General features: G+C 40.0%; 2 protein-coding genes and 1 long non-coding RNA gene across 5 annotated transcripts; 2 read left to right on the forward strand and 1 right to left on the reverse strand.

The window, feature by feature from the left end:
• Nucleotides 1-27,520: 27,520 nt before the first annotated feature.
• Nucleotides 27,521-53,098, forward strand: rab11fip4b (RAB11 family interacting protein 4 (class II) b). Of its 2 annotated transcripts, XM_085356068.1 has the most exons (14): nucleotides 27,521-27,928; nucleotides 39,766-40,016; nucleotides 40,547-40,732; nucleotides 43,049-43,183; nucleotides 45,977-46,012; nucleotides 46,918-47,017; nucleotides 47,378-47,481; nucleotides 47,919-48,059; nucleotides 48,402-48,483; nucleotides 49,260-49,397; nucleotides 49,584-49,742; nucleotides 51,285-51,365; nucleotides 51,815-51,958; nucleotides 52,675-53,098. In XM_085356068.1, exons 1-14 carry the CDS (start codon nucleotides 27,521-27,523, stop codon nucleotides 52,789-52,791), a joined length of 2,082 nt encoding a protein of 693 aa, XP_085212194.1. In that variant the 3' UTR covers nucleotides 52,792-53,098. The 2 variants fall into 2 exon arrangements, with proteins under 2 accessions (XP_085212194.1, XP_085212193.1); XM_085356067.1 differs by lacking the exon at nucleotides 51,285-51,365.
• Nucleotides 53,099-57,731: 4,633 nt separating this feature from the next.
• On the forward strand, nucleotides 57,732-60,830 carry LOC146630735 (uncharacterized). Its single transcript, XM_085356069.1, has 3 exons — nucleotides 57,732-58,186; nucleotides 60,034-60,164; nucleotides 60,658-60,830. The coding sequence occupies exons 1-3, from the start codon at nucleotides 57,732-57,734 to the stop codon at nucleotides 60,828-60,830; spliced, it is 759 nt and encodes a 252-aa protein (XP_085212195.1).
• Nucleotides 60,831-82,864: 22,034 nt separating this feature from the next.
• LOC146630736 (uncharacterized) lies at nucleotides 82,865-121,538 on the reverse strand. 2 transcript variants are annotated; one of them, XR_014906258.1, is made up of 4 exons: nucleotides 120,624-121,538; nucleotides 100,569-100,801; nucleotides 84,257-84,352; nucleotides 82,865-83,981 (listed from the first exon to the last, which is right to left on the reverse strand). It is a non-coding gene; the product is annotated as an uncharacterized LOC146630736 (long non-coding RNA). The 2 variants fall into 2 exon arrangements; XR_014906257.1 differs by having other exon boundaries at nucleotides 84,253-84,352.
• Nucleotides 121,539-124,255: the final 2,717 nt, after the last annotated feature.

The raw sequence follows: 124,255 nt of genomic DNA on the forward strand, positions 1-124,255 counted from the left end.
CTTTTTGCATCCACTTTCCTTCTGCACTTTTTCCCCACAAATTATATGCAACTTCATTTTCCAGAAAGCAGGTTTGTTGCCCCTGAGATGAGGGGAAACTGTTTTTGGTTCAAGAAAGAGAGCTAAGGCAAGTTGGGCATAACATGTTTTCAAACTTTAAGTCTGATGTCATGCGCCTACAGCTGTCTGGGTTTCATTTCCTCGCTCACACAGTCAGTGTCAAACCACATATCGGAGCACACAACTTTCCCAGTCTTTACGAACATGAAATCCCAGTTAGAGATTTATTTTTTGCTATGAGCACTTGTCGAATCAATCAGTGAGGTAGGGCCATACAGGAGATGGTGATCACTGGACATCGCAGAACCATTTTTAATATATAGGCTATGTTTATCTTCTCTGGACAGTAAGGCAGTGGTAAGATTGTCAGAAATTTCCTCTGCGCTGAACAATTTACTGTATCAGACAGTATTTAAATGCAGTTAATCCAAATGAAGCTTAAACACTAAACACTATTAAGTGGGCTATCATTTGTTGTTTTGTGACTGGTCACAGTGATGGAAAAATGCTTGTCACAGTTAATAATAATAATAATAATAATAATAATAATAATAATAGTAATAATAATAATAATAATAATAATAATAATAAGGGATTGCATTTATATAGCGCTTTTCAAGATTGGGATATTGTTGGAAAATACTGGGAATATTTGTGTGAAGATGAGCCTGAAACAACTTTAAGAGTTTAAATTTAAAATGAGTGTTCGAACACAGGGGCAGTACAGTGGTTAGCACTGTTGCCGCACAGCAAGAAGGTCCTGAGTTCAATTCCACCCATGCAAACTCTTTCTGTGTGGAGTTTGCATGGGTTCCCTCTGGGTACTCTTGCTTCCTCCCACTGTCCAAAGACATGCACTTAGTTGGGATAGGTTAATTGATTAATCTAAATTGCTCATAGGTGTGAGTGTGAATGGTTGTCTGTCTCTGTGTGTTAGCCCTGCGACAGACTGGTGACCTGTCCAGGGTGTACCCCTATGACAGCTGGGATAGACTCCAGCTCCCCCCCGACCCTGAAAAGGATAAGTGGAAATGAATGGATGGATGTTTGAACACAGTGTCATGGTACGTGCTCTGTGGTATGTAGGACCCAAATGCAGGACACTCAGATGGAGGAATAACCTCAAAATGCAGCTTTATTTTCTGGAGACACTTTTCAAGAACTTCACAAACCCAAAACCTCAAGAAACTAAAAAATAAGGAACATGAGCTAGAAACCACAACCAGGACCGCAGCAAGAGAACACACGTGTGCGTGTGTGCGTGCGTGCGTGCGTGCGTATGTGCGATGGTTAACGACAAAACACAGCACAAGGAAAACAGGGCTTAAATACAAACCGGAGTAATCAGAGAATGAGCCACAGAAGGAGAGCACAGCTGGGAGTAGTCAGACATAACGGGACCAAGGGGAACTAAAACTAGATACACCGCACGCAGAACTGGGACTATCAAAATAAAGCAGGAAACATGAGACAATTCAAAAAGATCTGGACTTGACACTGAGAGACAGACTGAAGCATGTGACACTAAAAAAACAAAACTAGAAGCAAGAACAACAAATATAACATGAACAGAAAATTAAACACAAAACATTGGGTCACAGACCAGTGCATTTTACTCTAAAATATCTTCACAGATTGAAACCAGGTTCAATTCTGAAGGAAGGTTTATAAGAGTGAGCGGTGAGCCCTGTTACGATGTATGGTTCAGAGCTGGTGGCTGAGCTGAAGATGCTCAAAGTTTGGGAGAGAGCAGGATGGACAGTATTAGGAATGAGTTCATCAGAGAAACAGCTCAGGTTAAGCAGTTTGAAGACAAAGTTAGAGGCCGAGATGGTTTGAACATGTGCAGAGGAACAAGTATAGTGCATTTATTGGACAACGGATGATGAAGATGGAGCTGTGAGGCAGGAGGGAAATATGCAAAGGGTTGGCGTGACAGAAGAGGCCGTGAGAAAGTCATGTCTAGATTCAGATATTTATCTTTTTCTTTAGCTGTATTTTCTCCCTGTCCCTATCCCCGGTGGATTCCAGCTTCTCTCATTAATAAAAAAAAAACCTGAATGATAATATTTTTTGAGTGAACTATCATTAAAAATATTTTTTCCCATCATGCTTTTTAAGATATACAAATGGTCCACATTGGCATGCATAATCCGCTCTGAGTTTAGGGTTAGACTCAGAGTTTGTTGAGCATATTTCTTTCTCAGTATAAACACTTTGTGCTCATTAGTCTCCATCCAGCACTGAGTGAGCTCTGCATTCTTTGGCTGGACTTTTACACTTAGTGACCACTTGATACAAGCCATGTTTAAGCATATATTCATACACTCAGTGCTGTGTTCTGTATACATTTAGTGTGATGGCATGCCACACATGGTAAGCTCCACACCTCATCACCCGTTGATTCACTTTAGTTTAATTTACAGTCACTACTTTAAAATATTCTATTTATTGTTCAATATCGTTTCTTTATTAAATGTATTCATTTTTCCATCACACCTTCCAATGTTTATATGGCGTGCACACATATTAACCTTGCAAGGTCAAAGTTCTGTTTTATGTTATATTAATACATCTTTCTTTGTTTGAGTTACCTGGGGGTTGGTGTCTCCTCCTGTCTGGCAAAAGGTGTGGCAAAGGGCTGGGAGACCTGAAGTACTGCTGACAGCCTAATTGGATTGCACCACATGCTTCATTGCCTGGGGGGTGTTTCATGTTTGTTTAAATGTTTTGTATTAGTTGGTTATATGGCAGCCATCTTGTTTTCCCCCGTGTGTGTCATTTGGTTTAGCTAAACCAGTATTTAAGTCCCCCTGTGTGTCATTTCAGCAGGTCAGTTTACCATATGTTTGTTTGAGGTTTTGTTAATTATTATCTTGAGTTTAGTCTGTTGAGTTGACCGCTTTTATTGGTCTGCCTGTTTAAGTTTTGGCTTTGTTAAATATATTTTCATATTTTTGGGTCAATAAAACCTAGTGATGGGCAGATGAAGCCCCATGAAGCACTGAAGCTTTTCATCCAATTGGTTCACCCCAACGCGAAGCTTCATGAAGCTTCATTTGCTCTAGCAGGACACCTACTGGACGTAAAAATAATAGCTGGCATGAATTTGAAGAGTGTGGCATTTTGCACACAGCCTGTAAATGTCAACAACAAAAGGAGTGTGTAAAACATGTATATTGTAGTGATGCAGTATACTGTGTATATTTATACTGGCAGTATGGAAAATGATTATTTGGAAATGCTTAAAATGGAAATGATCATTTACTGTGAGGTGAGGTGTGGTTGGGGTGTGGACAGTGGTTGTGCTTTTGTAACGTTGAGGTATGGACAGCTACACACTGCCTGTTCACATTTTATTCTGTAAAAACTAAATTTTCACTGCTTTTATGACCTTTTTAGTGGGGAGAACATAGCTAGGATTTAATGATTTAACAAATCTTTTGAATCCTTTGTCCTCCACAATGCTAAATAGCTGGGAGTCCTCAATCACCATGCTGACCAGGTCTTCATCTATTTGAGATTGTTCTCCTGAGGAAAGACAATAAAGATAAAGCACAAATATAAATATCACACACGTAACTTATAACAGTTGTATAATATTGTTATATCATTTAGTAACATTACTGCATCCTATATTATCATTGCATTTGATGGCTCACCTGGTCTTGCTCCACAATCGGTGTCCCCCTTATTCTCATGCAAAGCTCTGTAGTGCCTAAGCATGGATGAGGTGTTGTTGTTGTCATATCCCAGCTCCCTGGCACATAGCAAACACTTCACCTTGTACAAAAGTCAAGACAGCTCAACATAAATTGTATTGCACCATCAGTATCATGAAAATACATCTTCTGTAGAAATTTACATACCTTGTTGGGAGGAATAAGATCAAAATGTTCCCACACAGGGGAGGACATCCTCCTCTTCTTAGCTGGCTCCATTCTCTCCTGACTTTCCTCACTCTCATAAACCTCCAAACGGTCTCCAACTCTCACTAACCGCAACTCTCCATCAAACACCCACATTTTGATTGAAGTCTGAGGGGTTTATATCGCTGTCATATCTCGCGGCAAAGTTCGAACCACTTCATGAACCAGTCACGTGGTACAGCCGGGCAGCGAGGCTTCGGACGTCATCATTTTCAGCTCCTCCCATAAATGAAGCAAGCCTCGATACGCGCTTCGCGGAAACGCCCCCTCCATTACTCGACACACGCTCCGAAGCCTCGATACAGAACGTCCCATCACTACTTTACTGCTTGGTCCCTGACATTTAGATACAGAACAAAGCCAAGTGTCACATCTTAATATAAAAAGTAATACAATATACAATAGTTCTTTTTATTCTCTTGAGCACATACAGATTTTGGCATCATGGGTAAAACTGGTTAACCTCTAATTTGACTGTTCACTCAGATAACATTTGTAAAGTGTTTTTTAACAAGTCGTCTTTCCCGTATGTTTCTTCAGGTTAAGGCGTTAGGAAATTCCTGCTCCCTTTATCTCATGGGAAGCTCAACTTCGAAGACTTCTGTTATGAAAGGTAAGAATGACCATAAATATGACACCTGCTGGACTACATTAACGTGTGTGTGTGTGTGCGCAGACAATAAATAGACACACACACACACACACACACACGGATGTGTTCGGCTGCTGTTTGGTACAGTACAGGTATTGTTTCTCTGGTGTGTGTGTGTGTGTGTGTGTGTGTGTGTGTGTGTGTGTGTGTGTGTGTGTGTGTGTGTGTGTGTGTGTGTGTGTGGCATAGCTGTAGTTATTTCACAATACTGACAGTTTTATTCCCACGTTAAGTCTCTTTAAGACCAGTTTAGCTTATCCACCACTATGAACTCTTTGAGGGAACATACTGGGCACAGTAACACTGAATTAATGTGGAAGTTGACAAAATAAGACATTAGACACAAGTGTCAGTTACTGTGCCAAGTCTTGGCTAACGCCAGTAATTTTAGAGTATAAATATAAAGAAATTTAATTTTAAACACAACTACAGCAAATTATCACCTGAATTTCCAGCTCTTCGTGACTTTAGTACGTTTCAATATATTGCTCAGCGTGTGCCTCCTGCATTTAAATTTCGTTTCATGCTGAATTATGTCAAAGAATTATTCAAAGTGACAACACCTGAGAAACAATACCTGTACTGTACCAAACAGCAGCCGAACACATCCGTGTGTGTGTGTGTGTGTGTGGCTTCCGACAATCTTTCTTTGAAATGTGTAAAACCAAGTATGACAATTTACTACGACCAACCCAGATATTACATTCAGGTACACAACTAGCAGTATATTGTGTATTCAGCAGCACACGCCATGGGTTTTTGCATCTTGTATCGGAAATGATTGCTATGCAGAGCCAAATACCAACTGAGATGAGTCATGCACTTTTTTGCATGCTATACTGTAATGCCTAAAGCAAAAAGTAGTGCACAGTTCATCAGAGGGGTATGTGAGACGTCTAAAAGTTGCTGTCAGATGTGTTTTTAAACTGCATAATGTATGCATCAATGTCACACCTTTTACTAACTCACTCAAAGTTAAACTGTCACTCTCAGACATTTCATTTTTGGCAGCACTCTGACAACCGCATGGCCATGTTTAAGTTAAGGTTATAATCTGGATTAATTTATGATGTCTAAATTACAAATGAACTAAATTATGAAGTGAACAGTGGCTTAACTGTTGTACAGTTGCAATTCATATAGAAGACAAGTTAGAAGACAAATACTATAAAAAGTGCAAAAAAAGGTGTGACTTAATAAATTAAAGAATGAATGTTTACTGCACATTATTGCCAGTTCAGGGAGGTAGCCAATCAGGTCAGCAGTTAGCACTGATTAGGGCTATTGCCCTGTTGTAAAAGCTGCCCTAGAGTCTGCTTGTCCATGACTTCAGCAATCTGAATCCTCCTATCAGACGGCAGCAGCTTAAACATCTGATATCCTGGGTGTGTGCAATCCCATAGGATCCTGTGTGCCCTCTCAGGACAGCGAGTGCTGAGAAGAGGATGTCCAGTGATTTTTGGACCATATTAATGACCCTTTGAAGTGCCTTTTTGTGTGCTATGGCGCAGCTGGAGAACCAAACACAGATACAGTATGTCATCAATCAGCATTTTGAAACTAGTCCCAAATGCCTATACTTTATTTCATTGCTACCTCTGTAAATATAACATAAATATCATTTTACATTTAAAATAAGAAGAAAACATTCAGATTTGCAACTATTCTGCAGTGGATTTAATGTTGCTGTTGCTTGTACTGCACAGTTCTGTCCACATGGTGGCAGCCTTCAGTTGCACGTGCTTATGGTAGACACATGTGGAAGACAAACTTTCTGTCAGCATCACTGGGCTCTAAGATTAGCTTAAATCCTTTCACCTGTTTGATTGGTGTTTCTAAGTTAACTATTTGAACAAAATTAAACAAGATAAAAGATAAATGGGTTTAGAGGGCAGCACGGTGGCATGATGGTTAGCACTGTTGCCTCACAGCAACAAGGTCCTCAGTTAGACTCCACCTGTCTGCAGCTTTTCTGTGTGGATTTTGCATGCAGACATGCAGTTAGTGGGGTTAGATTATCTGGTGATTCTAAATTGCCCCATAGGTGAAAATGTGAGTGTGACCAAGGTTGTACCCCGCTTCTCGCTCTATGGGATTCCCCCCCACAACCGTGATAAGCAGAAGAGATTGGATGAATAAAACTGATATGCAATTGCATTTTAATTTTATTTATTTTACTTCCTCCTGTGAGAGGTGCAGTCTAATTGCACTCAATTACGTTTAGATTTTTCATTTGCTCCTTGTCACTTTCATTATTGTTCACTGTCATTTCTTTTGTTTGACTAAGTCTGAAGCAGAGGCCTGGAAACAATGCCATATCCGGTGTATTTGTTTACTGACTGGAAACTGAAGGGAAACCTGTTGCACTTTACTCATATTTCACAAATTCCTGTTTGTACTACCAGTCTCTGAAGCTCTAACAACACGGGTGCTTTCAGTTCCAATGTGTTGTATGTTGTTTCTTCATTTCAATTGACGATTTTTGTCAAAGCTGACTCTTTTGTGTACGTCATGTAACTTGATTCCACAAGTTTAGGGAAGTCCTGTCATTGCTATCAGTAAAGTATTTCAATAGAGAAGTGCTCTTGAAATATTCACACTGTGAAATGCAATACTGTGGCTGCGCTCGGTTTCTTTGATGGGCAGCAGAAAAGAACTTCCTTTTTTGTTGTAAATGCTGTCTCATTGCACACTTCTCTGTAAAGCTTCTCTTATAAAGGATTTCCTGCCATACAGTTTGTGACTCCAGGAAGACGTTTTATTTGATCCACGATCGCTTTGCTTGTCTTTTGGTCCACTCAGTGACAGGTAGGTGTGATTTGCTGTTTGCAGGTATGGTTTGACCATCATCATACCAAATTATCATTCTCAGGTACGCAAGTATTTGTTGTTGTAGCTTTGCATTGTAAAGGCAAACAATTTTTTTTATAATCTTAATTTTTTCTTAACGTTTATTCTTGCATTATATTATTCACATGTACACTTTGAGGTGGACCAACTTTTAAAACTATTTATTTTTTATTTGCATTGATGTAGCACAGAAATATACACTATCACGGCCATGAAAGTCATGCCACACACCCACACAGTCATCACTGCATCAATTAAAACTGTCACAGATATTATTATACATCTGTCAGAGGAACAGGCTTTGCACAGTAGTAGGTGCACTGTACTGGAAACCACTTTTCTCCAATTTACTGTTAACTCATATTTATTTTAGTCTTTTGTATACTTTTATATGCCTTCTCTTTACCCTTTACCACATTTCGGTGCTGTTTGAGGGTCTGTTTACAGTTGCTGAAAGGAGAACAACTTGACAGGCCTGTATACATAATTGATCTGATGTAAGGTAGAATCGATCCCTCTGAGCAGCACAGAAGCTCGCTTACAGGCATCTCAAGATGAGTCTTTGCTGTTACTACTGAAATATTATGTTTTACACAAAGAATCTCATCTTTTTACGCTATTTTAATGTTTTTTTTTATGTTTCCAATGAAATAAATCCCTTTAAATTTTGAATTGCTGCATGAAGTAGCAGCCAGGGCCTTTAGACTCAGTGAAAGCCATAGCAAGTTGATGCTACAGTATTACCTTTCAGTTGTAGTACATATCTGTTTAATCAGCAGGTGAAGTCTCTACTCTATCTATCAGTACTGGTCTGCAATGAGTTTATCTAATTTTCCGATTGAAAGCTTTTTTGTTTCTCGATATAAACAGAGCCATCTAATGTTGTCACTGATACCTATCATCTTACCTTGTTATCAATTTAAAGAGGGACCGTTTTCCTCTTTTGTTCGATAAAAATATATTGAATGTTTGTGAAATTTTATTTATGATCCACAAAAGTTTAGATATCTTATGGCCTTATGGGCAAAAATGTTCACGAGTAAAGTTTTGTTCCCATAACATGGAGAAAGACCAGAATGCCAGAGCTCACCAGCCTGTGTGTGTGTGTGTGTGTGTGTGTGTGTGTGTGTGTGTCTGTCTCTCAGGAGAGGAGAAGGATGGAGGAAAGGTGAGAATTGTGTCATTATTGCCAGAGACGTTGTAGGAAAGGATTTATTAGCCTGTTCTGTCCAGCTCCTCTGGCTCCTTGGCTTCACATACTTGGACGTACACAAATGTGCGCACCGACACACACATACACATACATGCACACAGTAAGTAAGTGTCCAACCAGGTGCTTAGTGTTCCACTTTAATCTGTCTATGCCATATTGCCAAATTCCATTTCAGCACCTGCTTTGGCCATGCTGAGTCTTTGCCCTGCAATCAAATTGTGTGTGTGTGTGTGTGTGTGTGTGTGTGTGTGTGTGTGTGTGTGTGTGTGTGTGTGTGTGTGTGTGTGTGTGTGTGTGTTTTGACTAAGCCTATATGCTCAGCTTGTGAGCGAACGAGACAGAGATCAGGATCAATAGAGCAAAAGCTGGGTGAAGCCTATAAATAACACATTTAATGGAACGGAGCAAAAGACAGAAATCAGATCACTTATTTAAACATGTTGTCTCACTGCAGTATGCACAAACAAAAGAGAGTGAAAGCATGATTATAAATATAAATGTCCAAATAATAATAGTGTTAGTGTTTTGCAGTAAGCTATAAACTTATTCCTGGCATGTTACAGTGGTCACGGTTACTGCTTTAGGAAGGAATACCTTTCAGCAGCATCTCTGAAGAAGTGCTTAAACTAGTTCAATTAATCAACTTGTTTTGACCAGATTATTGGTACAGGAAACATTTTGGTTTTGATTGCATGCAGTACTTTGACTTCGAGAGCAAATTTTCTTATCTTAAAAGAATCCTGAAAGCACTGGTTACAACTTCTTGTTATCTTTTTCAATCATATTCATGCTCTTAAAATATGATGCACTAAATAACTGCTGGGTATAAGTCCAAAAATAATGCCAGCCGAAGAGGCTAAGTTGATGGTTTTTCAGACTGGTTGCAAACCTACCCTGCCATCATCCTCTTACAGTTGCATTCAGGCATGTAAGCCTCAAGTACAGTATAAAACCATGTTGTTAGCAGATACAAACAACAGCTCTTTTAACCAGGAGGAAACCTCAGAAACTCATCTTGAAAATGTGAGAAAACTCTGTTCTGGCCCATTTTTGCCAAAAGACTGCAGAAAAATAATCAATTATTTACCCCTCCTGTGTCGCCACATGGAGCGATGTTAATTTTTTTCTGCTCGGGGTTCTTAGCAGGTTGGGGGAATCATCTGTGCCCTATGCCTCTAATCCGCTTTCCTGTCAAAGCTCATCTGCTCTCTCTCTGCGTGTGATCGATATCTCCTGCCTATTTTGTTTGATCAGTGTGCTGTTGGTGATCGTGCATCCTGCCTGTGTTATCGTCTGAGAAAATTATCTTTGAGTGTGTGTGTGACTGTCTAGGCTCCAGAAGTGTGGTTTGCAGGTCAGATATAAGCATGAAATTTGTTGCGTCCTGTCACCTTCTCTCTAATTTATTTTTTACCCTTAATTTTTATCGCCTGCTCTTTGCTTGATGCATGAATTATCCATCACTCTGCTGCACTTCCTGCTGTTTTTTTCATAATTTGCTCTTCGCTTGTCTCTTTCTCTCATTCTCTGTTATTAATTGCCTCGCTTCCTTTTTTTCTCTGAACCACTCATTTCCCCTCGGTTTTCCCATTGCCTCTCCCCGTGCTACATCATTTGATTTCTCCATATCTTCCCTCATCCATCATCTTCTGCCTTTCCTTCCCTTCTCCCTCCCTCCTCATTAGCACTTCAGATGAACACTGAGAAGTAGATAGCCTTGCCAGTATGTGCAGTCATTTCATGGTCTGATTAAAGAACTGAGAGAAGGGAGGGAAGAAAGGGAAGTCGGGCAGGGATGCAATATTAGAGAGAATCATTGAGAGAGCAAAAGTATCAACTTCTAAAGTTGAAATACAAAAAAGGGGGGGTCTAAAATGGGAATCAGGAAGAAACAGAGAGAAAGTGAAAGAAGATATTTGTTTTTGAACATTGCCCGTGCATGATGGGAAACCTATACAGAAGCAACGTCTCTATCACTGTCTGCAATATGCACACTTCCGTTTAACAAAGCGTCACCTTCCTCTGAGCTGTTTTGGGTCTTTGTTTGTGAGCAGAAGTTTGATTAAAGGTCAGCACCACCTTCTTCACACTGTGTTCATGGTTTTGTTAATGTGCCTTTTTATATCCTCCTTCGAAATCAGCAGATCAGTGAAGCAAAAAGCTTGTCATTCATGAGCTTATCACAGTGCAAGAGAATAGAGCATGAGCATTGTAAGTGCTGAATTTGACTACTACGCTAATGCACTGTTTAAAGGAGCACTAGACAAATGAGAACTTTGCTGACTGAGATTGCTCTTGAAAAAACCTAATAGTTGTTTTTACAAATGTATGACTTGTAAAGGGTTTTGCTTGACAAGAAATTTTTGCGGCCATCGAAATTACAGCTTCCCGTAAAAAGCTAAAGTAAAAGTATAATGTTGTTTTAACACCTCAAAGCCTGTCAGGGATGAGCTCATTATGTGAGTTTGGCAAGAGAGCTTGCTTTTCACACACGTTTCAGGGGGTTTTTTAGTCTAGAAATGCTTGTTGTCTGTTTTTTCATGTTATGTTATCTTGGTTCTAAGTGTTGTTGAGGTAATTATATATATATATATATATATATATAGAGATAGATAGATAGATCCCTTTTCTTTACTCACCTTTGTCACTCGCTGTGTGTTTGTACACTACTCTGCATAATCATTAGTTATTATTTACCCTTCCTCCCATCACCCCTAATCAATTGAGGCAGATGGCCGCCCCTCCCTGAGCCTGGTTCTGCTGGAGGTTTCTTCCTGTTAAAAGGGGTTTTTTCCTTCCCACTGTCACCAAGTGCTTGCTCAAATAAGGTTGTTTGATTTAGGGTTTCTCTCTCTTATTGTGGGGGGTTTACCTTACAATATAAAGCATCTTGAGGTGCCTGCTGTTGTGATTTGCTGTTATATAAATAAAACTGAACTGCATTGAAAACTGAATTGAATTTCCCTGCATAAATATAACTGTAGTTTCTTTTAAGCAAGATTACAGTCATTCCCTCACCGAGAGGAGCAAGGTGGCTAAACTTCCACGTAACCTTAACAGTACTTGGACCAAAAGCATCATAAATATGTTAAAGAGTTATCATACATGTTGAGTAAGGCACTGACAAACGCTCATTAAGTGAAATGAATTTTCAAATTTTTGCATAAATGTGTAAAAAGCCATTTTGGCTTAAAAACCCATAAAATATAAAAAGTCCCCTTATTTATCATTTGTCCCCTCAGACTGTCTGTACAAGCCATTCAGATTCAGACACAGTGTTAGGTGGTTACATCTCCCAGCAGGATTAAGTACACATAGCTCAATATGAGTAGCCAACAGTGTGTAACATAAGAAGCTAAAATGTACAGAATAACTTAATTCTTTTGTCCTAAAGAGGAGTTGGAAATTTGATTTGACTGTAGCTAAAAGTTACAGTGGGTGTGACCTTGTCTAATATTTTCTCATCAGTGTTTATAACAGGACTCTTGTTCTTGTTGCAATATATTAGATAAGGATATAAAAACTGTACTAAAATTATGCTCAGTCTTTATTGCTGATGTGCCAAAAAATGATGATGTGTTTATTTGTAGTGGATGAAACATTTTAGTTTTCAGTGTATCTGAACATGTTCTATGTTTTGTCTGTCTGTCTCTGTCTGTCTCTCTCTGTCTGTCTGTGTGTGATGTTAGTCTGAAATTAACGTTTTCTGACCACATAAAAGCCACACCATTGACCGATGAGTGTTCTGACAGCCGTGGGAAGCTTACATTATGTGGTGTCACATTGCGATGCATTTCGCGTGATGTGATTTGATAGCACATTGTGACGAGCTGTCTTCTAGATTTGCATTTTCCTTGTGATCAGAGATCTGCGCCTTTTCTCAGCTGCCACGATTAATATCATTTTTGAATTTTTGCTAAACACAGATGTCATCATGTGCCATATACAAATGTGAAGGGCAAAAAATGCCTTCATGTCATCAAGAGGAACGATTTAAACAGAGAAATTTTAAAAAGATAAAACAAAAATAATTCAGCTTATCTTAAATCTATTGCATTCCTTTTCTGTGTTAACTTTTTAATTTAATTCAGGTAGTTTTCAAAATTTATACTACTAAACAATTTTTCTTACCAAAGGACATTTATACAATATTTTTGGGGGGTGTGAGTGGGGTTTGCTTTTCTAAGTTGGTCAAACTTAAAGTGATTTGAGGTGTTTAGCTTCCAAACATTTCACAGAAATCAGAAAGCTGTTCATAATGTAATGATGATCGATTGGAATCTCCACTTGTTATATATTTTTTTAATGATGCTTTTTTGGCAAGATAGGCAGATCGCCACATATTTACCTTTACCTTTTCAACCACCGACGTTTTTTTGCATACAGAGCTGAGAAAGCAAGCTTGTTTTGACCTCTGGTTTTTCACTTGTCTGTAGCAGTTTTGTGTCCAGGTGTGACATTTTACCTTTCTCTGACAGAAATCCCCATATTACACATTGTTTAAATGTTTGGATATTAATATTAATACGACTTGCCTATGATACAGGATTGTTTAGTCTGTAATTTTAGTCTATTGTTAGGTTGTTGCCTCTTTGTGAGCCAGATTTACTTTTCAAATGGTCAGACAGCATGTACCATAACCCTAACTACTTTTTTTTTATCAAGGATTAGCCAACGTATATTTTCCAGCACAATAGAAGAATTTGGTGAAGCAATTTGTCAGTCTGTCAGCTTCAGACAAGTTTTCTGGCTTCACTTTATAGTCTACTAAAAATAATCTGAGTTCTATCGACCAGTTAGTTTGGTACTATGCTTTTAACAGAATATGTGGAGGGCAGAAGTGAAATTGCATCAGTGATATAACTTAGTACAAACCCTTTTTTTCTAAAATATCTAAGTTCAAATACAACAACTGACCTACACACACATCTGTTATTGGTCCTAGCTACTGGAACAACAGGAAGATGCAAAAAATTAGTTGTTGCACCCAGAGGCGCAAAAGGATTCTTAGATTGGTTTAAAACACACCGATATTCATCTCATACGGCTTAAAGCTAAAATCTATTGGTATTGATTACATTCATTTGTTTCATTGATTGACTACAGTGTATTGACTTTGTGTGCATCCAAAGGAAGTTATGGAAAGGAGTACGCCTGTGAATGCTGACTATGTGAGCTTGTCTTGGTTGGTCTGCATAAGGAAATGATTATAAGTTGCCTGTACTGGGGAAAAAATGGGATGTATTGGGTTAAGTTTGAATTGATGGATGTGAAGGAATGAAAGTCTGGAAAGAGATAAGAGCATCAGTCAGAAGTGAATTTTAAAAAAAAAAGACCAGAAAGAAAAGAAATCTGGTGTGACCTGAGTGGACTTAGAGAGCTACGAGAAGAGCAGAGTCAGAAAACACCTTTATCTAACATACAGTATTAATGAGCCCTTTGGCCTGGGGCTGTGAGTGACAGAACTCATTAGTACAAGTGACACGCATCAGTTCTCACTTCCAAATCAGCCACTGGCTTTCCTCTTGAACCAAGGATATAATCAAGATGAACAATGTGGAGGTCTGCACTGCGGCTGTTTTAGAACAACTATTCAAGTTATTCAAATTTTAAGACTTCCACAGTATGTATTAAATAACACTTCAACATGTCATGAGATCTAGATGCTGAAAGCTATGTTTTTGTCTGCTTTTGACTGACACCTGAAATAGCGTGCCCACATTTTCTGAATTTGGAAAAACTCATGTGATCAAATGGGGAAAAAAACAAATCTTGTATGGAAAACATGCCCATTTTTTTTAAAAACTCATCGATCACACAGCTTCAGAAGTTTGGAAGATATCCTTGAGTAAAGCAGCAAGTTAACACAAACATTGTAGAGTTTAAAAGAAGTACTGCAGGGTGTAATCAATAGATTCCATCAATGAAGAAATGCAGCAGAGCATCCTAATGAAAACAGGCCGAGATGGATGTTGCTGCAAAACTCAACCTGTTCAAAGCATGGCACTCATTGCTCTCACCATTAGACATCATATTCCCAGTAGAATTTCAGTGGGCGCACAATAGGCTGACTAGAAATCAGGGAATTATAAGATGTGGATTAGTAAGAACATGAGCACTGCTGCCACCTAGCTTTTGGCAACAGTGTGTGGGTCTTATTTGGTTAATTAAAGTTTTGAAAGACTCTCGTATATTTGCAAACCCACACATACACACACAATCTGGAATAGAGGCCCAGCAGAGACCCACCAATGACAGTCAAGGACACACTGCCACCAACTCGACATGATTATCCTGTAACTATTCTGCTGTAAGGGAGGACTGCTAATGAACAGAAACACCATGTCTCTGTTTCTCTCCATCTTTGTTTCTCCCTCCTCTTTCTCTCATGCAAATATTGCCTTTTTTCCATGGTCTCACTGACTCGCAGTGGCTATAAATCTTATAAACAAGTTGCACTTGCTCTTTTCAAGCCAAATCCCCAGTTGAATATAGCACATATACCACAGTATATATGCTGTAAATATAGATGTGCTCAATCCTTTTCAACCTCGTTTCTTTTCATTAATAGCCTCATGATTTCTGTTGACTTCTCCATCTTTCTTCTTTCCCCTGATCACCTCCGAAGCCACATTTCACAGCATCCCTATCATCTGGGGCATATACAAGTAATTCTCAACTCCACATTGTGATAAATGATGTGTTTCATTGGGGTTTGATTATCTCAGGCAGTACCAACATATCAGTACTTTGTTTATATGCGTCTCTCTGGGCTGTTTTCACTGTGTTATGAATATCAGAGCTGCAATCTTAAACAAGTTACAAACTCCTCCAAAGATGTTTCAAATGTTTTTAGAGCAACATTCATATCGCTGCAAAGAGAATATCAAATCACGTTGCACCTTAAACTTGAGGCACTTTGGAAGACGACTGCAACCAAGGCAACGAGCGAAGCTAGAGCCAAAGAGGAAGCAGAGCAGTGTGGTTTGATGGCATGTATTTGTGCTGTTCCTCTTCAGCTAGTTATTGTGGAAGTTGATGTGACCTTGTTCTGACTTTGAGCAGGCTCTGAGTTCCTCTCATATGCCGATGTTTGTGTTATGACAGGACCAGACCGTCTGTTAGTAGAAAGAGGTCACCTCCTGCCAGCAGCATCTGGGAGGAGAGCATGAAGCATGAGCTGTTAGACACACACACGCAGCACATTTGGAAGATGCACATATACATTTCGCTTCATACATCCATTGATTTCTGTGTGGACACTGATGCTAAGAAATGCCATGATGCAAGCATGTTGACAGACATGAGTCAGGTATTCAAAACAAGTTGCACAGGCTGTCAGAAAGATTTAATTTTTCACCTTAAACACGTCTTTGTAGTGCAATGTCAACATTTTGTGTGTGTGTGTCCAACACTTTATAACTTGGCCCATGACTACAAGTGTAGTTCCCCTGTAGTTAAATAGAATTTCAGTACATTTCATTTGAAATTATAATGTAATTATACTTACCTACAAATCCTTAAGGTTAGGTACACTAGAATAAGCGGGTAACAAGTCCTTTTTTTTACAGGAAACAAAGAAATAATTATTCTGTTAAGTAGTTTCCAAGGAATTTTATATAACGTGTGAATAACTTTAGCTAGTACATGAGTCATTTTTATTTGTGCAACTTTATGTGTTTTACAGGAAAGAAATGATAATTACATCGGAGGTCATTTTAAGTGGAGGCTAAACTGTAGGTATTTTACAGGGAATGACACAAAAATTATACCCTAAGTAATTTTAAGTACAAAACAAACACATTTCCCACATCTTACATTGTAAGTACGCTGTCCTGTTTGGGGCCCGGGCTCTATTATCGAGTGCATTAACCTTGCCTAGCTTCCAGGCATTTTACATGAAAGGTAACATTTCTTTCCCGTACACTCCTTTTGAAAGTCATGTCTGAACAGTGAAAAGGAAAGAAAAATAACTGAAATAACTTGGCTCCATTATTATAAGGTCACAAGGCTTGTAAATTTTGATGACATTTATTTTTTCTTTTAAGTTGGTAAGGAAAAACAGCCCTCATCACATTGCTAAATAAGGACATTTGAATAATAGAACATTTCACATACACATGGATGCTTGACAGAGACTCAGGCAGGAGTCTACGTTGGATATGATGTTTGCACACTCAACACTGTGACCTGTAGTGAGAGTAGGGAGCAAGCGGAAGAGAGTCTGGAGAGGTGGAGGTATGCACTGGAGAGAAGAATGAATGTCAATAGAAGCAGATGGAAGGAGATGGAAAGGTGAATGATTTGTAGACAAAGTTGGGGAGGCAAGGCTGAAGTGGTTTGTATATGTGCAAAGGAGGTATAGTGAATATATCAGACAAAGGACGCTGAAGACGGAGCTGCGAGGAAGCAAAAAAATGTGCAGATGGTTGAAGTTACAGAAGAGGAGAATGTTATGTTGTCACGAGCATCTGAAAAAAGAAGTGTGTGTGTGCACGTCTGGGTCACTTTTATGTGTTTATTTCCAAAAAACTTCTCTTTCTTCATGTTTTTGGGTGATTCTCTCTTTAGTCACTGTAAGGCTGAGGACTGAGCAGACATGTAAAATTGCACAGCCGTTCAGTGTTCTTCTTCCAGTGAGTCAAGAAGAAAGAAGAAACTGTGTTCAGCAAAACCCCAAAACAAGCTTGTGCATGTAAATCATGCATGATGTTGCAACGTAAGCATGGATCTGCTGACCTACGTTCTCATGCACATCTATGTAAAATAATATCTACAGTATTATACAGAGTTGGAACAAGGATTAACATCAGCTATATGTATAAATATCACCTGTATCTACATTATTTTTCCTATATCCACTAAAAGGTTTGCCAAGATAAACGTTAAATTAAATACTGCATTAAGTGCTATAGCATATATGAATACTTGTGTATGCAATACACATGCACATGCACAAGAGTTGACAAACACAATCGAAATACTAGTTCGCTCAAACAGTTTTTTATTATATTTGAATGATACTAACAAATGCGGCTTAGCATTACTTCAAGCTGACCACAAAGTCAGTCTAAGCTGTCCTCCCAGCATATTGGATAATTTCAGTGCCAGCTAACATCAATTGATTGCTTCCTTGATGCCTTTATGAATCCAAATTCTGCCATATAGAGGTATTACACATTACACTTACACAAATATGTAAGTTGTCAGGCCACAGGAATAGACACAATATGCCCTGGTGAGTAAATATAACATCATTTAAACTCCACAGGGTCATTTTGACATTTGAGATTTTGATTTGATTTGATTTGAGATTTCTTCTGATTAGTAGTATGTATGAAGTAGTACATGAAAACACCTTTTTCTTCCAGGCAGCTCACCATATCTTGTAACTGATAAAATTCTGTTAATGACTGACAGCTATTTATCCAGCTTTAAATACCAGTTTTGTTTGTAGTTATTTTAGTTAAGTGATACTGTTTGGCCTCTCTTCATCGCATTTCCTCATTTTGTGGTGATGTTTCCTCCATGAGGTCAGTTATTTCTACTTTTCTAATACCATGTTGTTGTTGTTTTGCTTGTTTTGGCATTAATTCAAATCATTGCGTACAGGTGGCCATACATCCTTGGCCACCTGTCTGTCTAAAAATTGTTGAATGAAACAGTTTACTGTCCTCCATGTTTTCTCCCTTCCCGTGTCAGAGGTCTCGTCAAAGCTTTGTTCAGCCCATCCTCCCTCACTGTGCCCCCATATCTGAGCCAAAATTTCTTATGATGCTCAAGCGCAGTGTGCAAAACATTTCAGCCCTCTCCACGAACCCCTTTTGCTTTACATGTCACTGTGCAGCTCATGTGTGTATAACTTGGTTCAGTCAGGGATTGACTCTACTAACTCTTTAGATCCAAAGATTCCCTCCCTCTCACCCCCATTTTTGTGACTTTCATCCACAGCTCATGCTTTGTGCTTCCCAGTAGTGATCACCATGCACATTTTTTCCTCCATCGCCAGTTTCTTTCTGTCTTTCTCATTTCTCCTTCATTCTGTTTGTTTAATCAGGTCGCAGATTGCCCTGTGATGTGTGGACTGAATAGAAAAGCTGTCACAAGAACTCAGTTCTGGACCAGTACCTCCTTCTCCCACTCTCTGTTTTTTCCCTCTTTCCTACACAACTATAATTGTACACTCCCACTCCCACAAGCCATAGCATTGCATCACACTTGAAGGCTGAGACACTGGAAAAATAATGATAAGAACCAAAAATCTTTAAACAATTTGCACTGGAATTGTTTTAAATTCAGGAAGACATTTGTAAATAAAACTGAATTGCATAATGTAATCAGGCGGTAGCAAAATTAGGGCTGGGAATAGATAAGGATTTAGCATTCTGATTCCATTATCGATTCTCATAGGGTTCATAGGGTTGGCTCTACTTAGAGAGTCACGACCATCGCTAAGCAGCATATCAAAGACATTACATTTGTACAAACTAATTGCATGCTGTGTGGCCAAATGTTTATGCCTGTTGGAGGTATCTCCCCTCGTTGTTGTGATCAGAGTTGGGGTCATTACTCAAAAAAGAAATGTATTGCACATATTACACAAAACACATTACATAATGAGAAAACACATGCAATCTTTCTCTTAAGCCAGCAGCTCAGGCCAAAAATAAAACCCCACACAAAGAGACTAAAGTAAATCTACTGTAAAAAAAAAAAAATGTACAGGTACAGAGGTGCAGCCTGACTGCTCATCAGTTTGTTACCTGTTGAAGTTCAGAGTCTGGCTGCTGGACTGAGGTGAGCAAACACTCAACTTTAATGTCACTCTGGGTTCTTGTCTAGCTTAGAGTTAGCATGCTGTCTGTGGAGTTGCTTGCAAAGAGCTGAAGCTGTGTTAGCAGCATAATACAGTTGTTTTCACTTTACCATTGCACTCTGATCCTTTTGTACAATAAAAATAAAGGTAATGTCCATATCCACACTCAAGACTGCACTGAACTGAAATTTACGGAGCCCCTCTGATGACATGGTCCAAAAAACAAATAAATTGTGGCCACAAAATACTACTTAGTAGGCACGAAATGGGTATAATGTGCCCACGAAATACTTATTTGTGCCCACGAAATACTATTTCGAGGGCATGAAATAGGTATAACGTGCGCACGAAATGCTAATTTGTGGGCACGAAACACTTGACCGATAACCGTGATCCTTCCCAGGCCCTTGCAGTTGGTTGACATTAAAATCTATCCCGGCGTCCAGGTCGTACTTACATCTGTAAAGCAACTGGGTTCCCAATATCCTGTTTAAATGTCTCTCCGTAATAGTGGTTCCTTGCATTGCCAGGCTTTTCAAAATGCATTTGTAGCTCATTCCCAGCCTAAAATAAAACTCAATCATTCTGTCTCTGTCCATGGTGTATAGGTTTAGCCTACTCTTATGCTTATGTCTCTATGCAGCTGTCCAGGAATTGTATCAATATGATGTGCGCACGTTATCTATTTCGTTGCCACAAATGCGTAATTCGTTGCCACGTTATACCCAATTCGTACCCACAAATTAGCAGGCACGAAGTAGTATTTTGTGGCCACAATTTATTTATTTTTTTGGACCATGTCATCAGAGGGGCTCCGTAGAAATTTTTTAGCGGAGGAACAAAATTGAACCAATAAGCAAGGAGACAAAAAATTCCAAGAAATTGGTTAACTGGGAACTGGTACTCTGGGAAAAAAAAAACAGTTCTCGATTTCTATCCCTCAACAAAATATTATTCTTATAGTGACAACTATAAAATCCAAGCGATCAAAATACAAAATAAGATTCTATTCATCATCTATACATTATTTTCTTCTTACTATGCAAGTATCTCCATGCCATCACTGGAAGAAATGCCAAGCTGCAACACACAATAAATATACTCATTCGAGAGTAATACGCATTAATCTGTCTATTAGATTTAATTGCTCAATATCCAAAGGTGTCGGAACGCCGTTCCAAACAGTTTTGACTCATTTTAACCTGCTGGTACCACATCCTGGTTTTGCACATTATTAAACCTCAGGTTTGCAGTATAACCGCAAGAGAAGTTTTGCACAATCAGTTTCAGCCGGTGTTTTTTTGTCCTCTGTAGCATCACAACATGGCAGTGCAGAAAAAAATGCAATAACCTCAGCGATGACTCAAATATGTTCTCCACATGAGCAAGAAATATAAAAAGGATTTTCCTTGTGATCACTGCCACTTTACTGTGTCAGCATCCAGGTGTCTTTCAACACCAATACTGTGAGGCTTTTGTGGAAGTAAAAGAAAAACGCTTCCCATGTTGAGCAGACCGAATGATGTCTGTGTTCATCTTTAGGCAGATGCAGAGTGCATACACCGGACTCAGTTCAAGCCGTGCACGTTCATACTGTGTGATGTGTTCGGTTTGTTTGCAGCAACTGTAAAGCACCACATGTTTGATGAAAAGTGTGATAGTTAATAAATTAATATTCATGGGTCACTATGGGTTATGGCCTCTCACCTGACCTGATTGCAAATGTGTATTGGTTTGGTTAATTGGCCACAGTAACCTAAAAATAAAAAAGTAACCTAAAAATCTGACATTGTTACAGCACTAGTGTCCATTTAGGGTAAGGACTAAAGCTCAAAGGCTGTTTGTGTTTGTATATCCACTTCTCTTTGTTCTTCTCTTTCCACAGTGTATTTGTATTCCATGACCTTCGCCAATGACTCCTTTCATGGTTCAGTGTTTTTTTTCCCCCGTCTGTCAGGCTAATTAGCAGCCATTGTCTAGCTGCATTGTTCCGCTCAGTTCGCACCCTCCCTACCCAGAGTAACCTTTAAAAAGAGGAAGTAAAAACCTCCTATAAACACCAAACATCCTTCTTTTTCTGCTTCTTCTTATTCATTTTTGACCTGCGATTCCACCATGGGCAGTCAGTCAGATCCTTCACTTTGTCTCTCTCTTGCTCGCTTTCCTGTAATCAGACTTGTCTGTATCTCCACCTTCTCCCTTCCTCATTGATTCGTCTGTCTCCCGCTGTCCCAGTGGTGTGGCAGTTTGATAGATGGATGGTCAGGACACGTATTGATCATAAGGATTTGATGTGTTGTCAGTCACCTGTTTGCAGGGCCTACTCAGCATACTGACAGAGTATCAGTGTTAGTTATCACTCACTGATAGGGGGGAAAAAGCAGTGACTTTACTTCACCACAGGTTGCAGCGTGTGATATTTGATACATTTTAAACATCCAGCAGTACCATTTCGCTGCCTTCATGCAGGGATCAGAAATTAGAGCTCGAGGTATGAAACCTTAATTGTGGGGCTTGTTAGATGACTTATAATATTATTCTATGTTAGTTTGCACATAATTGAAAGATAGATGCATTAATCCATCCATGTTTTCTGTACAACATACAAATTTTATCAAACCAAACCAAAGTTTTTCTCTTAAGGTTACCTAACTGCCAGCGTAAACATAACTTTAAAAGTCAAATAAAATCTGCAAAGAAGAAGCAGGAATAGCAGAAAGCAAAAGTTTGCTTCCCCTGTAAGCTTTACTTAACAGTTTTGCATTTTTTACTGAAGGCACTTTAACCTGCAAAATTACATTTTTAGTTGTATAACACTGACAGGACCCTGTGACCTACTGAACCAGGACAAGAAAGAGTTTAATGTCTGTTTCCAGGTAAATGTAAATTAGTGCTTCCACTGCAATGTGCAGTCATTTGCATGGTTGCCACATACACTGTCAAAGTGTGTCTGTGTGTATATGTGCAGTTGCATATCTGCATATCTATCCAGCAAGACAGTAAAAATGACCAACTCCTCACCACTTCCTGAACAGCTTTTAATTTACGGTTTTGTACATTCTGGACGTACACTCAGGTCATCCATCGGCCTGTCAGGCTCCACTGTGCCATGACAAATGGATGAATTCTCGCCATGTAAACAGAAATCAATATATCGAGTTTTCCACAGAGGCAACACTGACCCAGTGACCTGATTTCACTCCTGTAACACGTCTGGGTTATTTTCATAGTATTTTAACTGCAGGATTCCTTGAAAACATTTTCAGCGTTGGCTGATCTTTTCTGTGTAAAAGTAATAAAAGTAAGCTGGTAAATTCCTGGTTGGACGTTCTCTTAATATAAATGTGTGGTTTTCATGACAGGAAATCTTCCCTGCGATTTCCTGTCATTCGTTTCGCAGAAGCTTTTGTGACATCGCCAACTCTTTTTTCAACCGATTTTCCAAACCTTATGAATTTATTCCACTTTATTATGCAAAAAGTAAAAGAAATCATTTCCAAGAAGATTAAGTCAAGTAATCGATTCATTGTTTCAACTCTTCGTGATTTAGTAAAAAGAAGGGGAAAAATTAAATATCGTGTTGAATAGCGTCTTTTTCCTGGTGTTTGCATGTGTTTCCTGTGCATGCTGGAAAGCCTCCAGGTCGTCTGCTTTCCTCCCACAATTCAAAGACTTCCATGTTGGATTAACTGGTGACTAAAATGGCCACAGGTGTGACTGTGAAACTGAATAGGTGTCTGCCTCTTTTTGTTAGCCTTAAGATATACTGGTGACCTGGCACCTGCCTCCCGACTCATGAAAGCTGGGATAGGCTCCAGCCCACCACAGCTTCGCAGTCCCAGATATGGCCCACGTGTATGTCTCTGTGCTCTTCTTTTCATGGTTTGGCTTGACTTGTCACGCTCATATTCTACATTTTTATTCACATGTATTCATAGCCTCACTGTTTATATCAGCCCTTCGGATAGCACGAAAATGTTGCAGCAGATTTCATCCTTTTCAGTCTACCATTAGCTCACTCACACTCTGCCTGACCCCTTTCTCTCAACACCTTCTCTGCCAGCATTTCCATTATAGTGACTCTCACAAAACTGCACTTAGTGCTTTCATGTTGTCAGACCTCAGGTTTTATATAATGAACTCCTCCTCCTGTATCATGATAGCAGACTGTTGTGTCTGTAGGACAGAATTAAAAAGGTACCTGTAGTTCTGCAGCATGACCTTAAATTATATTAAAGTTTGTAACAGATGAGTTTGTGATCTTGCACAGGCTTATTTAAATTATTATAATTGGGGGAAAGGGGATAATAATGGGACATCCCCTTGACAGTACAGCAGTACTGTAAATGTGACAGTACAGTAAATTTATTTTAGGATGATGCATGAAAACAGGACAACGGGGCCCACTACCACCAAACAGATGGTCCTTTGATAACATTAAGCAGAAAATAGGTGAGCAGGTTTTAGAAAACAACGTCCAGGCTCACAAACCAGAGGGTGGGGCTCATCTGCGACGGGAAAGTAGCAGTGATAACATAGAGAAACTGGGCTGAAACCGTTTTTAGCATGAAACATGAAAACTCAATAAAAAGAAAAGCTCAGTGAAATATCAATCGGCTTCACTCAGTCCTCATTCTATCATTCTGCGATCAAACCAGACCCGATGTCCACCTAAAGGGACAAAAGATTAAAAGAATGATGGAGTATGTTTCTTTGAAATAAAATCTGAATATCAAAAAATGTTTTCTTCTGGTCTTATGAAAATGTGCCACCATGTCCAAAGCTTGTGTTTCTGCACTTAGCAGCAGAGTTATTGGCATTCAAAGCACTCAGCGCAAATAAGCTGCCCACCAACAACCGCCACCCCCCGCCAAACAGTACTGCTGCCTCGTCTACTTTTCGCGAGCTTCTCGTGCTCTCCTTTTCCTCCCTTGTTCTCCGCAGCCTCGTACTCCCTCTCTCTATCTTCTCCACCCCCACCCTCTCCCTCTATCATTCATCTGGCTGCACTGCGAATCCCAGCAGCTGGTTGAGAATCCCCACAGAGCTGTTTCAGCTCAACATACACATTTGTTAGGTGTTAGGTTTGTGCTTTTTTTTTTTTAAATACCCACAATGTGTTTGTGCATTAGAAATATAATTTGGATCCATACACCACCATATCCCCTTTTCCACCTCCTCTAATTGCTTTACTCTTGCACCTGCTTTCAGTCCATTAAACCCAGTTACAGAAACTAATGTGATGATTTTGAGCTCGATCTTCCCCTTACTAAAAAGTATTACTATAACCATTTGTGAAGGTATGTAGTTGAAACCAACCCTCTTGTCCCTAAGTATGTGCTGCTGAGGCAGGTAGACATGAATAGAATTGTAAATGGCTTCTCTGAAAAGAAGGAAAGGGGCCAACTCTCTAACAAATTGCATGTAAACAAATAGCCACAGACCACTGGCTGAGCAACTGCCAGCATCCTCGAGAAGTAAAGAGGAGAAAGAAGAAGACTATACGGTGCATTCCTTTCCCCATAATCTGATTTATTTGGCTGCTTTAATGTAAATCATATCTATTCTTCTTTTTGCCTCTTTCTGACCACCTCTCCCCTTGTTTTTCATCACTGTGTTATTCTAAGACTACATGCATGGGAGACAGAGAGAGAAGCAAAGTATGAGTCACAAAGCTCACACTGAAACACTGAAAATATGTCAACAAGCAGAAGAGAGAGTCAAAGACAGTGAGGAGGTAATAGGTCCACTGGAATTTCCTTGTAATTTTAGCAGGATTAAGATCTGGCTCAGCTGCCTGCAGCTCATGCCAAGAGCTGCTGAGTCCAGTTACCAGAACAAAACGTGGAGTGGTGAAACTTTAGCAAACACCATACAAACAGAAGCATGCACACAGATACTGTATCACCATTTTATCATTAGAGAATATAGCTTGTCTGTGTAAGGAAATACAGCCACAGGCATTTAAAAATAGAGACACAGAGGACTTGCCATCTTTCTGAAGTTGAATCAGCAGGGGTATTTTTTGTTATAGGTGGCAGTAGAGTATGATTTATGTTTAGGCTGCATGGGGAACTAGTTGGTTATATTTTAGGTAGCCAGCCAGGGAGGTTCTCATGTGTCAATAATAATAATGGTAGTTGTTGATTTGGGCCAAATGAAGCAGCATAATAAAAAAACAGCTCATCTCATCTTTCTTTTTCTTTTTTGTTAAGAAAATGTAGCCAGATAAACTGGTAGTTCAGGCTTTTTTGCTGGATCAGAATAGCACTATGACTTACAACAACAAAACTCAACACATTTTTATTCCAGGCTGTCAAAAACTGCTGTTCTGTCAGTTGCCTCTGACATCTCACAGATTTGGCCAGTGGTGCCTTCACATGCTGGTTATTTCTATATTGCACACCTAGAGATAAAATCTGTTTTAAGAGAGGAAAAAATGATCAGCTTGTTACTTGGTTAGGTTTAAAATAAACCTTGTTTTAAATTGTTAATATGACGCTTAGCCACTGCATTTAAAAATGGACCGCATATGATAATCTGGGAGTGAGAGACCCTTTCAATATTGTCATATCTCTGTGCGTCACAGAAACGACACCTAAGGGTACCTTGATTTTATCTTTGAGACACCAGAAGCTTTGACAAAACAGCAGTATTTGATTCCCTGGGAATGAGAACCGGCTAGATCAGCCCATATACTATAAAGGCTCTGAACTTTGTTATCCTACAGTCAGAAATATATGATTTTTTTCATCATTTGTTAAATATTATGCAATCTGAGCTAATTTCATTACAGTGCTGGTAAGTTTCCTTTAATCTTACTTTGGCATAAGTCCTCTTGGGGACACTGCAAATTCTTCTGTGCAGTCTACAGAGCAGACTATTGAGTTGAGTTTTAATGTAGAATTACTCAACTATTAAGAAATAAGTAACCAAAAGTAAACAACACACCAGTTTGTTTCTGTATTTCTGTCTCTTATAAGAGACTCTGAGGCAGTGGCCGACTCACAATACAAGTAAGGAGTAAAGCATGGAGTGGAAGTTGTGAGAATGATTCAGATATTCTGTGGAGCTAAGCTAATAATGGTCCACGTTATAGAGAGCCCACTCACAGGCCATTTTCCCGACATATATAGAATTTTTGGAAGTTACATAAGAGAGCAGAGGAAATGGCATGACTGGAAAAAAAAATTGTTTTGTCAAATGTTAAAGCAAAAATAGTTTTAGCATAGCATCATTTTTGAGAGGATTTTCTGTGCCGCCAAGCTTTATTTCTTCACATCCCATAAATGAAATGCAAACATGTCAGTCGCCTACACTGATTTTTCTGAAGCCCAAGCCATATGAGGTATGTTGCCTACAATGGCTGTTTTGTCTGACCAGCCCCCGAAACATTCTGTTTAACAACACAGAACTGAGTAACTCAGTGAGGGGTTATTTTTCTTAAAAATTAATTTTCTATCATATAATCATTTTATTGTATCTGCTGTCTGCTCCTCTGCTCGAAAAATACATTACAGCCAAGATATTTCCTGACCTCATTAAGTGAAATGAACAACCAGTGCCTCCAGTTTCTTTTCTATCCCCTCTCTCCTTCTCACTCATGCTTCCTGTGTTAAATTTAATCTTCTTTTCCGCTATGACTAACCAGCACATCTTGTATTTTTGACCTATCTCATGCAACCTGCTGCATCACCGAATGCAAACTGTTTCAGTTTTAGTGACAACCGTCACCTTCCTCCCCCTCTTCACAGCCCACACATGCACTGGCCTCTTCTTCACCGGGAGTCCGACTTTTAGGCAGGCCGGGCTTATGCAAATATAGCCTGAGTGGGCGGCAGCCGAGAGCCGAGTGTGCAGCAAATTGAGAACTCTTACAAGCCCCGCCCACAGCAGCCAGTTGCTAAGCGACCACCTGCAAGGAGGCGGGAGCGAGGAGGAGAAGGAGGAGGGGCCATGAATTCAACAACTGTTGCCCGATCTGAGCTCTCGCTGTGTGAATGCGAGTCAGCCGGCGAACAAGTGAGCGAGAGAAAGTGTGTGAGGTGCAGAGAGAGAGTGTGTGTGTGTGTTTGCGCGTGCACGCGTTTGTCAAAAGAGAGAGAGAGAGTCTGCGCTGGTGCGGGGAAAGCCAGTGCAGTGTTTTTAAAGAGAAAGACACAGCCTGCCTCGCTCCTCTGCCTCTCCGTGGACTATACCACTACCGGGGACTCACCCTTTGGACTATTCCGTCGTTTCCGCCTCCTGCCCTCACACTTGCCTTTGAAGGGAACACCTGTGCGCGTGAAAGCCAAGACAACGGACTTAGCCCTGGTAAACAGGGCGACTGGATGACTTCAGTGGAACACGGTTTGGCTGGTGGAAAGAGGGAGACTGCCGATCATGGACTCCCCGCACTAGTTAACGGGGTAAGAGACCAGGGAGTGCAGCAAGCCTGCTGAAATGTGAGGGTGATAAAAGATGACTTGACAGAATGAGAACAAAACACAGAAAGAGGTCTGCAGGGAGAAGCTGCGGTTTAATGGAAGAAAAGCAGTTTACGCGTTGGGGGAAAGACAGCTGAGTTAAAGGGGAGTTAAGGGGGGGTGATGCTTCAGCGGCGGTCCATTGTCCCCCGGTTTGTGTGTTTGAATGTGAGTGTTGCACGTAGTTGACCCTGCCTCACAGCTTGCCTGTCTGTGTTGCTCAGCTGTTGGTGTCATGCCTGCACACTCCTGTCTCCTCTCTTCTTTTTCCTCTCTCTGCTTTCCTGTCTCCCCCCTCCTCCTGTCATATTCCCTCTGCTTCATTTGCATCCCAGCATCTCTCCCTGAGGGTAATGGGATTAATTGGAAACTAGGGTAGCTGGAAGGAGACACGGAGAATGACAGAGAGAGGGATGAAAAAACATGTGAAGTGAATGTCCAGGTGTAGTTTATTTTAAAAAGAAAGAAAGAAAGAAACGGAAAGAACAGCAGATAAATGTGACAAAGTTGTTTTCTACAGTTGTGTTTATAAATGTCAAATAAATGTATCTATCTAATCATTATCATCATCATTTTGCGGCATTTCATACTTAAAAATTCCCATCAGCTGATATGAGCCAAAGTTCATTAATAACATCCCACAAAACTACAGATTGCCTGTCACATGACCACTGCACATATACAAACTTCTCTTTTTATACATTTAAATTGTTTGCAAATGCTATGATTTATTTAAGCACGCACACTTAAAATACATGGAGAATCCTTCCTGATATTTTTTTGCACACGTTCGTGTTTGCTGTAACTTTTGAGCGTATTTATTCAACTCTCCAAAAATAGAAAGGCAAGGGGAGTTTTATTTCTATTGTCAGTGGCAAAATATACATGACGTCAGACTCTGTAGTCACTTTGAATACACCTGCTGCTCTGTGACTGGACGTTACATAATGAGATTTGCCCTCTCTTAATTGAGCAGGAAAGTTGCTGTCGATTCCACCCGGACCAAAAGAAACGAAAACATTCTCCGAAGATCTTTCTACTGAAAAGACAAATGTGTTTAAGGGCATACACTTTAACACATTTGCTTTTTACAGTAATTTGATGTTTGTTTCCATCACCAAAACCGTCTCATAGCCAAGTATTTGTACCAGTGCACCTGTATTTCTCAGGGACTAGAATAACTAGATTAACATGCAGTTCTGAGCTGTACTCGGTGAATGAAAGCTAATCTCCAGGAGTCACAGTCACTCCTCTTACACAATTTCTTCCGGGCCTTCCAACACACTGCTACTGAGAGAAAAGACACAACAATCGACAGACAAAACGAGCAATTATCTAAACAGGACCATTCATTCTGTAGCTTCTTTGTCACTGAGATCATGTACTCTAGGTTTAAAAATAAATGAAGCTCCCCTGGCTCTCACCATTTAACAGTTATAAGTGTTTTAAAGTTACTTTTTAAAAACAGATAATAGGGTTTTAATGCAACCGCCTATGACAGGGGCTAGACCACCTGCTGAGTGTCTGCCAAACAGCACGCTGAAATGCCTCCGTTCAATAGCCGACAGCGAGTGGGCTCACGAGCTGCCAGTTAAGAGAAAGACAATGCACTATGTTGAAGAAGGATGGTGTCCTTTTCCCCCCTTCTTTTCTTTGGACGCGAGTTTGATGACTCATAAAACACTCTAGACACAACACTCTCAAGCTGTGAAATAACGAACCTGAACAGTAATTTGTCAGCGAGTGTTAAGTGCTTGTGAAACTCCAAATGAGTCAGTTTTTCCTCTTTTCTGGAAAGATAACTAACTTCTCTTTTTGTTGGTGACGATGATAATTCAAGGGAAGCATTAATCAGTGGATTGCAACGCTGAGGACAAAAAGATGAAACAGTCATCAGATTTGATGGTTTATTAATTGTTTAAGTATATAATGGATAAAAATATGATTGAGAGTAATTATTTTCTCCTTTTTTTTCGTGTTTTATATCTCTGGGTTTTAGACTGATAAAGCAGTCGTTTGAATTTGCCGCATCTCTTACAGTCATTGACTGGAGTACTTACAGGAAAGCATGCGTGGTTTTGATATGACTTCTGCCAGCTAATGCCAACTCCTTTGTTTTGTTTGGCAGGAGCACATAGCACATGTCAAACCAAGGGCAAATGAGCTAATTCACAACTACCCACTTTGTGTGACAGCTTCTCATAATTGCACTTCCTCATAACATATACCTTGGGTTAAACTTAAATGATTGTGACAGATGCTTACACAACTATTTTCATTTTAACAGTTTCATTTTTCAAGATGAAACAGACGGTCACTGGGCTTTAATCACTGCTCAAATTGGACCTGCTTTTTATATCGTTGTCATTATATATAAGATATATTTTTATTATTATTTATCATTATGAAGTGTTTGAAAACCGACACACATGCTTTATTGGTAAATATCAGTGTCACCAGCAACAGTGAGAAACAACATTTAACTAAAACTAAACTGATGTCCTTAGTTTTATGTTTTTTTTCAGTGTAGTGAAATTTATCAACTCTGCAAGCTTCAGGAGGCTTTGGTGCATGTTGAAATGAGGATGTGTACATGAGATGAAGTATTGTTTCTATTATGATATCTTATCTATCTGAACTTGTCCCTGATGCCAAACCCCCACATTATATTAAAAATAGAAAACTAACACAGAAACTGAAGATAAACCAAATTTGCACTTTTCTAGTTTCGAGCTTTGGCTTCAAGGGTCTGCTGGTACCAAGTACTGTAGGTAACCAACATGTACACAAAAGTCTTCCTGTCCAAAAAAAAAAACCCCTGCCTGATGATAAAAAAGGGATGTCAGGATACCAGGAAAGTAGTAGTTTGCACCAATACCAATTAAAACTGCACGATTTTTGATACCCAATTAAATACCGAAACCAAATGATCATTCCACGTATTTAAACATAAACTCATTTATTAATTTTGAACGTGTTGACATGGTGATGGCAGATGTTTATTTAAATTGTTGACATTGTATTTTGTTGAGTTAACACCGAGTCAAATGTTAGGATGGTTGCCGAGTAGCCTGCTGATGTTACTACAAGGTATAACATTAATTAAGTTTCCATAAGAGTTTATATACTGTTGCCCACTGCAAACATTTAAGCCTGTGGCTGTTTTCTCAATGTATCACAGTCACAAGTGTCACATTAAGTAATGTCCATTTTTTTGCCCCAGTGGACCAATTGTTAAAATAAAAGAAAAAAGAAATTTCTATAGAAAATAGTGAAAAAACAGGAACTTTTTTCAGTGTGTTAATTTTTATTGTTTATCTCTAGTTTTGGTGCAGAGTGAATGGCAATCAGGAAGGCCTTTTAAAAGTTGTAAAACTTGTGAAAATACATTGAAGTTCAATATTTGTGCCCTCCTTCACTAAAGCCATCCAGTGAACCAGACTGGAGTCTTTGCCAGACTTAATCTGGCCCCCGGGCCTTATGTTTGACAACCCTACTATATGTAGAATAAAATTGTGTTACATGGCTATAGTAAAAACTTTTCAGTCATGTTGAAACATCTGACTGAAGCTTGAAGTTAAAATGAGAGCATCTGCCAACATAAAAATAAAGTTGAGTCACTTGAAACGTCACCAAACTGCTCCTCCCTTGCTCTTAGCTTCCTTCATGTCATTTAGTCTTTCAAGTCAAAGCGATATTTAATCCAAATATCAGATCAGTGCATCTTCAACAAAAACTAAACCAAAACTAAACATTGTCAACCAAATAAATAAATACACTGAGATAAGCCAAGTCGCTCTAAAACACTTCAAACTCAACTGAATCGAAACTAAAAATTCAAAATTAAAACTAATGACAAATATAACTCTGATCAGAATCATATAGCAGTCGTTTTTACAAGCTGCTTGTCCTCACTGTTTTGTCACTTTACAGACATGCAGTTCTCAAATTTATGAACACAATGAACTCTGGCACATTAATCATGGGATGTATTTCAGGTTCTCCCTGTTTTTATTAACTGAACGTACCTTGAACTGTCTAAACTGAATCTGATTTCATCTTCATTCAGTCAATTCAGAAATACAGAAGCAAATACTGACACGTGCACAGCGTTTTAACTCTAGGGGCGTTCGCGTTTCACTGAACGTACCTCCACAGAGTCTCCAGTGTGCGTCTGCAGTCCCTCCCTACAGTGTCCTTTGTCCAGTGTGGCATTTCTTGTAACTCAAGTAGCTACCTGAAACAAACGTCTTTTTTCCCCCCCCATGTTTCAGTTATGGTTATGGCCTGGTGATGAATGCGCAAGAAGACAGTGAGGCTGTAAAGAGTCTCATGGTTTCCTCATGTTTCAGCATTTCAGTTAGACGTGTGTGTATTTGTGTGTTTAATTCACACAGCATTTCAAACAGCGTTGACCTAAACAAACAGAGTTTAAACATGAGTCAGATATGATTCAGGAAGAATAATGCTTACTGTTGAATCTGAGTAAGGCAGTTACACAGGCAGAAACATGCACATTAAACACAACGAGCAGATGTTTAAGGAATACATGTAGGTGTGGCTGCAACTGTCTCTCATCAACTCAAGGAAAACCGAATGGTTATTTGCTTCATAGATTAACCTAGTGATAATTTTGAGGCTACAAAGACGATCATCAAACAAAGGTTAAAAAAAATTTATTATTTGCTAACAAGTTATTTCACCATTTATTTATTTGTAACTGTAGCCTTTTAAGTTCTTATAAAGCCTTTTTGCACTCCATCTGTACCAGAGCTGCTTCTCTGACAGGATCAGAGGCTCAAGGTAATCAAAGCACCAGACGGCAACAGTCAAAATGCTGCATATCAAAGCGAAAGCTTAACTTTTCAGGTTTTAGGTGAATACTTTTGTGGCGCTAACAAACGAGGAGCAAATAGATGTTTGGAGAATAGAGAGTAAACTGAACAAAGAGCGAGAAATGGGGGGGGGGAAGCCTCTGCAGAGAAACGCCTCTTATCTCTGTGGCTCAGTCTGACAAACGCAAGCAGGGAGACACTGCAGCTCTCAGTCTGGATTTCCCATCCTGCTCTTCTCCTTCAATCCCATTTTCCATTTTCTCTTCCATCTTGCCCCCTTTCATTCTACCTCTCACTCTTCTACTTATCCTCCGGTCCTTTTACTGCTGACTCACTCTAAATCAAAGCTTCATCGGTTTGGATCGATCCACTCGACAGCAGTTCGTGCGTCTGCTCATCCAAACCCTCTTCAAAGTGGCGTAGCACTCCATCTTTGTTAAGCCTTCTCTTTGTACCGCACGACACTTGTTTTGCTCAATAAGACAACAAAAAGGTGGTTACTGTCTAACTAGTTATTCCACAAACCTGCAGCTGGAACAACACCTTTTTAAAGCCTTATTGAGACGTATAATCCCTTTAATCTGGCTTTGCTCATATGACATCCCACAAATATGTTCTTTAAATATCCTTAAAGGGTGGTACCCAGAAAAAGATCCTACTCTCTTAAAGTCATTACAAACTGCAATGTCTCCTGAATAAAATTAAACTTCAAATGATTGAAATATGTAAAGCAGTCGACTTGAATCAAGACTTATGTTTAAACCAGTCGTCGCCTTCTTTTAACATCACTTAATTCTTGAAATGCATGGCTGTCAACATAATTCTCCTCTTTACCAGAAGAGCAGATTAATGATTTGTTCAGCACTAAAATGGTATCGACCTTCAGCACTCAGCATAGACTAAATTGGCGCGAGAAGATGTGAATCTCTTTAATTGTGGTCATAATAACGTTGTAGTTGTTTTCCAACCTGCTGAATGAGAGACTGAAGTTGCTGTCACTATTTGTGTGAGTGTTTTGCATATGTGCATTGTGAGCTTTTATTATGCACAAGGATGTATTGTAGCCATGTGTTAATTATACTGAAAAAGACTCATTCAGTGTGCTTACAGCAAACTTTTTTTGGAAGAAATGTATGAGAGTGCACAGCTGCAGATGCAGAGTGAACACGCTTGATTTGGAGAATACTGTTGCCTAAGGCAAAGTGTGAATGCGCTAACGGTTTGTTTAAAATGTAACCAGTCTTTTCTTTTAACATTATAGGCAAAATAGTCCTGAAATTGCTTTAGAAAAAACATCTCAATTTTGCCATCTTGTTAGCACAAACCATCCTTGAAAGCAATTGAAATGGGAAAAGTTGCACTGTGACAGCTCTTTCTGAGGTTTAAAGAAATGTTACTAGGCTGTACACAAATTCTGAAAAGAAGGGTACTCTATCGTTCGCCTTCACTGACGCTGACACTGCTCGGGTTAAAAAGATGTAGAGACCATTCTGTGGGAGTCATCAATTTGTCCTTAATGTTCCCTCAGCTCATAACCCATAATAAGGTACCTGGACTGAGTGGTCACTTAGCAGTCTGGATGTTTCTCTCCTTTCTTATAATCTGTTACACACCCTCATTTTGTAATGAGAGATTACTGTGTACTGTTTGCCTCCCTGGTAACTAATACTCTAGTATTACAAGGGTAATGGCTGTGCAGTAATATCATTTGTATGTCACTGTGTTTTTTTTATTGCTTAATCTTCTGAAATGTTGCTCAACAACTCTAGCACAAAAAGCACATGACTCAGTGTTGTGAGTTTCAGGGTTGCGCACTGGCATTATGTCATGCAGTCTCAGCTGAAAAACTAATGTCACTACCAAGCTCAGCTGAAAGTTTATGATTGTAAAATTATTATGTTTATTTAAAAAAAACTCAAAAGTTTTGAAAGGAATAGCAGTGCTTATTTTAGTTGGTTTAATTTACATTTGGTTGCTCTCTATTTTTTCCCCTTTTGTTTCTCTCAGTTTCTCTCTGCTGTTCATTTTCTGTCTTCTTATCTCTTTACTCCTCGCTGCTTAGATTGTTGCAGTGAATATAAATAATGTCTGATATTAGTGCATTCTCTTCCTTTTCTTATACATGACTGATTCTGCACAATTCTGTCTGTATTTCAAAATGTTTAGTAGCATGTAATGGCATACTTAAAAACACTACTTATTATAAATAAATGACAATCAATCGACTTTATGTTAGCACATCTACAGTGATTTGTAGTTGGCTAGTTTGTTTTCAAACCCTGTATGGTTACTAGACATGGCTTTACTAAGGGATGGCTGGATGATGAGCATACACACAAATACTGTAACACACAGGAAACTATCTTTAGCTTGCAAACAAATACACTTACTGTATAGTCTGCAGTGAACAGAAACCTCAACTAACAAAAGGCCTTGCAGGAAGGTACTGATTGTTCTCTCGCCTTCATCTCTCCATCTTGCTCTGTTGCTGATGTTGGCCTCGCTTGGGAGAAGAGCAGGAAAGGAACGATAGGACGTCTGTATTTTAACTGGGTCAGACCCCTGCAGCAACAGGCTCACGAAGAGATCAGAAAGTATTTTTCCAGTTTGATTTAAATATTGAGATCTGTGTATGACAACGTTCGTGCTGTGCAGTATTACAGCAGAAGCTGGATGCGTACAACATTGTTTAAATTGTTTTTAATGTTTATTTTTGGGGGGAGGTATTGATAATTTATGAATAATATGACTGATTTGGTCAAATCAAACATTTAATATCTGGATTTTAAAAAAGATCCTCTTTTGGCCAAATGTGCCAAATGAGATGTGAAGGCATGCCAGCCTTCAGATCGAACAGCTACATTTAAAAGTACAGCAGATCTTGGCATCCTCAGTTCGTCAGTTCAAAGCCAGTGGCAGTTCAGATGCTGTTTGGCAGGCCAGCTTTATTTTTTTATTTTTTTGCTTCAGGGATTCGAGCAACTCAAAATGCTCGGTAGGCTCATGTTTTGGCAGTTGAAGCCCCCTGGCTGTTCTGGAGCAGGCGGGTATAAACAGAAGCGTTCAGTAAACGCATACAAACATGCACCCATAGGCAAAGCTCCTTCCTTAATCATCACTTTTTTAGTCTCATCAGGGTAGCTCAAAGTGACATGTAGAGTACAAAGTGTTTCTGGTTGAAGAAGCAAACACTGTAGGATGTAACTGTCCAGCAGCATCTTCGTCTCGAGTTTGCAGCCCAAATGATACCACGTGATCTTCCTGGATGAACTGAATGCCGAGGATGCGTTGGCACCAAATTAATTTCATTGTGAATATTATGAATACACTCTTTAGTAGTAATACATCAGAGGGAGAGCTTGGGTTGAGCAGGTTGGAGACATGGTTAGTGAGGCGAGGCTGAGATGGTGGGGGCATGTTGAATATGGAGATGCCAAACATGGGGAAAGGTGGAAGATTGCAGATGACTTTCATGGCTGTGGTGAAGGAGGACATGAAGTCAGATGATCCACTGTTTTGGTGACCCCCCCCCCCCCCCCCCCCCCGAAAGATGATCTCTTGGCAAGTTTATGTTTTTCTCCCCGCAAACCAATATTTCATTATTTCATATTTAATTTGACTGTTCTGATTGGACCTTTCTGCACATTAATCAGTTAGTTAAATCTCCCAAATGTATCCACAACTGTGGCGATGAAGTGAAATTATTTTTTACATGTCTGTATGGAGATCTGGTGTCGGTTATATGCCGTCTTCATGCACCATATCACCTAATTAAAAGGGCAAGTCATGTGGTTTCTCTTTGTCATTTTGGCAGCTTGTATGTCTCCAAGTTACTTTCATTTCCTCTGGTCTTATCTTTAGGTTTGTATTCAGCGTATAACCCATATTGTCTCACATTTCGGTACCAAAATGAATGTAAATGACACAAAAAAGGCAGCGTGTCAAAATGTTTACTTTGGACAAAGTTTATTATTACGCCTTTATTACCACAACAATGCATGGTGTTCCGAGTAAAGTAAAGCTTTCCAGTTAATGTCAGTATAACACTGTAGTGTTGATGGTATATTCTTTGCATGGGCGTGATTTCTGACATTTCCAGCCTCTGCTGAGGAGCATTTGAAAAACCTTCTCTTGTCTCTTCACAGCAGGTGTCACGTCGCCCACTGTGTTAGCTTGTTCGGTTTTCTGAATTGTTGCAGAACAGAGTACCGAGAGTGGGGCTGCCTGCTTCCTTGCCGCACACTGTGTTTCTTTCTCTGCTGCAGGGAAGGAATGCTAAAGAGACCTTTATCCTTTGTTTTATTCTCTGTGACTCACACCCCATGTTGGCTCTTTGTGATGATGCAGTGCCTCAGTTTGTGTTGTAAATGGATAGGCTACTTTTTTTATTTACTTCTCCATAAGCATACATGCAAAATCCTTCCTCATAATTTTATAATCATCTGAAACTTTGTTTTCCAGTGGACTTACATGCATAATTAGTCTTTGTTTATTAATGCTTTATAACAGCATTGTAATTTTCACAAGACCTTTTAAGTACAAACAGCATTTATCTTCTGTTATAGAATTGATTTACAGCATTTAAAGGAAAGTTATACAGTATGCAGTGTGATTTTAACTATTTTTCAGCTGTTAAACTCTTTGACCATCAAAATAAAACCGTTAAGCTGCTCTTGCACAGTCCATCCATCCATCCATAACGGTTATTGAGTTAGGGTCAACAGTCCATCACAGGCCTAATTTATACATTAACATAATATGCGTGCCTTTGGACTGTGGAAGAAAGCCAAAGCATCACTGAAGCACTACACAGAAAGGCTTTTGTTTGAACCTGCAGAATGCTTTGTGACAGTTATCACCACTACATCACACTTCATCAAATGAAGCAATGGAGATATTCTGTGGAAACTTTGGGTATACTGTAGCTCCTCACTATTTCTGGTTTGAATCCAAATAAGCACATAGAGTTTTTGAGAGCGAGAGAGGTGCAGAGATTCTTTAATCCTTTGTTTGCAATGTTGTTACAAACTAACCTGACTATCCTCTGCTGTGTTGCCTGTCCTCCTGTCTTGCATCTCTTTTATTCCCATGGCTCATTCTTTGACTAATCTCATCCTCATACACACTGTACTGCTAGCTCCTTTCCAGTCTCTCATTGCATTGTTGCATTATTCCTTCACCTCCCTCGTTAGCTCGTTATTCACTCTCCCACCCACTTTTCCAATTTCCTGACTCTCTAAAACATATTACTTACCCTGCTCTCTCTTCTCGTTATCCACCTCTTCACCTGCCCCTCATTCTTTGTCCTGCTCCTCCATGTTTCAGCTGTTCGGTCATGCTGAGATAAGGCTTTGTTCTCTGTTGCATTAGACCAGATTTTTGGAGGGTGAAACAAGAAGGAGTGAGACCCATGACCTCTGGCCCATCACCCTTTCACCCCCGTAGACCTCCAGACCCCCCTGGTGTGAACTTAGGATGATTCCCACAGTGAAGGAATTTACTAAGTGGGAAATCAAATGACTGAACAGCCCTGCTAAAAACAGTGAACTCAACACGAACTCCACTGTCTAATATATAAAACATTATTCAGATATAAACAACTGCAAAACATTGAATGCCTCTGGTTGCATTTGCTCATTTTTGATTCTTCCTACTTGCAGATTTATGGTATATTATCTAGATACACTATCGTGCTCTGCACTGTAAAGGAGTAAAAATATTTCCATGATTTGCCATAATATAGTCAGTTAAATTGTTTGACCTCTTTATGCCTGAAGGTGAAAATAACTGTGACAGTGGTGGTATTCGTGAGAGTTACAGCTTTAGAAGACCTGAAATGTCAGACGACCCATAAAAGCATTCAATTTTTTACAGTTTTGCCCCCTTGGGCATTGTGGCTACTAAGCAAATAGGTGAGAGCCCTCCACTGGATAATCACTGCAGTGATTCTTATGTTTTGACTGGAAACAGGTTATTTAACCTTCAGTGATGCAGTGAGTAGTTTCTCATTGTAAAGAGACATGGACATGAACATTGTCATGGAAAACCTTTTACTGTGGCTTAGACGGGTCACGTTAGTGGCCTGCGTCAGATAAAAAAAACAACTTAAAGATGTTGCTGAAACTGCATGAATATAGGTTAAGAACTGTCCGATTTAATTTTTTTAATGATCGCAATTGGAGAAAATTTTGTGAGATTAAATCAGAAAATATCAGCAGTACTGTGTTTGAGTGTGAGCATTTTCACACTTACAAAGGGAATAAACAGCTGTTTAGCCTTAAGAAAAGCACTTATCAGTCAAATTAATCAGAAAAAGGCTTCAGTTTGTCAGGGCACATTAAGATTCTACTCTGAAGGGATGGAAAAAGGTCACATGGGCAGATGAGTCCAGATTTACCCTTTTCCAGAGTGATGGGCACATTAGAGTATGACGAGAAGCAGATAATGCCTTGTCCCTGTCCTACAAGCCTGTAGGGGCAGGATTATGATCTGGCATTGTTCAGATCATAATCTAAAGTCTAATGTTATGGCCCCAAATAAACGGAGGTCAGAATACCTGAATATGGTATCACAGATGGCTTGGCCACAACAAAGTCTAGATTTTAACTCCACTGACAGTTTTGGGGATGTAGAAATATATGTTTTGACATTAGATAAGCTTATGGAAATGATGCCGGTGTGTATGCATGCATTGTCTACTTCTGATAGCTTCAAAACACAAAAGTCTCTGATACTGAGGCCTGGAGGTGGTTCAGTTGAGGTCCAAAAATGCTTTAAATTCTCTGGTACAAACTCTAAAGATCATACTTTGATGTTTTAAACTTAAGACATTTGGGATATCATTCAGGGCAAATATTTTGTTTATCTTGTCTTTCGCTACTAATAATTGTGTGGCCTTGTTCAAACTGATGCTAATCTGTGCTTGTCCCCTTCTGGCTTCTGCAGGGTGCTGAGGAGGATCAGGTTTGTCCGGTCATCATGTGCACGCGGGCCTATCCTGACCCCGTCCGTGAGTGCCAGCTGTTCCCAGAAGAGGTGGAGGAGCCTGAGGAGGAGGTGGCAGACGAAGGCAAGGAGAGGGAATCGGACAGAGACAGCGCTGTGGAAAGCACTCAGGGTTCGGAAACCTCAGACGGGCTCACCAGACTGGGAGACAAGGAAGACACGCTAGGGGATCTCTTTTTTCCCGGGGAGAAGTAAGCAGTCTTGGGTCATTTTTAACTTACACATTCTGTTTTTGTCACTGATTCGTGATCACTTCACTTTCAGGTTCATTCAGATGTCTTTTAGTTTGTTTCACAGACTTTGCTCTGTGTTGTTTCTTTGAGCTTGATGCTCCTGTTTTGTTATATTCTCTAAAATTCCTAAGTCTGACAGCCACTGCCAGTTCCTCTATTTAATGCATTTATTCTCATGAGAAATATAAGTTCTAGAGTCAAAGTAAAGTAGGATCTGTTACCATAAAAGTGCCATTATTTGCATTACTTGCATATGAAGCAGTTTTGTTTATTTGAATGCAGTTAGAGCTCCGGCAACACTTAGCATATACAGAACGACTTTATTACTTGACCCGACTGGAGCTTTACCATCTTCAGACTATAATCTCTTCTCTGTGCACACTGGGAGAAGTGGATGAAGTTGAGCTAGAAACTTCTCCATTTCAATTTATATCGAAAATAAAGACAACTTCAGATTATGGAGCCAACATCTCCCTCTCTTTCTTCAGGTGCGGTCAGACCAGTATCTCTGTGACCTCTGACCTGTCAACACGTTCGTCGGCTTCTCTGTACGAGGAGCAGTTTGAAGACTACGGAGAAGGGGAGGAGCCGGACTACACTCCCAGCAGCCCTTGTCCGGACGACGAGGCTCGTACCAACGGTTATTCCGACCTTGGCTCATCTGTGCCCTCGAGGTGGGAGCGAGCTAAAGAAAAACATTTTTTTTCATGTTGGGGTACTCGTAACTATAAGACTACGTTCTACATTCATAACTATATTCAGTGTTAATGCTGATCCTCAATATAGTGAAAATCGTGACATTAAAAAACATACTTGTACTGTAGCTATTTTGTGGATTCGGGTGTTTTCAGTCCCACTGGGACAGGTATATGAGATCAAGCACCTGACCGTGGAGTCTGCCTTTGCAAACATTTGTGAAAGAATGGGTCATTCTAAAGAGCTCTCTGAGGCATTTTGCTGTAACAGGAATCCACCATTGCTACAAGTTGGTTTGTGAAATTTCCTCCCTTCTACAGATTCCACAATCACTTGTAAGAGATATTTATTCAAAGCTGACACATTTAGGAACCACAGCAACTCGGCCACAAACTGGGAGACCACATAAAGTTACAGAGCAAGGTCGCCAAGTGCTGAGGTGCATAGTGTTTAAAAGTCGCCAACACTGTGCTGGCTCAATAGCTTAAGAGTTCCAAACCTCCTCTGGCATTAACATCAGCACAAATACTGTGTGCTGGGAGCTTCACGGCATTAGTTTTCATGACAGAGCAGTTCCTGTAGGTGTAACGTGTAGGTGACCCATTTCTTTTATTCATTGTAGTCTATTATTCATCAGGTCCCAGTTGAATCTTATTTCAACAATTGACTGCTTTTATATGGACAGTGTTGTTTTGGACATTCATTGTGGTGGAGTTGTCTGCTAAAAGACCCGACATGTTACAATATTGGTACTGCGGGTGCTGCACAGATCTTTGCAGCGCCAGATATGACAGCACACTCTTGTATGACGCAGTGTCAAAGGTATGCAGCCAGGAACCAGTAATTTGGCTCACTTTTGTTCATGTTTGTGCTGTTGCTGGCTTTTTTAGCTTAGACCCTGTTGTGGAAAGACAACAGTGAAAGTGAAGCAGCAGGGAAAGAAGCATTCTTTTTTTCTTTTTGTGTTTTATTTTCTATTTTTGATGGGGGGTTTTTTCCACTCGTCTTTTTCTTCGTAGTGAAACCTGCCGTGGTTTCCTCTTTCCTGTTCTAGCCATCTTTTTAACCAACAAAATTCAGCTTGCGCGTAGCATGTGGCTCGTTGGCAACTTGATCTTGCTTTGTTTGAGAACTGTGTGCAAACTTGGGGTTGATTGGATTCCTATAATCTCTGCTTTGCCTAAAATCTGTGGAAATGGGAACAAATGTGGAACCAGAAATCCTGCATCAGTCAAATGCTTGAACATTAAAACATCACAAACACGTGCTCCTGCCTGCATCATCAAAAGAAACTATAAATCTGCAAACATTGAATTAAGTCATTTTATTTGAGCTTTCTTATACTAATTGCTGCACAAACTAAAGGGTTTACCAAAACAGTGATGACAAATTGATAATTTTATGTCCTGATGTGTTTGACATAGAGTGATTCGAAAGAATTAACCCTCTGTAAGTGTCTCATTATTGCTATGATTCAGTATTCCTACTAAATCACTTGGGGCAAAGGGAACCACAGACTGGGAGGGTGCAGTCTCTGTCCTAGAATAGTACCAACTTCATATTATTCAGAGTTTTGACTGTAGCACTGTAGCTTAGGAGTTCTTGCCCTTAAGGCCACATTAATATTCATCAAAAGCCCGTGTTTAATGGGATTACGTCTCCCAGCTGAAAGACTGGCTTTACAGCACCATGCTCCTTTCACACATACCAAGCAGATAAAACGTATCAAATGGAGTTGGCAGGGAGATTTAAATTCAAAATGAGGCCCAGATTTACAAGAACTTTTAGACAGCTCAGAACAGCAAAGACATTTGAATAACCGTCTGCAAAAAGTACAATTTCTAGTTTCTAGTCAAGATATTGATCTTAAAGTTAAAAAAAAAAAAGAAGAAGATTAGAGGAATGCTTAAAACTTAATGTCGAACTGTTTTGACTTTTTTAGGAGTAACGAACACGATTTCACAAAGTTATTCCGAACTACATGAAGATTGTGCGGTTTATGTTCAGATCAGACCTTAAAAGTGATAATCCAGCAATAGATGGGCAACAATGTTGTTATTTTTTGTTTTCGTGAGAGGTTCAATTTAATTCAGTTTTACTTATATAGCTCCAAATAACAACAACAGTTGTCAAGATGCTTTATATTGTAAGGTAAATAACCTACAATAATCCAAATAATAACTAATGATTAAATGTAAATAAGGTCCAGAGTGCATCATTCGCTATTTCTTGATAAATGGTCTGATTGGTTTCAGTAACTGTGTCTATGTTACTGTGTGTCTTTGTGTTGATAGTGCGGGTCAGACTCCTCGTAAGGTGCGTCACCATTACACCGGAGAAATGACGGATGTCTACTGTTCTCAGTGCAGTAAAAAGGTCAACCTGCTAAATGACCTGGATGCTCGCCTCAAAAACCTGAAAGCAAACAGGTAGGACACGCATAACGCATACACACAGTGATGTCATCTTATAATTTAATAATTTCCAAAAATCCTTCGTAGTCTGCAATTTTCCCAGGCAGAGTACACATTTCCCACTAGCAGAAGCTTCGAAACAAGAGCACACATGCCTTGTTTCTTTGGAAATTAGAGTTATTTATCCTGGCAGGTAATTTGTCTAAACATAGAAGACAATAATTCATTTATACAAGAGACAGGAAGGATCCACCCTACTGTTACGTGAGAAGAAACAGATGCTGTCAGCTCGTAAGTGAACTATCCCGAATTTAAAGTGTATTCATCCACTCACATTGTACTGACCCAGGAGACACTGTTATCTGTGGCTCTTTTTCTTAAACTGTCATTTAATGTGAATGATCTCACATTGTTACAGAGTCTTAAATGATTCCTCGCCTGGTTTCACACATGACTGAACACATCATCTCTCCACATGCTCACACACAAACTCTAATTGATCGTTATGTAAGGCTGTCACTCCTGAGCTTACCTCACCGCCCATTGTAATAGGGAAACTATTATTAGAAACATAATCCGCAGTGACCATTAATAACTGTACAGTCCACCTGGAAACACAAATACACACATGCACAGGCATCCAGACGCACACTTTTTAGAAAATTCAACTAAGAAAAATGTCTTAGAGTACAATTTGAAACATGGATGTTGGACTCTATGGGGGTTAGTCCCTCGTAGATACTGCAATAGAGAAGGCTTAAAAGATTTAAAGAATTACTTGTTTATATTCTTCTCCTATGGTCAGAGTTCATTAAGGGTTAACCATTTAAGCACAACATAAAGTTGCTTAGACAATGTTTTATGTTTTGTAAACAGGCTCTTAAATTGTCACCCGGATAGTTTTTCATTTGGTGTGTCAATCACCGAAGTTTAGCTGCCACGCTGGCGGGTAAATGTTTTTACCAAAATAGAAATGTAATAAAATCCAAAGCTGAAATTCTCGAATGCATTGTGAGACGTGCTGCTTCTGTTCCCTGTCGTCTGTGTCAGCGTTTGAAAAACACACCCACATCCACATACAGTTATTTTTCATGTTTTCGTGTATCCGACCCTGACAAGCACAAGCCAGTCGCAGGCAGAGTAGTGTTAGGTCTTCACAGAAGGGCTGTGTTAATAAAGGGGTATTAATTTAGAGACTGAGTTTGATGAGGTTCAGGATGGTAAAGAATTGAACAGGTTATCCAAACCTTCAGATTTTTGTCTGAGCTCTTATTATATTTAATAGCAAATACATTCAAGTAATTTAAGGCTGTAAAACATATGCTTGGATTGGTGAATGCGTTCATCTATTACCTGCTTATAATGCTATTTTGGGATTCTGTTTTATAAACAATGCTACAGATGATTGTTGTTTATTTTTCAATTTTGTACGTAAGAATGCTGGTAAATTACAGACTGAATGAGCTTTTAGATAAAGTCTCGTACTGTAACATATGTTTGCAATTTGTGTAGATAAAAAATATATAGGGAATAAATTTCAAACCTTTCACATGAATTTACATTTGTTTCTACTGAATGTAAAGTCATGGTAAATGGCCTGTATTTGTATAGCGCTTTACTTAGTCCCTATGGACCCCAAAGCGCTTTACACTACATTCAGTCATTCACCCATTCACACACACATTCACACACTGGTGTATCATGGGGGGAAAAATCTTCAAACCACTCTGTACAGTCCTGTGAAAAACTTATCATACCCTTACTTCTCCCACAGCACCTAAGAGGCAAAGTCACTGCCAGGCGCTGCTTATCAAACACACCTGATTAACTGATCACCAGGAAGTGTGAGCACCTCTGTAAAAGCAGAGGCTTTGGCACTTTGCTAGGCTGGTGCATTCAGGTCTGTGGCAGTGATGCATCTTAGTGACACAATTTTTGCTGCCCATCAATCTGAGAAGGATTTTAAAGCCATTTCCAAATCATGTCAAGTCCGTTATTCTGAAAGGAGATGCATTCAAAACAGCTGCCATTCTTCCCAGGAGGGATAAATTCACCCCAAAATAAGAGGAATTGCAAAAAAAATTTTTAAAAAAACCTTAGAGCTACATCTCAGACTCTGAACAAACCACAAACGCCTCAAAACAACTGCCAAGCACAGAGGTAGAGGGATGATGGTCTGGGCTTGTTTTTCTTTTAAGAACTGGGCACCTTGGAGTCATGAGTTGGTGTGAGTTTAACTGAAACATTAGCTGTAAGGAAACAGTGCATCTTGTTCTTAAACTGTTAGCAAGGAGAAACTGTATGACATCATCACACATAAGCCCCATAGTCATACTGTAGAGACAACAGTGATCATTTTTTGCACAGAATAGGCTGTTTTTATAAAAATGGTCGAATTGCACTCTATTCTGCTGCGTTAACTTTGTTTATCCTCCAGCCTTGAAAGCCTAGTGTTTTGTGCCAGGACTTAATGATGATGTTCGCTTTATATCAGTGTCAGCTGTCAACTGGGTAACCCTGCAGTGTGTTTGCTCATTTTTATTAATCTAATGTGAATCCCAGGCACATCATACAGAAACTCTTTGGGCCTTTGTCCCCCCTCTAGAGCTGACAGAAAGCCCTGTTCACCAAGGGCTAAAATAATATTAATAGTGACCTTCAGCGATCATTTTTCCAATGCTTCCTACTCTCTCTCGCACTAAATAGCTAAAATTAGTGGTTACATCCACTGTATTGTTGAGCTATGTGTCTGGACAGATGATGATGATTGACTGAAAAGAATCTGAAATCTTGTTCTTCTCCTTGTAGCCCCAACAGGAAAATCTCCAGCACTGCTTTTGGAAGGTAGGCTTTTCACCTTTGCATTTGTGTCCACATGCATGTGCTTCTGTGCGTTACAGGCAAAGTCACTCAGTTGTCCTCTGCGTGTTTATGCATTATACAGCCCGCCCTACACGTGCTTGTTCGATCTTGTTGACATAGTGACGTACACAGAGCAAGATTATCAACTAGTGCTTCCTGATCTCTCAGCTGTCCTATCACTGCAAACACTAAATAGGTTAATTACTAACTAGTTATTCAAAGAATTATAGAGCCAAGCACGCTGTACAAACTTTTGTTTTTTGTCTCAGAGCTGAGGAAACGAGTTTGACATCATCTTTTTTAGTGGCAGGAGTGGCCCACTACATGGACTGTTGGTCTGTAGTGGGTGAGATGTTTTGTATCTAGGCTTTTGTCCTATTTTCAGCCACAGAAATTGAGTTATAGTGACAGAGTGAAAATGGCCTGTCGGGCCTGATCTATGTATTCAATATAAGGCTTGGCTGTCTCCCTGTTCTTCTTACTTTCTCCTCTGTCTGGTTTGATGGCTGCTTTCACTTTATGGCTCTCTTTAACTGTTCTTCTGCCCTTTCTCCTTTTTGTTTCCTCTCCTCTCTGTTGCTAATCTCAGTAATAGGCCAGCAGCTTGTTTTTCCCACGTTATTCCATCAGTTTACAATGGGGAAGCTAAAAACTACATTATGACATAAATATCACAGCCAGATGTACACACACCTGTGTGGGTGTGAGTGTGAGAATGCTCATGTTAATCCTGTTTGCAGCAGCTTCTTTTCTTTGGCACTGTAGTGTCCTATATCTGGGTTACCTTGCAGCAGCTTCGCTGCAGAAACATAAACACCCAGAACCGGTCATTGCCTGGACCTATTCCGAGCATATTCTCTAAGCTATTTATCTGTTTGTTCGAGCAGGCAGCTGCTCCACAACAGCAACTTGAGCAGCAGTAACGGCAGCACAGAGGACCTTTTCCGAGACAGCATCGACTCCTGCGACACCGACATCAATGAGAAGGTATGACTTTATGTTTCCTTCTGTTAGTTTGCTCCATGTGGTGATTTGTATGACTGCGTTTTTTTTAAACAAAAGTTGATTCCTCATTGGATGTGATCATGTCAGATCTAGTATTTTCAGTGGAAGTGAAAAACTGAGATACTAAACACTCACCTCCAGCATGTTAAAAATGCAACATTTACTAATTTCTGTCAGTTCTTACATTTGCAAACCTAAGTTAAAAAGAAAACATTATGAATCTGTTTTCAATTACAAACTTGCCCTGTTAACTTTATTACCTAATTTAGATGCATGGGATGCATAGGATTGTAACATTTAATTTAGTTTCTGGTGTAATTTCACAGTTTGTTTTTCTCTCAGGTCACTTCTCTTGAGAAGAAGGTGGCAGAACTGGAGAATGAGATCCTGCTGAACAGTGACCTCAAGTCCAAACTGAAGCAGGAGAACACTCAGCTAGTGCACAGGTAGAGGACTTTGTTTCCCCTTTGTACTAGTCTTATCTTAACATAAGCATAAAATTATGTAACATGCATGTAATTTATACAGACACATCTCTTCACTGACAACACTATTTATGCTCATATATGCTATACTCGCTGTACATGCCAACATACTTAAAGTGCTGCTGTATATTTGCATTTGCACTTCTGTATATAGACTGTTCTCTTCCAGCTAACTGCATTTCACTGGCTTTGTACAATCCTCAGCACAGTCTCATTAAAGTTGAATCTAGTCTAATTTATAGCAGCACAAAAGAAAATGAAGGGCAGATAATTTGACTGAAATTACTCATGTAAAATTGCAGCAGCATTTAGTCATTTCCAAAGTAAGCTCGGTTTTTATGCTTTGCAACAAAAAAATAAATCATGTTGTCTGATGCGTTCATCATCCTCATCATCAGGGTTCATGAGCTGGAGGAGCAGCTGAAAGACCAAGAGACCCGGGCAGAGCAAAGTGTGCAGGAGGGCCTGAGACGCCACAGAGAGGCTTACAGCAAGCTGGAGAGAGACAGGAACACACAGATAGAGCTGCTGACCAACCGGTGAGAAACACACAGTTGCACAATTTGCTGAGCACATTTCCCAATTATTTGTGCATTATCTTTTTTTTATGTAAATATGTGAAACTCATTATAGTTCAATAATAATCTGAGAGAATTAGACACCGACCATATCTTGGATAATGATGTTTATGTCCCTGCTCGCTTAAGAAAATAAATGCAAAATGGAGAACTAAATGCTTAACAGCTCTGAGAGTCCTCCCAGGGTTTTAGTCATCTGCCTCTGGACAGCTACAGCATGTATTTTACCCAAACCAGTGCCTTAGCTGACTGTGTGCCACACTATAGAAATGCACGCTGACATAAGGGATTTTGTGTCTGTAGAGTTAAGCAGCTGGAGGAGGAGAATAATGAGATGTCCCTTAACATGAACCGACTCAAGTCGCAGACAGAGAAGCTGGATGAGGTAAGTGTTGCTTACGTTTCCGGCTGTATTTCCTGTGTTGGTCATTTAACCTTTTAAAGCCAGATGTATTATAGTTGATACATGGGTCTTTGTGAGTTTTTGAGACTTTTACACCATCAGTATACTTTTTTTTTTCTGAAAAACCAAAAGAAATTGCACAATGCATTTTTAATGAACAAGTTGCAACAAAAAAAACCACCTTATGTGGAAAATATGATACATGTTAAAACTCATATTTGCAAATTATTATGTAATTTATTTTTTAAAACATTTTGTCAGAAGGTGCAGTAAACACTCTATTTTCCAAAAACTTATTTTTCTGCCATTTATTTCATGGCTTAGGCTTTAAAAGGTTAAGTAGTTGTCTGTCATCGGTTGTGTGTGTGTGAATCTCTGCAGTTTGGTGTCTGTTTCTCTTGCGAACGCGGCGGGTTTTCTCATTTCTATCCACGCCTGTGAGCACAGCGACAACTCCTTCAACATTCACAAAGCCAAAGAGAGACGCCAGTAATTATATCTGTGGAGATAGCGTCTTAGTTTTGAACCACACCTCATTTATGAACTTGTATCTATGCAAATGACACCAAACCCGACTCTAGCTTACAAAATGTTGTGCAAGCAATTTATCACAGAATATAAATGCAAACTTTATCTTGGTGCTAAAACTTGTTTGCTCAACAGAAATGCACTCCCATGACCCTGAATACCAAACACACAGATAAATAAAGGAAAATAAAGTTCAAACTATAGCTGTGTGTATATATGGCTATCCTTAGGAGAAGCAAAGGATGACAGATAAGCTGGAGGATACCAGCCTGCGCCTGAAGGATGAGATGGATCTTTACAAGAAAATGATGGACAAACTGAAACAAAATAGACATCAGTTCCAGAAAGAAAAGGATGCCATGCAGGAGGTAGGAGGAAGTATTTTATGTAACCAGACACACACAGCAAGGTGTGATTGTTTGTTATGTTGCTCATTCAGTTTCTCTGTAACCAGTCTCTCGCAGCATTTATGTCAACTCATACACTTACACCTACAATATGCTGCCTCTGCACATTATATAACGTTTTTCATTCGTTCTTTCTGTGCTGCATAGCTGATAGAGGACCTGCGTCGAGAGCTGGAACACTTGCAGGTCTTCAAGCTGGATGCAGAGAGGTCAGGCCGGAGGCCAAGCTCCTCCACGGGGCTCTCAGACTTCAACAACAGGAGCAGGGAGGTGGAGCTAGAGCATGAAGTCAAGAGGCTCAAACAGGTACTGATGAAATGCTCTGTTGGGCATAGGCAGTTCAGCGAGTATTGTTGCTAATGAATGTGCTTTAAGACTGTTTGTTATGAATAATGAACAATAAGAATATGAAACAGTGTTTAAAACTTTCTACAATCCTTCAGTCAATGTATGTAAGCAATCTAAGGATTTTCAAAAATATCTAAATGCTGTTTTGATTTGATCGTATGACAGAAATGAGGAGTTTCTGCTTTTTGAAATGTGTTTATGTGGAGCTTTTCATGCATGTGGAGGTGGTAGATGCACAGAAGTAAGAAGTACAGATTAAGCTGCCACAGACTGAATGTAACGTAATGTATGAATATATATTTACAGATTATTCATGTTTCATTTGATTAGAGTAGCAGTTCATGTACCCTGGCTTCTTAGACTTGATTGATTCAGCGTTGAATGTGAATATTTTTGACTGATTTTATAAGTTATTGGCTCATATGTATATGTTTCCACTGTCTATCACGCTGAATGATGCATTCAGTACAGTAATCGCCCCTAGAAATAGAAATTCAGCTCAAAAAAATACACTGTTATCACATACAGTTTTACAACTTTTCATGAGCACCTTTTGTATTTTAACTTTTTCTGAAGTACACCTCCACAACGTTTAACACAGCTAACTGGCTGCCAGAGGAACATAAACCTTTCTGCTTGTGTACATGAAGCTATTTTTGTGGCTACAACCAAAAGATGAAAATTGAGCATATAGTGTCACAGACTACATTCAGCCAGAATACATTGTTGTGCATTAGAACTGCTGTGATCCCCCGATGTACTGTGCCGATCTTTTAACCATTAAAGAGAAGTTCAGCATTGCTAAATGCCGTGCCAGCTGCAGAGGATATGTGATCTTTATCTTTTCCTTAAGATCTGTTTGTCTGACATTTTGCCTGCTACAGTTACAAGGCAGATCTTATTGTTGCAGTCCTGTTAAGTGGCCAGACCTGGTGTAAAGCAAACATTAGAGATAAGCAAGTAGATGAAAGTGTTTTTCAGATGTCCTCTCAGATAAGATGCATAAAAGCAGTTGTGCAGAAGCTTTTGTGTGACTTTTTATCACGAGTTCATATGCATTAGAAATGTCGCTTTGATGTTCCTAAGCCAGACAAAGGCACCATAAAAATCTGGAGTTATCAAACCCACGTGGCCTTGAGGTAACTTTTAAATGGCACAGCCGGCCAGAACTGCTGATTCATTCAGTGTCCGTTTTATCAGTGACTTAACATGATACGGTCCATGTCCTCCTGGCTTCGAGCCAAACTTGTCACACCTTGCAAGCAAGCAAGTAAAGGAGTAATAGCAGTAGTTTCATTCTGCCTTTGTGTCCTGTCTTTCTCTAAATCTGCTCCTCCCAGCAGAGTTACCAGCATGTCTTTTGAATTCGGACAAGTAATAAAACTGTCTGTGTTTTATATGTGATGGATCACGGCCTCTGTTCACCCACGAGAAGGATGAATTCACTCTCTTATGCTTGCCTGTGCACCTTTTTGTAAATGTCTGTGTGTGTGTGTCCAGCGATTTGTGTCCCAGGACTTTCTTCCCCCTGAATACCAGCACCTGGTGTTGACTGGGGCTCGGCTCCGTCCCGGTCTGATGGTAAAATTGCCTCCGTGACCTCTGACCTACCGATTAACCACTAATCACGACAATGGAGTAGAGTGAAGTTGTCCATGCTGACCGGGCGCTGCAGTTCCCTCACTAATGTTTAAGGATAGACTTAAGGGAAACGCAAACTGACCTCTTGTCAGCAGTTTAAGGCAACTTGATTGTGGAGCTTTCATAACACACCAGAAAAAGCAGGGAAGAGTTTGTTCTGTAACACGCATAACCCATGTTACATCTCGTAGGTGCTGCAAACATAGACGTGCATTGCTGAGTTTGCTGCTACCAACCGCAGTGCTTTGTCAAATGGGTTGAGTGTGGCTTGAGTAGTGGTCTTTTCTTTTTTTTAAAAAGTCATTTTAGTGCACTTTTATGGCCTAGGAACTTATCTTGTCCTTTCTCGCTCTCTGTCCTCCACCTCCTCCCCTGATTTTGCATTTTAGGAGAACCAGAAGCTTAGAGAGCAGAACGAGGACCTGAACGGTCAGATCATCAGCCTCAGCCTGCATGAAGCCAAGAATTTGTTTGCCACACAGACCAAGGCTCAGTCTCTAGCTGCTGAGATCGATAATGCCTCCAGAGACCAGGTAAAATCAGTTATGCAGACTTGTAACAAAGAACATGAACACCCCTGCGGCTACAATGTGATTTTTTTTATTTTTTATTTTTTATTTTTTTAATATTCTGAGTCTTACTGACAGCTTCCAGACAGGGTTTTATCTCAGTGCTTACAGGTTCCTTAGTTACAGTGAGAAATAGCTGTTTTTCAGGCCATATCACAGCAGTACGATGTTATGCATCTACCTCTGTTTTACAATTAAATCTATATCTGCATAATGAGGAGAGCATTACTATGAGTTATCATATTTCTGTGCAGTTTTTAAAATGTTATTTTCATTCCTTGTTTTCAGAGGAGTTCAGTGCATTAGTTAGATTTTTTTCAACATTGGCATTACTTTTTTGGTTGGTTGGTTAAAAGTTTTATTTTTTCTAAAATTATAATACAGTCAACAGCCACTTTATTAGGTACACCTTGCTAGTGACATTGAAATTGCCTCGATTCTTCGTGGCACAGATTCAACAAGGTGACAGAAACATTCCTCAGATTTTGGTCCATGTTGAAATGATAGCATCACAAAGCTGATGCAGGTTTTTTGCTACATCAAAAAGTTGCCCTAATGGATGCAGATGTGGTAACTGTGGTGGCCATTTGAGTACAGTGAGCTCATTGTCATGTAACTGAATCATAGTAACATTTTTTTTTTCTAATGAATAAACATGTATTGTACATATTTCTCCCTAGTTAATGGAAGCCCTGAAGGAGCAAGAGGAGATCAATTTACGTCTGCGGCAGTACATGGACAAAATCATCCTGAACATCCTGGACCACAACCCCTCCATTCTAGAGATAAAGAACTAGCAGCGACTCAACTGGAATGAGCAGCGTTCCTGATCTTGGGAGAGTGAGGATCATTCCAGTTGTCTGATCAGAGCAGGGTGACCTGAATCGGGGGGAAAGTGTACAGAAAAACAGAGCCAGTCTTACGTAAACAGACATGCATCGCCCCCTGCTGTTTGTGCCAAGAAGAGCGTCTCTTCAGGATGGTAGAAGGGGATTCTGTGTTGAACAAAAGGGAGTTTTCTCAGCCAGTGATTGTTCACTGACTGGTTATGCTACTGTGACTGTTCTACTCATTTGATCACATTTTTATTCTGTCTATGCTGTGAGCTGGAGTTGAAGTCACAAGATTGATCTCTTGTGAAAACTCCAGGAATATTCAGTGTCCAACGTGCTTTGAAGATTCACTTGATTTAGTACACTGGACATGAAAACTGGAGGGAAAAAAAAGAAAATGTAAACAGCTTTATCCTGAAGCTGTTTGGCATGGCGTAGAGAGGCACAATAAGACAGTAGAGCAACATGACAAGCAGACTTTAAATCCAGAGTGAGACAGGCCAGGCCACTGTTGCCAGTCTCTGAGTGCGTGTGATGACATATTTGGACAAGTATGTGCTGAAAGAAGGTCGAGAAGCGAGGCACAAGTGGTCAGAGAGAGAAAAAGAGTGATGCCCACATTATAAATTGAAGACGATGAATTAAGGAAGAGCGTTGACCCTAAACAGGTGGGGATGTTACATGATAGGCCAGGTATGCTACCAAAAGAGGCTTTTTGTGAAGTCGATGAAGGTACACTGAAAGTGAAATTTCGTTTTTCGTTCACTCTTGCGCACGTCTTCCACGAAACCACACTTCGTACATCAATCAGTCCTAAAGCGGTGAACAGTTTTCACTGAGAAGTGGCCCTTAGTTGGTACAGACGAGTCGCTGAGTGTCGCGTTATGGCGCCGAAGCTGCAACCAAGGAGTGTCTTCAAACTGTAACTTCCATGGCTGCTATTTGCTAGCTAAACTTGAGCTTGATAAAAAGTCACTGTTGCTTTGTAATAGACCCCAAATGATGTTGCACAGAAATATAAAGATGTGAATGTACAGCGTGAGGTGGAGTGACTGGTAGCCATTGTAACGTGGTTTACCAAGTTGTCTTTTCATGTTCAGTGACTTGGATACCGGATGTGAGCGTGCACAGGAGACTCACTTTTTGGTACAAAAAACTTGATTTGTCACATTTGCACCTACAGCAGGTTGCAGATTGTAGTTTAAGCCCCAATGACTCTGAAGCCCTCTTAAACTGTAAATATCACGAATGTACGATTCCTTATTAACTTTCTGTGTGGCCAAAAAAGCAGTTTTCCATTGAAACTGGTTAATACATTTGGCAACATGTGTACAGTATTTAGTACTGTTATATGGAGGGCATTGTTTTCAGAGGGGAAACAATTACAATCTCATGTATTATGTAATTATTCTAAACTTGAGTTTTGCTTCCTTGCACAAAAAAAGGTTTTGTTTCCTTTTGCATGGTCACATTTACTTCTGTCTGTGCCTTTTGAGGACATTTTTCGAGATAATCTCGCTATAGATTTACGCTGTTTTTTGGAAAGTGCGTTTTCTGTCTATGTATGACATTTTCATGACTTGTAAATGTTGTAATTATCTAGTGATAATTTGTATTTTATGTGCCACTCACCAATCTTTTTTCAGATTGATACTGAGAAAACACTTTTATACAGATTAATCAAGAAACTAATTGTTGTTGCTTAGCTGTCCTGTTTGCAGTATAGCACAAGACTGTGACGTATGCAAGCCAGTTTATCTTCTTTTCTTTCCTTTTTTTATATAAACACAGTGAGCAATGATTTTTGAGTTTTTTTTCAAGGTTTTTGTTAGATTCAGTAAGTCCACTGATTTTCAATCAGTTTCAAAGTGGGTTTTTATATATGGTTGTTTACTGTCTTCCTAACTTAAACGGTGACTATTATGAGCAATATTAACTTATTACCTGTACCTGCTGATCTGTGTCCTGTTTTGCATCTTAAATCTTTTCACTTTTAATCCACTTATGCCATTCTTCAAGTAAAAAAACAAAAATTCAAGACACACTGAGCTGTAAAAACTGTCACAAACTCATGGCTTTTAGCTTTCTGTTATTAGGACGATCCGATTGGATGCAGTCATCTTAAATAGCAATAAAAAATGGCTTTGGCAGTGATGTTGTCTCATGAAATTTCTGTTATTTTCATTTGAATTCAGCTATAGTTTCTAAAACATAAACATTGTGCCTAAAGTGTATGCTGCTGCTGTCTTAGCTGCCATTATGTACTTTGCTGTAAATAAAAGTGTTTGCGCTGGCATGAAAATAGTCATGTCGCCAAATGAGAATGTTTTAACTTTAATGTTTTATTTTATGTGTTTGTGTGTATTGTGTATTCTCATATGGGAAATCTTAAAATGCAAGATTTACAACCTTTTGTAAAAGGGCAGCACTGCACTGTTTAGTTATGTATGGTCAATACCCATGTAAGCCCAGGCATTGAGGGGAAAAAAAACCCCAAAAATAATTATTAAATAAATCTTCCTTACAACATTATTTTGGAGCAACGACAGAAAAAACATTTCTATCTGATTTGACTGTGACTGGTGCTTTTATACATGTAGTTTTACCTAATTTGACTAATTACATTACAGTTAATTTAGGTGTTATTAGAGATTTTGCGGATTATAAATGCCAGTTATTGTTTTATGTATTTATTTCATTCATTTATTTATTTTTATACATTAGTTTTATTTTTAGATTTTATTCTTTATCTTCTTTCATTTATATATTTATTTGTACCTGCTCTCGGAGCAGTATTTGTGTACTCTGGCGCCTCCTATCGGCGAACTGCGCAGCTTCATTTGATCAGCTGGGTGCTGCACGCGGCTGGTGTGCCCGACACAGCGGTGCAGGTAAGAGTTAAATTAAAATTAAGCATAATGTGAGTGATGTTTTAAGGTAAACTTGCATGTGAACGCATAACTTGGTGCTTTCCGTGTATGTTATCTGCTCCCTGTTGTTTTCTTCCCACAGGAAGCTCACAAACTTTTAGCAGCCGGCATGACGATAGCTGTTGATAACGGCGCTAAAGTTGTTAGCCCGCTAACAGAAAACAGGGCGCCTACATTCACTGGGGTTAAAAGAGCACAAAGCTAGCTAAGTGTCAGTATGTTTGGTTATTGTTAAGGTAAAATTGTTTACGATTTAAATTATTTATTGTTTAGTTTTTTTATTAATACCAATGAAAATAACTATTTAACAGAAAAAAGTAAGAAAGGTGTTGACTGAAAAGGTTTAGGCTGAAAGTTTAGCTTAATGGACCGCCATTGTTTTCTATAGAGACACACCAACTAAATTTCACCAAAAACAATCATTAGTCAGTATATGCACTAGACAAAAAATGAATTGCACAGTTTTAAGTCCTCATTAAAACCATTCCCCAAGTTTAGACTTTTTATATAGTACTGTGCAAAAGCTTTGAGCCACCCCATCTTTTTTTGGTATTGTAAAAGGAAAAATACGGAGCCCCGCAGGGGACATGGGAGGAAAAAAAATTAAGACGGACTTGCGAGATCTCACAAAACAAACTCGGGATCTCGCAAAAGTTTTAGCCGCATTCTTCCCGTTAGCTCGAAGCTAACGGGAGGTCGAGACCTACTACAGCCGGGTGGAACACCGCTTTCCCGGCACATCGTGCCTCGACCTCCCGGTTGGCTTCGAGCCGGCGTCCGAAGAATGCGGCTAAAAGATTAACTTATTGATATTATTGGCTAAATTTCATATACATAAGTCGAAATTTTCTAACGCAAAACCATCCTTTCGGTGCTTTTTAAATGAAACCAAACAATATGTTAAAACCATACAACATTCTCAAAATCAAAAAGCTGTCAAAACCGTAAACCTATGTTCCCTGTTCAATATTATGTGATTCTATAATAGACTGTGTCTATTTGGCTTTTTTATACGAACCCCCTGACATTGTGTTTGCTATTTTGTATTTGTATTTTGTGCTTTGTCAATAAAAAAAAAAAAGAAAAAAAGAATGCGGCTAAAAGTTTTGCGAGATCTCGGAAAAGTCCGTCTTAATTTTTTTTTTCTCCCATGTCCCCTGCGGGGCTCCGTAGAAAAAGAATGAGATGGGTGCAGAGATGTATTGAGCATGTGCAAACATAAATGGAAAAAACAGTATAAGAGGCAAAAACAGGCTTTTTACAATTAATGAAAGTCAATAATGGTATGGATGTCTCTTTTAGACAGATTTTCTTGTAATTTCTTTAAGTGGTCTTCAGGAGTAGTTTTCCAGGCATCCTGAAGGACACCCAAAAGCTTTTGGATGTTGGCTGGCTTTTGTTCCCTCCTCTGACAAATTGATCGCACATTGTTTCAATACTGTTGAGGTCCAAGCTCTGGGAAGGCCAATCCATGACAGATACTGTTTCACTGTGGGTGGGGGGGATTTTTAGTTCCATGTGGCGTTTACTTCATTGGCAGTGTGTTTGGGATTATTGTCATGCTGAAAAATGAAGCTACTGCTAATCAGACGATATCCAGATTTGTCAGCTCAAAGCTGCCTATTCACACTAAAAGTAAATGTTTGTGAATCAGACTTTAATACAGGAAATATGTTTAGAAACGTCACTAAAACCAACAGTCCTTAGTATAAAGGGAAGGAGACTTGTCAGTAATTTACATTTGAAAGTATTGTGTTCTCAGTGTCAGTCACTGTAAGAATTAGATAATCTCTTTGATATGTAAATAACCTGAGGTCTGTTGGTGCCGTTAATGACATGTTTTCATTATTAACTAAAGTCTCTAAAGAAGTCCAAGTATAACATTTGGGTCACTTTTGGTCTAATCACACTCAACTGACACAAATCATGTAAGAAATTCAGCCAATCTCTTCCATCTGTTTCACAGGTGAAGCGATGCCTCAGGCTTGTATGAACTTTGAGCCTAACAGAAGGGGAACCTATCACAACAGCCGTAAAACCAATGATCTGATCAACAACACAGGTTTGGTTAATGGAGCAGTTGTTTACAATGGATGCTCAGCTTCTGCCAGCAGAATCAGTAGGAGCACACCAGCTGGCACACAGCATGGTCCTAAACCCACATACAGGATTAACGATTATTTTAACTATGGCTACAAAGGCAAGAGTACAAAAGCAGCACCCTCAGGGACCCTCAAGAAACAAGGATGCAAAATTCCAGCTCTGTGTGATGCCCCAGCATCTGATGGAAACGGCAGTGAAGATCTCCTGAGTGGTAACTCAGCCAAAGTTAGTGCTCCACCCAGTAACATTGACCAAAAGGTACCAGATCCCAGCCTATCGGCGTCAGGGAAGAAGAAAAGGTGGAGGAGATCGAGACACAAGAAGAGGTGCATCACTTATCTTAATCTTAAAGTTCTCAAGTCCAGCCTATATATACCTATATGTGTTGATTCTACTTAAAATCAACACGTTTTTTTAATGGTTTTGCAGTGGACCATTAATAACAGCCCTAGAGTAGCAAGATTTACTACTGCAGAGGCCCTGAGACAGATAAGTAATACGTAATGCTCAGCTGATGGAGATGAGTCAAGTTTACTCCCTTCTGCATAAAAACAAATACAAACATTTGTGAAAGAATGGGTTGTTCTAAAGACCTCATTAAATCTGAGTGGGGTACTGTAATAGGATGCCACTTTTGTAATAAATCAGTTAAGTTTGTAAAGTTCTTCCCTCATAAATTACGAACCATTGCAACTCAGCCCTGAAGTACAGAACAAGGTGCATAAAAGTCAACTGTAAAGTTTGATGGAGGAGGGATAATGCTATGGGGTTGTTTTTTAGGGTTAGCCAGGGTCCTTTACTTCAAGCAAGGGGGGTTCTCAATTCTATGCTTCCAGATTTATGGGAACAGCCTAGGGAATGCCATTCCAGTGGGACTGTGCACAGAGCGAGGGGGATTCAGATGTGTCCATAGATTGAATATGTGAAATTATAAAAGCTCCTGTAGTGCAGACAATTTCACACTATAATTTTGTATTGGAAACAGTCATTAAAAGTATTCCTGTACAAAAATTATACTCATGAAGTAGAAGAATAAATGCTTTCAGTCCCAACTTGAGTGAAGTTTCAGATGAGACGACAGAAAATTGAATGCTTTAGTTATTATTTTAGATAACTGCTTATCTTGCTGTGAGTAACATGTGAGAGTGATATCAATATTCTTGTGCATATCTGTCTCTTAAATCTCCAGCCAGCACAGTATGAACACTAAAAACATAATAGTTAGGCTCAAATCTGTCTGTAGATTTACACACAGAGACTTAAGGGATATCATTGTGTCCAGGTAAAAAGCATAAATCATTGTGAATCCATTTCACTTGTTTCGGTGCAAATTAAAGTGATAACAGATGCATCGGAGCGACATAAACATGTACATGAGCAGCCCGCTGGAGGTTAATTCTTTGCACAAAGGAGCAGATAACCGTCCTGCTGCCCTTCTATCACCCTGACCAGCTGCTCTTGTATAAACAGCCCATCTTCCCATAACCCTTTAATGCTTGAGACTGAGTGGAGAGATGCATCAAAGCTTCTTCTGGATGTGAAGAATGAGTTGTGCATATTGTACTGAATTATTATATTCAGTGAAAACGTATGGGAATGGTAAATTATTTTTTTCATCTCATTCACATAATGACAGCAAGAATTAAAGCATAAAAATACTCTATAATACTCATAAATATAACTTTATTTGTATAGCATTTTTTTTAAAGCACACAGTTACAGTAATTCCAACATTAATGGTTTTGTGCACACATCAGATGTAAACTGTGGCGAAAAATACTGCCACTAACAACCAGAAATGTATTTCAAATATGTAATTAATTTCCCTTCCCTCTGATTATGGAACACTTTAATTCAGCGGTCCCCAACCCTCGGACCGGTACCGGGCCGCGAGAGTTGAGGCTCAGGTGTGAAATGTATAGTTTTCAGGGTTTTTATCGGTTTTCAGCGTTATTTCGTTATCGTTTTTATCGTTTACTCAGTTTTCCTTGGTCTTTTCGCATGTGTTATGAATAAATTTTCTTTTTTTCGGTACCGGTACTAGTTTTAGTTTGTTGTATTTATCCGCGACACCTTAAAGGCCGGTCCGTGAAAATATTGTCGGGCATAAACCGGTCCGTGGCGCAAAAAAGGTTGGGGACCGCTGCTTTAATTAACATGAGCCCTCTTGCAGAGACAAAGAAGTCGTCTACCCGGAAATTCTTTCACCCGCACCCATAAAAGCGGAGGAAGACTGGGGAAAAGAGATCCAGGAGGGCACGCGCTCTGACTGGAAAAACATGTGTTTTGGGGTCAGACCTTATGGTAAAGAAAAAAACATTTTCATGACATCTACTCTCTTTACAGTACTGAATTTAAATGTCTTAGTTATTATATACATGCATATGTAATAAGTTATAAATTTATGTTTCTGTAAGGTTGATTACTGAATATATCTTCACCACTGAGGTCAAACAAGGAAATTTTAAAGTTTACCTGATGTGTATTAATAGTAGTAGTAGTCATTACCTTTTCTGTCATAAAGGAAAACTGCTGAAACCAAAGTCCTTAGAGAAGCGAGTCTTGCCACACAGAGCCACTTTGAAATGGCTCATTGCAGTTATAAAGTGTTATCTACATTTCCTTTCATTTAAATGGTCAAATGTGCATAAAAGTGCCAGGATATATACTAAATTAAAAATGAATATTAGAAACAGCAAGTTTCAGTCCTTCAGCATCCTGTTTTCATTGAAGCTGATGTAGGTGTCAGTACTACTTTTAGGATTCAGGCCATGACGTGTGTTGCTGCCTGTTTCAGGTCCAGAAGACGTCCTCCGTTTTGCTTTGCAGGACCTGACACTGAAGCAAAGGGACACAGCGGCCCTGCCCGTGTCAGCCAGTTACACACCAGCGGTGCACCACCCGCACCCCCTGATATGGTCCCGTCACATCATTCCCACTGAGCCAGACCAATTCGCAGACGCTGACTAGTAAGCTGGGCGTATGCCTATATGTTAGAATAATGGTTGATATGAGAATTAACAACATCTGTTTCTAAAATATTTGTTTCATTCTCATTTGGTTTAGTGGAAAACATTAAATTTAACTTTATTGGTAAAAGATTGTGCGGTGGAGTCTAGGTTACCATCTGGTTGTTTTTTATTGTAGGTTCTATTTTATATTTAAAATTCAGGTTTTATATTTGTTTTATATTACAACAAAATACTTTGGATTTTGTGATCTTAAAGGTTGGTTTTATTACAACTACTACTTTTAGTTTCATTGCTGCAGTTAGTGCTGTTTCTCACACAGGTCATGCATTTCCTGTTTCGTTTTCATCTTATATTTCCATTCTTTTTCTTGTCTGTGCTAAAAGAGCAAAATACTAGTTTTAACTGTTTCTTTGTGTTTTAAAATGCCTGAAGTTAATACCATGTTGTTATGAGTTGCTCATTTGAGCTGAAAGATCTGTTTAATCTGTTTATAAACACCCCCTGTTCACAGCAAGTACATGAAGTAACTATTTTATTTTGACACTCATGGAATAGTCGATTTAACCAAGAAAGTATGGTTTGATTATGTAATAAGAACGTGATTTTCTGGTTGTTCATATCATTTTTATTACCATAATAAATCACATTTTCTTCTAACTTGTGCTTAAACCCTGCATTTTTTCATCGCCACTGTCAAAAAATGTTATTAAACAAGAAGGCCCACCTTCTTTTCACCATTTAACCACAAACAAATGGATTTGAAACCTTACCATCTGTTGCTACTTAACGGCTCTTTAGAAGCAATAATGGCTTCTGGCCACTAGATGGCAGAGTGGATATAAGATTTTGCATTCTGCTAGTTATTTCCATACACCTCAGGGAGTTCAATGGGTTCATTCCCAAGGACTTGAGAGACAGAGGCATTTACTTGCATAGTGCTCAGCCCATTTCTCCCTGGTGTTGAATTCAGAATGCAATAAGACACTGAGCTGATTAATGCCATTTAGTTGTACTAAATATGTTTACAGATATTTTTATAATCAAATGGGTCCATTTAAAATGTTTTAATATGAAGTAGCAATTAGTAACAAGTAACAATTTTCATAATGCTTTTTTTCTTTAAACACAATAGTAGATCTGAAATGAATCAATCAAAACCTGTTCAAGTGCAGATTTTCAGCTCTAATTCAAGCAGCTGAACAGAAATACTGCCTCAGGTGTTGAGGAATTACCACCATCTATACCCCGTCCCCTATTTTCGGGGACTCAAATGTATTTAGACAAATTAACTTAACAAATATTTTAGATTTCTTTGTTGAGGATCCTTCACAAGCAGTGACTGCCTGAAATTTGGAATTCATAAACATGACCAAGTAATAGGTTTCCTCCTTTGTGATCCTTTGCCAAACCTATACTGAGGCTGTCTTCAGTGTTTGTTTGAAGGATTTTAGGCCATTATGTTTGCTTTAAGCGAGTGGAATGCTGTTCTGTCAGGTTCAGATCAGACCAAATAACAGGTTTCCTCCTTTGTGATGCTTTGCCAGACCTATACAGTGACTGTGTTCAGATGTTGTTTGAGGAGCTTTAGGCTCTTTATGTTTCCACTCAAAGCATTCTGTCAGGGACAGATCAGGTAATTGATTGCAGAATAATCCACTTCCTGAAGTTTAAAATGTCCTGGGTTGTTTTCACTGTATATTTAGTTTCATTGTACATTGTCTGTCTAGTAAACTTTGCTACATTTGTCTGAATTTTACCAGCAGTTATATCCCTAAACACAGAATTCATCCTGTGTCTTCTGTGTTTTAGTGACCCAGTGAAAGGCATACATGACCATGCATCACACTGCCTCTAGTGTGTGTTACAGAGTATGTGTCAGATCATGAGCTGTTAAAAGCATACTCCATACTTTACTCTGGTACGGGCAGATCTTAGCTTCCTCTCTTACAGATATTGTTGGATAAATGGCCTTTCATTTTTTGGTTGTTTGTTCTGCAAAATTGCAGATCTGGCATTGCTGTTCAAAAACCCGAGGAGTGGTTTAAATCTTGTAGTGTTTGAAGCCTTCCCTTTATCTCTTTGTGTTATGTTGTTCAGCAGAGGATGAAACTTGTGAATTTTTTTTTCCCATGGAAAGGATCCTGTGATCATCCTCATTGTTGTCTTCCATAAACAATCAGACTTTATTATGTTGCGATGTGCGAAGCTCATGTGAGCTCTTAATTTTTGTACCTGAATTATTTCTATTGTTTCTCCACATTTTCTCCATTATCTTTTTGGTGGTTTTGAGTTCTTTTGTTTGTTTGTTTTTCTTGTTTTTTTTTTTAAATTCTGAGGATGGCTATTCGACTTGCCTTTTACCTGCCTAATTGATTAAAAAATACAATTAAAATCTCCTTGCCTGTTGATAAACAGCTTTTGAATAAATAGTCCATTACATTTGACCACTTAAAATAGAACACTAATAAAGTAAATATTAAAAAAATATAATAACAATCTTTTTTAACCCCTTGAATTAAAGCTCAAATTCCATAGTTCAATAACATCATGCCAAGTTCTGCCGAAACATTTCAATACTTTACACCATGTTATTGCTGACGGAGACTGACCAGTCATTGAGCACAACCTAAATACCAATGAAATGGTCATAAAAGTTTCAGACAGTGTCGAAAATGGGAGAAAGGTGGCCTCAAGTTCTTCAAAATATAGAGATGATTCAGTCTGGATGTGTCACTGTTTCAAAGGTTATTGTGTTCCATGTCTCAACAGAACGGAAAAATTTGCACGTTGTCTCCGTGTCTGTGTAGGTCTACTGGGGACTGTTTGTTTGCTACCTAGGGTTTGTGGCATAGGTTAGATTATTTACTTTAAATTATTTAGTTTTATCATAGATATTTTTAGTTTTAGGTTTTTTTTTGTTTTTATTATAGATATATTATTTATTTTATTTTGTAAATCTGTGAGCTAATGCAGATGTTTTTCTCACCGCGTCCCTATGATGGCCTCATAATAGCCCTAGAAACTGCTCGAATAGCTTGTAGCCTGCACACACCTGAACAGGATTAAGCGATACAAATTGGATGGATGATTTCCTGATTGTTCATTTTAATCTGTGCTTGTCTCCATCTGTTTGAAGCATTCGTTTCCAGGAAGCTGACCCATTCTGAAAGTCATTTTTAATTTACTGTAGCGATCATCACTCTTTGTAAACTTGGCTAACCCTACAGTGAAAATCCCCTGCGAAGCAGAATTCACATATGTTATTTGTTTGATCATAGACAGTTGATAAACACTTGTGGTCACGAATAGCTGCCTTCTGCAAAAAGAATCCAAAAATCCCAAAACGAACTTGGTGTCACTTTGACAAGATGCTCCTTTTGACATGAAATATGTCACTTTCACTGACTTTACATATGATCTTCTTTTCTAAAAATGTGTTTCTACATTCAAAGTCAACCTAAACGTGCTGGGTCTGTACCCAAAGACATCTGTTACTCATAGTCGTGGTGCTCACTTTTAGCTCTGAGGTGCTGCTTCACATTTGTAACCACCATTTGGCTTTCAAGGGATTTCCCTGAATGCTGAAGTAAGCTGTAATAGTTTTGCATTACCATTTTGAGGGGGTGGCGATGGGAGCTCTAATGTTAAGAAATGGCATGTTTGATAACATGTTGTAATCTCTATGAGGGATTAATACATCTATATGTCCCAGTGGACCCTTTACCACATCCTGTATTTGGACAAATAAGTAGATACAAAGAACCAGCCCTGCCCTGCTTGCCCTCCTACGTCCTCATTGTTGTTCATAATTCATCTGTTTTCATTGTTTTCCTTCCTAGAGTTCATCTTTCAATTGAAACAAATTAGATTGACGTTCAAACACTGCACTCGCAGTTCACTGGCCAGCTCACGATATGGGATAATGATGAATTCTTGCCAGATATCCTCTAATTGTTGTAAAAATGTTCTCATGCTGACATGACTCTGGGAAATCAGCCTGAGGTCTTAACAGCTACATTTCTCATATGTGAATCACCCCCCAGTTATTTCATCTGGATCCGGTGTGACCAGTAATTTAGCATTCATCGTCTTTATTGATCTGGCAACATAATGGTTTGTTAGGATGGCACATGAAGAGACCCAGGAGGAGACAGGAAGCAAGAATGTGGTCAGTTCAATCCCCTGCAGCTAACTAAAGCAAACACACTGCGGTAGTGGATGGATGTTTGTCACAGTACTGACCATAATACTAAGTCAGGGGTCTGACTTTGATAACCTTGTGTATTTATATTTTTCAGTTATTTACTATATGGTCTTCCCAATGTAATTATAATCAATCAAAGAAATAAAAGAAAAATATTTTCATAAAAAAAAAAAAAAACTAAATTATATCATAAGATGGCTATAGACATATCATCATAATAATAACATATAATAATTTGATTATAAATTCTCAAAAGTACATTTATTCCTTGTTCCTTCTCATAAAAGTTTTATATGCTGTCTTTTTTGTTTTCATATACCAATAATCAGATATAATCTGCCTCTTTAACTGATGTTCAGAGTTAAATGTCTTAAACTAGTATTTCAGCTGAATACAAAGGAGCATTCAGATTTCATCAAATACATGTGTACACATTTTAGTCTTCTAGTACAAAACCTTGCACACATTATGTAGAGCTCACTTATCTAAGGAATGTTTGAATACGGAAGTTGATTTTTTTTGTTTTTTTTAAATAGTCACTTACATACAGATGTGTTCCTGTTTGTAAGTAACATTTTCGTGTGTGTGTCTGAAACATGCTGGTTTTGGCTAACGGACATTATTTATTTGCACATCATCTAACCTAATTGTACTCAATTATTGTCCATGTTAATGCAAGCATCCAGCACATTAGCAACATCTGTAAATGACAGAAAATAAGGAAGAGCATATTGAATCAATTTAAGCAACAAATCTGCCAGTCAAAAATATTCATGGATGTACTAATGTTTGTTAATTTAGGCTTTTTCTGCAGGATGAAAATGGAGTATCAATATTTTACAGTATATTGCATTGTATTTGTGAGGTACCTTCCTAGACAGAGGTACTTTTAACTAAGAAATGGAACCAAATATTAAATGTGCAGCATTTTATAACAACATTAGAATAAGTTTTTCAGCTTGCACATCTTTCTTCCTAATCCAAATATTGTTGTTCCACCAGCTGACACAAATTATTCTGTTCCCGTATATATGGTCCCATGTAAACAATCTGTACTATTTGTTCTATCAATAGGATGCAGACCCGCCTTCCTCTACCTCTAAATTACCTCCCGCCATGCATGATAAATTGTACAGCCAGTTCAGAAAGGCATCTAACGCTGTATTCTTCCTTTGTGACTCACCTCCAGTCATTGCTTTTTCATCTCGCTTCAGTGTGTCCGGTCATTTTCTGTGCCTTCTCTTGAGTGATCTTGTAATGATGTGTTGGCAAGTAGAGAACGATGCAGTACCGCCAGAACTAACCACTACAAAAACATAAATCGGCAGTTTTCGGGGTGCAGAGATTCCAGTAAATTTGAACAGATACTAGCAGTCAACTAGTTAAAATTGCTTAAAGATGGAAATTTCAAGACCTGTTGGAAAAATATCCTCAGTTACTTGTGATCTGTGCCAGTTTAATTTAATTTGGGATTTTTATTATTTTGGCAGGATTAAATATAATGACTTGTTGGCATTTTTAAACCTCAACTTTAAGGAAATGGTGGATGGCTTTTATGGCTTGTTTTTGACTGTGAGAATGAGAAGACTCTGAGTTTCCCTGTTGTTAGTTTCTGCAAAGCCACTTGTATCGCTCCCAAAGAAGAAGGCTCATAATTTCCTGTCATTGTGACTTGACCCAGTAGGAAGACAGCCAGAGTGCAGAGATCTGGGTGACAGACCATCAAGAAAAAAACCCACACACAGCCTGTGGAAATAGCTGGCAGTAGTGACTGTAAAGGTTGCAATAGCCTGATGACAAAGCACTCTGTTTCTTAACTTTGTGATGAAATAAAAAGGTTCTGCAATGCTCCAGGCAGTCCTTCCAACTAGGTGAGCTTATTACACACTAAATAATTTCAAAGCTTTAACTCTGAGCAAGGTTATTGATGTTTATATTTCAGAACACGGGCTCTGCAATTAAAGTCTTAGCATGTTAATGTTTATTTTTTGGTGGATTGCTCTGAAAGGAGCCATTGCCACATCTGGTGAGCAGAGGAAAGGCTAATGAATTTTGCTGAGTCAGAGTGATTGGAATTTGCATGGACTGAAATCTTCACCATATGGTGAAACTGGAGCACCGCACAAGTGCTGCAAGCCTGCGTCTGGTAAAATCACTTCCTGAGTGTGAAAGTAATGCTTTTGTAGTCCATTCTTGCGGTAACATGATGACTTTTATTGGAGTACAGTTGAGGAAATACGTATGTTTTAACATTAATCCCTCCTGACATGAATTAAGGCAGCATTTGATGGTTATGATGAGGTCCAGTTTGCTTCAGCGTTATCAAAAAAGTCTGTTTAACATCACACGGCAACACTTTTCCACAAAGAATTCGTAGGACAAAAGGAAAATTTGTCAGTGCCATTCACAAACAATATTAGCTTTGTACTTTGAAATGGTCTCTGCTTATAATACACTATTGTATTCTTGTCATGGCCTGCTCTGCTACATAGCAGTATTTAATCTTAAATTCACCGCATTGTAGTTGTTGCTTCAATAGTCACCTTATACTAAAACTGTAAAAATAAGTGAATACTGTTGTTTGAGTAACAGTCTAAGCAAACTGTGGATGAAAACGTGCACGATAATTATCTCTTCAGCAGCTAGTCGAGCTTTGCTTTCAAGGTGCTGGAAAGCTGAAGCTTTATTTAAACGCCAAATGACGCTGACCTTAATGTTCACTCCATTCCTCTGACCCTTACTACCGGTTTTAGGATGAGGTAACTGAACAGCCTGTAATTAGACTGTTATTCATCACTATGCGGGCATCAGTGATTGCCTGCAGTACCGTGCCAGGCCCAGACAGCGGCAGTGTTTGTCAGCCGTGCACCCACTGGCCCTCTGGCATGTTGGGATGCTGGGCTCGTAGTTTGGCTGGCTGCTACACACCGGCCTGTGGCGACCTGTCTGGCTACTCTGCCTACCTGTTTCTCTTCTACTTGTCTGCCTTTATCTGTCTTCTTACCTGTTTGGTAACCTCTTACTGACAGTCCGTCTTGTCTTTTTGACAGACTACTCTCTTAGCTGTCTCCATGGACATCTGCCGTCCAGTTGCAATTTTTTTGCCTTTCCTCCTGCCTGTCAGTATTGCTGCAGAGGCTGCCCAGCTGTCACTCTTTCCTCCTTGCTGCTCTTCTTTTGTCTGTCTATCTGCCCTGCCGCCTGTCTTGTCGTCTGGCTTCCCAACCGGGGGATGTCTGGAAAGGTGCTGGATAACAAGCACCCTGCAGACCGACCACTCACTAGAACAGAGGCGTGGAGGGAGGGTGAGAGAAAGAGAGGGGGTAGGAGGTGGCTGTGACAGATGAAAGGAGAGATAAATGGAGAAAAAGGAGGAGATGAGTAGGGAGGGAGCACACAGAGTTAAAGAGGGTGTGGAGAGCAATCCTGAGAGGCAGAGAATGAGCGAGCACATGAAGATAGACAAGCGTTAAGGAGGAACAGAGGTAGACGACGAAGGCAGGGTGAAGCAGATGGATAGGTGGGAAAGCAGAGCGCAGTGAGTGAAAGCAGTAGTGAGTCGAGGGATCGGGAGACAGACAGACAAGGCATGCTGCTTATTAAGAGGCTTACACACCACGGCTGTTCTGTTATTGAATTAGTGTGCGAGATGTACTGTTAGTCTGAAGAGCAGAACTGTGACTCTATGGGGATTTTACATGCACAAAAACACACATCCTAGCACTCCGTGTCTCTCACATTTTCTCTCACACTCTCTTTTACACATGCACACCCACACAGGCAGTTATCTAGTGTCAGACTCCTGTGCCTCTGCACACAGGCGTTGTGATGAGGCTTGCATCTGAATTACAGATGAGACCATCTAATGTAAAGTGCTGTAGTCAGAGACTCATTTGTATACATAACTTTGACTCTAGTTAATCCCATCAAGACACCCTGGGCCTGTCTTTCTTATATAATGCTGTGGTCAAATGCCCTGCTTAAACCCTCTGAACAAATAAACAGGGATACAGGGCATCATCTGAAGCTGTACTCTGAAATGTAAAAATTAGATATGAATCTGTGTAGGATTCAATTAATCAATAAATTTTTTTCTGTCAAGAAAATGTATTCAACAAGCAAAAATGCCCAAAAAATTCTGCTTTCCTACATTTTATAGAAATATACCTTTTTACAGAGGAAGTTTTGGACCGTCTTCAATGAAGGTCCTCAGTTTTTGTTTACTGAGGTTTCATTTACTTCAGACCATCTGGCCAAAGGACCAGTGAGCTTATGCAATAGCAGGGTGTCCATTGTCCATTCCTCCATCCATCTGTTACTACACAGTTTACAAGAATTGCTTGTCCTTAATCTTAAGTGCGTTGGACCAGTGAAATTTTCCTTGTCTGTCAATGTAAAGAAGCCCACACTGTCCTGTAGTTAAAAAAAAAAAAAAAATTAATTCACAGACATCTCTATAGTTGATAGGTTGCTCTTTTTCTCCATTTAATTATTTACCGATTGCTTAATTACTTTGGTGTAGTCTCAATGGCCATGGGGGAAGTCTTTATCAGTAGAAAAAGTTGAAAACCTTACAGCTAAAACTCCAACAGTGGGGCAGATTAGAGCCTTGCTGGGCCTATTCTGTCAACTTTGTCTTATGTTCGACCCTCCTGTCTTACAATAACCTGCAAATTGCGTTAAGTCTTGACCCAGATGAACTACTGCTTCATTGACATTCTGGTTGTTTATCAAAAAAACCCCACCTTTTTTTTTGGTTATTTTGTTTTTTGGCAGATAAATGACTACCGCCCAGCAGCACTCACCCCCATCATCACAAAGTACTTAGAGCAGCTGGTCCTAGCACACTTCAAATCCTGTCTCCCCCCCACCCTGGACCCCCACCAATTCGCATACCACCAGAACAGGAGCACAGAGGATGCAGTCTCCATCGCACTGCACTCTGTCCTCTCACACCTGGACAACAACAACACCTAAGTCAGAATGCTGTTTATAGACTTCAGTTCAGCATTCAATACAATCCACCCCTCACAACTCATCAGGAAACTGACAGACCTGGCCATCAGTTCCCTCATATGCAAATGGTTACTGGACTTCCTGACCAACCGCCCCCAACATGTCCGGCTGGATAACCGCTGCTCATCTACAATCACAATGAACACTGGTGTACCACAAGGCTGTGTGATGAGCCCTTTCCTCTACTCCCTCTTCACCCACGAATGCAGACCTGCTGATGGTTCCAACACCATCATTACATTTCCAGCTTCAAGTTCCTGGAAGTTCACATCTCCGGGGATCTCATCTGGACGACCAACTGCTCCAAGCTGGTCAAGAAGGCTCACCAGCGCCTCTTCTTCTTGAGGACTCTGAGGAAGAACCACCTGTCCTCAGACATCCTGGTGAACTTCTATCGCTGCACCATCGAGAGCATTCTGACCAACTGTATAACAGTCTGTATGGGAACTGCTCTGCCTCGGACCGGAAGGCGTTGCAGAGGGTTGTGAAAACTGCCCAACGCATTGCCGGAGCACCACTTCCTGCCATAAAGGACATCTACAGGAAGCGGTGTCTGAAAAGGGCTGGGAAAATCATCAAAGACCCCAGTCACCCATCACATGGACTCTTCACCCTCCTGCCCTCTGGGAGGCGCTACAGGAGCCTCCGGACTAAGACCACCAGGTACCGGAACAGCTTCTTCCCCACAGCTGTCAGACTCCTGAACTCTGCTTCCTGACATCTGACCCACACACACCCACAGCCACCTACACACACAATGGACAACTGTACCCTCATACACACAATAATAACATGGACTGAACAACCACTCTCAACCACTAGCACTTTATATAGCCTCTGTAGAAATTATCCACATATCTCACTTACCTTAACTGCACTACTGTATAATTCTGTGTAAATAATCATTCTGTACAATACGATAATTTTTAAATCTACAACTGTTTATAACCTGCATAGTTCACATTTCTGTATAGCTGTATATCTCATATTTCTGTATAGTTTTTCATATTTATATCCTGTACATAGCTTGTACTCACTACAGCCTGTACATACTTATAGTTATAGCATATTCATAACATACTTCATACCGTGTACATTATAACATACCATAATAGACCCATTTCTGTAATATACTCACATATCTATATTATTGCTAATATATATTTGTAATATATCTATATCATGGCTAAAGCACTTCTGGATGGATGCAAACTGCATTTCGTTGCCTTGTACCTGTGACATGTGCAATGACAATAAAGTTGAATTCTATTCTATTCTATAAATTACTATTTAAAAAATAAAGTAGAGATGAGACAATTCAATTCAATTTTATTTATACAGCACCAAATCACAACAACTGTCGCCTCAAGGTGCTTTGTACAGTACAATAGATCCTACAATAGTACATACAGAGAAAAACCCAACAATCATATGACCCCCTATGTGCAAGCACTTTGGCAAAACTGGGAAGGAAAAACTCCCTTTTAACAGGAAGAAACCTCCGGCAGAACCAGGCTCAGGGAGGGGCGGCCATCTGCTGCGACCGGTTGGGGTGAAGGAAGATAGGATAAAACGAGTAGGAGGAGCAGGATTTTGGATGCAACCCAATTCTGGATTTAACAGGGAGCTGATGAAGAGAAGCCAATATAGGAGAAATACGCTCTCTCTTTCTAGTCCCTGTCAGTACTCTTGCTGTAGCATTTTGGATTAACTGAAGGCTTTTCAGGGAGTTTTTAGGACATCCTGATAATTACAGTAGTCCAGCCTAGAAGTAATAAATAATACATGAATACATGTATATGTACTAGTATTTCAGCATCACTCTGGGACAGGATGCTTCTAATTTTAGAGAGATTGCGCAGTGGAAGAAAGCAGTTCTACATATTTGCTTAATATGTGCATTGAAGGACATATCCAGGTCAAAAATGACTCCAAGGTTCCTCACCGCGTTACTGGAGGCCAAGGTAATGCCATCCAGAGTAAGAATCTGATTAGATACCATATTTCTAAGATTTTCAGGGCCGAGTACAATAACCTCAGTTTTATCTGAATTAAGAAGCAGAAAGTTAGCGGCCATCCAGGTCTTTATGTCTTTAAGACATTCCTGCAGTTTAACTATTTGGTGTGTGTTATCTGGCTTCATGGATAGATAGAGATGGGTGTCATCTGCATAGCAGTGAAAATGTATACTATGTCTTCTAATGATACTGCCTAAGGGAAGCATGTATAATGTAAACAAAATTGGTCCTAGCACTGAACCCTGTGGAACTCCATAATTAACTTCAGCATGTGAAGAAGACTCCATTTACAAACTGGACAAATTGGACTCTATTAGATGGATATGATACAAACCACTGCAGCACAGTACCTGTAATGCACACAGCATGCTCTAATCGTTCTAATAGAATATTATGGTCAACAGTATCAAACGCTGCACTGAGGTGTTTCAGGACAAGCACAGAGATGAGTCCACTGTCAGAGGCCATAAGAAGATCATTTGTAACCTTCACTAAAGCTGCGTCTGTGCTGTGATGAGCTCTGAAACCTGACTGAAACTCTTAAAAATAAAATTTCATTTGTGAAGAAACACCCTTCAACCATCTTATGAGTGTTAATGTTAAATACTTTGTCCACTAGAAAGCACTCTACAACTTTCGTGTTGGCAGCGTATTTGGAATGCCACAAACATGAAAACGTGATCCAAAACAGATTTTGCCAGAACATAAACGAGTAATCCACGACAACAGAAAAATTATTATTTTTAGACTTTCAGAGCACACAAAAAATGTGTGGCATATGTTTTTATCTTTTGTGATTTTAAAAATACAGATCCACTGATACAGAAGCTTTTTACTTCACCAAATATCGGTGTTGGCCTTTAAAATTCTATATCGGTCAGGCTTTGCTTATGATTAAGGAAAAGAGGTTAGCTGCGGGTCACTGACCGGTCTTTTGGATCAGTTGCACAATGACTGCCAGCAATTTTCCTCTACTAGTCAGGGATTACTCATTTCTCGTGAGTTGCTGGCTGTTGCTTGGTGGTCACCAGCTGATGTCTAGACCTGTGGGACTGGGCCCTAAGCTAGTAATTTCATGATGTTTCATGAGTCTTTTATATGAGTGTACAGTAGATGTAGGTAAAAAAACAGGTGGTTTTTTTCATTGAAATTTCTCACAGATATTTAAACTGAACTCCCTCTGCCTTTCAGTGGAGTGATCACTCAAAGTCTTAGCCTACATGCTATTTTGCTGAGCTTGTAATTTTATGTGTGTGCGTGCATCGACGAGTGAACTGGAAAGGAGGGGAGCAGCAGGGGGATTTTGTATCACCGTCTACGTGTCTTTGATCATCAGGGAAGAACCCAAAGTCTTCATTTTCTACATTGCTCTGTGAAGCAGTAAGAGGAGTTGCAACTAGCTAGCTTGCACCTCCCACACCCATTTCTACAATACACAGACTCTGTGCATCATACATCACACAGGAATCTGCCCTTTTAAAGATGAATTACATCCACTTTCCTGTCTCTGCCTCTCCCTTCTTCTAATGCACACAGGAACAGGCTAATACATGATCAGGGCCAAGGTTCTTCAACTTTTCTGCCATCCATTCAGAAAAATAACCCCTTTTTTTTTTTTTTTTTTTGTTCCACCAATCTTACTCCCTCGTCTGTCTCAGGCCATGTGTTCTCTTTCCATGCCTTTTGTAGCTGTGGTCATTGGAGCCATCTTTGCAGCTGTATCTACAGTCATAACCAACTTTCCGAAGGGGAAGGCCCATCAGACAGCACATAACAAAGGAATGTGACCTCACTGTCACAGCTGATAGAGTTATCTGTGGCCTTGTGTGTTGCAGTGGCTGGTGGTGAATTTCAGCTGTTTGCGACTTGATTAGATTTCAGGTAGTCTTTCAATACAAGCTTGGTATACTGTGGAGGTTCTCACATTGAGTGATCCCTCCCCATGACCTACAGTGTAATATATTTCTTTACTCTTGGGCTAAAGTCAAATACTGTGTGGCAGTGTCATGATGGCTACAAAAATGCTTTTATTTGGATATGAGAGGCCACATCCTTCATTTGTACAGGAGCTACAGGATTCCTTTGAAGTTTTAAGAAGTATTAAAGTTTATTTCTTTAGAAAGAACAAAACTAAAATTGAGTATAACATTAGTGCAGACAGGCTGTAAATTCAGTCACAGTCCCTTAAAATCAACTATCTCAGTGCCAGGTGATGGATCAGCTGATGCCCTTCTATTGGCATTTGGCAAATATCATGCAGTGCACACTATTTAACATGCTTCAGCCTGCTGGCAATTGTTCTCTATCTGCAAGCTGCTTTGAGGCCCACCTCCACCCCAGCTCCTCCTCTCTTTGCTATCGGATGATTTGCTATCTGAATTCTTTGCTGGGGTCTTGCTGCTGTGCTCTCTGCCTCTGCCAATCCATGTATCCACATGAAAGTATGGAAAGGTGTGAGAGACTCCTCAAATATAAATGACTGCAAATGGAAATTAATCATGTTTTTTGTCTTTAGTGGCCCAACTGAAGCGAATCAATTGTCTTAAATTGTCACAGGCTGGGTCTCCGACCCAGCACTTTGAGCTTTCTTTGTATTGTTCTCATTTTTTGAGATGTTGTTAGTTTTGTGGTATTTCCTATTTGCCTTTAGTTTAGGCAGTTATTGTTCCTGGGTTTTCTGTTTGAGTTCTTGCATTATTCATCACGTATTTGGTATGTTAAGTTTGTATTGTCATGTCTAGTTTTAGTGTTTCCTGTTTTATTCTGACAGTGTCATGTGTTCTTTGGTCATTGTATTTAGTTTCACTCCTCCTGGTCCTGTCATTAGATTCATGTCAGTCAGCTGTTTCCTCATGTGTCGCCACTTCCCCTGATCACCTCATGTCTGTATTTAAGCCTTTTGTTTTCTTCATGCCATTGTCAGTTCGTCTGTTTATTCTCACCAGAGTCATAGTCATAGCCTGTTTATTTTTCCACCTCGGTCATAGTTATAGTTTTTGGTCTTAGTACCTTTAGTGTTTTGTTTCTTAGTGTTTTGTCAGTTCAGTGTTTTGTTTCTTAGTGTTTTGCCTGTTTGCTTTGGTCTCTTGGTTCATTTCCTGCCGTCATCGCAATAAAGGTTCACTTTTCTGTTAATCATTACTATTCCTCGTCATCATCTGCTTTTGGGTCCTGTTTCCGCACACATCGGCGCACCCCGCCGTGACATAAATAGTATACCGGTATGTTACTTTGTGGATTTTGGGTTACATTTGATTTCACATAGCATGTTATTTACACTGTCATAAACAAAAGAGAGCAAAGGAAGCTTGCAAGAATGGGAAATACAAACCTAATGGCACATGACTCCAAGATGAACTATACCAGGAACAGCTCGAGACAACTTCCAAGATGTGCCAAAAGAACATGGGCTTTTCACTGACTGCTACACTGAGGACTGAAGTATTGGGGGTTCTGCAAATGATAACTCTGCACAAGTCAACAGGCATCCTTCACACACTTTTCAAGGCAATGTTTCCTGCCTTAGAACATGTAAGACTTTCCCTGTGACAGAGCTAAAAGACAATGCATTAGGTCTGAAATTGTTTGTCTGTTGTAAAGTAATAGTTGTTCTTAGTTTTAGTCTTTAAATGATTAATTTAATTTTTGAAAAAAGTATATTGCACATATTGAAAGCAGCCGGTTGTTGAGGTGGTCTGGGCATCTGATTAGGATGCCTCCTGGGCGAAGTGTTCTGAGCACGTCTCTCTCGGCCTGCCTGGGGAGGTGGAGGAGGTGACTGGGGAAGGGAGGAAAAAACGGTGGAAAAGGGGTGCTTAGGCTGCTGCCCTTGTGACCCAGCTCTGGATAAGCAGTAGAAAAATGGGTGGACGGATGTATAGCGCTTGCTACTTTTGCTACTACTGTGAATTAAAACAGTGGCTGTTGGCACGCCATGCATGCAAGTTTTAAGTCTGACTTGGTCGCTTCTTTCAGGATCATACACATAGGAGTGTAAAGATGTGATCACGGTTTTATGGTTTATCAAGTCTGTCACTTATGTCTCTTTATGAAGCAATCAGGAAAGTAATTTTGAAGTTAAAGTCCTAATATTGATTCATATGTCATTTTAGCAACATATATTATTGTGCGCTCTCAAGAAATTACTTGTAGTTTCGGCTTGGTGTCCATTAACGTTGTCAAGTGAGGCTTATGTATGACGTTTATATATCTCCTTAGGACAAGCTCCAAAGTTTCCATGTTTCTTCCTTTAGCTCCAGATGCATGATGTCATCCTTTTCAAGTTCTGAGGCACATTAAAAAGTGCTCGCATTAGATCCGGCTCTAAAAGTACCAGATCTTAAAGGGTTAACATACATGCACAACTCTCTAAAGGCTCACTTTGGTTAATCAAAACCATTCTTTCATTATGTGCTGTATAAATCACTTTGTAGCCGTCTGTCAGCAAAGTATACAAAGAGGAATAGGATCCCCCACATAGTAATTAACGTGGATATGGTTTGACATAAACCCCTGTCAAAGATCTCTCTTAACACTGATGGAAAACAGAGCTGTCTGCCTCTGAATTTTTGGCACAGCGTGAGCAGAAAAGTGGGCATCTTGTGGAACGACACCTCTGTGCCTGTGGCATTGTAACCTGGCACCAGCTGCAGAGAGATGGCAGCAGGATGGCAGTGTAGCAGGCAGACAAACAGAGGGAGCGGGCACTGTATCCAGGACAAGCAAGGTCGCCGCCAGGTTGATTGAGTGCTTGTAGGCGTAGGTGACCTCCTTCGCTTCCCCTTAGTGGCAGAAGACAGGAGAATGAGGGGAGGATGAAGCAGGAGAGGAGAGGAGGGAGCTAAGATTTTGTATTGCTGCTGTCTGTCCCACTTTCACCCTCCCCTCTCTCACACTTTCTCTTTCTCTCACCATCTCTGTCCCTGTTGTCACACAGACACACTCTTTATTCCCATACACTTACATATTTACACACTACAACGGAGTATACTCCCATACACACTTTTCAAGGCATTCACGCATACAGCGTTCATGCTTGTTGTACTTTGGTGTGTCTGCCACACCACATATAAACACACTGGACCTTGACCGTGTTCATTGCATAGCATCGAAGCGACGCCCTATAATTTAGAGCTTATGTTAAGTTAATCTGTTACTTTCTCTTTGTGTGTGCCACTACATTCAATGCAGCCAACTGCAGCTTTTATAAAAGCCATATTATTGTGCATTAGCGCAGCCGTGGTTGGCACACAGCATTGATCATTTGACAATCGCTTTGACAGACGAGCAGGTTAGTGAGTCAGCGGGCATGCACGCACGTCCGTGTGTGTCAAGTGGATCTGCCACTGAAATGTAACAGACAGGCTTAAAACCTGGCCGTCATATGCAAACCTGAAAAGCACAGCGGGGCTGAGAAGTCTAGAGCAGAGAGGAAGTGGAGGTGGAAAATGGATATTTAAAGTAATAGTTTAGGAGATATGCTAATTGGCCCCTACAGCTACACCTGTAGGGTAAATATAAAGAAATAGGTTGCAGCCAATTAGCTCAGCTACACCTCTGTATATATTGATATAATGGTGGTGCTCTTATTAAATATGGCCAAAGTTTTAAATATTGAGGTTGGAGTATGTACAGGTAATTGCCATGAGCCAAAAGCTTAGGCTTCAGACTGCTCTAAACACTCCTTTTTGGACAGTTTTTTTGAGTGGGATGGGATAAACTAAATATATCAGGAACACACCTCTTACTGTGTACAGAGCTCCATTCACCTGCTGTTCAACCTTGTGTTTCCGAGGGGCAGCCAATGATAAGAATGCTGACTTAGAGGGGAAGGGGGAGTGGAGCTAAAATGTCTTGTTTTAGACAGTGTGTACACTTTGGAGCTGCACTGAGGCCCAGTAAATCATGCAAAACTACTCTAGAAGAGTCCAAGAATATGAATATGGTGCTGAAGCATAGTAGGTCCCCTTTAAAGACCTGAAACAACTTGTCCGAAAGTAACATATTCTTGGCTGTGGTGCAGTTAAATTTCACCAGTTTCCCTGAAACCTCACTGTGAAAACGAGACTAGATCTAAGTGCTCATCATCTCATGGTTGAAGCTTCTTATTGGGTTTAAAGATGTCAGTAGCATCAAAGCTACCGTTTGTTCCATGGCAGTAAAGCAAATTGGCATATCTCCCCAAGTTTTTCCTTAAACAGAGCAGCAGTTGTTCACAATGTTTTTTTGTTTTTGCATTGAGTTCTTTACACACACCCCAACCTCCCGGACTCTTTCTTCATTTAACATTTGAATCCTTAGTTGTCTGTCTTTGTGCCTTTGCTCAGGTATGTGTCTCTTCCGTCCATTCCCCTTTTCCACCGTTTTCTCCAGTGTTTGTTCCTTCAGTCTCTAGAATAAGCTTTTTAAAATTCCCCGTGCTCCTCAATGGCCTCCAATACCGTTTAAATGTGTTTTGCGTGTTTTCTCTCCTCATGCACGGCTTCCCATTTTCATTCAGCTGCAAATTGGTCTGTGCAGGGCTTTAGTCGCCTGCTGGATACAAGGAACATTTCTCGCTCTTTTCCCCTCTATCACACATCCACACAACACCTCACTCCAGGCTGTGTTTTTAGTGCCACGATAGGTGTGCATGCTTTGTCTGGAATTGAGACTTCCGGATGTTTCTAACAGGTGGCCTTCGACACTTTGTATCAGAGTCTGGTGAGATGCGAGGCTGGGATGATGTGTGCGTATATGTATGTGTGCTGGAACTGAGCCCTGTATCCTCATCAGGGTCACTTACTGTAAACAGATCTTCGTGGGCATCAGCAAATCCCCTGGCTGGAGTGTGTGCTCTTTACCATTCTGTAATTTTCTATTTCACATACACACAAACACATACAAGGCAGGCAGGCAAATAAACACGCCCACTCATGCATTCACACATATTTCTTATCTGCTGGACAGAGGCTTTAGTCGCTCTCTCTGTGCACACTGTCACAGAGTTTCTCTCTCCCTCTCTTTCGCTACCCCTTTCCCTGACAGCGGGGCCTCCCGCTTGCTTTACCGTTTCCAGGAAGCGGGTAAAACCAGTCTTGAGTTTCCCTCCCCACCGTTCCAAGCTTCCAGGTGGAGAAAATAGACTCTGCAGTCGCCCTTGTCCAAATCTGTCCCCACGTTGGAGTGGAAAACAAACAGTAGAGCTGCCTGAAAGGTCCAAGGGGACATGCGAACCTGCCGGTTATTTTAACAGAGCCCAAGACGAGAAATAAAGGGTTAAACTTTTGAAGCGCCGCTGCATTTCTCGCAGTTGACCTTCTCTCGCTGTTTTCATTCATTTATCATTTCTTCAACTTATTGCTTGTCGCCAGAAAAATAACAATAAGCTTGCCACTCTGACAAGCTTCCACTTGCAGCTGGTCTGGAGATGCAAAACTCTGATGGTTTAGTTATTTTTCAACATTTCCATTTGCTCCTCATGTTGTAAACTGTTTCTTTTTTTCTTTTTCTTTTTTTTTTAAATGAAGCTTGTAAGGATTCCTAGAAGGAGAGGCGTGGCTATTTGCTTCATAGAAACCATCAATCATGTGGCAGTTCTGTCGATTTCCTCTTCCTTTCTTACAAATAGCTGCACTCCTGACCCACAATAGCTGTAAGTAGCACGCAGTAGACACATTTACAGCACTTAAATGACATACTTTACCAACATTGTCCAGCATTTTAAAAAGACAACTGTCATAACCGCAACACAAAACTATATATTTTAGGGATTGGGTGTGTGACAACCATTAATTATCAATCACCTCTCCTCTCACTGCAAGACTGAAGCAACTTGATTATAACCTCTCTTTTTTTCCCAAGGATGAAGGTTTTATTCAACGTTTTCTCATCGCTTTTAAGGTTACATTGAAAGTATTTTTGTCTTACTGCCAGGCAAAGAAAACAACAATTTCTACAAAAGTCCTTCTAAACTTCCCACACAACAGCTTTCTACCACTTTGGCAGGTCTTTCAGTGAGCAGAGTTTTGGCTCGTCTCCCATTTGTGTGATAGTTGTTTGCTGAGTTTCAGGAAGGCTCACTTTGCCAGCAGGCCTGAAACAATAGAGCACAGTTTTCTCAGCTTGTTGCTGCTCGGTGTAGGCCTTCGACTGCAAGAGCAAGAGGGAAACTCCAGACTTGCCACCTCCTGCTTCTCCTCCTCCCCCTTCTTCTTCTTCTTCTTCGTCTCCTTCTTCTTCTTCTTCTCCTCCTCCTGTTTCCCCTCCCTCTCTCCCCTCTGTGATGACTCAGAGAAATGTGCTTGGCTTTGCTCCCGTTGCCAGAGTGCAAACCAAGGTTCGATGAAAACGGAGTGAAATCGACAGACATCCTTTACAAGAATTTGGCTGCATTGCGGCCTTAAGCTTTGTCAGATGTATCTAGTTCGATAAGTGCAATAAAAGGAGAAAGATCTGTTGAACGCAGACCAAATGGATTCATGTTTCATAACTTATTCATACATGTTTGTGTGCTGTGCTGTTGTGCTGGAAGCGGCTGCAGGCATCCAGTTGCTGCCAAGCACAGTTAGAAAAATCATAGCATTTTTAATCCTGTGAGTTCTCAAGGAGACAAAAAAATACTGATATAATTTAAGTCAGGCTAATGTATTCTGTCAGTTTTTACTGTAACAGACCGAAACTGAAATCCTTTCTGACACTGATGTTTTTAAAATATCTGTTTTCTTTTCCTTTTGTAAAAGGACCTTTGGCTTGAAAAAACACACTGAGGAGAATGATTTCAGATCAATTATGATTGACTATAGGATAGTAAGTGTTACCAAATAGGTGGTATTTTTAAAAAGAGCTGTTACCTTATTTTTCTGTACGCTTTCTTGACTTTATCCTTATTTTAAATCATTTTGATTTCCAGTTTTATCATTTGAGTGGTTTGCAGGACACGTGGAAGAAGGCTGTTTCAAACAGTCACCCTCATATGACATTTGTGTGTGTGTGTGTGTGTGTGTGTGTTTAAAAGCCAGGATTCTTTTGAAGCTATTAAAATGTTGCAGAAACCAAATAACAGAGTGCAGAATTTCCCTCACATTTTATTCTCTTAAAGAAAATTCATTGCTGACTAAAAAATTGTGAGCAGGATTATTTAGACTGGTTAAATTAACGGTCTGGTATTCGGGGAATGATTTTGAAATAGAAATAGAAATTTGTGTTCATTTTGTAATATATTAAGGTCTACTGTAAAATTACATTTTAAAATTACAGCAAAATAACATTTAAATCATTACAGGGAGGTTTTTATGGGTCTTCTTTTCTCCTGGATAATACATTTATATATTATTAAAGTGTTTTTTATAAACCTGATCTGACACGATGTTCACATCACAGGTTCATAACTAACAACATCAAATTCTCACATTAGCAATATAACTTATTTATTATTATTCCTTTTTGTCTGTTTGTACAAAATTATTATATTATTTATAGTACAAATAAAATGCATAGTAACAGCTAGAATGCTGATTATCAGTCTCAACTTTTTAATATATTTAAAAAATTGTATTTATACATATGTAAAGCAGACCCTTTCTCATCAGTTCTCATCAATGTGAAATCTTAGCTTATCTCAGCTGCCTATTTTACAACAAATAATGTGTTTGTTTTAAATATATTACATATATTATATTGTAATATTTTTACAAACAACTACAGATAATAAATGTATGTTCTTAGACTATTATGAAGGAAGAATATTCATATTTAAAATCATAATAGTTAAAGAAAAAAAGTGTCTGTCAGGCTGGTAAGTATTTAACCTCCTAGGACCCGGCGTCCACATATGTGGACATCACATTTTGGGTTATTTAGACCAAAATACTCAATTTTGTTCTACAAGGGCCTGATATCCACTTACGAGGACATTATACTGCTACTGTTCTATCAAAATTTTAAACGAATATCCTCATATGTGGCTCTGATTTTTCATAAAAACAAAAATAAGGTAAAAAAAAAAAATCTGGTAATTCTTTGGGGCCTAATGAATGTAAAAACAATCAGCCCAGATATCAAATAGAAATTAAAAATGCATGCCGTGGAAGAGTTCGGGTCTTAGGAGGTTAAACAAATAATTTGAAGACTTTTTTTTTCCAGCGAATGACTCACAAATAGTTTTCTGGATGACTTTTTATTCTTGTTGTTTCTTGTCCGACCACTTTGCTTCTTCACTGAAGTTTTACATGCCATGGCTAATCTGCAGTTCTGCATCCTTAAAATGGCAGCTTTGGGATTTCTGTCCAGTCGGCCTTCCAGATTTATCTTTCCGTGCCAATGGAGCTCAACAACAGTGTGCTGAAACTAGTGTGAAGGTATATATCTTGAACACTTGGCTGTGTGTGATTTGTTTAATTTGTATTTACTTTTTGCAGAAGTATTTGTCACTGACCTCTATTATTTTCCTCCTTCCTTCTTAAATTTCTCCACTGTTATTCTCCATTTGAAAATTCAGCACACATTTTCCTTTCACGAAAGTAATTTGTAGATTATTTCTGTTTTGGCTGTCTTTGTCCTTCTTTATCTTTAAATCTGTTTTTCTTTATAGTTAATATTTCTTTCTTTATTTGTCACTCACCTCTGTGAGGAAGAGATCTCACACAACACATCCAAAGACCCCCGACAGTTCCTGTCAGGAATATCAATGCGTTGTCACAAATGTCCCTGTTGGGAGGGCCTGATATTATTCAACTTTGTGAATAAGAAATTTGGACCAAAACCCCAAGACAGATGGTTAAACGTGACAATAATAACACATCAGATTTTCTTGGCAGTCCTTTATACTGTGTTAGATTAAACTGTTGGCGTTCATACATTCAGCCAAATACAATAGTTGCTCCAAAGCACTGTAGAGGGGTCCCCCAGGGTTTGTATGTTGGCCTTGTGCAGTTTCTTCTCTGGAACAGCATCTGCTTTGTTCACTTCTCTGAAGTAGCATCCCTCAGATCACATATCTCACCACTATATTGATCTTAATAGCTTGAGCCTACGGCCCTCTGATACACACAAACACCCGCAGAGACACTATCACAGAAGCTCAGTTGGTCACTCTCTCACGAAGGGCACACAGACACAGATAATCGAATAGGTTGTGCAACACCGGTGATAAATCTGTTGAAAGAAATGGCCTACTGTAAAGGAAAGAGCGAGATCTCCCAGCTAGGGTGCTGGATAAATGTGTGTACGTGACAAAGAGAATAAGTTGCTGAGTTAGGTGTTTACTTAGCACCCTATTTACTTTACGATTACACACAAGAGTACAGCATCCATACAGTAAGTCTGTATGTCTGTGAATGTGTACTCCAGTACATGTGCGTGTTCTGCAGGAATTGATCCTTTACGATACACCGATTATACGCTGAATTGACTTGGTTTATTTGTATGCTTAGAACTGTTCTGTGTGTGTGCCTATAAAGTTGCATGTGTGTGCCTGCACAGGGAGAGAGGTTTTACATGGTCAGAGGTGTTGCTGCTAGAAGTCTATGTCTGTGCTGGAGAGCCAGATTGTGTGAGTGTAGTGTATGCGGGTGGTCACATGTGTGTTTGTGTGTGTATGCATTGCGTGGAGAGAAGCTGAGTGACAGGTTTTTGTTTTTTTTTAAGCCTGCCACTGAGACTAGCATCAAACACCACCTCAACTCTTTGCCCTTCTCTAATCTCACACACATACACACAGTGTGCTCAAACTCACACATGTGTACACACACACACACACACACACACACACACACACACACTCCTGTTACAGCTCAGACTCCCTTTTACATCCCTGAGAGCTACACAGATCTTTTAAATACAAGAATAAAAATAACAACAAAAAAAAGATCCGACACTCCTTCTGCAGGTATTTTACTCTCTTCACAGCAGTCAGTTCATCTGTCTGATGCATCTGTTCAACAAAGGAGACACACACACACACACACACACACACACAGAGGGTGGTTTGTCAGTTATCTGATGTAATCTGTTGTACAATGTTGGGCAACAATTATTTGATCATTTGTAAGTTTGCTCAATTAGAAAGAATGAACAGTCTCTAATTTGTAAGGTATTTGCATTTTAATGGAGAGAGACAGAATATCAACAAAGAAGCACACAGTTACATAAAAGTTAGAAATTGATGTGCATTTTATTGTGTGAAAAAATATTTGATCTCCTACCAACCAACAAAGACTCTGGATCAGATTCAGTTTCTTCCCTTCCACAATCATGGGCAAGGCCAAAGAGTGGTCAAAGGACGTCAGGGACAAAACCGTAGACCTGCACAAGGTTTGAATGGGATACAAGATCATCAGAAAGCAGCTTGGCCAGATGGTGACAGCCATTGGTCCGATTATTTGGAAATGGAACAAATATAAAACAACCATCAATCACCCTCAATCTGGAGATTGTAAGATTGTACAGGACAACTTCACCACATTGAGCCAATGGACAATAAATTTTTGGAAAAGAACTTCCTTTCTGGGTGGTGGGTGGGTCTTTCAGCATCACAATGACCCAAAACATGTAATCAAGGCAACAAAGGAGTGGCTAGAAGCACATTAAGCTACAGACCTCAATCCTATAAAAAAAATCACCAAAATGGCGCCTGAGATGTGTGCAAACCTGGTATCCAACTACAAGAAACTTCTTACCGCTGTGCTTGCCAGCTAGAGTTTCTCCACCAAGTACTAAGTCATGATTTGCTTGCGGATCAAGTACTTCAATTTATAACTTTTAATGTAGTATGTTTTTAAAAAAAAAAAACTTAACTCAGCAAGGGATTAAATAACTATTTCCCTCACTGTAGATTAAAACATTTAGTATAATAAGACCAAAGAACTACCATTAAGTAGTTAGTCTAGACAAAGTAAAAATAAAATGAAATAATTGCCTGAGTAAACATCCTATAATTAAACAAACACAAGTAAAAACAGACTCGTGCATATTTAGACGATTGCTAATGTTTGAGGTGTGTCTGAACTGAAGGCCTTGGTGCATATGACCTAGTTTACTTGATGCCATAGATCTCAAACAGGATGTTGAAAGTAAGAAAGACTGTCTTTGGTTAAAATATGTGTCAGGGAAATTCCTTTGTGACTCACACTGAGTTGGTGTTGGTTTATTATAAATTGGTTTGGTAAAATACCACCCTCTGGTCTCCTTAGTTGGTATTAGATTTCTGGGCAAGGCGGGAGGGGTGGATGAGAGGGATGGAGAGTGGGCTTGGGTGTGGGGAAGACAGGTTGTCACCCCTGCCCTTTATATTGAGATACAGTCTGGCTGATGACACTGACTCATCCTTGCTTTCCAAGCTCTCTTCTTTCCTCTTAGTAACCTCCGTCATGGCTTCTGTTCTCACCACACCCAGCGGTGCACATGCCACAAAGTGTGCTGCAGGTCTACACAATCCCCATTAGGCGTTTTTGTTGGAGTTTTTTTTCTTTCTTTTTTTTAAATCTGGGTCAGGAGCCAAATGAGAGTAATGCGAATAGGAAAAAATGCCTCTCAACAATGTCTATTATTACTATTGCCTTTTCTTTTTTAACAGAGACTCAAAGTCTTCCTGTATTCATGCTATGTAAGGACAAAATACACCATTGCCTGTAGATATGTCCTTTTACATGCTAAGTGAGGGAATTGCATCAGTTCTCCACATGATGTAACCCATGCTGCAGACAGGCAAACATAATAGTCTGAAAAATCTGGGCTCACAAAGAAAAACATGTTGGAAATATGAACTATCAACCACGCAGCTGACAGTTCCTTTTTCTTTTTTTAATTCAGTGCTGGTCTGCCTTAGTACAGTTTAGAGACATGGGATCCCGAGGTAATAGCGATACGCCGGCTTTACAACTTTTGGCTTTTTAGCAGTGTTAGCAGATTAATGAACAGCAGTGTTGGTGTGTTAGTCTTCCTATTGTCGGTGAAAAACTTCGGTCCAAATTAAAACATATCAAGACTGATTTCTGAGAAATTTTCTGGTTTGGTGACCACTTCAGGCACGAACATGAGGTTCATATTTGTGGTTCTAAAGAAGATGTCTCAGCAACTTTAACTTTAGCCTCTAAACCAGTCACCAGTTTAAAATTTTAATTTGTCTACTGGCTTGGCTATTGGATGACTAAATACTGGCAAAGCAAATACACCTTCCCATCAGCCACAGCTGTACTTTGTTCAGTTCAAATAAGTAAATGTTAGCATGTTGATACATTGGATTAAGATAGTGCCAACAAGCCTTGTTTACCATCATGTTTAACACACTTTTCCCACCAAAAGACAAAATTTGATCTTTTGTGTTTCATATCAGAATTTACTCTCCTGCCAAAAATATATTACTAAAAAAAACACTAAAATGAGATTTTACTGACTGTGATTTCTTGCAATTAAATGCAAGCCAAAAAGCAGAGGTTAGTCACCGCAGGCAGGAAACATCATGAAGTAAACTGTACTGACGTGCCACTCATATCCATAACTTTATAACCTTGATCATGATTGTGCCGCTTTGCATACGCTGGGAGTTAGCCAGAGTAAACATATGTGTGCTGCCACAGCTCATTGAACTGAGTGAAATACCTGAAATAACTCTGAGTCACAACTAAATCACTAAAGCATGTCATGAGAATTTGATCAGAAGCATTTTTAAACTTTAAGGACACTTTTTGAGCATGTTTATGGGAAGCATTTGGCACGTAAAAGTTTTCTTTAGGAGTATACATGTATTCTAAGCAGCATGCAGCTAGGGAACATGCAGAGACAGTTAAACTCCTGAACTGGATGTCAGTAATGGAGGGTCTGTGTGTGTTTGGATAATTGCCTCATATTTCACAGGTAGGCATTTCCCCCCAGGGATAACTCCGGCCTTCCACGCCCCATCACCATAAGCACAATATCAACGCAAATGCGCTGAGTACTCTATTTGCTTTTCAACTGGGAACTTGACTCCCATGCTTTGAGCGAACAGTCATGACAGAAAGACGTTTTTCCAGTCAAATTAACTCAACTGTTAGATAAAAGAAAACACATTTCTAACTTTGCTCATTTCGTGCTTACATTCATGGACTTTCTAGTGTAAAATACATAGTATGTAATAATCTCAAAAATCAAGTCTGCAAATATCTTTCACTTGTTCTTATTTGCCAGGTTACCTGGCAAATTTCTGAAGAAAGGCTTCAGGTTTCTGAAGACTTTCTTCAGAAATCTTTGAACCACAGGTTACCAAAGGTCACACTACAAATGATCATGAGATCAAAAAACTGTGTGAAGCACCTCTCTATGAACTTATTCTAAACGAGGCACACACATACTAGCATATGACTTATACTTTGTTACCTACACAGGGATTCCTCTTGTTAGTGGGAATACTGGCACAATGCCTGGAGAAAACATGTTTCATACATTTATAATAAACAAGTGTAAATACACTGGAGATCTTTAGAGAGTTCTTCAAACCAAAACCTCACCGAGTGAAGTTCAGAAAAGAAATTATTTATTTATGAGTTGATTCTATTGTTGGGTTGGATTTAGTTGTCAAACAGAAGTAATTTACTAAATCATTTGAATGCTATCATTACCTTCTTCTCACTAAACACTATCATTACTTTCATTACTTATTTTTGTACTTGTACTTTCATAAGATGATACAGTAGTAATCACAATTACTGACTTATTTATGTATTGTTTTCATGTAATTGTATTCATTGTGTTTTGCATTGTAGTGCTTTATACTATTTACTATTACGTGTCTACACTATAGTATTGACTGGTCTGTTCTTGCCCTTGGAAAACTGATCACATTATAACATGTCGTGAATAATTCAACATTTGTGAATTTAAATTTGATGGTATTGTTGTGAACGTGAAACCACAGGATGCCTTAATAAGAGCTTACAGAGTGATAAGATTATTTTAGCCATTTGCTAAAATGACTGAAACCTTGGGTGGCCTAAAGCTACGTACACACTGGAAGTGAGTCGCTCATTGCGCGTTGCTTTGATGCTCACAGCTGGTGGCTTTTATACATTCCAGACTCTGGTTGTCCTGGTAACCTTCTAAAGTCCTTACTACCAGGTCATAAGTCAATCATTGGTATTCTTCACTCCCATTGGTAGTTTCCTCAGTGGAAGTTGAGAAGTTTATCTTCCCAACTTCCCATCGCCAATGGATATTTATTTCTTCCGTTGTTACCATGTTACAGCAAATAACTTCCAGTGTGTACAAAGCTTAACACATACCCGTGTGCCACATTTGGTTGCTCCTGATAATCGAGGAGGGGTTTGCAGACAAAGACGTAAACAAACCAAGGCAGACAAACACAGATTATAGTAACACGGATATGGAAATGGATATCTCTAAGTGTATATGTTTTTAATGCAAAGTTCTATATTTTAGTTTCTGTCCACGGAATTTGTATTGAAAGATCTTCACTTGGTTTTTCAGACTGCTGGATCCTCACAGAGCTTCAGATAAAGGTTAAACTTTCTTAAGTAATTAAGTATGTTTACCATCTACCGTTGCTGCTTAATATAAAATCTCTTTCCAAGACTTTATATTAACTTATGTGCAAGACTTTGATTTTATAATGAGATTTATATTTTCATCTTAGAATAATGCACATATATTTTTTAAATGCTGTCTTGTCTAAGTTCCTGAATTCTTCAAGTTGACCTTTGGCATCTATGCCTAATGCACCCCTTTTTAGGCATGAGTTATACAGATCTGTCTCTCCTAATCAATCACATCAGCATGCTTCTGAAGAACCCCTTGGCATCAAATTTAAATGCACTTGGTAAGAAATTATTTCTTTTAAACATGCAGGGTTAATATTGTGATGGGGCATACATTAACTTAACCCTAACCAGCATGTAAATGCAACATTACAAAGTGAGAAAAAAAATCACTGAAGCAAAATTCAAAAACTCAAAGACAGTTGATCTCCTAGCTGACACACGTCCACCCTCCAACTGTTGGACTTCATGGCTCTAAACATCAAATTGTTCAAAAATTGTTGTGGCTGGTATATCAAACCAGACATTTGAAAACACCAGCTGCAGTGGCCAGAAAGCAATTTTTGTCTCTCTGGGGTGAGAACACACTAGCATTTTGCAACTTCATCTTTGGATTATAAATATTGCCAGCAAGAGAAAAAAAATGAGCGAACCAGATAGGACTGATGACTGAATATTTCTCAACACTGTGAAAATAAGCCAATAAAATAAAATGAATAAAGCACCCCTGTACAGAGCGTAGGCTTGTTTAAAGGCCAGTGAGTGATCATGATGGTGTGTCATGTGGGACGAATGAGGCAGCTGAGGACTTGTTTGAGGAAGGAAGTCATAGTACTTCAAAATAGATTTGGTTTGCTCGTATGGTTTCTATCTTTTAATCCTGCCTTTTCTGTGTCTCTCACACACACACACACACACACACTCATGTGCCCAAGCAGCAGGCTTTGTGATGTGGTAGGAGGACCTCAGGAGGTTTGGCTCCTGATGATTTCTGGGAGCAGCACCAGCATGGTGACTTGATCCCTGCTCGGCAATTGGATTGGCCTGATCTGGCGGTGGCAAACCAGTTCTGCCTGGAGATTGAGGGGGGGTTACTCAATAATAGAAGGAGTTTTTATTAAAAGGCAGGCTGGCTAGAGTTCATTGGGAGTTTGTGTGTGTGTGTGTGTGTGTGTGTGTGTGTGTGTGTGTGTATACATGTGTGTTTTGAATGGGGCTTTTTGTTCCAACGTGACTCACCATGTTCTAGCTATGGTTGGTGCCTAAAGGGAGAGAAGAAGGGGGGGTGAATGGCACACAAGAGAAATAGTTGATGTGGTTAAGTCATTAGGAAACTGCATGTTCAGTTGGCCTGTCAAGCTTCGGCCTTCTTATATGATGAATCAATACACCAAATTCTTGCCTGTGAATGGGACATACAGAGAGTTGAAGAGGGATCTATCCTCTGCTGTCGCTGGCTTGAGGTCATCTAAACTTTTAGCCAACTCTTTGGCAGACTGGGCGTGCTAGTATGGCTAAAAGTAACTTCGACGGGACTTGATCAAAGCAGATGGGGCATGTGATTGCTCGCTTACTGACTATAAATTTGTTAGCAAAATTTTATTAAGCTGATGTACACAAATAACTTTTGTCATGGTTCTGATTGTTGTGTGAAAACATAAAGGAAGTCAACAGGAAATGATTTCATAGATTCTTAGAAGCCACTGTTTGTTTATTTGTTTGTTTAACATATTTTGGAGCGTTACTTCACTACCCTGCTCTCGACATAGATATAGGGTTTTTGTTGAAAACTCTTATTGTCAGATGATTCCCATCTAGAGCTGTGTGAGTGGAAAATAATCCAACATCCTGCACAGGGTCATTTGCTTGTGCTATTTTCATAGAGCCGAAGTGAAACCCAAACTTCTGGATTCTATTTCAGAAGTACGAAAGCCTTCTTCAACTGACATTTGTAACTACATGTACAACTTTAAAAGAAGAGTTTCACCACAGTATTGCAAATGAGCTGGCGTTTACATACTGCTTTCATAGTTGTATACGCTTGTTAAATCTGATATAATTAGCCATTTCTAGGGTCCAAAGTCACCTTCCTAAAATTAAATTAAACAGTAACAGTTAACAATGGTGCATATTCTTTTGGCTCCAGTGTGGCTGATCTCCCAGTTGGTGCAATAAAGGTTAACATCCAGACATCAAAGAAAATAAGATTTGGCTAAGTTCAAAGTTGGCAGGAAGTTAGCTTGCTAGTTTCTGGCTGAAGATGATAACACCGTGTACTGACTTAAATATCTCTAAAAAACTAAAGCATAAATAGCTGTGATATCACTTTGGACATAAGCAATGACAGAAAACGAATTAACAATGACATTTGGAGGGTTAGTGATGTTGGGCTAGTTGACATATAATGAGTGTTACCTGGTGGCTAACTATAAAGCCTCGGTTATGCTAATATAAACAAATTACCACCGGGAAGAAGTAGCAGTTTAACATGTCATCACTTAACCAGCAGATTGACCACTTGAAAGTCTTTGCGCACACATATTTACACACATGTTGTGTCTCAGAGGATAAGACCATATAGTCTGCTAATCAGAAAGTTGTTGGTGTGATCCCTGGCGCCTGCAATATGTGCACTAAAGTGCCAGTCATCCATTTTGTGATGTACAGGTCGTGGGATAGGCAGTGTAAAGAGAGACCGGACCTCCCTTTCCCCAGCTACCCCTCCAGCTCATCCAGGGAAACACGGTGGCATTCCCAGGTCAGCTGAGAGACATAAATCTCTCCAGCGTGCCCAGTGTCTGCCCTTGGGCCTTCTCCCATTGGGACAACCTGAAACACCTTGCCTAAGAGATGTCCAGGAGGCATGCTAGCAATCCTTTGATGTGGAGAAGTAGCAGCTCTACTATAAGCCCTTCCCAAATGACAAATGACAGCCATCCTTCAGAGTAAGCTCATTTCCCCTGCTTGTATTTGTGATCTAATTGTTTCGGTCACTACCCAGAACCCGTGGCAAAAGGTGGAGGTACAGTACTGAAGTACACTCAACGCCAAATACCCATGTTGCATCCATCTGTGTGCCAGTGTGTCCTTGATAGTTAGAAAGTGCTTGGTGACGAGGTGAATATGGTTTGTAATATGTCTGTGAAGGTTCTCAGTCATCCAGGTCATCGTAGTCTAAGGACTACTTTCCAAGCTCCTTACACAATGGTTTGTAATAAAGAAAAAATGCTTTAAGTACCAGTCTATCCACCATTTATATAGGCTGTCCAAAGATACTGTAATTTATCATTGTACCGCTCACTACATGCAGTCAGATTACATTTTAAAGAGCACCATTTACTTTAATCTCCAGACCAGTAAAGGTAAAAACATGTCAGTGAATATAGAAAATGGCCAAGTTAAGCAGCACCGTGAAAAAGATCAAATGGTGTTGCTTTCTTAAGGAAAAAAAAACATGTTACAGTTATGACTCTGAATAATTGTGCTGATACACTTTTAAAATTTGATTGGAGCAGTAGGTTTATTTTCTGTAATCCTTTAGTCAGACTCACAGCACTTCTGTTTTTGCCAGTTAGTTTCTGTTTTGTTTTTTTGAAAAAGAAAAAAGTTGTGTTGCGTTATGAGCAAAAGGTTGTACACGCCAGGGAAGTGACATCAATACTCCATATAAATATGCTCAAATATTGGAAATTAACCATGCACCACCTTTTGTTTACACATTCATACACACACACATATTACCAGTTTTCCTTAGACACTCCTATTTGTTGTTAAGCACTCATTGTCACAAAATTGCGAAAAAAGCCTCTATTTGACGCCCACCCACAACCACCTCTGTGGAGCCCTCCAAGAGGCGGTCACACACTTGTTGACCCCTCCGCCCTTCACTCCAGCGCCGTTTGCCATGGATGTTTCAAATCCATCTGACCTGCCTGTGCTAATGGACGGCTATTTTGGGAGAGGGATGGCAAAACCGTCTGCTACTCACAACGGCCGCTGTGAAAAAAATACGGTTTGCTAAGAGGGAGGTTCTCCTGTGTATGTGTGTGTGTTCACAGCCAGCCATACCAGTGACTAAGTTCCATGTTGGGTTCATGTGTCGCTGTAGGCCATTGGGATTGCTGTTGAAACATGAGATATCTTACTCTTGCAACACTAAGACTCTGAAATTAATTCCCCAGCAAGTACGTCTTGTCAATTTAGTTTTATGAGGGCGTTTTATTTCGGATGTTTTATTTCTTCACCCTCTGAGGTGCTGCCAGTGTGTACATGTTCGTTACCTCAAAATTGTCCATCCTACGCAAATTTTAAAATAAATTTCTTCCTTTAGACAGATAAACCACATGCCACTTTTAAAAGGAAACACCTCATAGTAATATAAGCATTCAGGCCCTTTTGGAAAGAGCCTGATCAACAGGTTGAGCAGTGGAACATGCCAGTAGGTGAACATGCCTCTCTATTGCTTCTGTAAAATCATCTCGCTCTGTGGGACTTGACAAGCACAACACTGTTTCCATGAAGTAGTTAGGCTGAGTAAAATATAAATTAAAAATAGAAAGCATTGATTTGTTCCCTATATTTAAAGTTTATTTTTTTTAAAAGAGGGAAATTGCTGTAACAGCAGCTAAAACATTAAACATAAACCTATAAAGAAAAAAAACTTAAATAAAGAAGAAAAGCTGAAGAAAATGATGGAAAGAGTACAACATATTAAATACTGATACTTTTTTCAGTTGATGGGAGCAACGGTGCAGTAAAAGACTGGAAAGTTGTGTAACTTCTCTAAAAACAGCATTACTGAGACGGTAGCCCAATAATAAAATACTTTTTATTTCTCAAGATGAACTTCCAGAGAAATACAGAATTTCATCATCTACAGTGCATGTATCATTAGGATTCAGAGACCTGGAAAATCTCTGTACCTAAGGGAACAGGCTGAATATCAGTACTGAACGCTGGCTGTGATCTCCACACTGAAAACAGACACAAGTCTGTAGTGAAAATCTCTGCAGGAGCAAAAGAAAACTTCTAAAAAACATTGTCAGTGTGCACATTTTTTCCCTGCATTCACAAGTCCAAGTCAAAACTTAACCATTCAATGAAGAAAAGTCATACGTAAACAAGATGCAGAAATGCTGCTGCCGTCTCTGGGTGGAAGCTAATTAAAGATGCACTGAGACGAAGCGGAAAACTGTCCTGTGGTCTGACCGATCGTGGATGTCCTGTGGTCTGGGATAAAGAAAAGGGCTTGATACCAAATTATTCTTTTTGTAGTTTTTTAAGACATTTCACAACAAGAAATTGGATGATTCTCGCAGGAGAATATCTGATTTAAATAAATAAAAGTATCTAATTTAAATAAATAAAAAATGGGGATAAAGGATACCCCATAGACGCTTTAAATAAAAAAAAATTGATGCAGTTTTGACTTAAATTTCTAATTTTTCCCTTCTCTCTTCCACTTCTTACACCTTTCACAATCTCTGAAGTGAAGTTATCACACATGACCATTTTCTTCCCCAGCTGCAGCAGATGTGCAGTTAACTAAGAAGACAGATTGTGTGCCAAATTATAGAGAAACAGCTTGTGTTTGGTGATATTTGCTGAGTTATTTGAAGCGTTGCATTTGAAATTACCTGCTACTTCAAACAAAGAAAACCAAGTTCATTTTTGCTCTTCTCCTTCTGTAGCACCTACTAGTACGACTGCAACTTTATGTCATCTACATCCATGACAGGGATAATGCAGGGGGGAAAAGGTGTGAGTAGCGTCTGCAGGCCGGCTGGTTGGCTGAAATTACTTCATGATATGTTGATTGAGTATCATCTGTCATCAGCTGGAAAGAACTCCAGGCTTTGGGACATGAGAAATGAACTTGGTTGATATTATGAATGAAACTTTCTTTTTGATTTCATTAATAATTGAAGGTGCTGGAATGCTGTTTGTAATCGCACAGGCCCAGTTTAACCCCTAAGATTGGTTTAAATCTTCTCATCTGTTTGGGAACAGTGAGCAGAAGCCACCATGCTTGGCACTGAAATTAACTTACACATTTAGCCAGGTACCGAAAACTTATAAAACTTTACAGATGTTGCAAAATGGCCTCATTCTAAAGGATATTTGAAACTTGACATGAACTTTAAGCAGAATTGAGCATATGTGAAGCAGAAATGAAAGCAGAATAGTGTGACATTTTCTGCTTTCCAATGATTGATTCATGTAGAAGAAAATTCCATAAAAGAAGCGTGTATTTACTTACATGGCTTTAAATAGATCCTGTTCCACTTCACACTAACATTTTGCAATCCATTCGCCTGCAATAAGATTTTCATCCTACTCTCATGGTGAGGACATTATACATTAAACACTCCCTCACACACACAAAGTATGGGCCAGTTCCTCCTACTATTTCTCTTAATGTGTCCCTTGTGCTGGAGGTGTGTAGCTGCCAGCATTGTTCACTGGACTCTAACAGCTGTGTGTATTTACCGATGATAAACACACAAGTTGCTGCAGACATTTTAGCCCTGTAACTGTGTTTAGTAACTGGTAACGTTTATTTTTTATTTATTTGTTTTTTTAATATAGGAATTGAAGAACAATATTAAAAGTCTGTAGGTGCGCTTTTGCTGTTTTTCTTTTCTTTTTTTTTTCTGCAGCCGTCTTTGTATCTGTTCAGTATCTGTCAGAAAACAGCACAGATAAGGCGTTCCTGCATGTTTGCACATCCAAGACTGGTCCCACTGGGCTGTGTGAGCTGTTCCTCCAGTGCAGCTCTGGGGTGTGGATCACAGGCTGTGCGACGGGGCCTCCTGATGCAGCTTCTGGGTCAGGCCGTTAGGAATTATTGGTAAGTCTGGAGATGCAGCTTCAGGGCTGGGCTCATTGACTCTATGAAAGGGTAGTTACTTGGGTGGGGCACATCACTGGCCTCCCACACTTAAAGTTTTTGTTTTGTTTTGCTTTGTTTTAAATATGATGTGCTGGATCACTGGCAGGTAAAAAGGGCTTTTTTCCCTCCTCACTTTTGCCTATGAACTCATTAGATAGGTGTTTTCCCAAAGCTCAGTTCAGGCATGAGAGCTCATGAGAAGATTAAACAAATGAGAGTGAATTATTGCTCAAAAATATTAGCTGTAATAAAAATATAGAGAGAATTTATTAAAATTCTGCAAAATCAGAATGATAATTCATCCTGCCAACGCTCTGCTTGTATTTCTGAGCTCATTCTTTTATTCAAGCTCGAATTTCAAAGCATTTTTAAATATGCTGTGTTTGGAGCTGTTAATAATTTGGTGGAGTTGGGGGAGATTTAAAGGAATTTTGTGGTTTGCCAAACTTTGCCTAGGGAAACAAAACTCTCACAAACACTCACAGATTCTTTACACATGACTAATAGTGATATCAACACATACCAGATAAGGTACTGTATAGTGCTGCAGTTAAAGAGGGTATATTTTAGAACATCTCCGGCTGCAGCATTTGTGTCATTCCTCTTTCTCAGAATAAAAAGGAGAACTTTTTTTTGTAAAGTGAAAGTGCAGCAAAGAGCAGCATTTACCATAGCTTATCATAACATTTGTGAGAGGAGTGCATTTCATATGCAAGGAATGTCTGACTCATTTTTCCTGTTTGTGTGCGCTTGTCAGTTATATCTTCAGAAAAGCTGATCTAAACAAGATTACTTAGATCATTTACACGTCTCTTCTCCCCGCAGAGCTCAGGGGACTGTTTTTTTAGCTGTCACTTTGCATAGACAACGGAGGCCTAACTACCCAGTTTTACATAGCAGTTGAAGCCTGATAGCAAGCTTTCTTGGATAAGCTTCCTGCTTTAAATAAGCTCATGTGTTTTATGCTGTAAACCATTCACGAGTTCTTCAGCACTTTCAATCGTAGCAGATTACTCATCGTAAACGGAAACGACAATATTTTGTAACCATTTTTTTTTAAATGGAGAACTTGAAGCAGCCAAATGAATCATACTTGTACGCATCTGAACTTTATTGGAAGGATTCAGCACGTGAAAATGCACACGTGTTCCCTCAGATGCGCCTTTTGCATTTTTATACTTGTAAGGTTGACGATGTTCAGTGCAGTTCACTGTAGTTTATCTTTAATTGGTCCCACATGTACAGTGTCAGAGCACCAAATTCGTATTATTCCACAGGTTTAAGTAGTCCGTAAGCAACACACTGTTCACTCCTGTTTGGGCATCGTTTGCCAAAAGCAACTGTGCCCAGCTGCGTCGGGACATTTGATACATTTGTGGGCTTGTTTTAAAGATTGGAGGACAAAAAAGTTCAAACACTGTTGATCATTTAAATTAAACGTTATACAGTAAATATTCTGTGCACAAGGACAAGAAGACAGTTTTAGTTTTAAACAAACTTTATTCAGCATTTTACTCAACCAGGAACAAATCATTTGACAAACTTTATTTTATTTCACTTTTTTTTATATTGCATTGTCTTACATTTGTCAAGGCCATTATCGATTATCAAAGGACTCAGTCTCTCCAACCCTGTCTGCATCTGCCTCAGTTCAATCTACAAATAGCCATGTCCACGTATAGGCCTGGGATTCAAAACTTCTTCACTCTATTTTCTCTGGGCCATCAGCACAGCACCAGACAATCCCCCCTTTTCATATCTCTCCAGCAGATGAACTGTCTAACCTTGTGTTAGTGAGCATTACTCTAATTTAAAGTTCCCTTGATGGACTATGGCCAGCTGCCTCGGGGCAATGGCTCTCGACGACACTATCTTGTGATGGGATTATACAGACACATGCACACAAATGTCCTGTTTACCCCTTCCTGCTCAGCTTGATTTCACCAGTTTGCTCACACTTTTCAAGCTTTTTCCAGCTAGGTAGAAAGAGAAGGGGAATGTTCAGGAGTAAGCTTGAGAATCCTCTTTTCACTTCTCTTGTCATTGTGGAGTTCTGATTTATTTATTTTTTAGCCATTTTAACTCTCACAGAAGCACTTGAGCAATTGCAACGCGCATTATTTCTCCTGTATTAACAGGACTTACAGGACTCCAAAACAGTTGCAACAGTTGCAAAGATTTGTTCTGATAAACAATCTTATCACTGAAGCTGGTGACTCAATGGTGACGTGCAACTTTGGTGGATGAGACTATAGCAAGTTTTACACATAAATTCCAGGTAATGTTGAGAGAATCAGGTCTGCACATTGTCCAGAGTTGGCTTTTCTCACATGTGATAGATGCATAGTGACACTTGAAATGCATTGTGCAGTTTAGGTTTGGGCAAAGAGTGGCGACTGGATAGTCTGCGCAGGAGGCGGGACGTGATGCAAACTCACTCTGTGAATTACCTGAACCTTTCACACATGTGCTCATTTGGACTTTACTTTCTACAAGGAGGCTGCCTGGGTAATGTCTGGTCCAACTGATATAGATATTTACATTCTAATATTCAGCTCCGCTGGTTAATGTTAGAAAAGTTCAGAGCTACAATGCATTTGAGAAAATGAAGAAATATTCCCTGTAAGATCTGACATGGAGGTAGCCGTCATGATTTTGACAGTTAAATGACAAGTTTATCAGCAAGACACTTAAATGAGACAAAACACAATAAAGCTTCTGTGATAAACATACTTGAGTTTATTTCTGCATGACTGCAGAAGCATGTAGAAGCGACCGGTTGAATGTGTAGAATACAAGCCCTCCATTCTCACTGCGAGACATCAGACCCTCAAGGTGAGACATTTATAGGACATAAAAAGAAATTCAAAGGCTTCATTCTTGAAAAACGTGCAGTGTTTTGCACTTCCTCTCCCTCCCGGAGATAACGTTGCTATCCTCAGGGAAAGCAGCTGATTTATTGACAACACAGCACCGCAGCTGAAAGTTTTAAAAGCAGGGGATTTTTTTTTTTTTTTAACTTGAACATTTTATGGACTTTGAACCACGAGACACAGCGTGGCAAACGAGATGGAGACCTCATGACTCCCAACAGACAGGACAAGCGGGGAGGGATCGTCTCCCCCATCAGCTCTCTCTGTGGGACGCTTTTGTTCGATAAGATGTCATGCACCACACCCGATTTAAGTCATGTGCTCCTCATTGAATGATGACCAACACAAGTCAACAAGGATGTGTTTGTGTGTGTGTGTGTGTGTTTGAGCCACTCGGTACATTTTGCGCATGTTTGTTGTTTAAGGTCATATCGTCCATGTTGTGCTTGCATATCTCCGTGTATGTCTAAGTGCATATTTCTTTGCTGCGTAGCCAAAGTATGAAAGAATGTGCTGGACTGGAGAGAAGGTGCTGTGTCCCTGTGAGTGGGTGTATATGGTCTGGGTCAAGGCTTTTTAGTACATTAAGACCTTAACTCTGCTCCAGGGGACTCTTACTCCACACCCACGCCTCCATTTATTAAACTCTGGACCACATCAACATTCCTGGGATTAGACACAAACCATATAGCTACACATGCACTCGCGATATATTATCGCTGTGAGATACATTCATATATAGCCAGCATGAAACTGTTGGTCAGCCCTCATGTGAGAGCTTAATAGGGTCTTTTGGCTGTAATGAGCAGAGGGACTGACACATTTATTCTGTATCTAAGGGCACTTTGCAAGATAATTAAGGTGGCTACAACCACATTTAAGTAAATTCTCCTTCATTTGCTCAGTATCTAAAAAATATAAAAAAATGGCCTTGAGTATTCCACCCGGTGGGGGGGGGGCGTTGATGATGTCTCCAGTAATTCGCAGTATAATTTTGGATATCTGGTGACAACTCAGAAAAGGTTGAGTCACAACTTTAAGTTGTTTTTTAATTTCACTTTTGCAGTTTTGTTATGTTTAGGCACCAAAACTGCGTGATTATGGTTAGGAAAATATTTTTGGTAACCATTTCCTGGAAGACTGTCTCTTTTTAGGTGAGTCACGATGAAAAACATTAACCAGCCCCAATATGATTTTCCTGATTTTCTGTCAAAAATGTGTTACAGTGGCTTGAGAGGTTTTCTTAATTCACTTCAGTTGTGTGAATTAACTTGCCAAATTACATTCGTCGCCTCGAAGCACGATGTATTGTAAAGTAGAGGCCAGAAAACAGAGAAAATCCCAATATTCAAACATTAAACTGAACAAGCACTTGGCAACAGTGGGAAGGAAAAACTCCCATTTAACAGGAACAAACCTCTGTCAGAACCAGGCTCAGTCAGGGGCAGCAATCCAGTTAATGGTACATAGTTCACGCTTGTGAGCACAGAACGCCCGCCCACTGACTTCTATTAACGAGGGGCAGCCAATCAGAAGAAAGGAGGATGAACTAAGGGGCTGCACCAGTAATGTCCAGTATAATATAAGGATGATGTTGCTATAAATTGACTCCAGCAGTATCCAAACATTTTTTTAAAATGGAGCTGGATATAAGCACAATATAACACACACACACATATATATGGAGGTAATACACAGTGCTCTCTTTTGTACAGGGTATAAACAGCATACTGAAGCTCCCTCTCTCTCACTGTCACACGCACTTCCTGTTAAGCCTTTAATCACAAACATGCTCTTTTTCAGTCCTCATGTTTACCCAGACAGATCAATCCAGCTGATCCAGCAGCTGCTGGACCTTGATCTCAAACTACCCCTGACAGATAGAGCCCCTGTTGGACGACATGCTCACTTTACTGCATGGGTAGAAGCAGGGATATCATTTATTTAGGCTGCAAATACCAAATTTATGATTGTGTGTGATTGTATGTAAATGTAGTCTGTCTAGTGGTCCAGTGGAGCTACAATCTCTTTTAGAGGGGTATCATTATGTATGAGTGTGCATATATTTGCACGTACAGTGTTATTTCTTTGCCTCTGTACTGGTTTATGGTTGCACACATATATTCCTCTATGTATTCCACCTGTGCGTGCGCCTGCATGCCTACATAGTGGGTGCTTGCTTCTGCATTAGCATGCATGTGTCAAGAGCATGGGTTGTAACTCACTTTGACTTCGAGCGAGGCCCCTGGCAGGGAAAGCTGTGGGCCTGGCAGGTCTCAGCAGGGCTCTAAAGCGGCTCAGCTCCGCTGGTGGCTGCAGGCCCGTCTCCATGTCACTCGGAAGATGTGTTCACAAGAACTCCTTACTGGGAGGCCTCCAGCAAGAAAGCAGGATAAATGTCATCATGTCTTATTGCTGGCAGCCATGTTAGCTCCACAATAGGTTCAGAGAGACTGTGCTGTAGAGAAGCACAGAGATTCATGCCAGTTGATTTGTACAGTGTTTGCCATTTTCCCATTATTAATGGCAGCAAGGCCACTGTTAGAGCTGCTGCAGGCCTGCCAGGTCTGCCTTAGAGAATAGGCAACTATGTGGCACCTCTTAAAATTTATCTCTGGCTCTTTCTATTCAACTTTCTAAAAGTACACAAAACAAATTAAAAGATTAATAATAATATCTGACAAGGAATTGACTTAAAAGTTGCTATACTTAATTCTGAAATTGATATATTTAGTTTAAGTAGCAGTATTATAAAACAAGGGTTAGCAGCCAGCTTAGCTCTGTAAAATATGTATTAGACAAAGTCAAAAATGTATATTTTTAAAATTTATATCCCATATGTTTAATGCACATACAGTCAAAATAGAAGAAAAGGTATGTTTTTTGGGATTTATTTTTAAAGAGCGGGTGATTTATGTGAGGAAATGTTCCCCGATAAACAGAAACTGGACCCAGTAGCAATATGAAGAGGAACTCACGTAGCTCTTAGATGAAAATGCCTGCTAGGCAGCAAAGTATAATTTCTGTGTGCTACGGTAAACAAAACAAGTCCAAACACATCAATCACATATCAAAGGTCACGAGGCTTATCTCAGAATACAGAGTATGTCTTTAAAATATGGGTGCTGTTCTCAAGTATCTTTTTCAAAGTACTAAAAGTGGTTTCAGAACATAACTCGTGTGTGGGTAAAACAGCAAATAACAAGTAAAAAAAAATTTTTTCATTCTTTTGTTCTACTTTACAATAAATAAATAAGTTTGATGTAATTATCTGTTTTCTGGTTCAAATGCTTCTTCACTTCCTAAAAGCAAACAACACAGAGAAATCATTAAGAGTTAAAAACACTGGAAACACTTTCATCTCCAACAAAGGGACCATTGTGGTTTTTCTTTCAGATGTTATAATCAAAAATGTCCCAAAAAAAAGGAAAGAAAGAGGAGAGGTACTAAGCCAGTTCCCTAGTTGACATCTAAAAATGACATGCTGTCTTCTGGCCCTGGTATTTCTAGAAAAAAATGCAGCATTATACATATATAATATAATATAATATAATATAGTTTCACTATTATCTCAACAATTCACAAATTTAGATTTTTGCCATTATTGTATTTAAATGCATCGTTCATTGCCATGAATTCACAATAAATTTAATATAATCTAAAGATGCCATGTAGCTCAGCACAAACAGCCTGCCTGCCTGGATTGCTCGGGCCGAGTAGGTTGAGACAGGGAATGAAATGCATAAAGACGTGGATGTGGAAAGTGGGTGAAGCGATTCAACTAAAAGAGGGAGAAAACACAAAGATAGAGTTGTGGGACGAAGGTGGAATCGGGTACAGAGAAGCGAGAGCGGAGCCATAGTGAGAGCGAGGTTACGGCCTGGACCCTGACCCAGATTTTATATATGGTCTCTGACAACCTGATCTGACCATGCTGCTGTGTGGTCTTCTTGTCTTTCCATTCGTTATGGGTGCATGACGACCACAGAGATCTCCTCCTAGCTCTCCGTGCAGTCGTTTGACGAGATGGAGCACGTTCGTTTAATGCCGCATTAAAGTGACGCCAAGCTCGAGGTCAGACGTCGCAAGGTCCTCTTTTGTGATTTTCAAAAATGTACATGCTCATCCAGCAACGATGGAGAGAGAGCTAGAAAATGGAGATCCATATAATTACGTTATGCAGCTGCTTAAAAACAGAGGTTTGTCAGTATTATGAATAAGAACATTTTCCATGCAGACTGGAAAATGTCTTAAACTCAAAGGGTAGAAAATTTATTTATGTACCAGCAAAGAGAAGAACACTCTGTGCAAAACAAAGTCACTGGCAGTTTGTAGGAGCTCGGCTTTTAGTTTTGCTGGTTTGCTGACAATGCCTACGCCTGCTTGGTTACTTAATGGCCAAGAAGGAGCAAATCCACGTGCCCATATCAGCAAACGTACATGCTCAAAAAAACAAGAATCTACATAATTTCTCTTAAATCTTTCTGCTTGCAACAAAAGGTTTTCATTCTTAAAATATTTTTTAATTTTTAAAAAAATCCATACAGGGATAGAAAAATGTACAATTCGAAGAAGTAGGCAGATCATTTCTCTGTGTACCAGTAAGAGAAGAACACTGGGTGCAAGCTGAAGTCTTTGGCAGAGGTTGCTGGCACTCGCTTTTTGCTTTTGCTGGTTTGCTGGCAATGCCTACGCCTGTTTGGTTACTTAATGGCCAAGCAGGAGCTATAACCAAGCCAGCTTCTTTAGAAGAAGAACTCAAGATTTTGGGGCATTTGGCAGAGTTAATGGGATTATTTTTTAATAGCCAGTATTAATAATTCATAATAAAATCCTATCAGAGAGACACTATCATAGTAGTGTCTGTTGTAAAGCTGCGGTTTTTATTTGCTCCATTATTACTAGCAAAATAAAACGGGGAATGGGTATGACGTTGTCTTTATATTTGGGAGGTATTACAGTTTATAGGGGGGCCGAATGTCGGTGTACATTTCTTGAATTTATAGCCTGCCTCTGTGGATAAACATAAACCGACACACACACACATGCGCACAACTACACTGTGTGTTGAGATCACTGGGAGTTAGGTGACAGATACTGAGAATGCCTGGGCCTAAATTAAGCCCACTGCTTCATCAAAAACATCCTGCCTTTCTGCTCAGGCTGAGATTGTGTTCGCTTTTCACGGGGAGCTCAGGTAAGCTAGTGGGGGCAAACGCACTTTTATTCACACGCACGCTCAAGCATTACATTTTGTTACAGAGGCTGTGAGAAGCGATGGAAAACTGTCCTGTTTAATCTATTTAAAAAAATAAGCGCTATTCCTCATATTATTCTTATCACGATGATAAAATTGACTCACTGCAGCGTTGCTGTTTGTTGTGCCAAGAACAAAGACATGGAAAAAATGTAATATTGCTTTATAACCGTCGCTCCTTCTCTGCAAATAAAAGACATGCACCGCTTGGGATGATTCCTTAAATGTACTGTATAAATTCTTTAAATGATGACAACATAGCTGAGCTTAGCCGAGTTGACACTCGCATGCATACATGCACACAGATGTCGTTAGAATTCTAGAAATGTTCCTAGTGCTGTAGGTGTGTGGCAAGAAGTTAAAGTAAAGAGTTTTACATAAAAAAAACCATAAAAGTAGCTCATAAAACACGTTTTACTTTAACGTAAACACTCAAATAAAAATCTATACATGACACAATGAATGCATTATTTTGATTTTTTACAGTGAGGATCTGTTCAGAATGAGTTCTCCTCTAAAACACACGAAGGCATGACCTTTGCTTCAAATGCAGCATTGTTCTTCTGTTCAGTTACTTCTAGGAAATGTTTTGAGTACCTCTTTCCATATGCTTGCTGGGAAGGAGAATAAATTCACCTGTATATACACACGATCACAGTGTGACCTATATACAGTAACAAAGAGCCAAAAAATTGGGTGTGAGCATAGGAGGCTAAGGAGGCCAGGAGGGAGGGAGGCAGGGAAGGAGGAGGAGGCGAGTTCTGCACCACTCTGCTCCAGCTCCGACTCTACTGGTGACCCCGCGGCTGTAAATCTGAAAGCAGAAGACCATTCCTCACTTCTTGTTTTTTTCCTTTCTCCTTTTCACTCTCTGGCCCTTTCACATATCAGCGTCTGTGAATGACTTTCAGTATTTGATCTCGGCTCATTACATCTGCTCGGCAAGTCACAGTAGGATATTTAGTTTTACAAGTGAGATCGGGAGGTGAAAATAAGCGTTTAGTTGCAGATGTTTGGGACTCTTTCAAACGACAACTTGAAGTTAATCAGATATGATGTGACCGTCACCACAGCAAATGTCACTGTTGGCCTCTTTGTGTTAACAGGCAGCTTAATTAAGCAGTCACGCTGCCTCGACGTTCAGTTCGGTAAGCAGAGCTACATCGCGAAAACAAGTATTAAGCCATTTTTACTCGTGCTCATTAAGCATGCATGTCTTCTTATTTACACCCACTTCAAAGCTTTCTGTGTGACAGTTGCCAAGCGGGGGGAAAAAATTAAAGGGAAAAGGCGAGAATAAGAGAATAGACTCACTAATGCAGTCAATTTCCAGGAAAACCTGACTGTGACCAGTTAATTATCTTGATGCCTAACACACAACATGTCTGTCTTAGCCCGAATTCAATGCCGTGGCAGCTGTTAGAAAAGAACAAAATTTGGTGACGGCCAGGTAGAGGTTTTTAATGCAGGTCCCACCGCTTTTCACCAAACTACGACTGAAATGTTTGTCAAAATGACACTAAAGGTATAATATCTGCAGGGGAGTTGCGTTTCCCTAGCAAAGTCTTCCCAAATGAGTCCTCCTAATGTAATAGAGTAAACAATTCTTGGCTTCTAGTTTTAGAGCCAACTTCCAAATTTTAATGTTTACCTACCTAATTCCCTCCAGCATGAGACTGGGTGGAAAAACTGCCATACGACCGAGTCACAATTCCAAAACCTTAATGAATGACTGTTTTAGTTAGGATTTTTCAGGGATCATTGTGCATTACCTGTCAAAATTAACTATATCAGCATTTCTGAAGACACTGCCGGAGTCTGTGTGTGGCTTAGTATGAAAATGTCCATGAGCAAAAGACTAATATACGTTCTCATGTGTGTGATCTGAGATCATAACTCTGTGAAACAGTATCAACACTGGAAATGTGGCCTGCTCTTTAAGAGCTGCTATTTTGCCAACAAAGAATGCCCAAAGCTTCATTACTAATCTAACTATATGACAAGACTGACGAGAGAACCTCAGAAGGAAACTGAAAACACAATGAAGATTTAAGCTTTACCAGATTTTAAGAAAATGATCAAGACTGTGATTTTCCCACATGCCGTATTTAGTCCCACAAGGATCCTGTCAAGATCACTTGAAAGTTGTGCAAAGTCTGACCTTTTAGTTCTTGTTATTTTACAGTGATTTAACAAAAACTATAGCAGGGAGAAGAGTATAAATACTATTAAAATATTACAGCTGGTGTTTCTGACACAATCAGACAACATTATGTCAGCTGAATAATAGAAACCCAGGCAGACGTCAAAATATTTTGGACGTCAGACAGCATCCTGTCAAAAAGACTGCAGTATGCCCAGTTTTTGTTTGGGTTTTTTTGCATTCCCTCTTGTAGTTTTATGAATGTAACACACAACATTTTGGAGCGCGCACACACACACAAGTGAGCCAACAGAAAGATGATATTGGTTCTGTCAGTTGTGGCGATGGAAAGCAATAAAGTCATTGTCCCTGATCACTGAATCTCGGTCAGTGTTCTAGCAAAATACGGTGTAATCTGTTTCATTATACCACCTTAGAAAAATACAAGCCAATAACATTATGCTTGGTCAAGTAGGAGTCATGATACCTTTTTCACTGCTTAGCTGTCAGCTTAGAACAGAAAACTTGGGTTAGAGTTTGCACAGGCTCACCACAATTGGACAATGGAAAATTGGAAAAATGTTGCCTGGTCTGATGTGTCTTTATTTGGAAGGTGAGGTCAGTATTTGGTGCAAACAACATGAAAGCATGGATTCATCCTGCCTCGTATCAACAGTTCAGCCTCGTGGTGGTGGTGTATCAGTGTGGCAGACATTTTCATATTTTGGGCCCCTCAAGTACCAGCTGAGCATTTTTTAAACACCACAGTCTATCTGAGTACTGTTGCTGACCATAGTGTACCCGTCTTCTTCTGGCTGCTTCCAGGAGGATAACACACCACATCACAAAGCTCAAATCATCTCAGGCTATTTCTTTAAATGAGTTCCCTATCCTCAAATTGCCTCCACAATCACCAGATCTCTATCCAACAGTGCACCTCTCGGATGTACAGTCAACAAATCTGCAGCAAGTGTGTGATTCTATCAAGTCAATATGAACTAAAATCTCTGAGGAATGTTTCCAGCAGCTTTTTGAATTTGTAGCGAATGAAAGCAGTTCTGAAGGCAAAAGGGGTTCCAACCAACTACTAGCAAAGAATAACTAATGAAGTGTCTCGTGAGTGCATATATCTGATAGAAAGCGAGGAAGTCTCCTAAATAGGTCCCCGTTTAAATTAAAAGTTACATATAATCTAAACATTTAAATGGTAGTGTTTGCTGGAGTTGACGCATGACTTAGATTTCCAAAATCCAACAGACCGCAAGACCCTTAGGCATGAACTTACCTTCCATTTTAGTTTGAGCTCAGCTTATAGCGGTGATTCTGAATTGGATTATTTGTATTTGAGATGCAGTAGCTGATAAAATCTACAAGCACCCTGCAGGCAAAACTGCAAACTCGCACAAATGATGTGAAGAGTGGCTGAAATTCTGAGAATTATTCCTGGAGGGATTGCTCATTGTATAAACGGGATGCTTATTCAAGCTTTTGACATTTTAAATGATGAAAGAAGTTGTGTAGTTCTTTAATAGCTTTTTAAATACTGGCTTTGTTAGCTTTGCACACTGTTGGATACGGATGGGTAGAGAGGGGAGGATGGCAGGCTGGGGTCTGATGAGGGGAATTTCGTACACTGACAAAGTTTAGCCAAGTTTATCTTACAAACTCCATCACCTCCTGACCCACCCCCTTCCACCACCATCCTCCCGTACAGCTTTTAGGAAAATGGGAGTGCTTATTCTCTTATGTGCATGTGCTTTTTAACAAGTTGATTTATGAAACAAGTGTAACTGTTTCTAAGGCTTTGTTGGTAAGATAAGCAGCGTTGCCTCTACATCTCCTCAGCTGATGTTGCTTAAAGGCATTTGTATCCTCCCCTGGCTTAATACAGCCCGAGACAATTTGGCAATTATTCGCACAGTTTGAAATGTCAGCAGACGTGAGAAAACTGAGAGGATATGAGTCTGTGATTCATTGTTGTGTCAATATTTCCAAATAAGAACAGGCTCACTGTGCTGTAGCTCCACGTAATCACTTTTAAGTATGATTAAAACCGATACCTTTTAATGGAGCCATACAGGCGTACACACCTTTCCAAATGTAGGTGGTGGGAAAAGGAAACTGAGAATTGTTGGCGATGAGCATATACTGTATCTCTCAAGTCCTCCATTTATATTCATTATATGCGTTGGCGCACGCGTGTTTGAATGAACTGGTTTGTTTTGAGCACCCTGAGCTTTCAAAGAAATAGCTCGGCATTTTTGAGAAGCACGCGCACTTTCTTTCTGGCCAAGAGTTAGATGAGAAGATTGATACCATTCCTGTGTCTGTAGGGTGAGCGTGCAGCTGGAGCCAGGAGCTGTGACGCAACTTGTTTTAATTCAGTTTAGGGATGAAATGATTAGGTGATTGATCGGTTAGTAGATCGACGGAAAATTAATCAGACTTGTCTGTGTTAATGCAATTATCTCTGCAGTCATTTCGAAAGCAAAAATGTGAAAATACTGCCACATTTTCTAAAATGCCAGAATGTGATGATTTTCCTTGCAGTTTTCTTACATGTTATAGATATAATTATTAACTGAGGAGGAAAACTGCTAATTAAGCACTTATGCACATAAGTTACAAGCAAAGTTTAAAAGCTGGAAAACACCAGTGCAGTCATCTCTACGCCACGGTGCTGGACGGCAACAACATCATCACATTAATCAATACCAGCTGATGTATAACTCTGAGGAGATAGTTACTATCAGGGTTATGTGAAAGCTGATTACTTTCCTCACTGTTTGCTCAGGTTGAGCCTGTTGTCAAGGGCTGATTGGCTGAAAGCAGGTCAAGAAGGTTCCTTCTCTCTATTTATTTATTTATTTTCTTTTAAAGAGGGGCACACAAGAAATGCCTGCTCCGCTTTTGATCGCCTCGACACTTTTGTTTGCAGTGTTTGCTCTAGATTTGAGTGGCTTTCAGATCCTGCTGGCACACACCCTAATGGTTAAAGTCTCTTTGCATAAAGATTGGAAACGCGAACGTGGCTAATATGACTCGGCCTGTCAGCTCAGTAATTAGCTCGTTTTATCTCCATCAATTACAGCTGTACAGAAAGGATTAGGTAAACAAAGGTATTTTGTGTCAGACTCATACCTTGTTAGAAACTGGACAATAACAAGAAGACTTGAGGTTGCCAAGAAATCACACATTAGCCCTTTGAAACTAACAAACTAGTCTTTTATCACTTATATGAGGTGCTTGTAGGTGGAATTTTTATTAACTTATAACAGAGAAGGCATGGCTTCTTTCACATTTTTGTATTAGGCATTATCCCACAAAGAGGATGCCCACAGATTTTTGGTCCCTCACAAGGAGATGCGATTCAGAGTAAAAGGAAATGTGTGGTTTAACTGTTTAAGATTTAATTTACTCAAACATATTAGACTTTTCTGTCAAAGACATTTGCAGACAACATTAAATTTAAAAGAGAGCAATTAAAGAGGTGTGTGACACTCTTCTTTTCTTTAATATTATAATATGTTAGAGTGATGAGCCAATGAGCCACGAGCTCGGGCTTCAGACTGCTCCAAACACTCAGTTTCAGGCAGGTTATTTTCTAGTCATGGCTCTTTATAATGTGAATAAATGTGGATGTCCTGGTCATATGAATAACACCGAAGCCCCACCACCGTCCAAATCCTTTGCTTGTGAGGGGCTACCAATCAGCAGAAAGTTAACGTAAAGGGAGTTAAAATAGCTTATTCCACTAGTTGAACTGAGAGCCTGAACAGTATTAAAACAAGGGATTATTTTGAACTCTGAATCATGCAGGGCTACTCTAGTAGAGTCCAAGAATAAAAATAAGTGTTGGGAATGAGCATAATAGGTTCTCTTTAAGTGTTTTTTCCACATAGCGATGAAAGAAGAAGAAGAAGGTGTATTGGAGAAAAAAGTCAACATTAAAAGTGGCGACATGACCACAGGAATTTGCCTCAATCGGAAACCATGTTTACGCCATTCCTGCGCGGACTCTAAGTTGTACATGTTGTTTGCAGTCAGACATCTACGCTGCCCAAAATTACCCATCCTGTGTGTCAACGAGATAAGTCAACACAAAAACAGCCAAGTACGACAAGAAAACACAAGAGGCACGAAGAATGAAAAATGAAACCCTGTCAACCCAAATAAGAACATCATGCAAGCTCTTCTGAATATTTGGGATGCAAATGTAACAGATATTTCCAAAACTGTTGGTTTTGGAGTCTAGCCTGCGCTGCACCGCTGTTCTTATGCCCAAGGAATGAGAAGGAAGTTCCAAGAAGGCACATTTCTGGGTCGCCTCAGGCCTGGCTGTCACGCCGCGGCTCCTATTACTCCTGCGCCAACATGAAACAGCTCGTCGTTTAAAACTAAAAAGATGTGCTCCACACACAGGCGGCATATTCATGTCCACATCAGTTGCAAAGATTACTGTGAGAAAAAACAATGCAGGTGCTGATATTTCACAGACCTGTCAGCTGTGCAGCTCAACAATACATGCACACAACAAAAGAGAGCATAAAGGACATAAAAACACATGCACAACCTGCCTTTTCTTCTGAAAAACTACTACGAAAGGATCATGCTGCTCCTGTGACTGATGATTTTGCCAACATAAAGACTGAAAAAGCAGCAATTGATGTTTTCCAAGTGGCTTGAAAAACTTCCACTGACAGTTTCGATTGAAGCGGAAAACCTCTTTTCTGTAATGGAAGAAGGTTTTGGGGGAAGATGGGTTTTCCCTTTTTGTAATATCCTCAGAGGCACCGACGCCCTCTGGACTGGAGGATCTTGGCTCGGAGCAGACAATGGGGCTTCAAGTGAGTCATAGCAAGTAGAAGAAAAGATCAGAGAAACCATAAAGCTTTGTCATGCTGCTGATTAGCTGGAACTGTTAATTTCATTCTCTTGTTAACAACAAATGTTACAGGGAAGTTTTAGGGATCGCAAGCTTTTGAATTTAATGGAACACCGCGCTAAAAGTGGCCGAGCGGCAGCTCGCCATTAACCCTCTTAGCTGTGAAGAGCAGCAAAGAGTGCGAGGAGTAAAATGGCCACCTTCTCATTTCGCCCGCTGAAGTGCTTGGACTGATAAAACACTCACTGCTGCGGGTTTGTTTGGTGAGAATTGGCTGAGGAGCCACTTCTTTGGCAAATGATCTTCCTGCCAAAACAAACAGCCGCTTTTCTTCACCCCTTATCCACATATGCACACAAACACACACATTTTACTTGCTGACTCCACACAATGGCATGACTGTATCTGCAGCACCAAACAGACATCTGCCAATCGCCCTGCGGACCTCATTGTTACTCAACACCGGGGCACACAAACGCTGAGCCGAGTTCAGTCTCCAACAGATTTTTGCACTGCAACGAGAAAGTTGCCAATGAGGTCTGCCAACGTGCATCGCTGACCCCGAATAGCCAGAAAACAACTGGAACCTGATGTGCCCCCGGACTGTGGTGGGTAAGACAGAGAGAAGACAAGAGAAAAGGAAAGGAGGCTGAACTTGAACTCAGCTCAGGCAGCAAAGCACCTCTCAGCTACGAGGACTGCATTCCTCTGCATACTACACAAACATCGGCACTGTATCTGCACTTGCATATTCAAACAGAATGACAAAAATAAACAGCTGACGATGAAGCATGGCTGCTGATTGAAGTCATGGCTCAGTACCTGCAAGCAGTTACGCATACCCTATAGAAGACTAACAGAAGGGAATAATATGGCCAGGTGCATTTGTGTGCCACATTTGTGTTTACAGTTATAATCCAGCAAGTCTAAAGATCTCATATGGCTATGTGTACAAAAGACACACCTCCTTCTCTTATTTCTCTTATCGCTAAAACCTGGGAGGCATGTGCAGAGTTTATTTTGACCTTTCTGTCTTCCTACAGCATGATCTGACTGCTGTGTGCAGCAAAGCCTTGGCTTTTTGTTTGTTTGTTTGTTTCATTTACCACTGCAGCATGCCGTTTCCAGATCTCTTCAAAAAGTGGCAACTGAAATGTATTTCTTCAAGAGTTTATTTATCGATGCTGGAATTCATAAGTGGATCTTTCACATCACTCAGTCACTGCGAACTGAGTCATAGAAGCTATTCATAAATCGAGCTAGTGATTTACTTCCACCACTCAAAACGTAAGGAATGTCTTAGCTAGTAGAGACAGTAATAATGTGTAACTCAGTCACTGGGAAACATTTGTGGCTCCATCTAATAAAAAGCAATCATTGGTGCCAACAGGAGGTCACTGTAGTACCAGCATAACCATGAAACATTTCCATGGTATGCATTAAAAGTAGCTGCCAATTTTATGTGTGACTGTAATACTTTTTATATGTACATTCACAGAGGGATATTTCGTGTGGGTCTCAGAGTGAACAGTATTCAAATGATTTAAACTGGATTAGCGGACAGCTGATGTTTCGGGGCCTCCGGTATACCCAGCGGATAGCAGGCCAAGAGTTCCTGTTCGATGTGCCAATCACTGGTCATGAAAGCAGATGCATTTTTAAAAAGAGAAACTGTTGTCAGGCAGCAGATGACAGGTTCAAAATTGCATTTCGGCTAGTGTGTTCCCCGTTTTGCTTCCCCCTACACAGCCTGCAGACCTGCAAGCAAGCGAAGCCCACTCAAACATCACAAGTCAACCAATGGAATCCAAAAAGGGTCCGCTACCAAAACTTTTGTGCTGTCTTAAAACCTGGTTTCAAAGAGCAGAGGTGGGTGTTACACAATTAGTGACATTTTTACTTGTGTTTAACCCATTGTCCCAATTTTTCCCAGTGAACATTGTGAATATGTTCTTACTTTCTTTGTAGAAAAAATGAGTAGTGTGAGAAATAATACTTTTTCTTCAGCATCTCCGCTGCCTGTTCCTACCCCAGCTCAACCTGTTATTTTACAAAGATCTCTGTTCAAAACTGTCTTTCAGTCTTATCAGTTTGCTTTCATTAATCAAGACCAGAACGCTATCATCCACCCATTAAAAACAGAAAAACAGCTTGTCGCCTCTCTTCTCAGTAGTTACAGGCTAATCTTAAAATTACCTTTTATTGCTAACATTTTGGAGAATGTCATAGCTAAGTGGTTTGGACAAAAAAAGCATCTTGGTAGATTTCAATCTGGCTTTCATAGACCTCATCAAAACAGCTCTTCTTAGAGTCTCAAACAACCTCTCGATCCGAAGTGGTTCAGGGAAATGTTCTGTTTTGCTGATGTTGTTCTGACCTCTGCCATTGACACTGATGACAATCATGTTATTTGTCATAGGCTGAGATACTGGTCGGTCTCTATCGGCGTTCTCTTTTAGGGCCCTTACTGTTTCTCTTATATCTGTTCGTTCTTTAACACATTTTGAGCACTCAGAAGGACATTTCTTAGCATGGCTATGCAGATGACATTCAGTTATATATCTATTTTAAGCTCCAAGATATTTCTGTTGCACATCAAACTTATGCGAATAGATTCTATTAAAAGTTGTTTAGCTGACAATTTTTGCCAACTTAATGAAGAAAAAACAGAAGTTCCTGTTTGTGCCTTTAAGGCTACGTTCACACTGCAGGCGAAAGCGCATCAAATCCGACTTTTTGACCCTATGCGACCCATATCCGATCATGGTATGACAGTGTGAACAGCACAAATCCGATATTTTCAAATCCGATCTGGGTCTGAATCCTGATCCTGCCTGTGGCCATCTCCCTGTACAACGCATCCACTTAACACACTGGTTACTGCTACAACTACACATGTTTCTTTTCCAACTATTTATTTATGAGTGACTTATGTATGTATGTATGTATGTATATATATGTATATATTGTACTATTCTTAGTTAGTGTATTGTCTGTCTTGTCTTAATGTTGGTTTAAAATGGAGCACTGTAACAAAAAATAATTTCCCCCAGGGATCAATAAAGTATTCTGATTCTGATTCTGATACATATCTGATGTTTTAGAAAGCGACTGCTGTTTGAACGGTCATGTCGCATTAAATCCATCTTTTACGTCACTGACACAAGACAGACGCCAATTATCAGCCCTGGCCATCCAGTGTAGATGTCAGTGAAACTGCTGGGAAGACAACGTTGGAGAAATGTGAACATTTTATTTGTACTGTATAATCTGCAGATTCTGACAGAAATCTGCAACTATCCTTTGAAGCACCGCTCCTCTCTAAAACAGCAGTAGAGATAATTATTAGGCCATATGTAAGTAACAAAATAACTTTATAACTTAAAGCAAAATTGGGAAATGGAAAGTCTGAAACAAGTCTTTATATTAAGGGCCATCAGTCAAACAATACTGGTTGGTCTGGGTCTAAACAGAGCGTGCTGTGTGTGATGTCTTCTTTTGCGCATGCGGGCCACTTTGAGCGTTCACACTAGAGCGCGTTTGCTGTCACATTTTATTTGTAGTGTGAACAAGCAGACAAAAAAATCGGATTTGATAAAAGAAATCGGAATTGAGCATTAAGACCTGCAGTGTGAACGTAGCCTAAGAGATTTGTGCCTACGGTTATGGAAACTCGGCTCGCCTTGCCACTTTTGCCAAATTTTCTATCAGGAATGTTTGTGTAACTTCTGACTCCGCTTTCACTTTGGTTGCTCGCGTTAAATCTCTGGGTTGCTCTTGTTTTTAATCACTTAAGTTGGCAAGGACAAGGACTGGCGTACATCAGTGGAAGTTTTTACCCATACATCCCCAGCAGGTCCCTCTCCAGCAATCTCTCCATCTGAGCCTGAAATCTGTGAACATTGGGGTATCTTTTAAAAGGCAGCTAAAAACTTACCTTCTGTTCAGAATTTTTGTTTGCAAGCAGAAGCCAATCAGAAGAAAGCTGGCTTAAAGCAGTGGTTCTCAAATGGTGGGGTGTTGAATCACTGCAGGTGGGACTCAAACAACCAGGTGAAAAATATGGGTTAAAATAAGGGTTATTTTTAGAGAAAATAAAGGGTTTGCTTATGTTAATCTCCTGACCTTTAAGTAAAAGTCAGCTTGAATCCTTCTTTGCACTGTTAATGATTGAGTGTGGGGTGTGAACATTTTTTGCCTTCTGAAATGGGGCGTGCCAGAAAAAGTTTCGGAACATCTGGCTTAAAGAACGGGGAAGTGCACTAAAATGGCTTATTTCAGTCAGAGTGACGGAGAGGCTCCACAGAGGCCCAGTATAACATAAATAAGGATTATTTTGAACTGTGAATCTTGCAAAGCTACTCTAGCAGACTCCCACATAGAAAAATGTACTTAGAAATGAGTAAAGGTCCCCTTCTAGGTGGTTTTCTAACAAAGTGCTGAACAGTTCCTCTAAGAAAAGAACATTTTTATGTTTATTAGAGGAAAATGCTTAGCATAGATGACATTAATTATGTGTACACTGTTCCTGTACTGTACTGTACTTCAGTGAAGTTCAAGAATAAAAAATTTAAAGCTGGAAAAGACCATAATAGGTGTGCTTTACTCTTTCAAGTAAGAAATGACCGTGAGAGATATGTGATAGATGATTATATTAATCTCTGTGTAGTCCAACCATAGCCAGTGTCACAAGCTCTGGCTACGGCAGTGCTGCAGGCATCTACAAAGAGAAGGCCTGCTCCAGTTTTTTCTCCCTGTCTCCCTTTTGTCTGCAGTGTTTGCTCTGGATTTGAGTGGTTCTTCTGGCGTTGGAGTGCTGTCGGCCCACGCCCTATAATGCCAACCTCTGTTGGAGAAAGATCTGGGTCTGTGCCACCACCGGTAAGATGAGGCCTATGCTAGTGTTATGGGCGTGCCAATTTCACCTGTTGAGTCATGCCACTATCGTATATTCATCGCCAGCCTATTTGCTGCGTGTGCAAAAATTAATTGCTCGTAGTTTTTGCACACCAAACGGTTTGGTGTGGCAGGTGCAGGCATCACATATGCATGTATAAAACAGATGTGGGTGCATTTGCTCACAGTCATTCAGACTTTCTGCTGACTCCCTGTCATGGAGTCGTCTGTTAACACCCAGTTCACCAACATTCATATCCGAGGACTTAAGCTGTTGAATCGCAGGCAGCTACCCCTGTTACCTATATTTATTCTCTGTCTCGTCATCACTCTGCACAACTCTGTCGTCCACAGGCTTGCTGTTGTGGCACATTTATCTCTGTAAAGATGGGTTCACATAACCATGAAAGAGCTACTTTTTTGTAAGCCGAGCTGGACAGAAAGAAAAGAAGCAACGAGACTTAAAACATCTCCCTCTGTTCACTGTGCACTACCGATACATATTCATAAAGCAGTTCTTCTCCTTTTGTAAAGTTTCTTTGATAAAATATTTTGACAGTGTTGCCTAATTTGGAGCAAGAGCAGAGGCCTGCACTGACTTGCTGTAATCTAAAACCCAACTACAAGCCGATAGTTACTGAAGTAAATCTTCCGTTTCAAAATACCTCAATATTTAACATCGATCATACTTCTCATTCTAGACTTTACGCCCGAATCTGTCTGATCTCCGACAATGTTTCTACCGTAGCTACTCCGACGTGTCAGGTCAAACGCAAGCTCTGTAAGCAGACGTGTTCTCGGATACCCAGAACGACCTTTAAGAGTACAAAACGTGGTTATCAGAAGGGTCATTATGGCCACTGCTGAAATTCAAATGCCTTTGGTCGATAATGATGCAGTATTTCCAACATACGCTCGTCAGTCACTCGAGAGCTGAGACATTTGGGGAAAATTTGTGTGACTCAACGCAACTGGAGTAGGTTCAGCTTTGGTAAATAATTCATTTATCATAATTTGTGCCTTATGACGTGTCAAATTACACCAAAGTGGAACGGACCTGGCTTTGATGACAGAATCTAAAAAGCTCATCCCTTGTGAATTTGACCTCAGGCTCACCCGGATTCCCCCCCACCTTCCCTCTGTTCTCGGCTGGTAAAAGAAACGCTGCCTGGTGTTGAGCTGGTGCCTCAGGGACTGATGGCGGCTGAGCAGCAGCCATGAGGGAAGCACACTGTCAGTCCTGTGATAGCCGTATGAGATTCCACATGCTCTGATGAGTAATTCCTCCCTCCCCTCTCCATCACCATGTGGTTCGTGGCCCTGAGTCATCGTCCACACTTTCCCTCACTCCCTATCCTCTTGTCTGTCTCTCTCTCTCGACGTGAAGAGGTCTCTTCCTTCAGCGACCGTCCCACAGGGAAACTCAACAGAATAGCCTCCCTCAGATGACTCACTCGCCAACATCGAGAGCTCCACACCATCCACTCTCCAGCCATGACAGCCCACCACACCACACCCAGGCCTGGATCCCATGTCCTCCACGGCCCGCTTGCCTCTATTAGTGCGTGTCTTCTTGCCTGTCCTTTTCTGTTTTTCTGTCTGCCTGGTAGCCATTTTCTGTGTCTCTCTGCATAGCTGCTGTCTTGTCAAGATGCTTCATTGTTTACCTGTCTTTACACTCCCATCTGTCTGCCTGTATTTCTACCAGCCTGTACTGTACATCGTCATATTCTGAAATTGTTTTTGATATGGCTTCATGCTTGTCAGCTTGACGTATTTGTCAGACTACCTGCCTGCCTGCCGCTCAGTCTCTATATCTCAGTATGTCCCCTGATACTCCAATGCAATGTCAAAACACAGAAGGACACCCAGCGTCGACTTCCCGTCTGCATATTAAACTATAAAGACTGGCACGACTGTAATGGTAATATTATTCAAGTCTGCCGAAGAGAAGCGTTGGATTTGTTAGTAAATAGATGCTTTTGATTTTGCTTGTGCAGTTCTCAGACAGTTGTGCATCCACAGACATGCAGTGAAACTTTTGACAAAGGTTACTGCACAACTGCAGATGGTATCCTTGATTTCACGCGTTCTGCACTTCAAAACATATTGTGATTTCTATGGCTGTTTGAACTGAGGTGAAAAATCTCTGAATGTGACCCGTTGGCATGCACTTAATTGCGCCTCGGCCCTGCAGTGTGACAAGTTGCTCACGGGAAGCTGTTCAAAGATCCTCTACATGCTGCAACAGGAGATTTGTTGACCATTGCAAGAGCAATAAGGATTTTTAGGGGCATTATGACTGGGTTAATAAAACACAGCTGCCCCTAAAAGTCCCTCACTTTTCTTGCTGCCTTTTCTTTCTCTCTCCCTCCCTCCCTCCCTATCTTTGTGTCTCATTCCAAACTTTTGAGATCAAACTACTAGTACATTCGCTGGCTTTTTCAAATGCGATTTGGTGCATGACTCCGGTATCTGTTCAGCCCTGGCTAAAGAAATGAAACAACCTGAAGTGACCACCGTGTCTGGAGTTTGACCTTTTAAAGGGGCTGGGTCATATATTTCACGAAACTGAGCATGTTTTCCAGTATTTATGAATTGTATATTTATAATGGCAGAGTTTTATTGGGATTTGCAGTGACGTTTTTAAAAGGGAGTTGAATGAGTTCAGAGCAGAATTTCCGAGAAGGAGGCCTCCCTGTGTTCATTACAAGTTCAGCTTTCACAGAAAGCATAAACACAATCCGAGGCCGTCACCTTACACAGAGTTTTCTATATGATGCACACGATAACATACACACGCGCTGACTTATGTTCGGAGAGCAGTGAACCCAGTGACCCAGAGCAGAAAACAACCTGGGAATTGTAGGAAAAGTCTATTTAAAGTAAGTCTACAACCCTGCCAACAAATGTTGAGGAGAGAATATGAGACAGCCGTGGTGGAAAAAAAAAGATGTAAGCAACACTGTGCAGCAAGTGGTGAGATGAGTCCGATTGGACCTTTTAAACAATGTGAAATGCCACTGAGAGAGGCTTGGCAGGCGGCAGCAGCCAGCACTGTTTAATATCACAATTTTAATCAGCACACTTGGTGACTATCCCAGAGCTCTCCGTAGCCATGCTGCTTATTCAAACCAGGCTCGTTCCACCAAGCCTCCCTTACTAGGCCCTCGGCTCTCATACTCACACTGGCTTGTACTCTCCTGCAGCATATATGGAGAGCTCTTGGCTGGAGTGGTTTTATCTGTTTTCTGTGATGTGTCATTGCACTGTAGTGTGCTACGTTGGAGGGAATCTGTGATGATAGTTGAGCGCATCTCAGCGAATCTTAGGTGGACTAGACACATTTAATGTGTTCTCCCGATTGGATTTTAAATGTACTTTATAGCTATCTGATAAGAGCGTGAAATAGTTCTATATGTAACGCTGCCAATTAGCATTAGGATGCCACAATGAATTTCATTAGAACGCCCAGAGGTTTGCAAGGTGTCAACTTTCCAGTAACTTCAGTCCACAGCTACTTATTATAGACGCAACGAGTAATGGCAGGCTTGTAAACACAAATGGCCCGCCACTGATCTGTTATACGCAGCCTACAAAACAACTCAGGTTCAAGTATTAAGAGTTTAATAAATAACAGTGACAAAAAAGATCAGCGTAACGACATCCCACCTACTGTGATGTCAGCAGAGTTTGCTCCATTTACAGGACACTTTTAAGTGTGTGTTAATAATCATGGAGGTCTTGTTTTTAAAAAAAAAAAAAATCCCATTATTCAGCAAATGTCTTACCTACGTGTCGCTTGCAGCACAGAGATGCCACCACTGCCCTCGGCTCTATTAATTACATAAAGCATCTAGTGTCAGGATGCTAAATTCATTAGTGAGGTATGTACGGCATGCTAGGGTCAGGACAGATATAGAAACAGGCCTCCAAAACAACTTCTTCACCATTTGACACACTTGTTCGACATAATAGAGGAGGCCACTTTAAGATTTTTGACAGCTCTGCCTGTTTTATTGAGATGCGTTTATGTAGAGCTTGAGCTTCAAGTTTCAACAGTAAATTCTGACTTGAGTGCTCATCTGCATTTATTAGTGCTTTAACTGTTGCTATACACCTACTTTCTTTTCTTTTGAGGGGGGGGGGGGGGGGGGGGGGTTAAACAAAAACTAATTTGGCCCATTTTGGAAGAAAAAAACGATGGGAAATGTAATTTGTTTTCAAAATAATTACTCACGAATTGTACAGCTACATGAGAACAGTGGGGGGGATATCAGAGGGTTTTTTGTCTTGTTTTTTACTCCAAATTCTTCATTGTATAAATCGGAAACAACGTCTGCTCTCGGTTTCTGGGTACACTTGACACGCACTCTTCTGTATGTAAAAAGTTTAAGCTTGACTATTCAAACACCTTTTCGCCAATAATTAAACAGTGACGTTCACTGTTTGATCTATAGATATATTCAAATCGTTATTTTCACATAACATGACATGTTTTTTTCTTTACTTTTTAAAATACATTCGTGTAATTTTCTTGTCCATAAACTTTTAAAATTTAACTAATGTTCGCGTAATTTTGCCTGGAGTTTATATGTGTAGGGATTTCATTTATGGTCACGTTATGTTAGTGTATTTTTTTCCCTCAGTTTCGCCATAACATTTGCACTAATTATTCTGGGTAACTTTAAGCTATGTGTCTGCTTGCAACACAAAGGGTTTACCTCTGCTTTAAAATGCTGTCTGTTCCCTAAGGTTTTTTCTTTTCTTTAATAATAGATACATAGCCGAGGTGTATTGTCTATGACTTGGGGGGTCACATGAGCCAGAAACTGGGACTTTGTAGGCCAGTTGAATGAAATGAGGACTCACCTTGCCCGCAAAGACCCAGCCTCTGACACACTATCATCAGTCCCGTCGCCGGGGACTGCATGAGGAGGAAACTCCAGAGGTTTACATACTGAAATATCTCTCGACTGCACGATTTCACTTTCAGAGCAAATAAGAGAAGATTTAATCTGCGCCTGTTCATACATACCCTCTAATCTGCTGCCTGTCGGTGTTCGAAGAAGTAGGCGACACCGTCGGATTGTAGTTACCTGTGTACCGGGCAGGTGTTCGCATCCCATAGCCCATATGGCGACCTCTTCACGTAATACGCGCCGACTGTCTGGTGGGTTTGTCTGGCTGCCTGGAGGAGATCGCGTCTGCATGAGAAGTTGAACTTCACCGTCCATCCACCACCAGCACCACCGCCGCCCAAGTAATATGTGATCACTTGGTGTTGCACGCATCCCAAATTGAGCAAGATTATCCTTTTGGGGGGGTGGGGGCCGGGAACTGTCTTATGGAATAAGTCGGACAGTCCCCCTGGTCCATCTTTTTTCCTGTCTGTCCAAAGAGAAAAAACATGCAGACGCAACAGTGTCGAGCCTTGTGCCAGTCTCCCACCTCCCGCCCTCCCTCCCTTCCTTCAAGAAAAAAACGAGAGAGAGAGGGAGAGACAGCTTTTGCGTTTCCCAACGAGAGATCCCCCCGTGCGCACCCAGCCACTCACCCAATATCCATTCTGGAATGGGGGGCGGGAGAAAAAGGCACCCTGCTTGCGCCGCTGCTGCTGCCGCCGTGCTGCAGCTTTTCTAGAGCAGGATATTCCCAAACAGCTGGAAAGAGCTGATATATGGTGCTGCGCCCTCGTGTTGGGCCCTCCCCAAAATGGACCGGTACTAAGTGCTAACCTGGTTATTTTCAGCGCGTCACTGGCTCGTTTCCAATTATAGGTTTCCGACAGCGGCACAGCAAAGTGACCCCGTAGTCTTTACTACACTGCCCGAGGACCTGAAAACGATTGAGCACCACATACAGAGTAAAAACCCGAGCATGTGCGTTTGCTTCTGAACTGCACACATTCCTGCGGTGCGTTGGCTTGCCCGTCCACATGCGCCACAGAGGCCCCCGCGCTCAGCTGCGGTGTCCGGCGGCTCCGCGGCGGCTCGTCTGCGCCTCTCTCAAGGTGTTCCCCTTTTACCGATGCTGTGCGGGAGGCTATATACATCCCAGGTTCATCACACCTCTCCCGTTACCTCCCCGACCGGCAACGCGTTAGTGTGCCGCGACACCTGCTGGCTGCAGCGTGACGTGACACTTCATCGTTCTGTGTATGTTTCAAATGTAACCTGTATTGTTTCACGCAGATCACCGATCACGTGTCGCTCCACAGCAGGTGGTAATTACGGCGTGACAGCTGGATTCAGTCCGTGGCTCCGTTAAGTATTTTCAGTGAGATCATGACGGGTGTGTGTTTAGTTATAGTGCTCTGTGGGCCATTATTCCAGCCTCTCTGACTTCATTTACTCACTCTGGTCAAATATCTGTTGGTATTCTCTTCAGTTCATCTCATGTTCTTTGCGTCTTTTGCTTCTGTTTGTTCTTTCGTTTTCAGCTCTTTTGCAGTTAGTTATATTCGTTTATTTCGTTATATTTTTACTATATTGTTTGATTATTCTCTCAGCAACATTTCATTCTCCTTTGATCTTTTACATTTTGTTCTACATTACTTACACACAATAGTCTATATTACATATCACATCTATTTGACGTGTGATAGGCCTACTATATTCTATATCTCTGACATCTATTATATTTTCAATAAATTGTATATAAATATTGTATTTTCTATTACATTCAAGTTTTTTGCATAATGTGAAGGAGTACTGTCTTCATTTTGTTTTGATGACAGTAAAGAATACTGAATCTAGTTTCTGAGGTTCAGAGGTTAAGGTTTGGTATTATCATCGGTGCCTGATCAGAATACATGAACACTAAAACATTAAATTATAATCCAGTGCTAAAATGTTTATTTTTAGTTGAAATATGGTTTCATTAGTGCCATGGATTGCATGAGAAGTGGACAGGACGCGAGGAAAAGGGTTAATAAGATGTTGGAGCAGCTCGGTGAGGGTCAAGAGGTCACTGGACAACCAGCTCTCCATCACAGACAAACTACCTCCCCCTCTCCTACTGCACAATACGGAGCGGGACACACTTCTCCCTCAAACTTCTTCAATCCCACTACCATAATGAATGTTCTGGGAAGTCATTCCTACCCTTCCCTTTTAAACTTTACAGCAGCTCTCCTTTTTGTGGTGACAGGTGATCACACCTGTCCACACACACATACCTCTATATCAAACCTCCTTCCTGTTGTTTGTCAGACTTATAGTGTGCATGGTAATGCCATTTGCACTGCTCTTTGCTGGAATTGTCTCTTGCACATTTTCAGTGTTATTTTTTTTATTTAATCCCACTTATACTGAAAATCCTATTCTCTCAATGTTGCATAAAAAACTGCACTCCCTTGCATCATAAGGCCTTTGACGTGTGGCTGTGGTACTTTCAATAATAGTGGTTTTATTGTTAATTTCACTGTTATCATTATTATTATTTATGGTGCTGCTGCTGCTGCTGTAACACACCGAATTTCCTTGTGGAAGTATCTGTCTTTCTTTCCGTTACTACTGATGGCCCCAGATTTTTGGTGAGATGTGTATTAGAGGAAGCCATAATTAAAGGGCAGGAAGTGGGATCAAACAGGCTGCAGCCCTGATGGAGGACTTCCCTTTAAGTACAGCTGCAGCTGTTCTCATGCTGGCTTTGTACATCTGATTTGTCCTTTTTGCCCCTGTGTCGTTTTTAATGATGAGTTTGAATCTTGTGTGAAAGTTTTCAATGTTTGTGCGTGATTGTTCTCTCTGTTCTGATCATTTATTCAGTTCTGTTGAGTTCTACTCGGTCCTGAACTCATGCTCCACTTTTAGTCTTGCTGCTGACGCTCCTGTGTGACGCCCTCACAAGGCATCAGTCAGCTGCTTCACCTCACTTCAAAAGCCCATAGTAATAACACCGGAAATTGGAGGATTTCTTATCAAAATAAACGTATGACCTGACGCTCGGTACTAAAGAAGCTATTATTAATAAGAAAATCAATGATAACTTTAACCCGGTGTATTCAGGTGTTAGAGCCTTTCTCCAATAAATATATCTGTTGCCTCATTCCCTCATTGAGTTTTGCTATTATCGATTTAAATAGATAACTATTTAATTTTAAAGGTTCGGTCCGGAAGCGATGCCTCCGATCGAGGTGGACTTCTCGCCAACCAGCAATGATCGATTTGGTTCCTGACAAGAACACGCAGGTTTGCCACATAAACAAGATAATTCATTACTCCAGAAACAGCAGGACGGATGTTCATCATCGGCCTCATCATCGCTGTAGCATCTGACACTTGTCGGTGAGTTTTGGCTCCGTTTCGGAAACGTCTTCGTCGCGTTAGTGTTACAGCCTGAGCGGTTTGTGCGCAACACAACAACACGTCCCCCCTCAAACTGTGGATTAGGCGTGAGGTTTGCGAGGTTACTGATCCCACAAGGCCAAACGCTGTCATGCTCGTAATGCCAAGAATCCAGTGGGTGCGTGACGTCATCGCGCGTTGGAATAAGGTTCGCGTTGTTTTCAGTAAAAAGTGCGAAAAAGATACGAAAGTTTAAAAAGGAATATATCAGTAGTTGATCGTTTTTGTGTCAAGAGTTAAAAACTGGGTTAGTTTCATTCGTTAAAAAAGTCGTTATCTGGTTATTTCATTAGCAAAATAAAAAAATATATAATTTAAAGTCATCGCTTTTGTTTCAGTGAAATAAAAATCACGCAGTAAATGTTTAATTTTTAGCTGTG

This window comes from Diplotaxodon limnothrissa, linkage group LG6 (assembly GCF_057381915.1).
Source record: "Diplotaxodon limnothrissa isolate DT_005_m linkage group LG6, D_limnothrissa_male_GT1.1, whole genome shotgun sequence".
NCBI lineage: Eukaryota > Metazoa > Chordata > Actinopteri > Cichliformes > Cichlidae > Diplotaxodon > Diplotaxodon limnothrissa.

What these genes read in the sequence shown, in the direction of transcription:
- rab11fip4b (XM_085356068.1), top strand. Translation starts at nt 27,521, where the DNA reads ATGCGAGTCAGCCGGCGAACAAGTGAGCGAGAGAAAGTGTGTGAGGTG. An exon ending in AAAAACCTGAAAGCAAACAG is followed by an intron (nt 43,184 to 45,976) that starts GTAGGACACGCA and finishes TTCTCCTTGTAG; the next exon opens with CCCCAACAGGAAAATCTCCA. An exon ending in TCCAGCACTGCTTTTGGAAG is followed by an intron (nt 46,013 to 46,917) that starts GTAGGCTTTTCA and finishes TTGTTCGAGCAG; the next exon opens with GCAGCTGCTCCACAACAGCA.
- LOC146630735 (XM_085356069.1), top strand. Translation starts at nt 57,732, where the DNA reads ATGCCTCAGGCTTGTATGAACTTTGAGCCTAACAGAAGGGGAACCTAT. An exon ending in AGATCGAGACACAAGAAGAG is followed by an intron (nt 58,187 to 60,033) that starts GTGCATCACTTA and finishes GCCCTCTTGCAG; the next exon opens with AGACAAAGAAGTCGTCTACC. An exon ending in TTTTGGGGTCAGACCTTATG is followed by an intron (nt 60,165 to 60,657) that starts GTAAAGAAAAAA and finishes TGCCTGTTTCAG; the next exon opens with GTCCAGAAGACGTCCTCCGT.